The sequence below is a fragment of the Hyla sarda genome, chromosome 4 (genome assembly GCF_029499605.1).
Source record: "Hyla sarda isolate aHylSar1 chromosome 4, aHylSar1.hap1, whole genome shotgun sequence".
NCBI lineage: Eukaryota > Metazoa > Chordata > Amphibia > Anura > Hylidae > Hyla > Hyla sarda.
The window spans coordinates 165,812,267-165,956,445 of NC_079192.1; the positions used below are offsets into that span (position 1 = coordinate 165,812,267).

General features: G+C 44.0%; 2 protein-coding genes across 3 annotated transcripts; both read right to left on the reverse strand.

Annotated features, from left to right (window-relative positions):
- Positions 1–19,296: 19,296 nt before the first annotated feature.
- On the reverse strand, positions 19,297–67,782 carry SCAMP5 (secretory carrier membrane protein 5). 2 transcript variants are annotated; one of them, XM_056572613.1, is made up of 7 exons: positions 67,529–67,782; positions 40,174–40,233; positions 32,492–32,620; positions 29,503–29,659; positions 28,949–29,050; positions 26,521–26,638; positions 19,297–23,694 (listed from the first exon to the last, which is right to left on the reverse strand). In XM_056572613.1, the coding sequence occupies exons 2-7, from the start codon at positions 40,178–40,180 to the stop codon at positions 23,500–23,502; spliced, it is 708 nt and encodes a 235-aa protein (XP_056428588.1). In that variant the 5' UTR covers positions 40,181–40,233; positions 67,529–67,782; the 3' UTR covers positions 19,297–23,499. The 2 variants fall into 2 exon arrangements, with proteins under 2 accessions (XP_056428588.1, XP_056428587.1); XM_056572612.1 differs by having other exon boundaries at positions 67,471–67,781.
- Positions 67,783–82,472: 14,690 nt separating this feature from the next.
- On the reverse strand, positions 82,473–124,476 carry TERB2 (telomere repeat binding bouquet formation protein 2). The gene is made up of 7 exons (XM_056572614.1): positions 124,393–124,476; positions 117,297–117,381; positions 105,366–105,505; positions 103,795–103,856; positions 102,503–102,549; positions 87,283–87,362; positions 82,473–82,716 (listed from the first exon to the last, which is right to left on the reverse strand). The coding sequence occupies exons 1-7, from the start codon at positions 124,454–124,456 to the stop codon at positions 82,577–82,579; spliced, it is 618 nt and encodes a 205-aa protein (XP_056428589.1). The 5' UTR covers positions 124,457–124,476; the 3' UTR covers positions 82,473–82,576.
- Positions 124,477–144,179: the final 19,703 nt, after the last annotated feature.

Here is a 144,179-nt window from a genome sequence, read left to right on the forward strand (position 1 = left end):
CTTCCTTGGTGAAAAATCCCAAAATTTTATGAAAAATTTGAAAATTTTGCATTTTTTTAACTTTGAAGCTCTCTGCTTGTAAGGAAAATGGATATTCCAAATAATTTTTTTTTTATTCACATATACAATATGTCTTTTTTATGTTTGCATCATAAAATTTACGTGTTTTTACTTTTGGAAGACACCAGAGGGCTTCAAAGTTCAGCAGCAATTTTCCAATTTTTCACAAAATTTCCAAACTCACAATTTTTCAGGGACCAGTTCAGGTTTGAAGTGGATTTGAAGGGCCTTCATATTAGAAATACCCCACAAATGACCCCATTAAAAAAACTGCACCCCCCAAAGTATTCAAAATGACATTCAGTCCGCGTTTTAACCCTTTAGGTGTTTCACAGGAATAACAGCAAAGTGAAGGAGAAAATTCACAATCTCCATTTTTTACACTCGCATGTTCTTGTAGACCCAATTTTTGAATTTTTGCAAGGGGAAAAAGGAGAAAATGTATACTTATATTTGTAGCCCAATTTCTCTCGAGTAAGCACATACCTCATATGTCTATGTAAAGTGTTCAGCGGGCGCAGTAGAGGGCTCAGAAGCGAAGGAGCGACAAGGGGATTTTGGAGAGTACGTTTTTTTGAAATGGTTTTTGGGGGGCATGTTGCATTTAGGAAGCCCCTATGGTGCCAGAACAGCAAAAATCCCCCACATGGCATACCATTTTGGAAACTAGACCCCTTGAGGTACGTAACAAGGAATAAAGTGAGCCTTAATACCCCACAGGGGTTTCACGACTTTTGCATATGTAAAAAAATAAAAATAAAATTTCACTAAAATGTGTGTTTCCCCCCAAATTTCACATTTTTGCAAGGGTTAATAGCAGAAAATACCCCCCAAAATTTGTAACCACATCTCTTCTGAGTATGGAGGTACCCCATAAGTTGACCTGAAGTGCACTACGGGCGAACTACAATGCTCAGAAGAGAAGGAGTCATATTTGGCTTTTTGAGAGCAAATTTTGCTCGGGGGGCATGTCGCATTTAGGAAGCCCATATGGTGCCAGGACAGCAAAATAACCCCCACATGGCATACCATTTTGGAAACTAGACCCCTTGAGGAACGTAACAAGGCATAAAATGAGCATTTACCCCCCACTGGTGTCTGTCATATCTTTTTGGAACAGTGGGCTGTACAACATTTTTAATTTGCACAGCCCACTCTTCCAAAGATCTGTCAGACACCTGTGGGGTGTAAATTCTCACTGCACCCCTCATTACATTCCGTGAGGGGTGTAGTTTCCGAAATGGGGTCACATGTGGGGTTTTGTTTTTTTTGCGTTTGTCAAAACCGCTGTAACAATCAGCCACCCCTGTGCAAATCACCTCAAATGTACATGGCGCACTCTCCCTTCTGGGCCTTGTTGTGCGCCCCCAGAAAACTTTACGCCTACATATGGGGTATCTCCGTAGTCTGGAGAAATTGCGTTACAAATTTTGGGGGGCTTTTTTCCACTTTACCTCTTGTCAAAATGAAAAGTATAGGGCAACACCAGCATGTTAGTGTAAAAAGTTAATTTTTTTACACTAACATGCTGGTGTAGACCCCAACTTCACCTTTTCATAAGGGGTGAAAGGAGAAAAAGACCCCCAAGATTTGTTAGTCAATTTCTCCCGAGTACGGCGATACCCCATATGTGACCCTAAACTGTTGCCTTGAAATACGACAGGGCTCCGAAGTGAGAGCGCCATGCGCATTTGAGGCCTGAATTAGGGATTTGCATAGGGGTGGACATAGGGGTATTCTACGCCAGTGATTCCCAAACAGGGTGCCTCCAGCTGTTGCAAAACTCCCAGCATGCCTAGACAGTCAACGGCTGTCTGGCAATACTGGGAGTTGTTGTTTTGCAACAGCTGGAGGCTCCATTTTGGAAACCGTGGCGCACCAGGCGTTTTTCATTTTTATTGGGGAGGGAGGGGGGCTGTGTAGGGGTATGTGTATATGCAGTGTTTTTTACTTTTTATTTTATTTTGTGTTAGTAGTGTAGTGTAGTGTTTTTAGGGTACAGTCACACGGGCGGGGGGTTACAGCGAGTTTGAGCTGCCGCGCAAAATTTGCTGCATCGCAAACTTGCAGCCCGATACTCACTGTAAGCCCCCTGCCCATGTGAATGTACCCTGTACATTCACAGGGGGGGGGACCTCCAGCTGTTGCAAAACTACTACTCCCAGCATGCCTGAGAATGTTTGGGAGTTGTGGTTTTGCAACAACTGGAGGCACACGGGTTGGGAAACAATGTTTCCCAACCAGTGTGCCTCCAGCTGTTGCAAAACCACAACTCCCAAACATTCTCAGGCATGCTGGGAGTAGTAGTTCGGCAACATCTTTAGAGCCAGATGTTGCCGAACTACAACTCCCAGCATGCTGGGAGTTGTAGTTTTGTAACATCTGGAGGACTACAGTTTGCAGACCACTAATACAGTGGTTCCCAATCTGTGCCCTTCCAGATGTTGCAAAACTACAACTCCCAGTATGCCAAAACTGTCCAGGCATGCTGGGAGTTGTAGTTCTGCAACATCTGAAGGGCAAGATGTTACAGAACTACAACTCCCAGCATGCCTGGACAGTAAGGGCATGCTGAGAATGTGTAGTTTTGCAACATCTGGAAGGGCACAGTGGTCTCCAAACTGTGGACCTCCAGATGTTGCAAAACTGCAACTCCCAGCATGCCCAGACGCCAAGGGCTGTCTGGGCATGCTGGGAGTTGTAGTTTACAGGGTCCTATTACAGCAATGCATGTCGCTTTACGGCGACGTGCATTGCTGTAAAGGGCCCGACCGCGGCTGAAGATCTACTCACCTGTCGCTGCCGCCGCCATCTTCCTCGCCGAGATCCGGATCTTCAGGGACGAGGTAAGTACCGGGGCCAGTCCCCAGCACTCCCCCGTCCCCCGCCGCGTCCTCCGGTCTTCCTCCCGTCCTCTCCGGACTTTCAGGGGCCGGGCAGGACGGGAGGAAGTAACCGCCCCCCCTCCTGCGATTGGTCGGTTAACTAACCGACAGATCGCAGGGAATAGGAGGAGGTGACAGGCTTGCCACCTCGCTCCGATACTTCAGCATGGTCCTGGCTGTCTGTGACAGCCGGGATCATGCGAAATTACCGGGTGGTCGGGTCCCAGAGACCCGATCAGCCCGGTATCGCCGCAGATCGCAAGGGCGATTTCCCTACATGGCCCCCCTCGGCGTTTGCCCTGGATGCCTGCTGAAGGATTTCAGCAGGCATCCGGTTCCGATCTCTGCCCGGCGAGCGGCAGAGACCGGAAAACGCCATGACGTATGCATACGTCATGGGTCCTTAAGACCCAGGGTGTGATGACGTATGCATACGTCATGGGTCCTGAAGAGGTTAAAAGAAAAACTGACAGCTTGTTCACCCACACTAAACCCAATATACTAGCTTATGGTGCAGGTGAACAGCTTTAAAATGAGGGGTTACTTACATTTATTGGTGTGGTGTCCCGGTACCGTATCCTATCCGGTACCTGCATGTGTGGGTCCCCTTAGCCAGAGTCCCTAGGACGTCGGGGTCCCCATTGTCTAGTTCACCCCTGGTCACCTCTCATCCAGATAGTTATTGCGCTAATAGTTTATTTAGGAAGCATGTAAATATGATATCAATGTCTATAAATAGTTAATTACCTGTCTGTAGCGTAGCAGGACCTGCGGGTCACGTGGTCAGGTGAACTCTATGGTATTTCTGCTTAAGGACCTTTGAAGTTCCCTGTGACGTATGCTACCCATCACACTGTGTAACAGTGAATGACGGATGTTCGGACCAATCAGATTCACCCCGCCCCTGCCCATATAAGGGAGCGGCGGCCATTGTTCTCTCTCTTGTTCCCGGGCTGTTAAACGAGCAGGATCTGCGCAGCTATTATCGCAGTGAGTTAGGCCTGAGCCTTGCGGCAACGGCTGATATATTCAGGATCGCGAGTGCATCAATCCCCAAGCACTCTGCAGGATCACCGGACCTTATCTATCTCCTAAATCCGAAAGATCTGCAATAATTACCCTAAATTCAGAAACTTTAATTTCATTCAAGGTCCGCAACAATTGTCAGTCATTGAGATATATAGAGACTGTTTGCCTGAGACTGTTATTGTTCATTGGATGTACCGCAAGCATCTTAGTAAAGTTCTTCAAGTTAAAGTTCAACTACTTTGTGGATCTTCAGTCATTTTATTACATGCACCTATCGTTACTGGGAAGGGCGGCAATAGGCCGGCGAATTACCTCAGCATACTAGCCCTCAGCCTGGCGTCACGAACTATAGGGTTAACATTAACCCCTCATTTACCGATACAATACCCCACTACCAACACCCCCCAATGGCTACCACATTGGTATAGTACTTGCAGAGTTTTGGGTGTTTATGTATCCGTTCCTATTGTGCTGCTGTGCACAATTGAGGGGGAGAGCCGGCTTGCTGAACTCCCCTGCCTCCTCAATAGTCACTGCCTGGCCCGCCCCCTCGATGGATATTCAAACATCTTCACTCTCATGTCACTAGTACATGAAAGCCTGTGGGGCGGATGAGCGCTTTTCCTGCAGAGGTGCTGCTGCTGCTAGGGATTAGTTTATTTACATATCTAATATGAAGGGGGGGGGGGGTCAGCCCATATACAATCTAATATGGGGAGTGGATTAGCCTATCTACCTAAAAAGGAGTGGGGTAAGGATCAGCCTACCTATAAGGGGGCTTACCTTCCTAGTGATGATGGCGGGGGGGGGCAACTTGCCTACCTAATATGGAGGGGCCCTCCTACCAATGTATTTTATAAGGAGAGGCTATCTACCTACCAATGGGGAGGGGCTACTTAACTAAATATCACTTCTTACCTAAAATAAGGGGCTCCACCTTAATATCTAATGCAGAGGCTCAACCTACCTAATATTATTGGTCTACCTAACCTAAATAGGGGAGTCTACTTCACTGTCTAATATTGTTGGTCTACCTAATTTAAGGGGTGTACCGACTTAATGGGGGGTTGTTGGTGTAAAGAGGGCAATATTTCGGGATATTAAGGGGGCATTATAAATGCTTGGGGCACTATCGATTGTATTGTGTATGTGGGGAATAGATAGGGAGGATGCTGGAAATGCAAGGAGCCCAAGTTGTTTGTCTGGCAGATTCTGTGGAGACGAGTAGTGGCTGGTAGAAGTTGTCATTATGGCCTGAGATGGATGAGAACACAGGAAAGGGGAATAAATCCAATCAGAGAAGATGCTCCCTGTGAGTCACTGAATGTAACTGCACCATAATCACTTATACGGTCTGAAGAGCTTGTGTAGAGCTGGTATCTACCACTGGGAATTGCATGGAGGAAATATTAGTTATATTGGTGCTTGTATACATCTATCCCTGACTGAAAAGTAAGGGTACCCCTAACTGTGACCATGTAATTATGTGTTTATAGGTGAGATAGATTCCTGCTAAATTTGCAGATGAAATCACATCACTGTAATTTCATATTCCCCGCCGAGAGCCGTAATTGGGGCTCCCAGCAGGGAAATTAAAGTTACAGTGCAGAGATGTCCTATTCTTCACATTACCGGCAGGCTGGGGAGTGGACTATGCTGCCAACTTTCCTGGTTTATAAGTTAGGGTGCAGCGGGTCTCAGTAGTGAGACCTGGTGCGATCAATCCCTCAGCCCCTGTACTACTATTTACTCCCAACATGGAGCAAACTTTGTTCCATGATAGGAGTAGTACAAGTGCTACTGCAGAGTCACCACAGACGCCCGCAGACTCCCACAGCCGGGGGATGCTGCAAGAATCCCAGGCAGCTGTGGAAAGGATTATAAAAAATGTATACAGTTTTTAGGAACGTAAGATAACATATGGTTTTGCCAGTTTCTTGTTTTGGGGGAAAAAAAATTCTACAAAACCATAATGTTAAAATCGTGATTTGAATGTAGCAAAAAAGCGCCACACCCCTTTGTGTAAAGCCACGGCCTCCACTGCAAGCCCCACCCTGTCAGCGAGCTTAAGGGGAGATGATCAAGAAGCAGCTTCTTTGTGTAAAAATTGTTACTTTTTTTTCTGCCACAATTTTCTGGATCTGGATAGGTTGGAGGTTTGGGCTGGGAAGTGGCAGATGAGGTTCAACACTGATAAAGGTAAGGCAATGCACATGGGGAAGAAAAATACGGGCTGGGATTATGTATTAAATGGGGTAAATTTGAGTAGCCGTTTTAGTCCAGTGATGCAAATCATAAAATGTTGCAGTATCTTGTAATACCTTTTTTATTGGACTAACAGCAATCTCGAAAGCTTGTCTCTACAAAATGCTGTTAGTCCAATAAAAAAAGGTATTACAGGATACTGCAACATTTTATGATTTGTATTAAATGGGAGAACACTTGGGACGACTGACGTGGAAAAGGACTTTGGAGTCGTAGTTAACAGTAAATTTAGCTGTAGTGACCAGTGTCGGGCAGCTGCTGCCAAGGCAAATAAAATCATGGGGTGCATCAATAGGGGCATAGATGCCCAAGACAAGGAAATAATTCTACCACTGTACAAATCACTAGTCAGACCACACACAGAATACTGTGTACAGTACTATGCACCAGTGTACAAGAAAGATATAGTGGAGCTGGAGAGGGTTCAAAGACGGGCAACCAGAGTAATATGGGGAATGGGAGGACTACAGTACCCAGAACTATCAGAACTAGGGTTATTTAGTTTAGAATAAGAAAGCTTAGGGTAGACCTAATAACTATGTATAAATATATCAGGGGACAGTACAGAGATCTCTCCCATGATCTATTTATACCCAGGACTGTATCTATAACAAGGGGGCATCCTCTACGTCTTGAGGAAAGAAGGTTTCCACACCAGCACAGATGGGGGTTCTTTACTCTAAGAGCAGTGAGACTGTGGAATTTTCTGCCAGAGGAGGTGGTCATGGTGAACTCTGTAAAAGAATTTAAAAGGGGTCTGGATGCATCTTTGGAGAATAATAACATTATAGGTTATGGATTGTACATCTATATGTACAGAAGGTTGATCCAGGGATTTAGTGTGATACCATATTTGGAGTCAGGAATGAATTTTTACCTCGAGTATGAGTTTTTTTTTTCCTTCCTCTGGATCAACTCCGTAAGGACTCATTAGGGTTATAGGTTAAACTTGATGGACTCTGGTCTTTTTTGGACCTTATTAACTATGTTACTAATGATAAATGCTCTCCTGGGGTGGTGGTGGGGAGGCCAACCTTTGGAAGAGTCTTGCCTGTTCCAAATTTGAATTGGAGGCCACTGTGGTCTTGAAAACTTTCAGTGCGGCATAAATTTTGTGTACCCTTCTCCAGATCTGTGCCTCTACACAATCCTGTCTCTGAGCCCTAGAGGCATTTCTTTCCACATCATGGCTTGGTTTTTGCTCCGCTATGCATTGCCCACGGTGATGCCTCATATGGACATCAGTGTGTCTTTCTAGATCCTATCCCATCAAGTGAATTTACCACAGGTGGCTCCAACTAAGGTGTAAAAACACCTCAAAGATGATAAAGAGAAACAGAAGGTCCGCCAAAGCTAACTTAAAGCGCAACTGTCTATTTTTCACCCCTCCAGACTACTACCAATATAGTCTTGTACAACAGACAGCATACAGTCGGCACTTCTTCTTCCACATGCTTCACACCTAGGACACTTGAGCAGTACACTTTTTTAGTCCAGAAAATTACCTTGGATGGTGCTCAATCATACATGCCACAGCATGAGAAAACCTAACGATTTGAAGAAACTGATGGCACTCTTCAATATGGTAAACTTGCTCTTATTGTAGAAAAATGGTCCGGTTAAAGACACAGCATGGCCGACGGGCCGTTTCACGCCACGCCATATTGAATAGTGCTATCAGTTTCTTCTAATCGTTGAATACTACCAATATAGTAGTGATGTCATAAAACTGAATACAGCCATACCTTTTGGATGCGCAGGTTCATCTTTTTTTCATTTTTAAAATCTTTATTTTCTGTCATCACCCACAGTCGGATAGGCGTGGCTTGGGGTTCGCAAAGCCCCGCCATCACCACCAGACCTATCCTCTCATGAATTCACAGAGCAAGGTGTCAGACAGCGGGAAGGAGCACTCGCTCTGTGAATTCATGCCGGGCCGGTACGCATGTCATAGTCAGTAGGGATGCATGTGCTGCGGACAGCTGTGTTTTATTACAGAGCAGTCCCAGCTCTGACAGAAAGGATAGGCGTGGCGGCGGTAGGGTATTGTGAACCCCAAGCCACGCCTATGAGACTGTGGGTGACCACAGAAAATAAAGATTTTAAACATGAAAAAAGATGAACGAGCACGGCCAAAGGTATGGCTATATTTAGTTTTATAACATCAGTACTATATTGGTAGTCTGTGAGGTGAAAAATTAGTGACAGTCACATTTTAAGTGTCATAGCAAAGGGTCTGAATACTTATTTCCACTTAGTTATACTGAGTTTTTCATTTTATTTTATTGATCAAGTGCAGAATGATAAGAATGACATTAGATTGTTTTTTGTGAGTTTGTTGTTTTTTTTAGCCACAAGATACAATGCATTCAAAAAATGTTCAGACCCTTTGGCTTTTTTCACATTTTATCAAAAGTTTTAAACAGGTGGGGTTCAAGTTTTTAAACCCCAACCGATTGGTAGAAAGAACCATAAGAAGTGAGCAGTAGGTGCACTTTCTCCAGGCTCTATATCTTGGGATCAAGACGGTCTCATAACAGAAGTCTTTGGCCACCAGCTTCTCTCTCCCCGCTCATTGTAGTGATCAGTCGGGCTCTAAAGATACAAACCCCAACTGATCAAAACTTTTGACATGCCTCTAGAACATCTCAATTTTTTTTTTTTTTTTTTTTTTTTTTTTAAGGCAACAGGTACACTTTAAAGCTAGATATCCCCTTTAATTGGCAAAAAAAGCTTTAGAAATATGGCATCCAACATAGAACTGTCCAAGGCTGTAGGTATAGGTCTTGGCAGTGTGTATAAGCCTTAAATTTTGGCAACATTGTACAACTTGCTACAGAACACCTGGCAAATTATTGTCTGTTGTACTTGTATATAGGTATTCTACACAAAAACAGGTTGCAGCCCATAATAAAATCTGATGTAAAGTCATGGCCGTAAATGTTGGCACCTTTGAAATTTTTCAAGAAAATTACGTATTTCTCACAGAAAAGGATTGTAGTAACATGTTTTGCTATACACGTTTATTCCCTTCATTCCCTGCATTGGAACTAAACCAAAATAGGCAGGAAAAAAAGAAAATTGGACATCATTTCACATCAAACTCAAAAAATGGTCTGGACAAAATTATTGGCACCCTTTCAAAATTGTGGAAAAATAAGATTGTTTCAATCTTCCTTCCTTTAAACTCACCTGGGGCAAGGTACAGGTGTGGGCAATATAAAAATCCCACCTGAAAGCAGATAAAATGGAAAGAAGGTCACTTAGTCTTTGCATTGTGTGTCTGTGTGCCACACTATGCATGGACAACAGAAAGAGGAGAAGAGAACTGTCTGAGGACTTGAGAACTTGATACTCCTTTAAACTCACCTGGGGCAAGTAACAGGTGTGGGCAATATAAAAATCACACCTGAATGCAGATCGAAAAGACAGAAGTTCACTTAGACTTTGCATTGTGTTTGCCACACTAAGCATGGACAACAGAAAGAGGAGAAGAGAACTGTCTGAGGACTTGAGAACCAAGACTGTGGAAAAATAACAATCTCAAGGTTACAAGTCCATCTCCAGAGATCTAGATTTACCTTTGTCCACAGTGCGCAACATTATCAAGAAGTTTGCAACCCATGGCACTGTAGTTAATCTCCCTGGGTGTGGACGGAAAAGAAAAATTGATGAAAGGTGTCAACGCAGGATAGTCCAGATGGTTGATAAGCAGCCCCAAACAAGTTCCAAAGATATTCAAGCTGTCCTGCTGGCTCAGGGAGCATCAGTGTCAGCGCAAACTATCCGTCGATATTCAAATGAAATGAAACACTATGGCAGGATACCCAGAAGGACCCCACTGCTGACACAGACATAAAAAGCAAGACTACATTTTGCCAAAATGAACTTGAGTAAGCCAAAATCATTCTGGGAAAAAGTCTTGTGGACAGATGAGACCAAGATAGAGCTTTTTGGTAAAGCACATCATTCTACTGATTACCGAAAACTGAATGAGACCTACAAAGAAAAGAACACAGTTCCTACAGTGAAATATGGTGGAGGTTCAATGATGTTTTGGGGTTGTTTTGCTGCCTCTGGCACTGGGTGCCTTGAATGTGTGCAAGGCATCATGAAATCTGAGGATTACCAACTGATTTTGGGTCGCACTGTAAAGCCCAGTGTCAGAAAGCTGGGGTTGCATCAGAGAACTTGGGTCTTGCAGCAGGACAATGACCCCAAACATACATCAAAAGGCACCCAAAAATGGATGGCAACAATGGATGAGTCCAGATCTAAATCCCATTGAAGACCTGTGGAGAGATCTTAAAATTGCTGTTCCAATAAGAGGGACCTGGAGCAGTTTTCAAAGGAAGAGTGGTCCAACATTCCGGCTGAGAGGTGTAAGAAGCTTATTGATGGTTATAGGAAGCGACTGATTTCAGTTATTTTTTCCAAAGGATGTGCAACCAAATATTGAGTTAAAGGTGCCAATAATTTTGTCCAGACCATTTTTGGAGTTTGGTGTGACATTGGTGTGGTATTTTTTCCTCCCCTTTTTTGGTTTAGTTCCAATACACAAAAAAGGAAATAAACGTGTATAGCAAAACATGTGTTATTGCAAACCTTTTCTGTGAGAAATACTTAATTTTCTTGAAAAATTTAAGGGGTGCCAACATTTACGCCCATGACTGTATAAGTCAGGGCATGGGCCATGTTTTACATACATTTGATGCACATCACTTACTCAATTTTGAGGAAGGGTTATTGCAGTCCAATAAGTATGCTTAAAATTGACCTATTCTAACCCCTATAGCTTTCTTATTTTCTGTGTACGGGGCTGTATAAGGGATCCATTCTTCCGCCGTGATCCAATTTTGCATATGTAACTTTTTGATCACTTTTTAATTTTTCTGGGATGTGATCTGATCAAAAATTGCAATTTTGCACTTTGGTATTTTTTTTACATTTACGTTATTCACCGCAATGTTATTCCTTAACATTATATTTTAAAAGTTCGGACATTTATGTACTCGGCAATACCAAATATGTTTGTACATTTTTGGGGGAAAAGAGGGTAATTACATTTTTATTGGGGAGCAGCTTATTGACATAAAACCTTTTTTATTTTTACTATTATTTTTTTTTAACCCCTTCAGGACATCAGACGTAAATAAATGCCCTTGTCTCGCTCTCGGTGGGTCCAAGTTGCTATCAACCAAGACCCACAGCTAATGTAGGACGTTGAAGATTGGCCCAATATCTAACATTAACATTTTAGATGACACAATTAAAGTTGATAGTGGCATCTAAAACTAGTAAAAAGCACTCCTTGCTAGCTCAGGGAGCATATTAGGACCACCGTGGTTAAATTGCAGGATCCCAATCAGCTGTGAGGACGGGCGGAGGATCCCTACTTGCCTATGTCCAATCTAATTTGCGATCCTGTACTGCAGGCAGCTTAAGCTGCCTTCTCTAATGAGGCGCTAATAACACTGATCAATGCATCATCAATCAGGCCGATGCCCAGCATGAACGCTTTAGACGCCACGGTCAAAGTTAATCTGATCGCGGCGTCTAAAACAAAAAGTAAAATTATTGTGGCAGCTCAGCTGAGCTGATCAAGACCATGGTGGTGAAACCGCGATGTCCAGATCAGCTGAGAGGACGGCGGGAGGGCCCTTACCTGCCTCCTCACCGTCCGATCAGTCCTCTGCTGCTCCCAGCCATCCATGCAGGCTGAAGCAGCAGAGCACCGATAACGCTGATCAATGTTATGCTATGCTATGGCTTAGCATTGAACAGTGTATGCAATCAAAGTATTGCATAATATAGCACCCTATGGGGACAGAATTAAAAACATTTTTTAAAGTGTTTAACCTCTTAAAGATGCAGGGCGTACCTGTACGCCCTGCGCCCGTTCCCGGTCTATAACGCGGGTCGGTCCCGGTGGCTAATGAAAGCTGGGACTCTGGGCTAATAGCTTGTGGCACCAATCGTTGTGCCGCGCGTCATTAACCCTTTAGACACGGCGTTCAAAGTTGATTGCCGCATCTAAAGTAACAAAAATACACTCCCGGCAGCTCAGTCAGGCTGATTGGGACCATCACTGTGAAATCACGATGTCCCGGTCAGCTAGAACGCGAGCGGAGGGCCCGTTACCTGCCTCTGGCGCGTCCGATCGGCGATTGATTGCTCCAAGCCTGAAATCCAGGCTTGAGCAATCGACCGCCGATAACACCGATCATTGCTATGTTAATGCATGGCAGTAATCTGTGTAGAAGATAAGTGTGTGCAGTGTTTTAGCCACTTGGGGGGGTCTATAACATTGCAAAAAAAAAAGTGTGAAAAAAAAGTTAATAAAGATCATTTAACCTCTTCCCTAATAAAAGTAAGAATCATCCCCCTTTTTCCATAAAAAAACAAAAAAAAAAAAAAACACTGTGTAAATAAACATCTGGTATCGCCACGTGTCGAAATGTCCTAACTATAAAAATAGATTGTTAATTAAACCACATGGTCAATGGGGTACGCACAAAAAAAAAATTCAAAAAGTCCAAAATAGCATATTTTTGGTCACTTTTTATATAATGAAAAAATGAATAAAAAGCGATCAAAAAGTTTGATCAATACAAAAAAGGTACCACTAAAAACTTCAGATCACGGCGCAAAAAATGAGCCCTCATACCGCCCCGTACGCAGAAAAATAAAAAAAGTTATCGGGGTCAAAATGACAAATTTAAACGTATTAATTTTCGTGCATGTAATTATTTTTCCAGAAGTGATACAAAAATCAAACCTATATAAGTAGGGTATCATTTTAATTGTATGGACCTACAGAATAAAAGGTTTCATTTCTACACAAAAATGTACTGTGTAAAAATGGAAGCCCCCGAAAGTTACAAAATGGAATTTTTTCTTAAATTTTGTCGCACAATGCATTTTATTTCCGTTTCGCCGTGGATTTTATGGTAAAATGACTAATGTCACTGCAAAGTAGAATTGGTGGCGCAAAACATAAGCCATAATGTGGAATTTTAGGTGCTACATTGAAAGGGTTATGATTTTTAAAAGGTAAGGAGGAAGAAAAACTGAAGTGCGAAAACAGAAAAACCCTGAGTCCTTAAGGGGTTTTAAAAAAAAGTTAATAAAAGTGAATTAACCCCCTCCAAATTAAAGTTTCCCCCTTTCCCATTTTTCAAATAAAATAATGTAATAAAAATGTTCATATGCGGTACTGCCGCATGCATAAATGTCCTAACTATTAATATATAGGGGTAGCTACACCACACGGTCGATGGTGTACACTTAAAAAAAAATTTAAATAACAAAAGTCCAAAATTGTGCATTTTTGGTTATTTCATATACCATACAATTTTTTTTTATAAAAGGCGATCAAAAAGTCCTATCAAAACACAAAAATTAGCCCTCATATAGCACTGTATACAGAAAAATAAAAAAGTTATACGGGTCAGAATATGACAGAATTTTAAACATACTAATTTTGGTGCATGTAGTTATAATTTTTTTTAAAGTAGTAAAATAAAATAAAACCTACATGAATTGGGTATCCTTGTAACCGTGTGGACCTACAGAATAAAGATAAAGGTGTGATTTTTACCAAAAAGTCCACTATGTAGAAATGGAAGCCCCCAAAAGTTACAAAATGGCATTTATTTTATTTCACCCAACAAATAAGTTTTTCTTTTGTTTTGCCACAGATTATGTAATAAAATAAGTGATGTCATTACAAAGTACAATTGGTGACGCAAGAAATAAGCTCTTATACGGGTCTGTAGGTACAAAATTTTGAGTTATGATTTTTAAAATGGGAGGAGGAAAAAATGAAAGTGCAAAAAAACGAAAATTGGCCTTGTTTTTAAAGCGGTTCTCCGGTACCACAGTTTTATGGTTATCTAGCGTGTTTGTAGCAAGTTTAGCACTTTTGTAATTCACAGGCTATACATCTGTCCACAGGATATATGTTTTTAACTGACCTCTTTTCTGTGAAGGAAGTTCAGTAGTCTTTCTGGTTGCTTTTGACTGTTGTCCACCTGTGGCTATGTTTGTTCTCTGTTGTGGACAAGACGTCATTGCTGCAGGCGTTGCTGTTTTTTCTTCTCCTGCAATGGTTTTGCCCCTTTTCCACACCCCTGTAATGAATATTCATTGAATTGTTGGGGAGGATGGATGTCTTCTCCAGCTGTCAGCGAGCCCTGCGCCTGGCTCACAATGTATGTAACCCCTTCCCGCTATGAGGACAGTGCGCCCGCGGGGGGAATCATGATAGCGCACTGGGGCGATGGCGCACTGTCAGCTTCTCACCCGCAGTCCCCACATCAGGGAATAAATTGTCAGCCACCGCGCGCTGTCCCCACATTAGGGAACTAAGCATATGTGACCCGCGGACGCTGATCTGATTCCTGCCCTTCCACTCCCCTCTCCCCCCCCCCAAAGCAATGTCCCCGCAAGGGTTAAAGGACACCTGTACTGCTAAATTTTCCATATTCCTGTGCCCATCTGCAAAAATAAACTAAATTAAACTTTGACTTACCTTCCAGCGTTCCCCCATTGCTACGGAAACGGCCTCAAGGTAACAGGAATGTCACACAGCTGTCAGCCTATGACCGGCCCCAGTGATATCCCGCCTCCGCTGGTGATAGGCTGAGGGCACTGTCATGTAAGGAGCTGGATGGTTCCTTACAAGATAAGGCGCTCAGCCTATCACCGGCCACAGCGATGTCCCCACAAGGGTTAAAGGACACCTGTACTGCTAAATTTTCCATATTCCTGTGCCTGGCTGCAAAAATAAACTAAATTAAACTTTGACTTACCTTCCAGCGTTCCCCCATTGCTACAGAAACGGCAGCCAGGCACAGGAATATGGAAAATTTAGCAGTACAGGTGTCCTTTAACCCTTGCGGGGACATTGCTTTGGGCAGAGGTGGGGTGGAAGGGCAGGAATCAGATCAGCGCCCGTGGGGTCACATATGCTTAGTTCCCTAATGTGGGGACAGCGCTGCGGCTGACAATTCATTGGGGGGGGGGGGTGGAGCAGCGCCCAGGGGATCACATAAGATCAGTTCCCCCCCACTGACAATTCATTCCCTGATGTGGGGACTGTGGGGTGACAGTGGGTGGGATGAGTATACTAAGGAGCAGGGCAGGGAAAGGGAGAGCTAAAGGGGAAAATAAAAAAAAACGCCCACAAACAGGGCTGGGCGGCAACGCAAAACAAGTTGGGCATGCTACAAGGCATGATGGGAGCTGTAGTTTCTAAAACAAAGGCAAAACAGAAATAGATGCTACACTACATGGACACACTTGTGCAAAGAAAGGAAAAGAAAGACAAAGAACAAGCACAAGACCAGAGATAACAAGAAAACTCACCTGCAAGGGTACGTAGAAACTGAAAAAACACATTGGCAGAGTACCCCTTTAAAGGGTTACTCCGCCCCTAAACATCTTATCCACCATCTAAAGGATAGGTGATAAGATTTCTGATTGCAGGGGTCCCGTAGCTGGGACCCCGCGATCTCCTTGCATCACCCAGTCTTCGTTTGGAACGCCAGCTACTGCACCGGAGGCTTGTGATGTTACGGCCACACCCCCTCAATGTAAGTCTATGGGTGGTGGCCGTCACACCCCCTTCCCATAGACTTGCATTGAGAGGGATGGCATGATGTCACGAGGGGGGCGTGGTTGTGATGTCAGCACCGCATCGCTAGTCATCAAGCACAGTTTGCTCCACACACCTGATGACTGCGATGCCGCAGCAGAGATCGCGAGGGGTCCCAGGGGACCCCCACTATCAGACATCTTAGATAGGGGATAAGATGTCTAGGGGTGGAGTACCCCTTTATAGCCAAAATGGACTTGGTCCTTAAGGGGTTAAAATGAGTAGAAGTTGTGATGAAGCCCATCTCCTACAATGAGTCCGATCAATCTGTGGGCCAGGGAGTGAAGCACTCAGCTTTGCTTTTCTTCCAGCTACACTGGAGATCAAAATTAGAGAACACACAATTTCCTAAATGTCAAGGTCATAGTTTAGTCATATGTGAATATATCCTAACATGAGTAAAATAGCAGTATTTTAAGCTTATTTCATAAATTGTATTTATTCTAAAGCACGGAATAAAAATGTAAAAGATAATTGAAAATGAACAATGATCAAAATTAGAGAACACTTTCAGATACCTGCAAGTTATTGATGTTAATCTGGCAACTGGTGCTAATTTCCTTAATGATCTGACAAACCCTATTTAACTGGCAGCCTAACTTTCCAGTTTTCACTGACTGCAAAAATGGTGTGCCGTTCCAAAGTGACTGAAACCTTCCGGCAGCAGATTGTCCAGATGAAGGCAAAGGGGTGACCCTATCAGCCATAGAAGTTGGTTGTTCCACGTCTGTGATTTCTAGAATATTGCATCTTTACAACATCACAAACTCATTAAAGTCCCCCAAGAAGGCTGGTAGCCCTCGAAGGACAAATGGAAGAGAGGACAGGATAATGTAGAGAATTTCCATGGGTTATCGTTTCAACACTGCATCTGGAATTGTTCACCAGTTCTGCACTGAACAGAGTAAGGATCTGTCTGGTCATACAGTGTCTCGACGTTTGAGAGCATTTGGAATGAAAGCCCACTCTGCAGGGACCAAACCTTTCGTGCCTATGCTGGTCGACAATCTGGGGAAAGACAACCCAAAGTTTGTAAAGAAGTCAGTGAAAGGAGGAGGAGGAAGTGTCATGGTTTGGGGAATGTTTTCTGTAGCAGGAGTTGCACCTCTTGTACAGCTACACGGCAGAGTGAATGCAAGTGTGTATTAGAACCTTCTTTACCAACACATGGTCCTTCCTTACGTTCATCACTCAATCAGCAGCAATTTACATGCAGGACAATGCCCCCTATGACACAGCAAAACAAGTAAAGCAGTTCCTTAAAAATGAAAACACAAACAATGAAATGGACGCTCAGAGTCCTGATCTAAACCCAATAGAAAACCTCTGGAAAATCCTTGGTGACAAAGTTATGGCCAAGAAACTCACAGAACTGTGGAAGTGACTGGAAGAAGAGTGGACCAAAATCACAGCAGAGCAGTGTAAGAGACTAGTGATATCCTGTAGGGGGCGCAGATGTGCTGAAGTCATTCAAAGCAAAGACCTGTACACTTCCTGCTGATTGCTGACTGTTGTAACTAGAGATAAGCGAACTTACAGTACATTTGATTTGTCATGAACGTCTCGCCAGTTGATGACTTATCCTGCATAAATTAGTTCAGCTTTCAGGTGCTCCGGTGGGCTGTAGACTCTTTCCTGGGACTGTATCCACTTTTTCCAGCCCACCGGAGCACCTGAAAGCTGAACTAATTTATGTAGGATAAGTCATCAACCGCCGAGCCGAGAAGTTCGTGACGAATGGAATTTACTGTAAATTCGCTCATCTCTAGTTGTAACCTTCAGAAAATGTACTTACAATCTTTCTCTTTGCTACAGTCATTGCTGTTCTCTAATTATGATCATCACGTTTTTAGAAAAATTAAGGTTTTATGTTGATATACTTATTTTGTAAAACACTCTTCTAATGGCATGGCGTACCCCTTACAAAAAATCTTTCAGATGATGATCAATGTAGATTACATTATTTCTGAAAAAAATCAAGTGTTAATAAATTGTTCTCTAATTTTGATCTCCAGTGTATATCTAATGATTGGTGGGGACCTTAGTGGTAAGACCCCCACCAATCACAACATTTGGTATGTCAATTTTTTTCATTGTACTACTTAAAAAAAAAAAGGTATAAAACATTTTCCATAGGTCTTTCGCTTTCTGCAACCTGCATATTTTTAAATACAGAGCAGGCTGCTCTATCATGTTCAAAAGAGCTCCTGATGGCTCAGTCTTTGGCTATTCTCTACTCTCCTAATCAACCCGATAAGCTGGCTTAGGCTGGGTTCACACCACGTTTTCTTAAATACGGTTCCCGTATACGGTTTGGAGGAGGGGGCGGGGCTTAATCGCGGCGCCCGCACTCATCCGTATTCGGGAACCGTATTTAATGCAAGTCTATGAGCCGACCGGAGTGAACCGCAGCCTCCGGTCGGACAGTGAGGGAGCCGATCACAGCAGCTTTAGATCTGCAGACCTGTCAATCATGAAGTGGGTCCATGATGTAGGTGATGACGAGTGGACACAGCCAGGCTGGTATGTATCCCAGGAGGCAGTTTTTTGACTGGCTTTTCCAGTATGAAATACTGAAACTTTTTTAAATGAAAGCAATTGTAAAACCTATTTGGTTTTGTTCAACATATCAAACGTTTTCATAATCTGACAGTGCCCATTTAATTTCCAACCTGAATGGACAGAGACCACAAGACTAGGAGTGTGGAAGTAGATTAAACCTTTGGTAGTCACACCCATGTCACACTTTGGAGAAGTATGGGGGAGATTTATGAAAACCTGTCCAAAGGAAAAGTTGCCGAGTTGCCCATAGCAACCAATCAGATCACTTCTTTCATTATTAAAAGGACCTGTGCAAAATAAAAGCAATCTGATGGGCAACCTTTTCTCTGCACTGGTTTTGATAAATCTCCCACATGTCCATGTCTACAAGTATTTACTAACCACATTTGCTAAAAAGTTTTTATAAAGTATTATTACTAAAACTCTCAGCTTTAGAAACGAAAGGGGAGATTTATTAAAACCTGTGCAGAGGAAAAGTTGCCGAGTTGCCCATAGCAACCAATCAGATCACTTCTTTCATTTTTAAAAAGGCCTCTGAAAAATGAAAACGATCTGATTGGTTGATATGGGCAACTCAGCAACTTTTCCTCTGGACAGGTTTTAATAAATCTCCCCTAAAGTTGTGAACCTGGAGCTGTGTCTACTTTGCTTAAGAAATACCTGAACGTTTTCAATCATTGATAATGAATTTCGTTGTCTGCAAACAACCTTACTTTTCAGAACACACAAGTTATGTAAGAAAGGAAATGACCCAACCACACTGAAAAGGGGTAAACCCACAAATAATAAACCACATTCACACATCTGGCCGCTTGTTCAATGAGTCACAGGAAAAGCTAGTTTGTACACTCTTTATTTCCTTGTTTAGCTTTGTTCTGCACAATTATTCTCACCAAACATCAATAATTTAAGAGAAACTACACATAAATTGACAAAATACCAGAGTTTTATCATTGAATCTGGACATTACAAATCAAGGATCCCGTGAACGGAAATATACATGGCGCTTTTAGTGGAGTGTTCAACGGAATAGGAACAAAGAGCACCCATTGTTCTTGTGTATGCTCCCCAATTTTATAGGACCGAGATGAAGACAGATGTAAACCTCAGATAGGGAATGTTCACTCAATATAGTAATACAAGACAGTTATCAGAACTTACACATTTAAAGGGGTACTCCGCCCCTAGACATCTTATCCCCTATCCAAAGGATAGGGGATAAGATGTCAGATCGCTGGCGTCCCGCCGCTGGGGACCCTCGCAATGTAGCAAGCAGCACCCACCTGTAACTGCTTCCGGAAGCGCTTCAGGCTATCAGGCTAATTCCTCTCGACCACGGGGATGGAAGCTCGTGACGTCACGACTCAGCCCCATGTGGCGTCACACCCCGCCCCCTCAATGCAAGTCTATGGGAGGGGGCGTGACGGCGATCTGACATCTTATCCCCTATCGTTTGGATAGGGGATAAGATGTCTAGGGGCGGAGTACCCCTTTTAATGAAGTTCTGTTGTAAGAGCAAATCCTTCTACAATAGGCTGCATTAGAACAGGGTGAAAGCTCTGTAACACACCACGTAGCCTCTGGGCGTAGTTTTGTGTTACATGTTGCCTTCTGACTCCTTCCAGTTGATTTCTGCCCAGAATTGAGAATGTGTGTACTGTATATAAGAAAGTGCTAAGTCAGCCACTGTAGAAGTATTAGTGATGAAGCCCCCAGTTATAGGATGGTTAGCAGGCATCTGCAAAAGTTTATAATTGTATCTGGATTCAGCATTCTAACAATAACATCCCAGCAAACAACTGAATGTAACAGAAGAAATTATGCTTTTTTTTTTAACACTGAATAAAAAGGGTGATAACTAGAGATGAGCAAAGTTACAGGGATTCGATTCCTCACAAACTTCTCGGCTCAGCAGTTGATGACTTATCCTGCATAAATGAGTTCAGCTTTCAGGTGCTCCGGTGGGCTGGAAAAGGTGGATACAGTCCTAGGAAAGAGTCTCCAGCCCACCGGAGCACCTGAAAGCTGAACTCATTTATGCAGGATAAAGTCAGCAACTGCCGATTGAATCACTGTAACTTCGCTCATCTCTAGTGAGAATAGAACTGACACTAGAGTGGCAGTCTACATCTTCTTTATATAAAACATGTACCCTGCTTCACATTACAGGCATATTGCAAGTACACGAGATGAGTGGTTTTCATTTTATTCTTGGAGAGAGACACAAAAGTAAAAGGAAACCAATTAATAACATCTCTGGATGCCTCTGTATGGAAAAGCACAGTCAGCTGCTCTATTTCATACAGCAAAAAAGTATACTGGCCCAATGGAGGCCATGAGGACACTCTTTTGGCCTCCCAGGGATTGGAAGCCTATGGATGCATCCAAGCAAACAAACTGCAAGCACAGCATAAAAGTAGCCTTACTATACAGCATGCTACAGGGGTAACCTGCTCTGTGCCTGTATCAGTTCATCTATGTAACGTTAGGATTTTAGAATTTGTTTTCACCATCAGAGTGTAAGCTATTTTGTCTGTATATTTTCCTGGAGAACCTTAAGTATAAAAATTAGCAGCAAAAAAAAAAAAAAAAAAAGGAGCATCTCAAAAATCTCAAAAAATTAAGACACTTTTACTCTAGAACCTGGTTGTCAAAACCAGTTTTGAAATGTAAACAAGTTATGCAGATAGCGCCAAATTATTAAGGGGGAGTCAATTCATTCAGGTTGTGAATTGTGTTATTATTCCAGAGTTCTGTCCTTAGACACTAGCTGCCCATTTATCAACTGAAAATGATATGAACTACAATTTATCACATACCACGGGTGCATACATGTATCAGAATTTCATTGGCCCCACAAATATCATTGTATGAGACATTTACAATATTATTATATTTTGTCATTGTTCCAGAAGAGGTACTTTGTGTCTTATAGGGTAAATTAGATACACACAGAGTTATTTTAGTAAAAAATGAAAAGGTAGAAACCAAGCACGCACCCCGTTCTAAATGCATTAAAGCTGACCTGTCAGCTCACTGGCCTTTACCAAGGTCGGGGAGTTCAATCATACCTGATGTCTTGGTCATGGAAACTGCATGACCAACAGGGCCAGTGCAATACTTGGCACACACAGACTACCTCCTTTTCCCCATCCAGCAGCCCTAAAGGTTTATCCACAGTGTCTCCTCCTGCTACATAGTGATTACAGCTCTGTAGAATACTACAGGAAGTAACTCAGGATCAGTATAGGATAAGTAAAGGGACCTTACATTCACTGAAATAGGTCAATTTTTCACAATTAGTAGCATCCATTGTGCAAACTCTAACAATTGCAGCGAAAGCATTATGCATTACTTATATACATGTATTTTTTCTATTTACTACAGGATCGGGAGCAGCCTCTGTTACCCTCCTGGACTCGCTGAAGCTCCAGATTGTCCCCACATCAGCTTCCTAGATGGTAAATGTTGAATACAGTGATGTGTAGATTGCAGCCACATCATCTGGGGAAGCCAGCGGCAGCTGCCTAGTGTGCCTTGTGGCTGCGCTGACCCTGAAGATCAAGACATAACCATTTTAAAGCTTTCGGCTGCTGCCTCTACAAATGTCCAGGGTGTGGACTGAAAGTGTTACTGTCATTTAAAAAAATAATAATTTAATAGCTCTGTGCACATAGGAGCCCAACCCTTGGGCACTTGCAGCAGCTGCTGCCAGGAGCTTTAAAAGGGTATTCCGGGCACCCCAGTTTCAGAAACTAGAGACGCAGCCCCACATAGATTGCGTGTGCTGCAGGAAGATTGTGGGGGTGGGGGTCCCAGCAGCGGGCCCCCCGGGATCAGACATCTTATCCCCTATCCTTTTGATAGGAGATAAGATGTTTTTGCCTGGAATACCCCTTTAACACTAAATGACAGACATTATGTATGTTTGAACACCCTTTCTTGACCTCTACATAGGCCTGTCAGCACTTTTGGCATCTCAAAATGCTGACAGGTCGGCTTGAAGGTAACGGGAATCCCATTTTTGCTCTCAGTACACAATACTTACAAAGTTTCATCAGTTAGTAAGAATAAGATAGTGTGCACAGCTTTTCTCCTTCCTCTGTACATGTGCTGCATGATTTACATCTTCCAAGTTTTTACCACAGAGTAAGAAGAGAACAACATATAGTGTGATGTTTCTCCGTTTATGTTTTTACATATCCTAAGACTTAGTGTATTACTGGGTTTAAAACATCTTTAGAAAACAATGCATTAGTATTATTAACTTAGGCTGTAGAATTGTACAGCACTATATTTTCCATAAAAACTATTTCACAGCACTAGCCAATATTCAACAAAACACCAAATTCTCCCGCGGGTAAAAGGACAGGGTTTGGCCAACTAACACTGCAATAGGATAAGCAGACAATTTTACACAATATTATGCCATATGCTTTATGTAGTGAGGGAGTAAATTAGGTATATATAAAAAAAAAAAAAAAAAAACAACTATACAATTGCAGCCTTTATTAAAAAAAAAAAAAAAAAAAAACGCTAACAAGGAATGCTACTGTAGTCCTACATTTGGTAAAGTGTGCAAGGTATTAAAATATGCAGCAACAGGAGCAGGTTGGAGTTACCAACATTCGCAGCCAAGAGAATTAAATGGTCATTAAATGGTATTTTACACTTGACTACTTGATGCTACATGCTGATGTCAAAAACTTACATGGCTAACTGTTTCTGAATAATCCTTGTCTATATACACAGGAGCATAAGTTATTATACAAATGCCTATTTCTTTACCCAGTTTTTACATAGCATCCGATATAAAGCTCCAAACACGACCGTTGGGCTCTTTGTAGGGAACTCAAACGTATTGTCCCTTTTTATCAAGGGGTTGGATCCTCTCTGGAACACAACATACACACCACAATCAATTATGCACCATATCAAAGGGAAGTAGGTAAAATGATACAACTGATCTACTAGAGGACAGCAGGAATGAAAGGTCCTTGAGACCCTAAGGAATGTATTCTTGCAGTCCTGAGAAAACCCTCACATTTGATTGGAATAACCATAATTTGGTGTGGCAGAATACTGAGGTTCCTGTTGTGTCATGCCACCCTGTGCTGCCCCAAAGGCTGCATTTTGAGCAGCTTGCTGGACATGAGGATTTTTCCAAGCACCTGAGGTCCACTCTTCTTGAGCCTTACTAAAGCTTCCTCCAGTACCACGGTAAAATTTGTGTACCTGCGTAGATTGGGAGGGGGGACACATTAAATATAGATTCTTTTTAATTACTATTAATATATAACTATAAAAAATAAGATGCTTAAAAAAAAAAAAAGAAGAAAACAGTCACTCTAGCATTACCTATAGGTGGGCAACCTGTTTGTCCAATCCTCTAAACATCTAAACATTACTTACAGAGTACCTGTCACCAAATAAAACTTTTAACATAGTGTTCCTTGTGTAATTAGCAGACACTTTCCCATTCACTTCCTTTTAAAATTATCAACATAAATATGTTTAAAATGTAAAAGAAAAAATGGCCACTAGCTGGCTCTGTTCTGTTCCCTGCCACAATTAATACAGCGAGTTTGGTCTCCTCCTGGCCTGGCAGGAGTCCAAAACTCAGGAAGTGCTTCTAGCTGCACTCAGCTTGATTGACAGAAGCACAGAAAGTGAAAGCTCCACAGATTCTCACAGAAAGCTGCACAGACTGAAACCTGCAGGAGAGCCTCCCTGATAGCATTACAGACTGAAACATGCACAGAGCCTGAGGTCTTCTATTCATCACAGCACTGCAGCCATGTAAGGGCAGAAGTGGTCCCCAAGCAGGTTTCAGTGTCATGCCTGCTGGGAAATGCCCACTTTATCCTGCTGGGAGATTGGACTATGTGAGCAAGAAGAAAGGTATGATAGACCGCTTTTTAAAGCTCTGAAATTGTTTTTAAGGGCTGGAGGGGGTGTTAGGAGTAGTTAGGGAACATAAACTGTTCTAAACGAACTCAGGCTATTTGGTGACAGGTACGTTTTAAGTAATCAGCCAAAACAGGTACACAATTGTGCTAGTCGATAGTACGGAGTGGGGATCTGGCTGTAAGGCTGGGTTCACATGTAGTATGTTTGGCAGTATTTAGTCCTGATTTTGCTTATGTGTCAGTTCCACCCCAATACCGATCAAAACGAGCTATGAAATGAAGACCAGACACTGACCAAAATACTATGCGTGAACCCAGCCTGAGGATCCTCACATTACGGGTACTTTAGGGCCACAAGTCCTGACTTTACCATGGGTCCGATGACCCAAATTGATAGCAGTCATCAGAGCCTAAGTCAGGGTGAGACTTGTACATGTAGTACAGATGCAAAAGTATGGCAGTAATACGCTTGTGTGTGGGTACCCTAAGAGGCGCCATGTCTACTGCCCATTTACAAAAAGGTACAACTTTTCTTGCAAAGTCCAAGCCTTGGGCTCTTAGGGGGAGATTTATCAAAACCTGTGCAGAGGAAAAGTTGCCCATTTGCCTATAGAAACCAATCAGATCGATTCTTTCATTTTTACCAAGGTCTTTGCAAAATGCAAGGAGAAATGTGACTGATTGCTATGGGTAACTGGGCAACTTTTCCTCAGCACATGTTTTGATAAGTCTCCCCCTTAGTGCTTCAGCTAAGGCTCTTTTCACACCACTTTTTTTGTTTCCATTTGATGTCTCAAGAGCATCTGTTAAATAGTTACATAGAGTTCTATTATAAAACAGGTGTCCACAATGGCTGTTTCATTAGTTTTTTTTTCTTTTTGCTGGTTGGATAACACAGACCACTGCACTTATCGCTCCAGCTATAAACTGGAGAGAATGCTTTGTCAGAATCCAGAAAAAAAGAAAAATCTTTTCAAAGTTAGGAGGGAAGGTTGGGCTGGATGGAATCAAATCATATAAAAAAAAACATATGTTTTGCTGGATTGACAAATACATGGTGTGGGAAGAGCCTACCATAACCATGTTCTTACAAGTGCTTCATATTGTACTACTACTTTAAAGAGGTATTCATAGCTTGTGATGTGTTCTCTAGCCACAGGAAACACAATTAGTGGGGATCCAACCACTACCTGCCAATGTTTGGTGGTCCCACAGAGAATGAATAAAGCACTGTACCTGCACCGTGTGCACCACTTATTCTGGGGACTACTTTGTCCCTGACCACTGTGGATAGGGGGATATCATCATGAGCTTTAAAGGGTTATTCCGGCTTTATACATCTTATCCCCTATCCAAAGGATAGGGGATAAGATGTATGATTGCAGGGGTCCTGCCACTGGGAACACCTGCAATTTCTGTGCAGCCCTGGCATTCTGTGCTGAGCACTGCCTCCAAGACGGGGACGTGACGTCATGCCCCCTAGTGACGTCACCCCACGCCCCCTGCATTGATCTCTATGGGAGGGGGCGTGACAGCCATCACGCCGCTCCTATAGACATGAATGAAGGGGCCATTGGGTGAAGTCATGTCAGTCTCTAAGGCAGCGTCCGGCACAGAATGCCGGGGACAGCACAGAAATCTCGGGGGCCCAGCGATCGTACATATTATCCACCATCATTTGGAATACCCATTTAAATACTCCTTTGTCAATCAATATTACCCAATGAAATTTATTAGTGTTCTTGTAACAGAGCACAGAAGTTGGGTTCCCATTATTAAAGTGCTCTACATTAAAGGTATATTGTGGCATACCTGTTGAGTTCAATGATGGAACATAGTCTACTAGTGACTAAGTTCAGTCAATTTCCAAACACATACCTTTATTTTTTTCCAGGACTCAAGTGAGTCCCACAAAACAGTATGCTTTAATAAATGGACTAAACAAAGTGGTAAGTAGACTTTGTTTGGTCATTAAACTCAACAGGCCCGGCACAAGTAGGCACAGTATACACTGGCATATCTTTATACCAACATATACCCAGAACAACATCTCAATAGTGTGAAAAATCAGCCCACTATTAAATACTCCAATAAAATTAGAAATATACCGTTACAATATACAGGCAGGTAAAATCCTTCATTTTTATCATACCTTGGTCAAAGCCACAAAAGAAAAGACAGCCACAGCTGTGAACATTATAGTTGGTATTAGCATCACTACTGCTGATCCTACATTTGTTCCAAAGAAGGAGATGGCTGCAATCCACCCGCTGCAAGAGACAGGACACAAAAGATCAGATCCCAAACTAAAGTCATGAAAATAAGTACTTGTTCTTCCACATACAAATTAATACAAAGTTCTACATATAAACATACAATATAGAGAGTGATTCATGTATATTTCCTTAATATATCAGAAAAGCCCCGTTTAAAACTTACCAACTTTATAAAAAAAAATTGTATAGCACCAATGAATCTAAAATATGCAAAACAACTTTGCAAGTAGTCTCTTTGGTTATTAAAAAAAATCTTCTATGCAGCCATATGTATACACTTATGGGTACACACTTCAAACCATAAAACATTCTGACCTTGCAGTCATACTCCGTTCCATCGTTTTATGTTTATCCGACTTTTTGGACAGGCGTATAACTGCAGGATCAAACTACACAAAAAAGTCTGGAGCCTGGAGCTGTGGACACAAAACAGCAAGATATTTACAATCATGACTATTTCTTCACATTTTATATGCAATATCTTGGTTACGACTAATACCTAAAGCAAAAAGAAAAATATCTGCTGTCTCCTTCCCAAATTTTGCATGTAACCCACCTGCACTACTCAGACATAAATTTATTACTACTTAGTTATGTAATGGACATCGGAGGTCCACTGGTAAGAAGAATCCAGCAGACTTAAAAATAAAATAAAAATAGGGCATAAACATTGCCTCCTTAAAGAGTGCCAAAGACAGCAGGGCACAGCATTTAGCTATCGTCAGCAGCCCCTGTAGTCAATGAATAAATAAGCAATGCACATGCATGACCACCATTCCATACCGAGGGGGGACTTCGTCACAGCAATCATACAGTATCACCTATCCCATGGATAAGTGATGTTGGTTGGTTGCTGGTGGTGGTACAACCCCTCTACAGTCTGAAGTAGGCCGTGTCTTTAAGGGGTTAAAGCACTGACATTTTTCTTCAATATTATTGAGGGCAGTTGTATCTAGTATTATTTGGTTGGTGATAGAAATACTTAATATTTGGGCTAAACTATTAAATTTAATTTCAATGCATGCGTGTAACAATGTACCATAAATCACTCAGTATTTAAAAGGAAACCTATTCAATCTCCAGTAATCATGTTACAGAGCAGGGTTAGCTAAGTAGATGGGTATACAGTTTTGTGGGAAAACTTCCAGCATACCATGTAAATCTCTCATTCTGGCCGCAGTAGTCAAGTGGGTGGTCCTATCCAGTGACAACTATATGTAGCATACAGATAGCAGTCACTGAGTAGACAATTACATAAATAAGTGGTTAGCACTGTTTCCTTGCAGCGCTGGGATCCTGGGTTCAAATCCTACCAAGGACAACATCTGCAAAGAGTTTGTATGTTCCCTCCATATTTGCATGGGTTTCCTCCCACACTCCAAAACATACTGATAGGTTTAGATTGTGAGCAGGGACCAATCTGTGTGCGCTTTATTAATAAAGAGTTATTATAAATCAATGACATGTTATCTTGGCACTTTTCTCACAAAACGTTATATAATTCTGCTCAGCTCTGTTCAATAACATGACTGCAAGTTGGACTGTGTTTTCATTGTGACAGGTTCCCTTTAAAAAGGAACCTGTCACCAGGTTTTTACCTACTATAACTGGCCGCAACAGGTTATAAACCATAAAGTAAAGTTACTTATCTTCGGACGTTCTGATGCCAGTCTGCGATATGTAAAAACGAGTATTAAAAGTGACCTATGCAGTATGCTAATTAGGTTCAAGTATGGGTGTGTGTGCGGCATCCCCAAAAAACAAAAAAAAAAAAAAGGTGCCCCAAGCTTGAGTCACTCCTATTCAGGCTTTAAATCACAACTACTTTACGCATGATTTACAGCCCAGGCACTGTCAACATCAATGAAATCTCATGCAGACCCACAGGCAGCAATATCCATGGGCATGACGTGACTTTGTTCTGGGCTTTGGGGAGTAGAGCAATGACATAGGGCCATACCCAGGCTGTCAATCATGGCTGAATAGAGATTAGAGCCTGAATAGATGTGACTACAGCATAGCACGCGGTGACTACTTTGGGATGCTGTATGCCCATATGACTACTTCAACTTAATAAGCATATTGCTCAGGACACTTTCTTTTAAAAACAAAAACGTATTTTTGGAACATTTTGGGCCACTGCCAGTTGCAGCAGCAGCTAGTGGATGTCATGGCCATGTGGAGTACAGTAGCCTCCTAATGTGCAGTAGAGCTGACCACAACTAGTGAAGTAACAGCATGGGTATCCTGATGTAACAGTTTTTTCTAGACTGCCAGCACTGATAAAGCTCTACAAAGACTTACCAGACTCCCCAGCCAGGAATACCAACAGCCTGTATTATGCTGATGACTAACTGAGCCATGAAAGTGAAGAAGAACGCCATGAAGTTAAAGGAGCTGTCCGTCCTATACAAAGAAAGGGCAAAGCTCAAAATACTTAAAAAGCTCATCACTACATAAAACAAAGCTTATTGTTTAGATTATAAAGAAGTGATTTGCTCTATGTATGCTTTTATCTAGACACAGATATATTGTTATGTTTTATTGAAACATGAATGAAGTGTTACATGAATAAAATGGTATTTAGAGAAAGACACAGGTACACAAACACAGAAGGCAGGAAAACAGGATTACTTTGTGTTGCGATCCTTCTCTCCAGTCTAAGGAGATGTCCACTTTCAGCAGACACATTCTCACATGACAGCAGCATACTTTATTCATTCCAGTAGTTACATATTAAGAATGGCTAAATGAAGTGCACTGCCACTGTGATGGATGGATGAATGAATACATGACTGAAAAAGACATTAAACTTAATATGTAGACTAGATTTAGACGATAGGCAGGAAGATACTTACTTGAAAGCTTTGTAAATAGGTCTGAACCAGCACACATAGGAGCAGGGAGTGAAAAGGATGAGCCATAGAAACGCCAGGCCGAAATTGACGGCTCCACCTCCTCCAATCATCCACGCTAAGCAGCCAATCAGATTCACCGCCAGTGTGATACTGTTCACTGCATGCACACATGGGGTCAGGCAGAGGCACACATGTGCAGTAAGGAGAAGAGAGCCAAAGATCAGAGTGAGGTCGAAGAAAGCCAGGATAAAGGAGTTGGGATCCACATAGATTCACCTATCACCTTCCCATGTAGGAATTCTATTTTAAGTTCACTTAATGATAATACATTCAGCTAAGTGAAAAAGTACATCATGTAGATTTAGAATGTGTATTATATGCTACTGATATAGAACAGGTGCTGTGTATATTCATCTAAATAATATACTGTGATTTGCAGTAACCAAGACAACACAATGGAGGAAATTAGAGATGAGCGAACTTACAGAAAATTTGATTCGTCATGAACTTCTCGGCTCGGCAGTTGATGACTTATCCTGCATAAATTAGTTCAGCTTTCAGGTGCTCCCGTGGGCTGGAAAAGGTGCACACAGTCCTAGGAAAGAGTCTCCTAGGACTGTATCCACCTTTTCCCACGGGAGCACCTGAAAGCTGAACTAATTTATGCAGGAAAAGTCATCAACTGCCGAGCCGAGAAGTTCGTGACAAATCAAATTTACTGTAAGTTCGCTCATCTCTAGCTGGGATCCTTGTAAAACTGGAAGATACGTGTCCAAGACACATTTTCACTTTTGTGACGACAATAATCTGTTTATGTATGTTTCCATTCATTTATTTAAAAAATTTAATAAAATAGTGATAATCATGTTAACACTTTTGTAAATCACTTTTTAATAAATCTACCCTAAGTGGTCGCAACTGTTCTTTTAAGAGGTTTATCTCTTTAAGCACATGGAAACTGTAACTTAGCCTTTTAAATGCCGTGGTCGCTATTAATTATGGCATTTAAAGGGTTACATGACATAATTGCGGATGTCTCACTTACTGTAAGTGGTGGCTGCTGATAGCAGCCATCACTCACCCTCCATGAAGTGAGCTCTGATCCTGAGTTCACTTCACACGGCTGCCATACATGTACAATTTATATCACCTACACTCTCCCAAGGAATGATTATTAATTCCCATATACCAATGGATAGCAACAACTACCATATATTAACCTACATATGCTACCAAATTATCATCAATCAGAAAATTTTATTAAATGCCATAGTACATAAATTATCAAAAAACTGTTAAAAAAGGACAGACACCCCTAACCCATAAAAAACACACACTCCAAATATAGCATCAGTGTCCCTTACCACTAGATATCATTCAATAAGGGCAACACACTTGTAAACTCAATACCTCCTCTATATACATATGTACAATATTCGGTAATGTTGTGATCCCATACTCTACATGTTACCATACATCATAATTGCATTACCTGTTCCTAGTGTGTTGCCAGCGGCCATCTGGGAACCCCTGTGCCACTCGACGGACGTCGTTTCGTGGGCTAACCCACTTCGTCAGGAGGTAAAGAAGTGGGTTAGCCCACGAAACAACATCTGTTTTTTTATGGGTTAGGGGTGCCTGTCCTTTTTGAGCAGTTTTTTGATAATTTATGTACTATGGCATTTAATAACATTTTCTGATTGATGATAATTGAGTATATCTTTTTTGGTAGCATATGTAGGTTAACATACATGTACAATTGTCTGCGCTAAGGGGTTATTGTCAGGACTTCTCACAAAGAGAAATTGAAACAATATTCTAAAGTAGGGCTGGGCGGTATTCTGGTTCATACCGAATACCAACATTTTTGTGCTGCACGATATAAATTTTAACCCATACCGCAATACCGGTTTGGCCCCTCCCCCTCGGGAATGAATGAATCAGCCCAGCGCTGCGCTGTCCCCACATCGGGGAACTAATCATATGTGACCCGCGAGCGCCATTCTGCCCCCCCCCCCCCCAATTAATTATTAGCCCAGCGCTGTCCCCATCAGGGTACTACTCACATGTCACCGCATGCTGGGAGTTGTTTGTTTTGCAACATCTGGAGGTCCGCAGGTTGGAGACCACTGCTCTATACTGTGCAGTGTCCCTATGCCCGGGCTGCAAAAAACAAACAAAATAAACTTTAACTCACCTCCCGTTGGTCCGGTACCGGCCTCACTTGTTTCCTGGGGACGGGAACGTCTGACAGTCATCAGGCTATCACCAGCCACAGCGATGTTCCGCCTCGGCTGGTGATAGGCTGAGCCCACTGTCTTGTAAGAAGGCGGCTTCTTACATGACAGTGGGCTCAGCCTATCACCAGCCGAGGTGGAACATCTCTGCGGCCGGTGATAGGCTGACAGCTCTCCGACGTTCCCGTCCCCAGTGTAAGGCCAACGTAGGTGCGTTAAAGTTTATTTTGTTTACCTTTTGCAGCCCGGGCATAGGGATACCGCACAGTATAGAGGTCAGCGCCGCCGGCCGCAACAAACAGGACGAGGAGGGCAGCGCTTGCTGGTGATATGTGAGTATTTACCCCGATGGGGATGTGGGCTGATAATTAATATGGGGGGGGTCTAGGAAATACCGTTATATACCGTGGAAACGCCAAAAGTTTAAAAAATATCGTGATACACACATTTGGTCATACCGCCCAGCCCTATTCTAAAGTTTAGAAGATTAAACTGGTTTTTGTCTACAATATTAACCGTGTGATCTTCCCAGAATGTAGCATATTGCGAATGTTAGAAAAATAATACTGCTAAATTGTAAAGGTTATTTATCATAAATTACACTGTTTTAAAGGAAATCCTGTACACAATGATCCTACCAGGAACATATCTTCATCTGTCATGGGTCCCATTTCCTTTGCCAAGTTTCATTGGAAGCATGTAAAAACGTATTTATAAGCTGTAATGACATTTAGCGAAGGCCCCATACTCACACATCCATAGATAATACAGACGCTTGGCTGTGGTACGATGCTGGTCAGGAATATCAGTCTCAAAATCTTGATAGAAGCAGGGCTTGAGTGGTATGAATCGAGGCAGTGGTGGGAAGTTATTCTGTTTATCTGTGTGAACATGGGATCAAAGATGGAACATTTAAATGCCTATTTCTAGGTATACGCATAAATAAATTTATAAATTACAGTGAGGGGCGCTCACAGTCAATGATGGACAACGGTGATACCACTAAGCACAGTGATCACTATTGATCACGGCACTTAAACACTGTATCTGTTTGCAAAAACGTTTGATATAATGTACCGTATATACTCGAGTATAAGCCGAGTTTTTCAGCACGATTTTTCGTGCTGAAAACACCCCCCTCGGCTTATACTCGAGTGAACTCCCCCACCCGCAGTGGTCTTCAACCTGCGGACCTCCAGAGGTTTCAAAACTACAACTCCCAGCAAGCCCGGGCAGCCATCGGCTGTCCGGGCTTGCTGGGAGTTGTAGTTTTGAAACCTCCGGAGGTCCGCAGGTTGAAGACCACTGCGGCCTTCAACATCATCCAGCCCCCTCTCACCCCCTTTAGTTCTGAGTACTCACCTCCGCTCGGCGCTGGTCCGGTCCTGCAGGACTGTCCGGTGAGGAGGTGGTCCGGTGGGATAGTGTTCCGGGCTGCTATCTTCACCGGGGAGGCCTCTTCTAAGCGCTTCGGGCCCGGCCTCAGAATAGTCACGTTGCCGTGACAACGACGCAGAGGTGCGTTCATTGCCAACGTAATTCTGCGTCATTGTCAAGGCAACGCCTCTATTCCGGGCCGGAAGCGCGGAGAAGAGGCGCCCCCGGTGAAGATAGCAGCCCGGACCACCTCCTCACCGGACCACCTCCTCACCGGACAGCCCTGCAGGACCGGACCAGCGCCGAGCGGAGGTGAGTACTCAGAACTAAAGGGGGTGAGAGGGGGCTGGATGATGTTGAAGGCCGCAGTGGTCTTCAACCTGCGGACCTCCGGAGGTTTCAAAACTACAACTCCCAGCAATCCCGGACAGCCGATGGCTGCCCGGGCTTGCTGGGAGTTGTAGTTTTGAAACCTCTGGAGGTCCGCAGGTTGAAGACCACTGAGGGCGAATGATGAGAAGAGGATGATGAAGGGGGGGTGTGGGGATGATGAAGGGGGGTGGGGATGATGAAGGGGGGGGTGTGGGATGATTACAAGGGGATGATGAAGGGGGGATGTGTGGGATGATAAGGGGATGATGAAGGGGGGATGTGTGGGATGATAAGGGGATGATGAAGGGGGGATGTGCGGGATGATAAGGGGATGATGAAGGGGGGATGTGTGGGATGATGACAAGGGGATGATGAAGGGGGGATGTGTGGGATGATAAGGGGATGATGAAGGGGGGATGTGTGGGATGATGACAAGGGGATGATGAGGATGAGGATGTTAATGACGGGTCTGGATGATGACAGGGGGGGGATGAGGTATTTCCCACCCTAGGCTTATACTCGAGTCAATAACTTTTCCTGGGATTTTGGGTTGAAATTAGGGGTCTCGGCTTATACTCGGGTCGGCTTATACTCGAGTATATACGGTAAATAATAATAACATATACAAATCTTGTAATCAATGTATAATACAAATTTACATATTTTTGGGTGGAAAAAAAAAATGCTGTCCCTGCAGCTATTGCCTGGGTGTCTCAGTGCAGAAACAAAATACAGGAAGTGAGGATGGGATAAGCAAGGCTCTGCGCAGGCTCCTGGCTTGTCAATCAGTCTGCTGTGTGAGTCGGGGCTTGTAACAGAGCCTGGGTGCACAGAGTCCTTTGTGTCCGCATGGAGACACACAGGCAGAAGCTGCAGAGACAAGACAGGATTCTTTCACCCAACAAGAAACATTTGTAACCAATGTAAATTACAAATATACATATAGGCCCTGATATACTAAGAGAGGAGTGTAGTTTTCTTTGTGGGTTTTTGTTTCTTTTCAAAATGTAGTTTTTTTGGGAGATGCGCCCCTTTTTACTCATGGTCACTTCATGGTTTCTGAGTAAAGTGGACAGTAAGTAGGGTTTTTGGGATTTTTTGGGGAGAAAAAGGACACAGGACACAAAAAACCCCTACAAAATCTACTCGGAAAAGCCTTAGTAAGGGAGGTCCAAAATGTTATTAGCTACATTATATAAAAATGTTACACTTTAATGGGTTCGCTGATGTCGGTCATTGACTGCGCTCATCACTTACGAGCTGCAATCAATGTATACCTAACCTAAAAAGTCACCCCTGCATACATACCCGATTGGTTGATGCCTGCCAGAGTTCTGCTCACCTGGTCCTGCTGAGCCACGATTTAAATCAGTAGATCGCTGATAAAATGAGTAATGCTATGAAATAGCACAGCATTTTTTAGTGTTAGCGATTTAATGATTCCATGTAAAGCTCTTCTCCGGGGACTTAAAAAGTGTAAATAAAAATAAATATTTTTTAAATGTAAATAAGGAAATAAAAAGGGATTAAAAAGTCATATGTGCAGAAGAGGTACAAATAAATACTAAAGTTCACAGCGCAACAATTGAGCCCTGTATACAGAAAAATAAAGTTTTAGAGGTTAGAATATGGCAATTTTAACCCCTTAAGGACCAGGCCCATTTTATTTTTGCATTTTTGTTTTTTTCCTCCTCGCCTTCTAAAAATCATAACTCTTTTATATTTCCATCCACAGACCATATGAGGGCTTGTTTTTTGCGTCACCAATTGTACTTTGTAATTACATTACTTATTTTACCATAAAATGTACGGCGCAACCAAACAAATATTATTTATGAGGGAAAATTGAATAGAAAACCGCAATTTAGCAAATTTTGGAAGGTTTTGTTTTCACACTGTACACTTTCCGGTGGGTCAATACGATTCAAATGATACCCATGTTATATGCTTTTCTATAATTGTACCGCTTAAAAAAAATCTCAAACCATTTTAACAAAATTTGTATGTTTGAAATGGCCCTATTTTGACCACCTATAACTCTCATTTTTCCGTATATGGGGCGGTATGAGGGCTCATTTTTTGCGCTATGATCTGTAGTTTTTATCAGTACCACTTTTGCTTAGGTTTTTTTTATAAAAAATTTTTGGAATAAAATGTGACAAAAAAAGCATCAATTTTGGACTTTTTTTTTACGTTTACGCCGTTCACCGTATGGGATAATTAACAATATATTTAATAGTTCAGACTTTTACGCACGCGGCGATACCAAGTATGTGTATTAATAATTTTTTTACGCTTATTTGGGGGTAAAATGGGAAAAACGGATGTTTTACTTTTTTATTGGGGGAGGGGATTTTTCAAATGTTTTTACTTTTTTTAAATTTTTATTATTATTTTTACACACTTTTTATGTCCCTATAGGGGACTATCTATAGCAATTAGTGGATTGCTAATACTGTTCAGTGCTATGCATAGGACATAGCACTGATCAGTGTTATCGGTTATCTTCTGCTCTGGTCTGCTCGATCTCAGACAAGGGCAGAAGACCCCGGGAGAGACAGCCGGAGGGGACCTCCGGCCGCCATGCTGGATGATCTGATCCCCGCTGCAGCGCTGCGGGTGATCTGATCATCCATTCAAAGAACCGCACTGCCGCAGATGCCGTGATCTGTATTGATGACGGCATCTGAGGGGTTAATGGCGGACATCCGCGCGATTGCGGATGTCCGCCATTACCGGCAGGTCCCTAGCTGCTGATAGCAACTGGGACCTGCCGCACATAACACGAGCACCGGTCCGGTGCTTGCGGTCATGTCGGCGCATAAATGTACGTCATGGTGCATAGAGTACCACGGCACCATGACGTACATTTACGTCCATGGTCGTTAAGGGGTTAAACATACTTATTGGGGGAGATTTATCAAAACCTGTCCAGGGGAAAAATTGCCCATAGCAACCAATCAGATCGCTACTTTCATTTTCAGAGGTCTCTTTACAAATGAAAGGTCTGAGGGCTGTTGTAGTGGTACCTTGCAGAGGAACAAGGGTGCTAACACCTCTGTGAATTGTGGTCAGCATAAGGACATCCCTCTTTCCTTATATCTAACCAACAACCAGTTTTCACAAGTAAGGGCCCTGCTCTCACCCCAAGGGATCGGCATTTTGATGAAACATCTCAGGATTTTTTTTTATTTTCCTGCACAGTGCCACACGCTGCAGCAGCTCTGAGGGGAAAGTGTCTTAACCCCTTAAGGACTCAGGGTTTTTCCGTTTTTGCACTTTCGTTTTTTCCTCCTTACCTTTAAAAAATCATAACCCTTTCAATTTTCCACCTAAAAATCCATATTATGGCTTATTTTTTGCGTCGCCAATTCTACTTTGCAGTGACATTAGTCATTTTACCCAAAAATGCACGGCGAAACGGAAAAAAAAATCATTGTGCGACAAAATCGAAAAAAAAACGCCATTTTGTAACTTTTGGGGGCTTCCGTTTCTACGCAGTGCATATTTCGGTAAAAATTACACCTTATCATTATTCTGTAGGTCCATACGATTAAAATGATACCCTACTTATATAGGTTTGATTTTGTCGCACTTCTGGAAAAAATCATAACTACATGCAGGAAAATTTATACGTTTAAAAATGTCATCTTCTGACCCCTATAACTTTTTTATTTTTCCACGTACGGGGCGGTATGAGGGCTCATTTTTTGCGCCGTGATCTGAAGTTTTTATTGGTATGATTTTTGTTTTGATCTGACTTTTTGATCACTTTTTATTCATTTTTTAATGTTATAAAAAGTTACCAAAATACGCTTTTTTGGACTTTGGAATTTTTTTGCGCGTACGCCATTGACCGTACGGCTTAATTAATGATATATTTTTATAGTTCGGACATTTACGCACGCGGCGATACCACATATGTTTATTTTTATTTTTTTTTACACTGTTTTATTTTTCTTATGGGAAAAGGGGGGTGATTCAAACTTTTATTAGGGAAGGGGTTAAATGACCTTTATTAACACTTTTTTTTTACTTTTTTTTTGCAGTGTTATAGGTCCCATAGGGACCTATAACACTGCACACACTGATCTTTCATCCTGATCACAGGCATGTATTAACACGCCTGTGATCAGCATTATCGACGCTTGACTGCTCCTGCCTGGATCTCAGGCACGGAGCAGTCATTCGTCGATCGGACACCAGGGAGGCAGGTAAGAGCCCTCCCGGTGTCCGATCAGCTGTTCGGGACGCCGCGATTTCACCGCGGCGGTCCCGAACAGCCCGACTGAGCAGCCGGGATACTTTCAGTTTCACTTTAGAAGCGGCGGTCAGCATTGACCGCCGCTTCTAAAGGGTTAATACCGCACATCGCCGCGATCGGCGATGTGTGGTATTAGCCGCGGGTCCCGGCCGTTGATTAGCGCCGGGACCCACGCGATATGATGCGGGATCGCGGCGCGATCCCGCTTCATATCGCGGGAGCCGGCGCAGGACGTAAATATACGTCCTGCGTCGTTAAGGGGTTAAAGAGGGGGATGTCGGTATAAAAGTTATCCATGTAGGATAACAATTTTCCCCCTAACTCACAGAATGGGGGGCATTCTAGGGGTTTCAATGCGGGAGTCCTTCCCTTCATACACCCTAACCCTGTAAGGGACTCTCACATATGTGGAATCATTTCAAGGGAACTCCTGTTGCATTATCAGCATAATGCAGACATTTTGGCATCAAGCAAGACCTTTTCACATTCATACGGTAACTTTTTTTTTTTTTTTTTTTTTTTTTTACTAGGCCCATATGCAGCATGAGGCCCTGATATATGTCCTCACCTCGACTGCATTGACAGGGGTCTATCTATTGGTTGTTGCCAAAAATACATCATGATGTTGGGCCACAAACTGTTGGTCAAATTGACAACTGTCCAGAACTGGTGTCCAGAGGGGGTTATCTGAAAAGGGGACAGGGTAGTTACAGTGTTTCCCCGAAAAGAAGACAGTCATATTTATTTTTCATCAAGAAGACACACTATGGCTTATTTTCAGGGGATGTCTTTATTCTTCCCCTTGAGGACCCACAAAGCAGAACTTTCTGTTTCTCACTTCACTGAGGAGAAATTTACTTTCACTTTCTGTTTCCCTTTATGCCGCAGGTGGCAGCACTAACAAAAGTACCGGGACCTGACAGGGGGAGCCGACCTGCTTGATGGGGCTGCCAGCACCTCTCCGGTCACCTTCGAGATAGCAGCTGTCACGATGGGGCAGAAGAGAAGGGCTGCCTGTCTTCTTTACCGCTCTGCGCCAGTACGCTTAGCCACGCCTACCACTATGTCTTATTTTCAGGGTATGGCTTATATTACACCAATGCGTAGAAATTCTGCTACGGCTTATTTTATGGGTATGTCTTATTTTCTGGAAAACCGGGTAGTATGGTGTACAGGAAAACTTGTGCGTAAGATAGGGAAAATAGTTAGCCTCTACTGCCTTTGCCCTGAGGCACCACCTTCTATGGGCTCATCATCACTGGATGACAAGAATGGGGAGAGTAAGTCTTCTTTAACACTGCGGATGCACCCTGTCAAGAATGGCCTTATTTACTTTTACTATGAAATAAATAAATATAAATACATTTTATATATATATATATATATATATATATATATATATATATATATATATATATATATTTATTTTAATTTTTACATTTTTTTACTTTTCGCAGTCTGTGACACCACCTACTGTTCTGAGGTGTATAGCCAGACCGCAAATGCTCCCCAAAACTCCTTCACCTCCTTTATCACTGATCATCAACCAGGGCAGGCTACACACGGGGTACAGTCCTGAACAGTCGTTCTGGGTGTCCTTAAAGTTAAAAAAAAAATAAACCTACACCCCCCCAAAAAAAAAAAAAAAAATTAGGGCAGACAGTAGCCAGTACTGATTGATCACAGATGGAAATATATAAAACCACCTAACTTTTCCTGTATTTACTAATGCGGATCCTCACCTCACCAACAATCAACAATTGCAGGCACCAGGAGGAACTGGCTGCAGGGCTCCAGTCGCACACGTTCCTCAGCTCTGCCCAGACTTGAATGAGCAGCCAGAGCGGAGGAACCCAACTTTGAATCCCTGTAAGTGTCAGGAGACATGGGGATCCTAAACAGTCATGACGTAAATAATGTTCTGGTGGGCTAAGTACCAGGGCACCATGACATACATTTATGTAATGTGTCCACTAGTGGTTAAATATTATATTATTACTGTTTAGATTATATCAATTTAAAAAGGTCTCTACTATTTTGCATTGTTATACAGATATCTGGGTGCAGCACGCAATGTGAAGGGCAATGGCTATGTCTAGAAACGTATGTTTGTACAGTAATCACATTTCTTGTCTTTATATTTTCAGTAAACATCAGCACGACAACTAAATGTCACACATACCATATAGCTAGTACAGACAAAAGTAGAATATGTATTTACATGTATATATTACCCTTGAAGTAACCATGACAACTAAAATGAAAGCATCCATTGTTTGCAACAATGAATATAGTCAGGATTGGAAAATGGAAAAAAATAGATACAATGCCTATATTCCAAACTGTTACTACTTTCATAGACAACAGCTTTATAAAAAGGGTTTAGTGTGCAGATTAATGCAGCAGTATATAGTATCTCACCCGACATGGCGGCGGTTGTAGGTTTGTAGCTTGATCCGGAATTAGTAAGTCACAGAAAGCCTGCGGGAACAGAAAAAGACAAGGTCAGTAAGAAAGCACATAGCAAGTCTCTCTCTACTGACAACACTGGTGTTTGGTTAATCTCATACAGTATACTACGATGGTGCTGTACAATAGTCATTTGTGAAAAATGCTCCAGAGGGACACTTTAAATAAAGTTTTTATGGAAAAAATATTTAAGAAGTTTGTGATGTTTTTAATTTTTTTTTCCCATTTTTCCATTTTACTATCTATCTGTTTTATAAAATAATCCCAGAATCTTGTAGTTTTCATTCTGACCACTAGGCCTAAAACTAAGCATAGACCATACTCCTTCAAAAAGGTGTTGGCTGAGTGTTTTCCCCATAAACATGAATGATTGGTGAGGCAAATGTTTATTTGTTTTCAATTGAGAGAGAAGGGGTAAGCTGCTGCCAGACAGCTCTACAGTTCCTTATCTCTCTGAGAACAAAAAGGATCAGGTAGTTAGAATGTAACATGCCTTACCCTCCTCTCCCTAAACCAGTGTTTACCAACAGGGGATCTTCCAGCTGTTGCAAAATTACAACTCCCAGCATGCCCGGACAGCCAAGGGTTTGGCAAAAGCTGGAGGCGCCCTAGTTGGGAAACACCGTCCTAAAAACATTATCTGCGGGGGGGGGGGAGAACCTGAAAGACCCCGATACACTCAGACAGCCAGCCCCAGCGAAGTCGGTGGGTTTGGCAGACTTGATTTAAAATGTTTGGGGGGCCTTTCCTGTCTAAAAAGTAATGACCAATAGCACTGTTCTACAGGTAAAAAGTTGTGCGCACAAAAACAACTGTTCTTACATAATTTTGGGGTGCTCAAAACGAAAATGACAAAAAAAAAAAAAAAGTCTATATTGGCTCTAGTTTCCATGATATACGAACCAACTAATGAAGGTTTATAAAATGCATGATGCAACTTACACCATAGATTACATGGTCAGTATTGGTGACCAATAGAAAACCGGCAAGCATACTAAGTTAATGCAATTTTAGCTAATCTTACGTCACCAAATTCTATAAAAGTCATAGTGTCTGTTGCTTGGCGAAGTTAGGGTGGGTTCATGCTGCGTTTAACAATGGGCATACCACGGTTTTAAGTCCGGTCAGAAAGTCGGATACAAGACAAAAATTAGTTGACCGTAGTCATTCAAATAAATGAGAAGGGGGCTAGGTCTGGCTGTGATACGGGAGCGCCCGGTTTTCACACCTCCTAGCCGAATCCGGTTCCTGTGTGTAGTTAGCGCAGTGTGAACTCACCAGCGGCTTTAAAGAGTACCTGTCACAAACTAAACTTTTAATATATACAGTCATGGCCGTAAATGTTGGCACCCCTGAAATTTTTCTAGAAAATGAAGTATTTCTCACAGAAAAGGATTGCAGTAACACGTTTTGCTATACACGTTTATTCAATTTGTGTGTATTGAAATTAAGCCAAAAAAGGGAGGAAAAAAAAAAAAAAGCAAATTTGACATAATGTCACACCAAACTCCAAAAATGGGCTGGACAAAATTATTAGCACCCTTAACTTAATATTTGGTTGCACACACATAACTGAAATTAGTCGCTTCCTATAACCATCAATAAGCTTCTTACACCTCTCAGCCGGAATGTTGGACCACTCTTCTTTTGCAAACTGCTCCAGGTCTCTCTTATTGGAAGGGTGCCTTTTCCCAACAGCAAATTTTAAGATCTTTCCACAGGTGTTCAATGGGATTTAGATCTGGACTCATTGCTGGCCACTTCAGAACTCTCCAGTGCTTTGTTGCCATTCATTTATAAGTACTTATTGACGTACATTTGGGGTCATTGTCCTGCTGGAAGACCCAAAATCTCGGATGCAAACCCACTGAGCTGTACAGTGCGACCCAAAATCCGTAGGTAATCCTCAGATTTCATGATGCCTTGCACACATTCAAGGCACCCAGTGCCAGGGGCAGCAAAACAACCCCAAAACATCATTGAACCTCCATCATATTTCACTTTAGGTACTGTGTTCTTTTCTTTGTAGGCCTCATTCCATTTTCAGTAAACAGTAGAATGATGTGCTTTACCAAAAAGCTCTATTTTGGTCTCATCTGTCCACAAGATGTTTTCCCAGAAGGATTTTGGCTTACTCAAGTTAATTTTGGCAAAATGTAGTCTTGCTTTTTTTTTTTTAGGTCTGTGTCAGCAGTGGGGTCCTTCTGGGTCTCCTGCCATAACGTTTCATTTAAATGTGGACTGATATTCATGCTGTCCTGCTGGCTCAGGGAGCATCAGTGTCAGCGAGAACTATCTTTGGAACTTGTTTGGGGCTGCTTATCCATGATCCGGACTATCCTGCGTGGACACCTTTCACCAATTTTTCTCTTTCGTCCATGCCCAGGGAGATTAGCTACAGTGCCATGGGTTGCAAACTTCTTGATAATGTTGCGCACTGTAGACAAAGGCAAATCTAGATCTCTGGAGATGGACTTGTAGCAAAGACTAAGTGAACTTCTCTCCTTTTTATCTGCTTTCAGGTGTGATTTTTATATTGCCCACACCCGTTACTTGCTCTGGGTGAGTTTAAAAGGAGCATCACTTTAGTTCTTAATTTACGGTTATGATGTTTTACATGTACATTACTTGTAATTGTTGATGCTGTTTTGCTGCAAAATTGCCATGTTGTGGCAGATTTCCCTAGTTGAATGTTTCGATTTTTTGTGTATGTTCTAAAATCCAATAAACTTGTTAAATATAAAAAAAGAAAATATTTTTTTTTTTTAAAAGGAGCATCACATGCTTGAAACTATCTCATTTATCCACAATTTTGAAAGGGACTCAATTTTGTCCAGACCATTTTTGGAGTTTGGTGTAACATTATGTCCAATTTGCTTTTTTTCCCCTCCCTTTTTTGCTTTAGTTCCAATACACACAAAGGGAATAAACATGTGTATAGCAAAACATGTGTTACTGCAATCCTTTTCTGTGAGAAATACTTTATTATCTAGAAAAATGTCAGGGGTGCCAACATTTACGGCCATGACTATTGTTTTTATGTAGTTATAAAAGTCCCTTTGCTATTTACTTGATGTTGAAATTCTCGACCTTTATGTATTTTAACGTGATTGAAAAAAACGTCCACTAGGTGGCTCTGTTCTGTTCCCTGCACAAGTCAAACAGTTAGTTTGGTCTCCTCCCGGACATGCAGAAGTCCAAACACAGGAAGTGCGTGCAGGGCATGGCGGGGCACAGCTCTCGCAGGTATCAGTTACATCGTGCCTGCTGGGGAATGCCCACTTTCTCCTGCCAGGAGCTCATACAATGTGAACAAGAGAAAAGGCATGATACAGAGCTTTTTAAAGCTTAGAAAAATATGTTAAGGGCAGGAGGGGTGTTAGGAATAATTAGGAAATATAATCTGAGTTTACAAAATATGGTTTGATGACAAGTACTCTTGAAACATTGTTTTATGCTAGTAAATTTAGTTATGCCTCGAACCTGTAAACATATAGATTATACATAAACAATAATATATAATAAATATAATTATAAACAAACAATAAACATATACAATAAGTATATTTTTATGCTTACCGTAAAATCTCTTTCTCGTAGGATCCATTGGGGGACACAGAACCGTGGGTATATGCTCTTGCTGCAAGGAGGCGCTGACACTAGGCACACAAAAAAAGGTTGGCCCCTCCTGGCAGGATATACCCTGCCTACTGGCCCTGAGCTAAATCAGTTTAGTCCCAAAAGGAGTAGGAGGCAACCGACAGAAAAAGAAACCAGCAGGAGTCTGAGGGAACCAGACAAAAAAAGGGGACTGATCCACCCCTCGGACAAAACCAACGAAAACTGTACCCAAACCATGGGTGGGCGCTGTGTCCCCCAATGGATCCTCCTAGAAAGATTTTACGGTAACAATAAATAAAAAAAAAAATTTACTTTTCTCGGTCGGAATCCATTGGGGAACACAGAACCGTGGGATGTACCAAAGCAGTCCCCGGGGTGGGTAGAAAAGTACTCAACTCAAAATCAGGCACAGGATGAAGCCACTGCCGCCTGCAACACCTTGCTGCCAAATCTGATGCCAGAAGACCCTTGCGACTACCCTCAGGAATTAAAAAAAAAAAAAAAAGTCACCCTGTCGAAAAGAGGAGGTGACCGAAAGATAGGTCCGGACAGCCCGAACCACGTCCAGGGTGTTAAGGGAATGCTCCTTGGCATTGGAAGGGGACATACAAAAAAGGAAGGAAGAATAGTCTCTTCGTTCACATGAAGAGAGGAAACTACTCTGGGCAAAAAAGAAAGAGGTGGACGAAAAACCACATTGTGCCGATGAAGCAAAAGAGGGGAACGACAGGAAAGAGACGCCAATTCAGAGACCCTTTGAATAGAAGTGATGGCAATGAGAAAGGCGACCTTCCACGAAAGACTACGAAGAGAGGCATCCTGAATGGGTTCAAATAGAACCTCCCTCAAAGCTCCAAGTACCAGATTAAGGTCCCACAGAGGAGTGGGGGACCTGAAAAGGGGAGTCTTGTGGGCCACTCCCTGCAGGAAGGTGCGGACACAGGAGTTAGAGGCCAACTGCCATTGGAAAAGAATAGAAAGAGCCGAAACCTGAACCCTTAAGGGAGCTGTGGGTCAAATGTTGGTCCAATCCCGATTGGAGAAAAGCAAGAAGGCGCAGAAAAGAAAAAACACCACCGGAGAAAATAAGCTTTCCAGGTGCGGTGATAAATCCTGGCAGATGAAGGCTTTCATGCTCGAAGCATGGTACAAATTACCTAAGGGGGAAAACCGTGTGCCCTCAATACCACGGTTTCCACCGCCACGCCGTCAAATGCAGTGTGGCAAAGAGGACCCTGAGAAAGAAGATCGGGGCGGAGTGGAAGACGCAGCGGCACGTGGTCGACCAGCTGAATTAAGTCGGCGTTCCAGAAGGGCAGAAAACCTATATAGATGCACCAAACTGACACAATATTATGAGTAAATATAAATCTTTATTATAATCAGATAAGATAAAACATGATAAAAAATCAGCAGCAGTTAGAAAGAAAACGACTCCGAACACAGATATTAAATAATGTCCAATAGGTACATGGAATGGCACATAAATATAGGTATACAATACTCAATGAAAAAGTGGACTTAAAAACAAGCCACAATACATGTATATATATATATATATAAAGAATACACCTAAAAGTGCCTAAGTAAACCCAGTACACTAATGTAAACAAGAAGGACATATAAAGAAGTATAGCTAGTATAGTGTCATTTGCCCAGTGCTATCGGCAGTATGAATACAGGGAGACAAGGATGTTGCCCATACATATCCGAGGGGAAACAAACCACCTCGGTAAAAGTTGGAGCATCGGTTGTCTCTGAAAAAAGTTTTATTAAACATATAAGACTGTTCATGCACCTAGCCAACTGACACCCAGCTATACTTACAAAGGTCGGGAGCCTACCCCTACGTCGTTTCGCTCACTCGCTTCCTCAGGGAGTCAAGAAGGGCAGAAACGCTGTCTGCCTTGAGTTTCCTTAAAATCCTGGGCAGGAGGGGAAGGGGCGGAAAGAGGTAGGGGAGACGGAAGGCCGACGACGGAATGACCAGAGCGACCACGGCCAAGGCTAGAGGGTCCCGCAACTTCGCCACAAAGAGGGGAACTCTCCTGTTGGGGCGGGACGCGAAGAGATCCACATCCGGGGTTCCCCAGAGATTGCAGATCTGAGAGAACAACTCCGGATGGAGAGATCACTCCCCCGGATCCGTCAAAGAGTGGCTCAGAACGTCCGCTTCCCAATTTTGCACACCTGGAATGTGGATCGCCGAGAGAGCAGGGACTCGAATTCTGGAGACCTCCTCCATCATCGAACGACTTTGTGTACCGCCTTGGCGATTGATGTATGCGACCACCGTCGCTTTGTCCAACTGAACACGGACCGGCCGACCCTAAAAGGAGATTCTCCCAGTGGAGGAGGCAGAGAAAAATTGCCTGGATCTCCAGAAGATTGATGCGAAGACGAGATTCCTGAAGGGACCAGCGACCCTGGACCATCAGGTCCAGAAACACACCTCCCCAGCCCTGGAGTCTCGCATCGGTAGTGACAATCTGCAAATGAAGAGAGAGGAAAGACCTCCCCAGAAGAAGAAGAGGAGAATGGAGCCACCAAAGAAGGGACCGCCGCACCTCCGGAGGCAAAAGAATCCGGCGATCCAGGGAGAACGGCCCTAGCTGTAAAAACAAAAAAAGAACACCAGGTCTGGAGAGAGCTCCAGTAGCGGGTGTGGGAGGTAGGAATCCCAGCAAGGGTCTCCTAAACCTTCCCGTTGTCCATCCGACACGGATTCTTTTTATGACTATACAATAAAAAGTTATCACCATCCTCTGCACCATCTCCGATTGCTAATTTCACCCCGCCGGTGTAGCGCTGCAGCGCCAAAATTGTTACCCACGGGAAGGTTTAGGAGACCCTTGCCGGGATTCCTACCTCCCACACCCGCTACAGGATCGCACCCACCGTCTCTGACGGGACCGCCGGCCAGCTGCTCCCGGCGCACCTACGGAAAAGATACCTGCTTAAGGCTAACAATCAGTGTTGCGCCTGACATTAGCGCAACATATAAAGGTGAGCAGACTCTTATCTACCTGTTATCCACAGATAATCGGCACTATTAGCGCCACATCTGTCTGTCTTTTTTCTCCCCTACATATTGGAGAGAGCTCCAGACCTGTGTCTTGCCTCCTAGGACACCAAGCAAAAAATTGATTAGCTCAGCGCCAGTAGGTGGGGTATATCCTGCCAGGAGAGGCCAACCTTTTTTGTATGCCTAGTGTCAGCGCCTCCTAGCGGCAAGAGCATATACCCACGGTTCTGGGTCTCCCAATGGATTCCGACCGAGAAAGATTATTTCATGCATTCACTGTTGCGAATATAATTCACTTAATTTTAATAAAAATATACAGGTTTATACATACGCATTAAGTTTTGGCGCATTATTTGCCTATTACCTGTAGCTGGAAAATGTAAAATGTCTGTTGCATGAAAACTAGAGCCAACTAACCAATTTCATTATTATATTTGAATTCAGCATAAAAAAAAAAATAAAAAAAATGAATAAAAAAAAAAACACATACAAAACAAAACCACTATTCTCTGTCCCATCTCATGTCCTGCCCGATATGGAGGCACAGTATGAGAGTTACGTAGAAAAACAAAGCCAATTTCTTCTAAAAACCACACCACACCTGTTCTCAGGTTGTCTGTGGTATTACAACTTGGTTCCTTTCATTTTAATGGAACAGAGATGCAGGACCACATGCAACCTGAGGATAAGGGTGGCGCTGTTTTTGGAAGAAATCTGCTGTTTTTCTAATCCTGAATAACTTAACTCCCACAGAAAAGAGAGAACAGGCGTAACCCCCTCTCCAACATACTGTGGATGGTGGTAGAATTAAGTATTTTAGTTCCATCTCTCAGACATCAGGTTTTGCTTGCCACGTTAATGAAACAATGGTGCCAGGTAAGGAGGAAAAAAAAAAATATATATATATATATATATATATAAAAAGCAGAGGAAAAGGGGGAGTGATGAGGGAGGGGGAGTGATGAGGGAGGGGGGAGTGATGAGGGAGGGGGGAGGGAGGTAAGGAAAATTAAAAGCACAGCGGGGAGGAGCCGCCGCTGGTCATTGATTTAAAATGGGCTGCTAATACTTCACAAGCAGCCGCTACTGCGGCCGCTTTAAATCAGTGACCAGAAGATTTATCGGCATATAAAACGCAGACAGGGGTGCGTGTCATACGCCGATGAATACGGGTATTTACATTAGTTTTAACCTGCTCTGGCCAGCCCCGCCATGGGAGCCCAAGCAGATAATCGCATGTTTTCCCGGTGGGCTATATCGCAAAAAGCAAAAATCGCAATTCGATTGCTTTTGTGATCTATCGTGCAGCCCTAATTTATATATATTATACATACATATACACATACATACTTACACACACACACACACTATTAAGTGGTGTACTCCCTGCCTAAAAGATACTTCCTAAAAAGCTTAAAAAATAACTGCTGATGAAGGTTTACTGCAGGAAGGAAAATCATTGAACATCAGCATTTCCGCACACAGACTAGTCAAGAGTAGTCATATGACCTCTCATTCCAACTTGCTGAAGTGGAAGGAGCAGAAAATAGTTTTTTGTGTTTCACATTGTTGCACTGTAATGTAAGATCACGAAAACCAAACCCACAGAATGGGCCATATATAAATTAAATGCTGTTACTTGCAACCTGGCAATCATTGCGTCCACACTTTCCCATGGAACTAAGTGTAACAGTAACAGACCACGTTACGTAGCAACAGTCCCTGGCAATACGATTATGTTTATACTATCACAGATTCCGTCATATTTGACAAGCAGAAAAGAGAAGCATGCAGCGATTCATCTCATAAAAACGACAAACAGATCCTGGTAAACCCCATTATAAGTCAGTGGGTTTCGTTGGGTGTCTGTGTCCCTCTTGCAATGGGTTCAGCACATGGTCATTTTCATACTGAAAAAAGGAATTGACAATGCAGATGTAAACGTCAAAAAAAGTAGTCATGAATGCCCTGACTGAGTAGAACCAGCCTTGAGCACAAGTACACAACAAAGCCAAACTGAAATATATATATATATATATATATATATATATATATATATATATATACACACCACAGAATGGTATGTGTATAATATAACAGTTCTTTATACTCTACAGTCACAGCACATTCCGACTAATATTATTATTGGTGCATAGATAAGGATGTAGCACATACTGAGACTATAACTACATATCTTATTTTATAGGAACAGATTGGCATAACTGGTGGATAAAATTGATCAGTTATGCATTCTGAGAAAACACTGGAAAACTCGCACTGCAATTCATTTTCTGTCCATGGTCTTAGTCCTGTCTTGTGATCGGGCTTTGAGCAGTGTCAATGTAGTACCACTCTCCCAGTCTTCTCCAACCTGACCCTCTAGCTTTCGCAAAACTCCAACCATGCTCAGACAAGCTTTGTTAGTAGTTTTGCATCAGATAGAGGGCCACAGCATTGCACAGGATTCTCACGAGTAAAATAAAAAGCATGCTGAGCAGCAGGGGAAGCCATGAATAGTCATGTCCCACAAAAGTCCATCAATACTGCAGGAGTGAGGCAGGACATGCAGCTGCTGGAACCTCCAATGCTCACCTGTTATGAATACAGTGACCCCCCCGACATACGATGGCCCCGACATACGATCATTTCAACATACAATGGCCTCTCAGAGGCCTTCGCATGTAGAAGGCAGCATCAACATACGATGCTTTTGTATGTCGGGGCCATCGCATAAACGGCTATCCGGCAGAGCAGACTGCTTCAGCTGTCACCGGATAGCTGTTTACGGTGCCCCGTGTGGTCCGCTGACAATCACTTAATTGTCCTCGGGGCTCCGGCACGATCTCTTCGGGATCCCCTGCATCGTCGGCGCTCTCCATCGTCGTCATCACGTCGCTGCGCACGCCGTTCCATCATCCAATAGGAGCTGCGTGCATAGCGACGCGATGGCGGCGACGGAGAGCGAGGATGCCGGGAAAGCAGAGGCCTTGCTGGAGCATCAGGGACACCCGGGGTACGCGGCGACAGCGATGGAAGGTGACATCCAGGGCAGCGGTGACGGTCCGGAGCGGCGGGGACAGGGGAGTACAACTTCCTATGCCAGTGGTCTTCAACCTGCGGACCTCCAGATGTTGCAAAACTACAACTCCCAGCATGCCCAGACAGCCAACGGCTGTCCGGGCATGCTGGGTGTTGTAGTTTTGCAACATCTGGAGGTCCGCAGGTTGAAGACCATTGTCCTATACTTTACATTGCACGGATCCCTCAACATACAATGGTTTCAACAAACGATGGTTCATTTGGAACGGATTACCATCGTATGTTGAGGGACCACTGTATAGGAATCTGCTGGAGAGTTGACATTGGCTTTACAGACGCTCATAACTCAGGATAACAAGTAGAACCCTTCTCTAGGACATGTTCACAGGAGTGAAAATATTCATTGCAGAACGGGCCAACAAACCCATAAGGCATGTTTGCAATGCCAAGGATAAAATCCATAGCAAAACTAGGCATTAGAAATATATATAGGTTTACCATATCTGCTTCTAAACAAGAATGTCCCATTCACCTACAGGAAGGAGAGGACTTGAACAAGTCACTGACTGACACAAGTTGAAGAATTTAAAAAGTGTTTTCCCATAAACAAAAGTTCTCTTAAATCGGTAGGGGTTCCATGTGTCCCCATCTGAATGGGATGGTGGAGGAGCATGTGCACTGAAGACGTCAGAGTCCAGCGCTATTCCTGGCAGTCCCATAGGGATGAATTAAAGGGGTACTCCGCCCCTAGACATCTTATCCCCTATCCAAATGATAGGGGATAAGATGTCAGATCGCCGGGGTCCCGCTGCTGGGGACCCCGGGGATCGCTGCTGCAGCACCCCGCTATCATTACTGCGCAGAGCGAGAGCGCTCTGCACGTAATGACGGGCAATACACGGGCCGGAGCATCGTTACGTCATGGCTCCGCCCCCTCGTGACGTCACGGCCCACCCCTGTCAATACAAGTCTATGGGAGGGGGCGTGGCGGTCGTCACACCCCCTGCCATAGACTTGCATTAAGGGGATGGGCAGTGATGTCATGAGGGGCGGAGCCATGACGTCACGCTGCTCCGGCCCCTGTATCGGCCGTCATTACGCACAGAGCGATCTCGCTCTGTGCAGTAATGATGGCGGGGTGCCGCAGCGGCGATCCCCGGGGTCCCTAGCAGCGGGACCGCGGCAATCTAACATCTTATCCCCTATCCTTTGGATAGGGGATAAGATGCCAGGGGTGGAGTACCCCTTTAAGGGATTGGTTTTAATTATGGAAAACATTTTTAAGCATGTGTATGGTTTACTGGCTTAGAGGCACACAATATGAGGTCTGATGGATTTCTGGCGACAATTCACTATCACAGACTGCAATTTAGGTGGCGTGCAGCTGGGACTTGCTTGCAACCGGACTGCAGTTTGTTGGATTTTTTTTCTTTTTTTTTTACTTTTGAAACCGCCAAATAGAAAAACTGAAAGAGTCATGCAACAGAATATTGCAGACAAGCTGCGCAAGTTTTTGGTCATGTGACATTCGAAAACTTTATCTTGTGGAAACAAGGTCATCATGCAGCCCTAACCTAAGGCTGGACACCATTTAGCTGACAGCAGTGGAGAAACATCAAAAAAAGAGCAACCTGTGTTTGGTGTAAAAAAAAATAAAACAACTTACTAATATATTATCCAAAGTGAACAGACCACCCATTTCAGCTTCATGTAAGCTGTGACATCACGTCATAGCCTGAGCAGTAGCTCCATGCATCCTCCTGTTGGGAGGGGTTGAGTTGTAACTCAAGCTGTGACCTGACGTCACAGCTTTAAAGGAATGATCTGTGAACTTTGGATAATAAAACTGTATTAGCAAGTTGCTTTATTTTACACTTTTATTATACCATACAAAAGGTTGTTGCTCTCACCAGGCAACCCCTTTTAATGGGCTATTCCCGGGATTATTTTTTTTATTTGACTATGCTACAGGGGCTGTAAAGTTAGTGTAGTTCATAATAGTGTCTGTACCTGTGTTTCATGGTGGTCTCGCAATTCTTCTGTGATTTTTGCCCCAATGGTTATTTTTAACAGCATACAAAATGTCATCTCAGGTTTTCCTAGGTTGCAATGCGGCATTACATTACTAGTCAGGTGTTCAGATGGAGCCTGTCTTTGCTTATTAAGTGGAGAAAGTGCTGGGTGGGAGGGAGATCATTCTGCAATAATTGTAGCTTTGTAGAGGCACCCTGGTTAGAAAACACGTCTATTGCATGCAGGGATCACAGATGTGTTTCAATGGGTGGGGTGCCCAATTTGTGGGAGGGAGAAAAGTGACCTCATTGGACTTGTAGTCCGAGGGAACAAACTCCAAGAGGAAATAGCCATTTCACAAAAAGATAGCCTCAGCTTTATGGTAATCTCACAACATGGCTATTTAGCTCCAGATCCTTCCTAATCATGTCCATTACTGTCTGTCAGGTACATGCTAAAATCTCCTTATGGTGGATAACCCCTTTAAAGGGGTTGTCCAGGAACAGAAAAGCAGAGGCAATTTCCACCCCTTAGGTTGTGTGTAGTATCACAACTCGACTTCAATGGAAGTGAGCTGCAATATCATACACAAACTGAGGACAGGGGTGCCACTGTTTTTGGAAGAAATTAGCACTGGTTTTGTATTCGTGGACAACTCCATTTAAATCAAATAAGTTGTTTCAGCCTTAGGGTCTATTCACACGGCAGAATTTCTGCTTGCCGAATTCCACCTCAAATGAAAGCCCAATAGACTTCTATGGGATTCTGCACTCCCATTCACACTTCTGCATTTCCGCACAAAATCCGCACAAGCCAGAAACCACCCAAGGAAGCTGAAGCGGAATTGGTGTGGAAAATCTGCCTTGTGAATAGACCGTTAGATTAAGGGTAGACCTAAGGTCAGTTTGTGGAACGGGTGCCCTCATTTTATAAATGGTTTGTTCTTATGCACAAGAGGCACAAAACAGTGGCTAACAAAGTCTTGACCTTAGGCCTGAGGATTTTTTATGTCACTGTACAGGGCCAATGCATGAGGCGTTGCTGTGTGCATTAGGCCCTTAAAGGGGTTATCCACCATAAGGTGATTTTAGTATGTACCTGCCAGACAGTAATGGACTAGTGTTGGGTGCGAATATTTATCGCGAATATTGCAAATATAGTGCTTAATATTCGCAATTCCGAATATTCGCATTTTTTTTCCCCCCACAGTACACATCACAGTGATCATCCCTCCCTGCTTCCAGCTTGTGGTGTAAACAAGGCTCCAAAACTAGTTACTGTGTCAGACTGGCGGGCGCCCGAAAATTCACATATGCGAATCTTCGTATATGCGAATATTCACATATGCAAATTTTCACGCATATTGATCCCTAGCTTCTTTTAGCACGCAATATTGCGCATGGGAATTTTATGGTGAATGCGCATGCGCATTTTATGGCGCATAGAAAAAAAGGCCGCGAATATTGCGAATATGCAAATTTTGCAAATATGAAGAATATTAGTCCATATATTCGCAAAATATCGTGAATTCGAATATGGCCTATGCCGCTCAACACTATAATGGACATGCTTAGGAAGGATCTGCGCTTGTCTTGGGGTTAAATGGCTATGTCATGAGATTACCATAACACTGTGGCTAGCTTTTTGAGAACTGGTATTTCCTGTTTGACTTTTCTTCTTTGCCTACAAATCCCATAATTCCATTTTCCTCCCTTCCACACATCAACCACCCCACCCATTGAAACATAAATGAGCTGTATTCATTCAAAAGACCTGTGGTTTTTAATCAGGGTGCCTACAGCTGTTGCAGATTGATCTCTCCCTCACCAAGTGATCCCTCAACCCATTGAAGCAGACAGGCTCCCTGTCATCAGCTGACTAGTGAGTCAGGTCTCGGTTGCATTGCAAGCAGGGAAAAATCTGAGCCAACAGTCATTTTGTATGCTGTTAAAAAAAAAAAAATTGGAGTGAAAATCACAGAAGAATTGTGAGAAAACCATCACACACACAGGTACAGACACTACATTATGAACTACACTAACGTTACAGCCCCTGTATCATAGTCAAATAAAATAAAACATTCCTGGAATACCCCTTTAGGGTACGTTCCCACACGGCGTATTTGCTGCTGCGTATTTTATTTTCCCTGTTGAAGTCAATGGGTAGGAAAATACGCAGCACCAAATACGCAGCAAAATACGCCGTGTGGGAATGCACCCTTAGGGTCTATTCTGCGCAGATTTGATGTGCAGGATTTCAAACTGTGTTCAGTCATTCACTTTACATTGAAATCTGCAGCAGAAAATCCTGCGCATCAAATCTGCACAGAATACTGTACGTGTGAATAGACCCTTAATACCAATGGTGGCATTTTTTTGCTTGAAGTTTGGACTTTTATTTTTAAATGTATAGCTAAACAGTAACTACGCAGTTTTTCTTTGGCTGGGAAATAGCCCTCCACTGCTGTTGTTGTCTTGCATGCAGTTGTTGGGTAAGATGTGGAATGTTCTATGCAGCTTTCTTAAAGGGGTACTCCAAAGGATAGGGGATAAGATGCCTGATCGCGGGGTCCCGCCGCTGGGGACCCCCGTGATCTTGCACGCCGCACCCCTTTAAAATCAGTCCCCGGAGCGTGTTCGCTCCGGGTCCGATTACGGTCCATCACGGGGACAGAGCATTGTGACGTCACGGCTCCGCCCCCAATTGACATCACAGCTCCGCCCCTCAATGCAAACCTAAGGGAGGGGGCGACAGCTGTCACGCTCCCTCCCATAGGCTTGCATTGAGGAGGCGGAGTGTGACGTTACACGGGGGCAGGGACTGATTTTAATGGGGCAAGATCACGGGGGTCCATAGCAGCGGGACCCCCGCATCAGGCATCTTATCCCCTATCCTTTGGATAGGGGATAAAACGTCTAAGTACCCCTTTAAAGGGGTATTCCAGGATTTTTTTTTTTTTTATTTGACAATGCTACAGGGGCTGTAAAGTTAGTGTAGTTCATAATATAGTGTCTGTACCTGTGTGTGACGGTTTTCTCACAATTCTTATGTGATTTTCACCCCAATATTTATTTTTAACAGCATACAAAATTACTATTGGTCTCAGATTTTTCCCAGGTTACAATGCAGACAGCTGATGACAGGGAGCCTGTCTGCTTCAATGGGTGGAGCGATCGCTTGGTAGGAGAGAGATCAATATGCAACTAATGCAACAGCTGTAGGCACCCTGATTGAAAACCACAGGTCTTTTGAATGGATGCAGCTCATTTATATTTCAATGGGTGGGGTGGGTGATGTGTGGGAGGGAGGAAAATGGAATTATGGGATTTGTAGGCAAAAAAAGAAAACTCAAGCAGGAAATACCAGTTCACAGAAAGCTAGCCACAGTGTTATGGTAATCTCACAACATAGCCATTTAGCCCCAAGACAAGCGCAGATCCTTCCTAAGCATGTCCATTACTGTCTGGCAGGTACGTACTAAAATCACCTTATGGTGGATAACCTCTTTAAATAATGAAAAACATGGGTTAGTGTTCATAGTAATAGTATTCCAGGATAAAGCGCGTTCTATGGAAAGTCTGTAAGTCACTATTTTAGGTACAAATGCCTTGGTCCAAGAAAAACACATTTGGAGAGATTTATCTAAGCCTGTGCAGAGGAAAAATGGATCAGTTGCCCATAGCAACCAGATAACTTCTTTCATTTTTCAGAGGGCTTTTTAAGAATGAAAGAAGCGATCTGATTGGTTGCTATGGGCAACTGGTCAACTTTTCCACTACACAGGTTTAAATAAAAATTTAAATTTAAATAAAAATTGAAATTAAGGCTCCATACACACTACATAATCCCTGCCCGGATGAACATGCTCATTCTTTTGGTGGAGTCTGGGATACGGAATTTCCATAGTGGAACGTCCGCTGCAGAAATTCTGTAGTGTGAATGGTGCCGCAGAACCCCACTGAAAACAATATTTTCTGAGCGTAGTGTGAATGGGCCCTAAGGCTATGCCAAGACATAGTGATGCAAAGTAGTAGCTGGAAGATTTATTACTAAGAATTTGTATCCTAATTTCACAATAGAATATATATTTGCCTTAGCTTTTTTTTGTTTTTAAAGTACAGGGCTAAATAACGCAATCAAATGACCAAAATCATACAGCAATTATTAACAGCAAAAGCTGCTGCCCACAAATGACTGCCTAGACCTGTTCCAACTGCTTCCCATAGAACGCACCACTGTCTGTGTCACAAGACATTCGGAGGAAAACGTCACAAACTGACAACAAAAGTGACAGCTGCTGCAGCACTACCAGCCTGGTATAATGTAAGCATTATGACTCGCTCCCATACTGCCCTGTACTGAATGTACTACTGTCTATGTCAGTGGTTCCCAACCAGGGTGCCTCCAGCTGTTGCAAAACTACAACTCCCAGCATGCCCGGACAGCCAAAGGCTGTCCGGGCATGCTGGGAGTTGTAGTTTTGCAACAGCTGGAGGCACCCTGGTTGGGAACCACTGGTCTAAGTTCACTAGAACGTCTATTGGCTAATTAAAGCACCAAGATATAGATAGATATATATATATCTCTATATATTTTTAATAGGGATCGACTGATTATCGGTTTGGCCGATATTCACGATTTTGGACATTATCGGTATCAGCAATTACCTTGCCGATATGCTGATAATGCCCCATCCCCCCGGCCAGAGACCGCTGCCGCCGCCCCATTGCCTCCCCCATCCCCGGTTTTATAATTACCTGTTCCCGGGGTCCGCGCTACTTCTGGCTCCTGCAGCGTCCTGTGCTGTTGCTGTGCGCTGCGCAATGACGAGTGACGTCCTCAACGCGACGTCACCGTCAGTGCGCACAGTGACCGCTCAGGACGCTGCCGGAGCCAGAAGTAGCACGGACCCCGGGAACAGGTAATTATAAAACCGGGGATGGGGGAGGCAATGGGGCAGCGGCGGTGGTGGTTGGACTAGGGAAGACCCCAGGACAGGCAGGGGGAGAGAAGCGGCGGCGATCTCTGGCCTCACAAAAGCCACTGCAGTTCATTGATTAAAAGCGCCCGCTTTAAATCATTTATCTGGAGCGGCTTCTGCGGTGCCGGGCTCGGGGGAAATAGCAAATAACTTATACCGGAATATCGGTATAAGTTATCGGCTATCGGCCTGAAAGGTCACAGATTATCGGTATCGGCCCTTAAAAAAAAAATCAATATCGGTCAATCCCTAATATGCGTTAATAAAAAAAAATAAAAAATAAAAAAAAATATATATATATATATATAGATAGATAGATAGATAGATAGATAGATAGAGAGAGACAAAGGCCTTGTGAGAAGGCTGAAACGTCGCAACCTCTGATGTTTTGGTGAATAAAGCCACACATTATTCACGTATATCCTGGAGTGCTGCTGTTTTTCCATATTATATACATATATATATATATATATATATATATATATATATATATATATATATATATATATTATATTTTTTTTTATTTATTTTTTTATTATGAACAACAACACCATGGCATAGATCAGTAAAGTAAGATTAGTTATAAATTATTTGTAATGAGTAGTGTAAGAGTAAGACTGGGACAAAGACTGGTCAGGGTTGAGAGAACACTGAATGAAGCAAAGTACAGAGACCTTCTGAAGGGTGTATTCACACATACAGTATCCTGCTGCAGAATGTAAACTAAATGAACATAGCTTGAAATCCTGTGCATCAAATGAGTGCGGGATACTGTCCCTGTGAATATACTAAAGGGAGAGAATTATCAAGACCTGTGCAGAGGAAGTGGTGCAGTTTCCCATAGCAACCAATCAGATCACTTCTTTCATTTTTATTAAAGAGGCCTGTGAAAAATGAAAGAAGCAATCTGATTGGTTGCTATGGGAAACTGCACCACTCTTCCTCTGCACAAGTTTTGATAAATCTCCCCCCTAAGGGTTTATTTGACGTGCAGGATTTAGAGCTACAGATTTGATGCTGGGTTCAGCCATTTAGTTTACATTGAAATCTGCAGCTTCAAATCCTGTGCATCAAATATTCATATGACACTGTACTGTGAATACACCTTGGGGTATGTTCACATTTAGCATACACACTGCAGATTTTATGTTGTTTAAGGGTGCGTTCACACACTAGCAGTTGGCAGCGAGTTTCACGCTGCGAGTCATACTACCATTGATTTAAATGGGTCTGCGGACAGTCCGCAAATCTGACACTATTGCGGACTGTCTGTGGACCCATTCAAATCAATGGTAGTATAACTCGCAGCAGGTTTACCGCAGCGTGAAACCCGCTGCTAGTAATAGCGTGTGAACGCACCCTTAGGGTATGTTCACATGGGTGGGTTACCTGCGGAATTTACGCAGCGTATTTATTGCAGAAAATCTGCAGTGGATTTTGCTACCATTGACTTCAATGGGTCAGCAGAAAATCCACAATAGAGGCAGATTTGCAGATTTTCCTTCGGACCCATTGAAGTCAATGGTAGCAAGATCCGCTGCGGATTTTCCGCAACAAATACGTTGCAGAAATTCCGCAGGTTATCTGCCCGTGTGAAAATACACTAAGGGTGCGTTCACATGTGCATATTTTCTGCTGCAGATCTGTTGCAGATTTGCTTCGACAGATGTTACTGCCCATTGGAGTCAAAGTGTGGCTCCAGATGTGCCTGCTCGGAGCGGCAATCCGCCTCTACGAGCAGACACACTGCTGCGATGGCAAGTATCCACACGCATGCGCGGTGTAATTGCATACATCGCGGCCGCTCCCCCTGCTCCCTGAGCTAGGCCGAGAGCAACCACAATGTGTGCGAGTATACTGCGCATGTGCACGGCGACTCGCTCATCGTAGTGTGTCTGCTTGTAGCTGCGGATTGCAGCTCCGAGCAGGCACACTGTAGGGGGTTCATCGTCGGCGGATCTGCAGCGTAAAATACACTGTGGACACGCCCATGTGAACGAGCCCTAAGGGCCTATTCTCACACACACAGTATTCTGTGCATATCTGATGTGCAGGATTTGAAGCTGAAGATTTCAATGTAAACTAATTGACTGACCACAGCTTCAAATCGCTAATTTGACAGAATAGACCCTATGGGTAGGGTCATTCACAGCGCATCTGCAGCGTATTTGACGACAGGGTAGAGCAGGCTGCCCGCTGTGGCTGGGTAGCTCTGTGTGGCAGCTCAAGACTGCCGGCGGCAAATCAGGCGCTACAAGCTGACACAGAGCTACAGAGAGCTCGCTATTTTGTTGCTCCCAGACTGTCGGCACGCATTCACAGTGTCAAATACGATGCGGATGCACTGTGTATGATCCAACGCTAAAGCTGTATTCCACATTTTTTTTTACCTTCAGCTGTTATAATACAGTGTTATATACTTCTATTACCTCCGTGCACCGGACTCCACCAACAGTCACCATCCAAACTGACTGAGAAGAACGGCAGAAAATCCCCAAATCCAAGTGTGTAAACCACGTAGCATCATCCCAAAGAATACTGGAGGCTGGAATTGCTTACAAGTGTTTCAACTAAGTACTATGTAAAAAGTCTGACTACTTACGTCAACGCAATATTTTATTTTTTCCTTATTAATTACCAAAGATTTCTAACATTATATTTTCACTTTGGGGGAATTTATCCTGTTATGCTTAGATCAAGGTAATTTTCCCCAACATTTCTGCCCGAGCGTATGTCATGTGTACTTGTGCCAAATTTATCAAGAGGCGCATGGTTTTCCATAAATAACTTAGATCTAAGTAACTTTTAAAGTGTGGTCCAGGCTGGAGCGCTGGGAAAATCTGTGACCATTTTAAATTACTTAAAGTGTACTTGTCGTCAACAAAAACTTTTTATATAATGTAGATAATACCATTATATGTATATGTTTAACATACATTGGTTACAAAATGAGTATATTTTTGTCCCTGCAGCTATTACCTGTGTGTCTCTGTGAGGAGTCCAAATACAGGAAGTGAAGGTGGACAAGCAGGGCTCAGTACACTGAGGACAAGCAGGGCTCTGTACACTGAGGACAAGCAGGGCTCTGTGCACTAAGAAAAAGCAGGACAGTGTGCACTGAGGCTCTATAACATGCTCCTGGCTCATACACCAGGATGATTGACAAGCCAGGAGTCTGCACAGATCCCTGCTTGTCCTGTCCTCACTTCCTGTTTTTGGACTCCTCATAGAGACACACATGCAATAGCTGCAGGGACAGAATTTTTACCCAAAAATATACACAATATTTAATCAATGTATATTACAAATATACATATAATGGTATTATCTATATTATATAAAAAGTTTATGTTGCTGACAGGTACACTGTAACTCATTAGTACCACTGCAAAACTCAAAGCACGTTTGACTTCATTGGTAAAATAACTTAAAGGGGTACTACCGTGCTGACAACTTATCCCCTATCTAAAAGGATAGGGGATACGTTGCCGGATCGCACGGGGTCCCGCCGCTGGGGACCCCCGCGATCTCGCACGCAGCACCCCGTTCTCATCAGGCCCCGGAGCGAACATCGCTCCGGGTCTAATGACTGCCGATCACGGAGCAGGAGTATAATGACGTCACGGCTCCGCCCCCTCAATGTAAGTCTATGGTAGGGGGCGAGACACGATCACCGGCCCAGTCATCAGACCAGGAGCGGACGTTCGCTCCAGGGCCAGATGAGAGCGGGGTTCTGCGTGCGAGATCAGGCAACTTATCCCCTATCCTTTAGACAGGGGATAAGTTGTCAGCACGGTAGTACCCCTTTAAGTGACATGGAAGTGAAAATGTCACAAAAACTTGTGACAAATGTACATGAAAAAGCCATGAAAATACAAAAATAAATTCTCCATTAGTCGGTTTAGGCTATGTTCACACATCGGAATATCAGCACGGAAAATCCAAAGACTGTGGGCGCTGGCATAACATGCTGGCGCCAAGACCACAAGGGAATGCACCGTCTCATATAGATGACTATGCATTCCGTGCGGAGTCCACAGAAAGAATAAAACCTGTCAATTCTTTCTGTGGGCATGGAAATAGGAATTTACGTGTCAGAAACATGAAAATTCTGCCCTATGCACAGCGCAGCAGAATCCCATTGAATACAATGGGACTCTGCTGCTGCGGAATCTCTGCACGGGAATTCCGCACAAAAATTCCGACATGTGAATATAGCCGTAGGGTATCGAGTGAAAAATCACGGGGAAAATGTGGATGTTTCTCATTTTAGTTCAAGATCGCAACATAACAAAAAGGTGAAAAAAAAGTATAAAGGTTTTGAAGACTTTCCTGCAATATATACAAACATACATGACACACACACACACACACTGGAGAAAAATGTTACAAACTAACAAAAAAGGGGACAACTACTGCACCACTACAAGCCTGGTATAATGTAAGCATTATGACTCCTATAGGCACTGTTCACACTACAGAGAATCTGCATGGAATATCCACAAGAATACAGTATTCTGCCTTGCAGAAGCCTCCATTGATCTCAATGGGAATTCTGCTGCTTAGTTCCATTGCAGAACTTATGATGTGGAACTGATGTACTACCGACAAGGACAGTGTTTCCCAACCAGGGTGCCTCCAGCTGTTGCAAAACTACAACTCCCAGCATGCCCGGACAGCCAAAGGCTGTCCTGGCATGCTGAGAGTTGTAGTTTTGCAACAGCTGGAGGCACCCTGGTTGGGAAACACTGGACTAGGATATCTGACACTACAAGAAAAACTCAATGCAAAAAAAACAGGGGTTCCAGCTCCACCAAAAAATTGTTAAAATTAGTAACTTTAATTCGTATCATGTTAAAAAATTGAAAAAAGGAAAACACAAATAACAAAAAAGTGCTCTAGTGAGTTAAAAACCCACGTTGACCGACGCGTTTCGAACACATATGTTCTAATCATGGCCTCTTTAATGATTAAGAACATATTTGTTCGAAACTCGTCGGTGGACGTGGGTTTTTAACTCACTAGAGCATTTTTTTGTTATTTGTGTTTTCCTTTTTTCAATTTTTTTAACATGATATGAATTAAAGTTACTAATTTTAACTATTTTTTGGTGGAGCTGAAACCCCTGTCTTTTCGCATTTATTATGAGCACCATAACGCAGCAGCATAGATCTGTAAAGTAAGATTAGCTGTAACTTATTTGTAAGGCTGGGTTCACACTACGATTTGAACTACGGTTCCCGTATATGGCTGGGAGGAGGGGTGGGCGGGGCTTAATTGCGGCGCCCGCACTCAGCAGTATTCGGGAACCGTAGTTAATGTATGTCTATGAGCCGACCGGAGTGAACCGCAGCCTTGGGTCGGCTGCGTTTCGGCCATATGCGGTTTCCCGACCGCAGGCAAAAACGTAGTCGACCACGTTTTTGCCTGCGGTCGGGAAACCGCATACGGCCGAATAAGCAGCCGACTGGAGGCTGCCGTTCACTCCGGTTGGCTAATAGACATACATTAACTACGGTTCCCGAATACGGCTGAGTGCGGGTGCCGCGATTAAGCCCCGCCCACCCCTCCTCCCAGCCGTATACGGGAACCGTAGTTCAAATCGTAGTGTGAACCCAGCCTAAGGCGAGTAGTATAAGAGTAAGGTGACAGGTAAGGGCTCGTTCACATGGCCATCTGTCTCTGTTATGTAATGCCTGTTCTTAAATGCGTTCAAGCCTTTTGCAAACTGTTGTAAATGGATCCCATTGATGTCAGATTTTATTTTTTTGACAGGAGAAAAAAAAATTAAAAAAATGACGGTGCATGCAGTATTTTTTTTTCCTATCAAAAAAGCAGAAGAAGCGCATATATATATATATATATATAATAAATTTATACATGGAAGTCAATGGAGAAGGGATGAGCCTTTAATGTCATCCGTATTTTCCTATCTGTTTTTGATCCGTTATTAATTCTGAACATGCTCAGAAGAGGTGTGAGCAACTGGGAATTAGCCAGACAAAAAATAAAAAAAATGAATAAATGGATGCAAAAAAAAAAAAAAAAAAAAAGATGTTATCCGCATGCATCCTTTTGTAAGTCTGTTAATAGTATGGTCTATTTAGCAGCAATAGAATAGCGGGACGGGAGAGAACGGTCATGTGAACCTAGCCAAAGAGATGTGATCCTGATCATATGAACCTAAAGACCTAATACTATAGTAGGAAGGAACAGAACGGGTGGAAGAAAATGAATTATATATATATATATATATATATATATATATATATATATATACACAGACATTCATATTCACAAATGAAATCAAATACACAAAACATATCCATATACATTCATGTACACATAAAACACCTTCATATACATGTACACACATTTATATACTCAAGTATACACACATTTATACACAAACATTTATATACTCAAGTATACACACATAAAACACACTCATGTGTACACATTCATGTACACACACACACATCCGTGTACACACACACACACCCATCCATGTACACACACACACACACACATCCATGTACACACACACACACATCCATGTACACACACACACACATCCATGTACACACACACACACATCCATGTACACACACACACACACACACATCCATGTACACACACACACAAACACATCCATGTACACACACACACAAACACACACACATCCATGTACACACACACATCCATGTACACACACACACACATCCATGTACACACACACACATCCATGTACACACACACACACACACACATCCATGTACACACACACACACACACACACATCCATGTACACACACACACACACACATCCATGTACACACACACACACACATCCATGTACACACACACACAAACACATCCATGTACACACACACACACACATCCATGTACACACACACACATCCATGTACACACACACACACATCCATGTACACACACACACACCCATGTACACACACACACACACATCCATGTACACACACACACACACACATCCATGTACACACACACATCCATGTACACACACACACCCATGTACACACACACATCCATGTACACACACACATCCATGTACACACACACACATCCATGTACACACACACACACATCCATGTACACACACACACACATCCATGTACACACACACACACATCCATGTACACACACACACACACACATCCATGTACACACACACACACACACATCCATGTACACACACACACAAACACATCCATGTACACACACACACCCATGTACACACACACATCCATGTACACACACACACACATCCATGTACACACACACATCCATGTACACACACACATCCATGTACACACACACATCCATGTACACACACACATCCATGTACACACACACACACATCCATGTACACACACACACACATCCATGTACACACACACACACATCCATGTACACACACACACACACACATCCATGTACACACACACACACATCCATGTACACACACACACACACACCCATGTACACACACACACACCCATGTACACACACACACACCCATGTACACACACACACACATCCATGTACACACACACACACACATCCATGTACACACACACACACACATCCATGTACACACACACACACACATCCATGTACACACACACATCCATCCATGTACACACACACACACACATCCATGTACACACACACACACATCCATGTACACACACACACACACATCCATGTACACACACACACACACATCCATGTACACACACACACCCATCCATGTACACACACATCCATGTACACACACACACATCCATGTACACACACACACATCCATGTACACACACACACACATCCATGTACACACACACACATCCATGTACACACACACACACACACACACACACACACACATCCATGTACACACACACACACACACATCCATGTACACACACACACACACACACCCATGTACACACACACACACACACACCCATGTACACACACACACACACATCCATGTACACACACACACACATCCATGTACACACACACACACATCCATGTACACACACACATCCATGTACACACACACATCCATGTACACACACACATCCATGTACACACACACATCCATGTACACACACACACACATCCATGTACACACACACACACATCCATGTACACACACAGACACACACACACACACATCCATGTACACACACACACACACATCCATGTACACACACACACACACATCCATGTACACACACACACACACATCCATGTACACACACACACACATCCATGTACACACACACACATCCATGTACACACACACACACACACATCCATGTACACACACACACACACACATCCATGTACACACACACACACACATCCATGTACACACACACACACACACATCCATGTACACACACACATCCATGTACACACACACATCCATGTACACACACACATCCATGTACACACACACACACATCCATGTACACACACACACACACATCCATGTACACACACACACACACATCCATGTACACACACACACACACATCCATGTACACACACACACACACATCCATGTACACACACACACACATCCATGTACACACACACACACACATCCATGTACACACACACACATCCATGTACACACACACACACACACACACATACACACACACATCCATGTACACACACACACATCCATGTACACACACACACACATCCATGTACACACACACACACATCCATGTACACACACACACATCCATGTACACACACACACACATCCATGTACACACACACACATCCATGTACACACACACACATCCATGTACACACACACACATCCATGTACACACACACACATCCATGTACACACACACACATCCATGTACACACACACACACACACATCCATGTACACACACACACACACCCATGTACACACACACATCCATGTACACACACACATCCATGTACACACACACACACACACACATCCATGTACACACACACACACATCCATGTACACACACACACACACATACATCCATGTACACACACACACATCCATGTACACACACACACATCCATGTACACACACACACATCCATGTACACACACACACATCCATGTACACACACACACATATCCATGTACACACACACACACACACATCCATCCATGTACACACACACACATCCATGTACACACACACACACACACACATCCATGTACACACACACACACACACACACACATCCATGTACACACACACACATCCATGTACACACACACACACACACACACACATCCATGTACACACACACACACACATCCATGTACACACACACACACACACACACACACACATCCATGTACACACACACACACATCCATGTACACACACACACATCCATGTACACACACACACATCCATGTACACACACACACATCCATGTACACACACACACATCCATGTACACACACACACACACACATCCATGTACACACACACACACATCCATGTACACACACACACACATCCATGTACACACACACACACATCCATGTACACACACACACACATCCATGTACACACACACACACATGTACACACACACATCCATGTACACACACACACACATCCATGTACACACACACACACATCCATGTACACACACACACATCCATGTACACACACACACACACACATCCATGTACACACACACACACATCCATGTACACACACACACACATCCATGTACACACACACACACATCCATGTACACACACACACACATCCATGTACACACACACATCCATGTACACACACACATCCATGTACACACACACACACATCCATGTACACACACACACACATCCATGTACACACACACACACACACACATCCATGTACACACACACACATCCATGTACACACACACACATCCATGTACACACACACACATCCATGTACACACACACACACATCCATGTACACACACACACACATCCATGTACACACACACACACACACACACACATCCATGTACACACACACACACACACACATCCATGTACACACACACACATCCATGTACACACACACACACACACACACACACATCCATGTACACACACACACACACACACATCCATGTACACACACACACACACACACACACATCCATGTACACACACACACATCCATGTACACACACACACACATCCATGTACACACACACACACACACACACATCCATGTACACACACACACACACACATCCATGTACACACACACACACACACACACACATCCATGTACACACATATAAACATCTACACCCCTGGATATAAATAAAGGAAGGCTTTCAATGTCAACAAATGTCATAGTGCACATCATCCCATCCCTCCATGGTGCACAGCTCCCCCAATTCCACCCACACTCCACATCACCAGCCATCCCTCCCCGGCAGTAATGAGTGCCCCCTCCTATAGATAAGACACATCCAGTCACGACCCCCAGTTACCCTCCAGGTGGGCTCCGCCGTCACCCCGCTCTCTGGCCGGCTCTCGGTGAGGACTCACACGGTGTAGCACTGAGGCGCCGCACAGCTTGTCATTTACACGACAGATCCGGCTACCGATAGCTATCCTGCTTCTCCTCTCACGGCTCTACCCACGTCCTCCTATCGCGAGATTTCCAAACGTCGCTCGCAGCGTGGGTGCTGTACGTGATCAAAGCGTCAGTAAAGCTTGTCCAGGGATAATCCAGACGACTAGAGCGGTGAAGTGCGGTCAGAGTGTAATAGGATTGTGTACAGAACCTAAGTTACATTGGTGTGGCTACAACGCCAGGGCGTGGCCTCTGGTGAAGGGGCGTGGCATGAGCGCAACAACAACTATTTGGAACCAGACATAGTAGACTGGAATCTCTAGTGCATCTCTTCATACATGGTGTTGCCTTGTAGAAAATGCAAATTATACCTTTTAAAATCCGTTATAAAACAATTGTGAAGTCTTTTTAGTGTCTATTCACACCTACAGTATCATGCGCATGTTTGACGTGCAGGATGTGAAGCTGCAGATTTTGTCCTGCAGAGCTCAGTGTAAACTCAGTGACTGAACAGCCTCAAATCCTGTACATCAAATGTGTGCAGGATACTGTAGGAGTAAAGAGTTTTGATTATGCAATAATTATTAGCATTATTATTATTATTTTTTTCAAGTGCAGTTGTAAATTTGGCCTCTAAATGTCAGCAACAGAGACAGAAAGTTAGAATGTCATTACTCTGTGGTGGGCTACACAGACTAACCAGAGTACCATTGTTACTGGCTTAGATCAGACTAACCAGAGAACCACCCATACCGGCCCAGATCAGACTAACCAGAGAACCACAGATACCGGCCCAGATCAGACTAACCAGAGAACCACCCATACCGGCCCAGATCAGACTAACCAGAGAACCACTGATACCGGCCCAGATCAGACTAACTAGAGAACCACAGATACCGGCCCAGATCAGACTAACCAGAGAACCACCGATACCGGCCCAGATCAGACTAACCAGAGAACCACCCATACCGGCCCAGATCAGACTAACCAGAGAACCACAGATACCGGCCCAGATCAGACTAACCAGAGAACCACCCATACCGGCCCAGATCAGACTAACCAGAGAACCACAGATACCGGCCCAGATCAGACTAACCAGAGAACCACCCATACCGGCCCAGATCAGACTAACCAGAGAACCATCTATACCGGCCCAGATCAGACTAATCAGAGAACCGCCCATACCGGCCCAGATCAGACTAACCAGAGAACCACAGATACCGGCCCAGATCAGACTAACCAGAGAACCACCCATACCGGCCCAGATCAGACTAACCAGAGAACCATCTATACCGGCCCAGATCAGACTAATCAGAGAACCGCCCATACCGGCCCAGATCAGACTAACCAGAGAACCACCCATACCGGCCCAGATCAGACTAACCAGAGAACCACCCATACCGGCCCAGATCAGACTAACCAGAGAACCACCGATACCGGCCCAGATCAGACTAACCAGAGAACCACAGATACCGGCCCAGATCAGACTAACCAGAGAACCACCCATACCGGCCCAGATCAGACTAACCAGAGAACCACCGATACCGGCCCAGATCAGACTAACCAGAGAACCATCTATACCGGCCCAGATCAGACTAATCAGAGAACCGCCCATACCGGCCCAGATCAGACTAACCAGAGAACCACCGATACCGGCCCAGATCAGACTAACCAGAGAACCACAGATACCGGCCCAGATCAGACTAACCAGAGAACCACCCATATCGGCCCAGATCAGACTAACCAGAGAACCACCCATACCGGCCCAGATCAGACTAACCAGAGAACCACTGATACCGGCCCAGATCAGACTAACCAGAGAACCACCGATACCGGCCCAGATCAGACTAACCAGAGAACCACAGATACCGGCCCAGATCAGACTAACCAGAGAACCACCCATACCCGCCCAGATCAGACTAACCAGAGAACCACCGATACCGGCCCAGATCAGACTAACCAGAGAACCACCGATACCGGCCCAGATCAGACTAACCAGAGAACCACCGATACCGGCCCAGATCAGACTAACCAGAGAACCACCCATACAGGCCCAGATCAGACTAACCAGAGAACCACAGATACCGGCCCAGATCAGACTAACCAGAGAACCACCGATACCGGCCCAGATCAGACTAACCAGAGAACCACTGATACCGGCCCAGATCAGACTAACCAGAGAACCACCGATACCGGCCCAGATCAGACTAACCAGAGAACCACCGATACCGGCCCAGATCAGACTAACCAGAGAACCACCGATACCGGCCCAGATCAGACTAACCAGAGAACCACCGATACCGGCCCAGATCAGACTAACCAGAGAACCACCCATACAGGCCCAGATCAGACTAACCAGAGAACCACAGATACCGGCCCAGATCAGACTAACCAGAGAACCACCGATACCGGCCCAGATCAGACTAACCAGAGAACCACTGATACCGGCCCAGATCAGACTAACCAGAGAACCACCGATACCGGCCCAGATCAGACTAACCAGAGAACCACCGATACCGGCCCAGATCAGACTAACCAGAGAACCACAGATACCGGCCCAGATCAGACTAACTGAAGGTAATGGCATTTGGTCTCCACTGCACTTGTAAGTATGGTGGATTGTGGAAAAGTATGATCTGTTACCTGGCATCAGCAGGGTCAGAGCTCAGAGGAAACCAGGAGGTGATCAGATCCCTGGGGAAGAACAGTACAGGCATCCTTCTTCAGTGGCAGTTATCCCAAAAAAATTTGTGGCATTTTTCAAACAGTTTTTAGAGCCAAAACAAGAAGTGGATTCTAAATAAAAGGGAAATATAAGGGAAGGACTGAGGCCATGTTCACACCACAGAATTAACGTGCGAAATTCCGCACTGGAATTCTGCACGTAAATTCCGTTGCAGCAGAGTCCCGTTTAATTCAACAGGATTCTGCTGCTCTGTGCACGCGGCGGAATTTCCGTGCCAGATGTCTCTGAATTCCGTATCCGCACAAAGAATGAACCTGTTCATTCTTTCTGTGGACTCTGCACGGAATGCATAGCCGTCTATTAGGTGGGGCATTCCACTGAGGTCCTACCGTTGGCATATTGTGCCAGTGCCCGCAGCCTGCAGAATGTCCACACAGAGATTTTCTGTGCGGATGTTCCAAGATGTGAACATAGCCTTATTAGGGCTGGGCGGTATGACCAAATGTGTGTATCACAGTATTTTTGTACCTTTTGGCGGTTCCACAATATATAACAGTATTTCCTCCTCCTCCCCCCCACCCCCAAAATAATTATCAGCCCAGCGCTGCCCCCATCGGGGTAAATACTCACATGTCACCCGCAAGCGCTGCCCTCCTCGTGCTGTTTGTTGCAGCCGCCGGCGCTGACACTCCATACTGTGCGGTATCCCTATGCCCGGGCTGCAAAAGTTAAACAAAATAAACTAACGCATGTTCCGACGTCGGCCTTACGGTGAGGACGGGAACTTCGGAAAGCCGTCAGCCTATCACCGGCCGCAGCGATGCTCCGCCTCGGCTGGTGATAGGCTGAGCCCACTGTCATGTAAGGAGCTCTGGCCGGCTTCTTACATGACAGTGGGCTCAGCCTATCACCGGCCGAGGCGGAACATCGCTGCGGACGGTGATAGGCTGACGGCTGTCCAACGTTCCCATCCCCAGGAAGAGTGTAAGGCCGGTACCGGACTAACGGGAGGTAAGATAAAGTTTATTTTGTTTATTTTTTGCAGCCTGGGCATAGGGATACCGCACAGTATAGAGCAGTGGTCTTCAACCTGCGGACCTCCAGATGTTGCAAAACGACAACTCCCTGCATGCATGCTGAGAGTTGTAGTTTTGCAACATCTGGAGGTCCGCAGGTTGAAGACCACTGGTACAGAGTGTCAGCACCGGCGGCCGCAACAAACAGGAGGATGAGGAGGGCATCGCTTGCGGGTGACATGTGAGTATTTACCCCGATGGGGACAGCGCTGGGCTGATAATTGGGGGGGCAGAACATTAGATTAGTTCCCCGATGTGGGGACAGCGCAGCGCTGGGCTAATTCATTCCCGAGGGGGAGGGGTCAAACCGGTATTGCTGTATGGGTTAAAATTCATATCGTGCAGCACAAAAATGTCGGTATTCGGTAGGAACCGGTATACCGCCCAGCCCTAAGCCTTATACTTCTCCTTCCTCATGGATCCATTTCTGAATAAAACTAAACAAAAAGCTGCCAGAAAAAGCTGTATGTGAAACCCAACTTACAGGAAAACAGAAGTCTGAAACTTTTGTCTGCCTTTTTCACAGTTGGCCCTCTTTTTTTTAGCCCTTTTCTCAAACTTTTTAATGTTTTATATTTTTTTTTCAAAATTTACACCAAAATACACCAAAAGCTATAGACCAAAAATATCTCTGAAAGTGCTAAAATACTTCCTAAAATATGTGTTATAATAGGGGCAAAATTAAAGATATATTTTGGAACCTAAGTAGCAGGAAAGAAGTCCTTGGCACTCAAATTAAAGGGGTACTCTGGCCCTAATACATCTTATCCCCTATCTCTGTCATTCCACACCCACCTTTGTGAGCTCTCCGCAGCGCTGGAGGTTCCAAGTGTGAAGCGTGACGACCACGGGGCCGGAGTATCGTGACATCACAACTCCGCCCCGTGTGATGTCCCGCCCCGCCCCCTCAATGCAAGTCTATGGGAGGGGGCATGGCGGCCGTTTTGGGTGTTCTCTGAGAAGTTAAGTGTCAGTTTTTAGGGGAACCATTACCTGATGTTAAAAAAAAGGAAAAAATGCGAAAAGCCCCACCCCCAATAAAAAATTTAATTGCCCCTTTTTCCAATTTTACCCCAAAAAAGCTAAGAAACATGAACAAACATATTTTGTATTGGCGTGTATATAAATGTCTGAACTATCAAAATATAATGTAAATGATCCCGTATAGTGAAGGATGTAAACTTATAAAAAAAAATTTAAAAAAAAGCCCCAAATTGCTGCTTTTTTATCACATTTCAGAAAAATGAAAAAGTGACTAAAAAGTCACATGTGCAAAAATTGTACCAATAAAAATTACAGATCACGGCGCAAAAAAATTGTTTTTATACATCCCTGTATACTAAAAATGTGAAACTTATAGGTGGTTCATGATTAAACACACAGGTATAGGGCGCAACTCCAGCTGACACGCCGGCAACAGGATTTTAGGTGAGTATACACATGGATGTTCTGACTCACGGTTTAGTAGAAAATGTATTTCTTGTTTATTCAAGTATATTCGGGTATTGTCTCGCAGGACATCAGGTTAGCAGCATAATATGCAAGCAGCAAAGGTGGATACAAGCTCCGTGCTCCCTTCAGTCATGGCCCAACGTTTCAGGGGCAAGCCCCCTTAGTCATGCGCAATGGCTGCCCGGAACATGAGCGATTAAATAGAAGTAAAACAGCTGAAAAATATTAACCCTTTATAACATTCATCATTATGCGCATAAATATTTATCATTAGGGTACAACTGTAAACAACTATAAAAATACATTGAAGTTACAACATTCATTCATCTCTCTCGGTGTAAGTGTGTCCAGTTCTGTTATCCAGAACGTTTCTCGCTGTAGCAAACGTTTGCGGTTTAAATCCTCATTGGTCTGAATAGGGACCTGTTCTAACACCTGCCATCTAAGTTCTGAAATTTGGTGTTCTGCCTCTTTAAAATGTCGAGCTACTGTGATTTCTCCATATTTAGTGGGTACGCGCACATTTTGCGTACCCACTAAATATGGAGAAACCACAGTAGCTCGACATTTTAAAGAGGCAGAACACCAAATTTCAGAACTTAGATGGCAGGTGTTAGAACAGATCCCTATTCAGACCAATGAGGATTTAAACCGCAAACGTTTGCTACAGTGAGAAACGTTCTGGATAACAGAACTGGACACACTTACACCGAGAGGGATGAATGAATGTTGTAACTTCAATGTATTTTTATAGTTGTTTACAGTTGTACCCTAATGATAAATATTTATGCACATAATGATGAATGTTATAAAGGGTTAATATTTTTCAGCTGTTTTACTTCTATTTAATCGCTCATGTTCCGGGCAGCCATTGCGCATGACTAAGGGGGCTTGCCCCTGAAACGTTGGGCCATGACTGAAGGGAGCACGGAGCTTGTATCCACCTTTGCTGCTTGCATATTATGCTGCTAACCTGATGTCCTGCGAGACAATACCCGAATATACTTGAATAAACAAGAAATAAATTTTCTACTAAACCGTGAGTCAGAACATCCATGTGTATACTCACCTAAAATCCTGTTGCCGGCGTGTCAGCTGGAGTTGCGCCCTATACCTGTGTGTCTAATCATGAATCATTGAACAGAGAGGCTGAAGCTCTGTCGTATAGGAGTTTTATATACACTCTATACATTGAAATAACTCGGTTACTACTGTGTATACTAGAAACTTATAGGTGGTCAAAGTTGAGCCATCTTAAGCATACTTATTTTGTAAAAAAAAAAAAAGCAGTACAATATTAGAAGAGCATGTAAACATGGGTATCATTTTAATCAAATTGACCCACAGAGTAAAGAAAACATGTCATTTGTACTGTAATGTGTACAGTGTGAAAACAAAATTCTCCAAGTTATGGCTCTTAGAAGGCGAGGAGGAAAAAGGAAAAACGAAAAATTGTCTGTGTCCTTAAGGGGTTAAAGTCAATGGGATTCGTTGGTGTCCATTGTGCAATGGACTTGTCAGGATTCGGCAGGCTGGTGGTGGATCCTCTGTGTCAGTGAGGGATTGGCGTGGACCGTACCTGTGGACCGGTTCTAAGTTGCTACTGGTATTCACCAGAGCCCGCCGCAAAACGGGATGGTCTTGCTGCGGCGGTAGCAACCAGGTCATGTCCACCGGTAGCGGCTCAACCTCCCTGACTGCTGAGACTGGTGTGGTACAGAAGGACAAGGCAAGAGCAAGGTCGGACATAGCAGAAGGTCAGGGCAGGCAGCAAGGGTCGTAGTCAGGGGCAACAGCAGAAGGTCTGGAACACAGGCTTGGGACATACACAAAACGCTTTCACTGGCACAAGGCAACAAGATCCGGCCAGGACAGGAAGGGGAAGTGGGTTTTTATAGGCATGGAGCAGGGAAGCTAATTACACTGATTGGGCCAGGCACCAATTAGTGGTGCACTGGCCCTTTAAATCTTAGAGAGCCGGCCCGCGCGCGCCCTAGAGAACGGAGCCGTGTGCGCCAGGACGTGACAGCCGGGGAACGGGACAGGTGAGTAGATTGGGATGCGACCCGCGAGCGGGCACGTCCCGCTATGCGGATCGCATCCCCGCCGGCAGTGTCAGTGCAGCGCTCCCGGTCAGCAGGTCTGACCGGGGCGCTGAAGAGAGGAGAATGCCGCGAGCACTCCGGGGAGGAGCAGGGACCCGGAGCGCTCGGCGTAACAGTACCCCCCCCCCCTTAGGTCTCCCCCTCTTTTTATCTGCTTGTCCCTTCATACGAGACGAGGCCATTGGGAGCGACTCTTGAGTCTCCTTCCAGATAACGGAGAAATCCTGGGTTACTTCATCTAGGGCAGGAACTCCAGAAGAAGTGGGAATGGGGAGGGGGGGGCAGAGGGTGAAGCTTGCCACGGGGCAGAGTGTTACCAGGAAGGGGGCTATGAGGAGGCAAGATCTCTGCTTGCTTTTTGCCGAAAATATCAGAAAAGTCCTGGTAAGCCTTGGGAGGGACCGGTAAGAGTGGAACCTCAGGAGTTAGACAAGTGGGAGCAGATGTGAGGCATCGTTTGTGACAAGAAGGACCCCAATTTTTTATCTCCCCGGTGGTCCAGTCAAGGGTAGGAGAATGACGTTGGAGCCATGGCAGACCGACGAGGACTTCAGAGGTGCAGTTGGGCAGAACAAAAAATTCAATTTTTTTGTGATGCAGTCCAATGCTCATAAGCAGGGGTTCTGTGCTGTAACGCACAGTGCAGTCCAATTTTTCTCCGTTGACAGAAGAAATGTAGAGCGGCTTGACGAGACGGGTTACTGGGATACTGAACCTATTAACGAAAGAGGCCAAAATAAAGTTTCCTGCAGAACCAGAGTCCAAGAAGGCCACAGCAGAGAAGAAGGAGTTAACAGGAGAAATCTGCACAGGTACAGTCAGACGTGGAGGGGCAGAATTTATGCCAAGAGACGCCACTCCCACGTAAAGAGGGTGCGTGCGTTTCCCAGACGCGGGGGACAAATAGGGCAGTCCACTAGCAAATGTTCGGTACTAGCGCAGTACAGGCATAAATTTCCATCTCTGCGACGAGACCCGGAGCGCTCGGCGTAACAGGACTGTCTGGGTCAGTTCTTCGATTGTGAACAAACTCTGTAACAGAGCTCCCTGAATGGAGCTCTGATGCAAATGTAAGCTTAGCCTTAGCAAAATAAATTATTGATTGTTAATTATAGTGGTGATATGTATGGTGAAAATATTCCTCCTTGTATACTGTTATTATTGGTAATATCGGTCCTGTTTGTAATGTCCATTTTTGTGTTTTTGTAATTTGCTGTTTTGGTGTTTGGTTCAGACACTAGGTGAGCAGTTTTCTGTGCTCCCTGGCTTGGAATAGTTAAAGGAAAACTGTCACATATTTTCTCCCGCACTATCCACAGGTATTGGTGGATAGTGCGGGAGACGCTGATTAAAACGAGCCCTACCTTGGTCTGATCCACGCCGCCGTTCACCCGCAATTGTAGTTTTAATCTCTGTGTATATCCTGCTGTAACTGGCAAAGGCGGGGCTTCTGCAGGCTAACGGACACTGACGTCAGCGCCGCTCGCGCCGCTCATGAATATTCATCCCTCCCTCTGGTTAGGAGCGGCAAAGAGAGGGAGAACAGGAGGGATGAATATTCATGAGCGGCGCTGACGTCAGTGTCCGTTAGCCCGCCGAAGCACCGCCTTTGCCAGTTACAGCAGGATATACACAGAGATTAAAACTACAATTGCGGCGAACGGCGGCGCGGATCAGACCAAGGTAGGGCTCGTTTTAATCAGCGTCTCCCGCACTATCCACCAATACCTGTGATTAGTGCGGGAGAAAATATGTGACAGTTTTCCTTTAATGCTCTCAGCCTATGACAGCGTGGGTGTGGTTTTAAAACCTGAGTTCTGCTGGAACTAGGGGCGAGTGCTTAGTTCTTACTCTGACTGACTGTTTTAGTCTGTCTGTTAATATCTGAGTTTTAACCATGGTTTGATTCCTCTGTTATTATATAGATTTTAGTGTGCTTGGTTTTAGATTATGTATGTCCGTTCTGCTTCAACCTTAGTCTGTGTTCACACTGTTAGTCTTGTGCTTGTACCCGTGCTCTGTATTTTCTATTCCTGTTTTGAGTCCTGACCCATATTCCTCCATGTTATGGAGTTTGGTTTTGTATATTCTGTTTGGTATCCTGACCTGTATTCCTCCATGTTTTGGAGTTTGGTTTTTGAAGTTTTCTCTGGAGTCTGTTCAGACTAATCCGGTTCTCATTCTAGTGTTCTATGTATTATATTTCTGTTTCCTTCTAGGCCAGTATCCTGATCACACGGTGGAGTGTGCCCACTAGGAGTCTATTTGGCTTTGGTATTGATATCCCTCCAGGTTTGGAGTGGGGAGTCTAGTGTGTTCTTTGTTCAGTGTCCAGTGTGAACTGTGTTCTATGTTTCCTGACCTGTTTTGTGTTTGACATTAAGTTCATCTGTTCATCCCCTGCATCTCCTGGTTTTTGCTGTATACTTATTCCATATCTAGTTTTGTTCATTTATTCATCTCTGTCATTTATCTTGATTCAGTTTCTGAACTGTATGTTAGTACGCTATATCCTGTTAGTACGCTATAAAATTGCCCACTGGCCCCTGGTTTTTGCTTATCACGCACAGGTAGGTTAGTGTTAGGTCCCTTGCCACTTGAGAAACCTTGGCGTTGGTGTGCGGGCTCTGGTATGTCCTTCATCTAAGGATATACTGGCGAATGTCTCAATTTTAACATGAGTGTTGAGGGATAGCCAATGTCCTTGTATACATCTACCACAGTAGTGCACCTAAATTCTTGTATTATTCTAATTGTTACACATCCACACCGTTTATCTGCTGTAGGATGCCATTGTGGCACTTGTAGTCTGTTGCAGGCATCCTCCATTGTATGCATTTTTATACTGGGGATCGCCCTTAGCAACGGACTACAAGGGAAGGATCTGCTCCCCCAGTATATATGCACAACTACATTCGGGGTTGAGCACCTCCTGCCATTTGAGACCACATCTTTGTTGTTGTTTAAATCTTAAACTTGGAGGTGTATAAACTCCACATTTAATGCGCCTTGATCACTATTAAGGCAGCATTAAAGGGGTACTCCGGTGAAAACCTTTTTTCTTTTAAATCAACTGGTGGCAGAAAGTTAAACCTATTTGTAAACTAGGTCTGACTGGGAGAGCATGTTAAGTGAGCTATTACACCTTGTTCACACTGGTGTGGTGCTGTGCGGCGTCCGTTGCTGCTGTGGCACTGTGTATGCGGGGAGGTGCGGCCCATAGACTGGTTTGAGTGGCATTGGGGCCGCTCTGCCAGTGGGTTGTTTCCCCCCCCCCCCGTGGGCACTGGTGTCACGGCGGTGGTGGTTGCCGCCCAGTTCTACGCCATTTTATGCTAGGGACGTTAGGGACCCACTCTAAATTGGTGGCCTTAACGTGGCGAGTGGGCTTGTACTTTTAGATCAAAAATGTATACTAATAACCTGTTAGTTTTTGATATTATGCTGAGAAGCAATCAGATCATTATACAAGATTGTAGATGTGCACCATGTCTGTTTTGTACCCGAATTCACACTGTGTTTTCTATCCCCTCCTTTTTCTTTTGTTTGAACATGTGCTGCACTCTTCCCCACCCCCTCACCCCAACCCTATATAAGTAGTAGTTAGCTACACAAGGACCATTTCTTTCCTAGCAGCCTCCCAGTCTGACTGGGAGAGCATGGTAAGTGAGCTATTACACCTTGTTCACACTGGTGTGGTGCTGTGCGGCGTCCGTTGCTGCCGTGGCGCTGTGTCTGCGGGGAGGTGCAGCCCATAGACTGGTTTGAGTGGCATTGGGGCCGCTCTGCCAGTGGGTCCTTCCCCCCCCCGTGGGCACTGGTGTGGCGGCGGTGGTGGTCGCCACCCAGTGCTACGACATTTTATGCTAGGGCCGTTAGGGACCCACTCTAAATAGGTGGCCTTGACGTGGCGAGTGGGCTTGTACTTTTTGATCAAAAATGTATACTAACAACCTGTTAGTTTTTGATATTATGCTGAGAAGCAATCAGATCATTATACAAGATTGTAGATGTGCACCATGTCTGTTTTCTACCCAAATTCACACTATTTGTAAATTACTTCTATTAAAAAATCTTAATCCTTCCTGTACTTATTAGCTGCTGAATGCTACAGAGGAAATTCCTTTTTTTTTGGAACACTGATGACATCACTAGCACAGTGCTCTCTGCTGACATCTCTGTCCATTTTAGCAACCATGCATAGCAGATGCATAGCAGATGTATGCTAAGGGCAGCATGGTGGCTCAGTGGTTAGCACTGCTGCCTTGCAGTGCTCGGGACTTGGGTTCAAATCCCACTAAGGACAGCAATAAATAAAGCGTTATTATAACTGTGCTCGTGATGTCATCAGAGAGCATTCCAAAAAGAAAATAATTTCCTCTGTAGTATTCAGCAGTTAATAAGTACAGGAAGGATTAAGATTTTTTTTATAGAAGTAATTTACAAATTAGAGAGGCCGGATGAAGTGCATGTGCACGAAATCAACCGGTTAATCACCTCCTGAGCTTCCCTCACCTTCTCCTGCCCCATGGACGGACCTCGTGTCGATTAGCAGCTAGCGTCTTACTGTGAGTTGGCGGACCCCTTTTCTTTATTACTGGTAATTTACAAATATGTTTAACTTTCTGCCACCAGTTGATTTAAAAGAAAAAAGGTTTTCACCGGAGTACCCCTTTAAAGGTTCACCTGTGAGGCCGGCACCCATATCAGCCAACTTAGGTGGGGCTTGTAGCCTGTCTCTCCCTTCTCCCATTGTATGTGTGCCCAGTCCACACTGGAGGTAACTGGGAGCAGGCTGTTAGTCGGACCTAATGCTGCTGTAATTGCCCACTGGCCCCTGGTTTTTGCTTATCACGCACAGGTAGGTTAGTGTTAGGTCCCGTGCCACTTGAAAAACCTTAGCATTGGTGTGCGGGCTCTGGTATGTCCTTCATCTAAGGATATACTGGTGAATGTCTCAATTTTAACATCAATGTTGAGGGATAGCCAATGTCCTTGTATACATCTACCACAGTAGTGCACCTAAATTCTTGTATTGTATTCTAATTGTTACACATCCACACGGTTTATCTGGTGTAGGATGCCATTGTGGCACTTGTAGTCTGTTGCAGGCATCCTCCATTGTATGCATTTTAATGCTGGGGATCGCCCTTAGCAACGGATTACAAGGGCAGGATCTGCTCCCCCATTATAAATGCACAACTGCATTTGGGGTTGAGCACCTCCTGCCATTTGAGACCACGTCTTTGTTGTTGTTTACGCTATATTCTGCCCTGTTTGTATATTTATATCCTGCCTGGTTTAACTGGTTGTTTTGGTGGTTTTCCCCATTACGTTTCTCCACCTGTCTATCCCCGGTCATGACACCGGTACTCTGGATTTGGTCAGTAACAGTATGATTGTAATATATATGGTGATAATATTTCTCCTTGTATACTGGTATTATTGATCTTAATATATAGAATTAGGTCAGGTAACAGTATGATGGTAATATTTTCTTCTTATATACCATTGTTATTTGGTAACTATATCGTTTATTGAGAGATACATGTTGTTATCAAGGGAAAGTGTATTACTAGTGTCTATACATTATATACTTTTTTTTCCGTTATATTCCCTACTATACCCAACTCTGACAACTAACATTTGGCCCCTCACCTTTGTGTCTCTGCCTTCACATATCAACACCCATGACCAAAATGGGCTGCTTAGTCTAAAATGTCCGGGTCTATTTTTGGTCCCAGTCTGGGAGAAACATACAGTGCAGATACTCTGCAAAATTTCTGCAGCAGAAAATGCGCTAAAGAGATAGTGGATCCAACTGAAAAGGGGAATTATAACACCTTCCATTACATTTTCCCTTCCAGTTGGATCCACTTCCATTTTCTGGTGCAGAAAGTCTGCAGGGTATCTGCAACATGTGTTCCTACCCTAGGGCTATGTTCACATGACGGAATGTTCACACGGAGTATCTCCATGCGGACATTCCGGACACTGGCATAATATGCCAACAATATGAGCGCACAAGAATGCGCCGTCTCATAGACGGCTATGCATTCCGTGCGGACTCCGCACAAAGAATGAACGTGTTCATTCTTTATGTGGACACGGAAATCGGAATTTCTGTGCCAGAAAAATCTGGCATGGAAATTCTGCCATGTGCACAATGCAGCAGAATCCCATTGAATCCCAATTGAATGCCAATGCGGAATCCAGCATGGAAATTCTTAGGTGTGAACATGGCCTAACTCGCCCCTCTAGTCCCACAGTGATTCAGAGAAGACTGTAGAAAATGTGTAGTGATCTGCCCGAATCATGTGACAAGGTCTTTCAGTTCAAGGTTTCTGTACCTCTCAGTTTGCGAGTAATGGCCATAACTTATTTTAAACAAGAAAATGACCTTCTTGTATATTGGTCCATTCATTGGTCATTTAAATTCTATTTGTCATATTTAAGATGATTACATTAAAAGTTATGTTTTAATGAGTACTGGTGGGAAACAAGGTCATTGGTTTGCCGATAGGCAAATAAGATTGTGAAGTGGCCATAACTGGCCCGTCAACGAATCAAAGCTAACCTAAGATAGAATAGGTGCTTACTCGATATGTGCCAAATCCATAAATGCATGCAGAAATTTAGCCTGTCTATCGCAAAGATAGACAAAATTAGTAAATTCCCCCCTCTGTGTTTACTTGTAGCTGACTCTGGGTGACCACAACTATAAGGCTATGTTCACACAATGGAATTTCCGTGCAAAATTCTGCACGGACATTCCACTGCACCCCATTGATTTCAATGGGTTTCTGCTACATTGTGCACATGACGGAATTTCCCCATTCTGGAGTCCGCAGAAAGAATAGACATGTCTTTCTGCAGAGTCCACACAGAAATGCATTGCCATCTATAAGCAGATGTTTTCGGGCCCTCTTCTGTTGGTGGAATGTCCGCACGGAAATTTTCCATGCGGACAGTCCACCATCTGAACATAGCCTAAGGCTTAACTTCTTAAAGAACTAAAAAGAACACATGTGGAGTTTTATTTTATAGGTGAGATGTGCTTTAACAGAGTCAACAACAAGAACTAAATATAGTACTTCTAATCATTATTCCAATTCCTACACAACCTGTTTTGTTCTGTGTTGCACACAAAGGCTTGAAATACATGCATGAGCATTTAAAAGGGTGCTCTGGTGGAAAACATTTTTATTTTTAAATCAACTGGTGCCAGAAAGTTGAATAGATTTGTAAATTACTTCTATTAAAAAATCTTTACTCTTCCAGTACTTTTTAGCAGCTGTATGCTACAGAGGAAATTATTTTCTTTTTAAATTTCTTTTTTGTCTTGTCCACAGTGCTCTCTGCTGACACCTGATGCCCGTATCAGGAACTGTCCAGAGCAGGAGAAAATCCCCATAGCAAACCTATGCTGCACTGAACAGTTCCTGACACGGACAGAGGTGTCAGCAGAGAGCACTGTGGACAATACAAAAAGAAATTCAAAAAGAAAAGAATTTCCTCTGTAGCATACAGCTGCTAAAAAGTACTGGAAGGGTAACGATTTTTTTAATAGAAGTAATTTACAAATCTGTTTAGCTTTCTGGCATCAGTTCATTTAAAAAAAAAAAAGTTTTCCACTGGAGTACCCCTTTAAGGAACATAATAAGGTTTACCAGCTTTGTACTTAAGTTGAAGATAAAAAACCTATTTCTTGAGTACAGTTTTAATCCCTGAAAAATCGCTGCTTTTATCATGAACATATAAAACACAATAATCTGAATTGTCAGGAATAAAATCATGCAGTTCTCCAGGATATTTCTTTAACTGGTTAATGGAAGTGTAACCTGTGGGAAGCCAAGTATAAAAAAAAAACATATTTTAAAATGTAAAACATAAGAAAATATGCAGTGATAATTTTTTTTCGTTAAATATTGGTAGGTGGCAACACATTTAATTGCAAATTTACATGTAAAAAATGTTGCAGTATCTTGTAATACCTTTTTAATTGAAATAACAGAATTTTGTAGAGAAGCTTTCGGGATTCCTCCCTTTATCAAGTCAAAAGCAAATCTAAGCTCACAAGCAGAAGACACAGGTTACATCTCACAAATACTGGATGCAGGGGTTAAGACAATAGATGTGGAGAATTCACACTGAGATAGGCCATAAATTGTCCTGCTATAGGAACATATGGGGAGATTTATCAAAACCTGTCCAGAGGAAAATTAGCAGAGTTGCCCATAGCAACCAATCAGATTGCTTCTTTCATTTTTAACAAGGCCTTTGCAAAATGAAAGAAGTGATCTGATTGGTTGCTATGGGCAACTCATCTGCTTTTCCTCTGGACAGGTTTTGATAAATCTCCCCCTTAGAATTCATAGATAAGGATAAGAGGAGGGGGAGGGAGGGGGGAGCAGGAGAGAGACTGGTAATTAAGCAGGACAAAGTGAGATGCAAAAGAGAATACAGTACAGCACAGGCTAGATTTGCTTTTGACTTGATAAAGGGAAGAATCCCAAAAGCTTGTCTCAACTAAATTTTGTTAGTCCAATAAAAAAAAGGTATTACAAGATACTGCAAAAATTTTTGATTTTGAATCTGCATCACTGGACTAATACAGCTGCTCAAATTTACTACATGTAAAAAAAGATATTTATAATACACATCTTTTGATGACCTTATTGATTTCAAAAGGATTTTGGAATAAGCTAGGGTACACTCACATCTCCGACAGCCAGATACAGCGGGAGAAATTCAAAACCCCCTTTCTACCATATCCTTACCAGATCCACACCATGCCCCTTTGATTTCAATGAGCCAACCAGAGTCAGCTATTGTCTTCAGCCGACTCATTTTCTGAACTGAAAACCGTGGTCTGGGTTGATCTGGAAGAGATACTGTAAGAACCCGAAGAGTTAAACATCCCTGAGATAGTTTGTTATTTTGGTTGCTGGGCTACGCCTAGCTTTCTGGTTGGTCAGGTGACCTCGTTGGCTTTTCAGACCTTGCCTGCGAAAGAGGTTATCTCCAGTAGCTAGCGTTTATATCTTGTATTCCTGATCTTCTGGTATTCCTGACTTTTGGGCTTGGCTTTCTGACCTTTCTCTTGTATTTGCGATTTGGCACCTTTGACATATCCTGGTAAAGACTCGGCTGGCTGACTTAGACTTATTGTGTGTGTTTGTTTTATATTATTTCTGTTATTTTGAGTGCTTCCTGACTGTATCCCTACTGTAATGACCGTTTTACTTGTCCCTTGTTACTTAGTCTGTGTTCACACTGAGTATCCTGACCTGTGTTCCTCCACGTTGTAGAGTTTGGTTTTCTTGTAACCGTTTTTATAGAGTTCTTCATTGCTGATCTTTAGAGTTTATAGTACATGCACTGATCATAGAGTACATGATCAATGATCTAGTATTTCCTCTGTGCTTTACCATTGGTCTATAGTGTCCTCTGTGCTTACTCACTGATCTGTGTCCTCTGAACTTAATCTGTTCATATTAGTCATCTTAGTCCAGTGTGAACAGTGTTCTATGTTCCTGATCAATTTAGTGTTTAACATTCAGTTCTTTTGTTCATCCCCTGCATTTCCTGGTTTCTGCTGTTTACTCATTCTTTACCTTGTCTAGTTCATTTATTTATATTTGCCGTCATCTGGATTCAGGTTTCTGAACTGTTTGTTAGTACACTATATTCAGCCCTGTTTGTTGTATTTATATTCTGTATTTTGCTTTGTTCATTGTTATTAGATTTTTTTGCCCACTGCACTTTAGCTCAGGTAGGGACCGGCACCGTGGTTGTCCATCTGCCGTTTAGGGCGGATGGGCAAGTTGGCTGGGACAGTGTTATTAGGGACAGGTTAGGGCTCACTCTCCCTGTCCTACCCCCGACAGTCATGACAGGTACGGCAGGAGGCAGTTTTAAAATTCCCCCGTCATATGTGGCTACTGTATACGCAATCCAAGATGTAAATGCACCCATAGCTTTTATTTAATCATGATTCCTATTGTTCTTGCCAATGGCAAATTATCTTACAGGTGGTCTGTTCAGCGACCTAAGAAATGAGGCATCCAGGAGGCCCATTAATGACCAAACCACTCACCACCTTATTATAATATCACTTTCCGGGACATCATGCAGGGTCTGCAGATAGCACAGGGCATATCATGCCTCTTGTCTCAGGGGGGCAATCCCATGTTCCTTCCTTGAGCTCTGTTCTCTAAACTCACTCACTGTGTTCCGGCCCTGATGCCTCCTCAGCGCAACTTTAAAAGCTAGTTACATCTTAGACTAAAGTCTATGGAAATTCCGCTTGCAGCTGCCAACCATTCTTTTTAGTGGGATTCTGCTGCTCTCAGTACTGCAGAGGCTTCAAAGAGAGTTCCAATCTGAATAATTCTGAGAGGAATTTGCATAGTGTGCATGAGCCTTAAGATGCATGGCAGCCTCCTGATTTTCCACTGCCGTATGATGTCAGTGTAGAGAAGCACTTTGAATTTTTACTGCCCGGCCCTATTGCTGTGGGAGGGATAAACCAGTGCCAGAGCTGTCTGACTGTGGCTTTCCTCTCCCTTTGCCATAGCCCTTCTCATTTCAAAAAACTTTTTACATGTAACATGTTGAAAGTTTTGATCACTTAGGGTCTCAGTACTGAGACCTCCAGTAATCAAGAGAAAGAACAGGAAGAAGAGCATGGAAGTGTTCTTCACTCTCCATCTCGCAGGGATCTTTCCTGCTTTGCTGGACGGACCCTTATACTTATTATAGGACCATCCTGTGAAACAGGGTGGAGACTGCTGCAAGCTGGGTAGTGAAGAGCGCTTTTCCTTGCTCAGTCCAATGATTAAGGGGGGTCTTAGCACTAAGACATGACTGATCAAAACTTTTGACATGTCTCTGTGACATGTCAAAAGATTTTTTTAATGACAGGGACACTTCTATTGCCAAATATCCCTCTCTTTTTCTGTGTCTTGGTTGATATGCAATAGCTTTCCTCTGCCCCATTTTTTCTCAAATGGGCATAAAACTAGAGGGAGCCTTGGGAAACATTCAGGGGGATCCTTCATGGAGCATCAGTGAAGTCTTATACCCCTAGGATTACACCAGTCAGTTACAGAAGGGTGAGGACAGCAGGTGTATAGGGGTATGTAGAGTATGTTTGTGTATGTAGGGTATTTATGCATGTGCAGTGTGTGTGTATGTACATTATATGTAAACTATGTTATTAAGTATGGTGTATGAACAGTATTCATATTGTGTATGTGTGTGAAATATCTGTGTGTATTTTAGAATACTGAACATGTCCTGTGTTTACTGTATGCTAGGTATTCCTAAAAATAAAATTATGAAAAACCTAAAACATTTGCATGCAGCGTTTTTTTTTTTTTTTTACCCAACGCAACCACACCAAAGGACAGCTTTGATGGACAGATTCATTGGTTTAATGCTGAGCTCCATTTTCATCTAGGGAGCAACATTTCCAGTTTGTTTTATTCAATGGGAAATTATTTAGCCTAATTTATAATTATTGATCTAGATTTCAGCTCATTCTGGGCGTAGGAGTCCAGTAAGTGGCCCTAATAAGTGATTGACAACTTTCCCTGTATGAATTTACATACAAAGGTGACTGTCAGGACCACCCACTGGACTATTTAACCAAGAATGTGCAGTGTTTAGATCAATAAATCAAGTTATTCTATATAATTTGCAAAACTATAGATCAGTCCACTCAGCTCCTCCTGCCCTGTAACATGATGCCTGCATATTAAACTGCATTTTCAACGTAACAGGTTTGCATTAATGCGTTTTTTTAATGAAACGGCCCAGATTACCTAAAAATCAAGCAACAACTAATGAAAAGACATAATTAATCAGGTGTGAACATTCTTAGAATGCTGGAAACATGACAAAAACTGTAGTAATGTAATGTTTCTCATTACAGTAATATATATTATATATATATAATCATTTATTGTTTATGTATTTTCTTATAGGGGTTATCTGGTAGGTTGGGTTTTTGGATATATTGCTAGGCTGCAATGAAAATAAGTATACATACCTGGCCCTCTCATCATCGCTGCCAGTTTCCCAAGTATCCAGTTTTTGCTGCCTCCTCTTTGTTTGCCTCACTGAGAGGGCATTTGCTGTCACATTACATATCACAAGTACTTCAAAGAAGAGAACCATGGGTGGGGAACAGATGCTCGGGATACCTTCAGCAGCATGGGGATCAGGCCAGTTAAGTATTGTTATTTTCCCTGCAGCCTGAGCAACATATAAAAAAACTCTCCCTACCCAGACAACCCTCTAAGTCTTTTTTTTTTTTCTTCCTTTTTTTAAATCAAAGTTTAAGCTATAAAATTAACATTATATTTACCGTATATTTTAGTAATATAATGTTACAACTTTACCTAAAAACATGTTATTTTCTGGGTACTTATGGAGAGAGTGGAGCATAACATCCGCTGAGTGTTCACAGTCAGTTGTGTTCCTTAAATGAAAACAACATGGGTATAAGCCACAAAAGAACATATTATAAAACAAAAATAACATTGCACAGGACACTTTCATGTTTGGGTGTCTTGTATGTGTGGTAAGTAAGGCTTTCAATTTTATTTGTTTTTCTTTAACCTTTTTTGAACGCAGCTATTTTAGGTGGCTGCACTTTGTGTGTGTTCCCTCTTCACTTTCTGAAAGACTTTTTTATTCTGTTGAGAAAGCCATATAAAAGCTAATTTTTGGCAGGATGAGTTGTACTTTTCAATGGTACTGTTTATTTTACATATCATGCATTGCACAAGGAAAAAAAATTCATGAAGTCAACTGTGCGCAATTCTAACATTGTTAAAGGGGTACTCCGCTGCTCAGCATTTGGAACAAATTGTTCTGAATGCTGGAGCCGGCGCCGGGAGCTCGAGATGTCATAGCCCCACCCCCTCATGACATCACGACCGGCCCCCTCAATGCAAGTCTAAGGGAGGGGTGTGACGGCTGTCACACGCCCTCCCATAGACTTGCATTGAGGGGGCAGGGTGTGATGTCATGAGTGGGCAGGGCTATGACATCACGAGCTCCCAGCTCCAGCGTTGGGAACAGTTTGTTCCAAATGCTGAGCAGTGGAGTACCCCTTTAAGGGATTTTCCTTTTTATGATGTTCACTGGTCAGTATAAATGATAAATTCTGTTTATTGCATGAGTCAGTACATTTACTGCTTTTAAACAATAAAAAAAATAATGAATAACAAGGTAATTAACAGTTGTCCCAGCTCCTGTACACAGCAGCAAATCCACACCACAGGACACAAGATCTAGTGCAGATTTGCATTCCTGCAACTGTCCCACAACAGCAACTTAAAGGGGTACTCCACTGAAAAACATTTTTTTAAATCAACTGGTGCCGGAAAGTTAAACAGATTTGTAAATTACTTCTATTTGAAAATCTTAACTCTTCCAGTACTTATCAGCTGGTATATGTTCCAGAGGAAGTTCATTTCATTTTGAATTTCTTTTCTGTCTGACCACAGTGCTCTCTGCTGACACCTCTGTCCATGTCAGGAACTGTCCAGAGTAGGAGCAAATCCCAATAGCAATCCGGACAGTTCCTAAAATGGACAGAGGTGTCAGCAGACAGCACTGTGGTCAAACTGAAAAGAAACTCAAAAACAGCTGATAAGTACTGGAAGGATTAAGATTTTTAAATACAAATCAGAAAAGAGAAAAAGATAGGGGAGTGCAGCTCACAAAAATTTAGTCCAGGTATGAATGGATAGTACCTATACCACAAAGGACAATTGAAGAATTTAAAGTAAAACAAATGGGAACCAGTCACCTCTAGACTAATACCAGAAAAAACTGATACATGATGGTTTTAAATTGAAATAAGGAGGAGGTGAGGGGGGATGATGTGGAGGGGTGAGGGGGGTGATGATGTGGAGGGGTGAGGGTGTGTGTGCAGGTGAGGGGGGTGATGATGTGGAGGAGATGAGAGGGGGCAATGATGTGGAGGAGGTGAGGGGGTGATGATGTGGAGGAGGTGAGGGGGGTTGTGTGCAGGTGAGAGGGGGGTGATGATGTGGAGGAGGAGGGGGGTGATGATGTGGAGGAGGAGAGGGGGCTGATGATGTGAAGAAGGAGAGGGGAGTGATGATGTGGAGGAGGAGAGGGGGGCGATGATGTGGAGGAGGAGAGGGGGCTGATGATGTGGAGGAGGAGAGGGAGCTGATGATGTGGAGGTGAGAGGGGGGTGATGATGTGGAGGAGGAGGGGGGGTGATGATGTGGAGGAGGAGAGGGGGCTGATGATGTGAAGGAGGAGAGGGGAGTGATGATGTGGAGGAGGAGAGGGGGGCGATGATGTGGAGGAGGTGATGGGGGTGATGTTGTGGAGGAGGAGAGGGGGGTGATGTGGAGGAGGAGAGGGGGGTGATGTGGAGGTGGAGAGGGGGGTGATGATGTGGAGGAGGAGAGGGGGGTGATGATGTGGAGGAGGTGAGGGGGGTTGTGTGCAGGTGAGAGGGGGGTGATGATGTGGAGGAGGAGAGGGGGGTGTAGGTGAGAGGGGGGTGATGATGTGGAGGAGGAGAGGGGGGTGTAGGTGAGAGGGGGGTGATGATGTGGAGGAGGAGAGGGGGGTGATGATGTGGAGGAGGAGAGGGTGGTGTAGGTGAGAGGGGGGTGATTATGTGCAGGTGAGATGGGGGTGATGATGTGGAGGAGGAGAGGGGGGTGATGATGTGGAGGAGGAGAGGGGGGTGATGTGGAGGAGGAGAGGGGGGTGATGATGTGGAGGAGGAGAGGGGGGTGATGATGTGGAGGAGGTGAGGTGGGTTGTGTGCAGGTGAGAGGGGGGTGATGATGTGGAGGAGGAGAGGGGGGTGTAGGTGAGAGGGGGGTGATGATGTGGAGGAGGAGAGGGGGGTGTAGGTGAGAGGGGGGTGATGATGTGGAGGAGGAGAGGGGGGTGATGATGTGGAGGAGGAGAGGGTGGTGTAGGTGAGAGGGGGGTGATGATGTGGAGGAGGAGAGGGGGGTGATGATGTGGAGGAGGTGAGGGGGGTGTAGGTGAGAGGGGGGGTGATGATGTGAAGGAGCACTGGCTACTTCCCTACCTGGCTACCTACCCAATTACCTGCTTGGCTACTTCCCTACCTGGTGTTACGCCGAGCGCTCCGGGTCCCCGCTCCTCCCCGGAGCGCTCGCAGCATCCTCGCATTTGCAGCGCCCCGGTCAGACCTGCTGACCGGGTGCGCTGCAATATCCCTCTCAGCCGGGATGCGATTCGCGATGCGGGAGGCGCCCTCTCGCGATGCGCATCCCGGCTCCCGTACCTGACTCGTTCCCCGTCTGTCTTATCCCGGCGCGCGCGGCCCCGCTCCTTAGGGCACGCGCGCGCCGGGTCTCTGCAATTTAAAGGGCCACTGCGCCACTGATTGGCGCAGCAGGCTTAATCAGTGTGTTCACCTGTGAACTCCCTACTTATACCTCACTTCCCCTGCACTCCCTCGCCGGATCTTGTTGCCATTGTGCCAGTGAAAGCGTTTCCTTGCGTGTTCCTAGCCTGTGTTCCAGACCTCCTGCCGTTGCCCCTGACTACGATCCTTGCTGCCTGCCCTGAACTTCTGCTACGTCCGACCTTGCTCTTGTCTACTCCCTTGTACCGCGCCTATCTTCAGCAGTCAGAGAGGTTGAGCCGTTGCTGGTGGATACGACCTGGTTGCTACCGCCGCTGCATGACCATCCCGCTTTGCGGCGGGCTCTGGTGAATACCAGTAGCAACTTAGAACCAGTCCACCAACACGGTCCACGCCAATCCCTCTCTGGCACAGAGGATCCACCTCCAGCCAGCCGAATCGTGACAGTAGATCCGGCCATGGATCCCGCTGAAGTCCCACTGCCAGTTGTCGCCGACCTCACCACGGTGGTCGCCCAGCAGTCGCAACAGATAGCGCAACAAGGCCACCAGCTGTCTCAACTGACCGTGATGCTACAGCAGCTATTACCTCAGCTCCAGCAGCCATCTCCTCCGCCAGCTCCTGCACCTCCTCCGCAGCGAGTGGCCGCTTCCGGCCTACGACTATCCTTGCCGGATAAATTTGATGGGGACTCTAAGTTTTACCGTGGTTTTCTTTTGCAATGTTCCCTGCACTTGGAGATGATGTCGAACCAGTTTCCTACTGAAAGGTCTAAGGTGGCTTTCGTCAGCCTTCTGTCTGGGAAAGCTCTGTCATGGGCCACACCGCTCTGGGACCGCAATGACCCTGTCACTGCCTCTGTACACTCCTTCTTCACGGAGATCCGAAGTGTCTTTGAGGAACCTGCCCGAGCCTCTTCTGCTGAGACTGCCCTGCTGAACCTGGTCCAGGGTAATTCTTCTGTTGGCGAGTACGCCATCCAATTCCGTACTCTTGCCTCCGAATTATCCTGGAATAATGAGGCCCTCTGCGCGACCTTTAAAAAAGGCCTATCCAGCAACATTAAAGATGTGCTGGCCGCACGAGAAATTCCTGCTAACCTGCATGAACTTATTCATCTTGCCACCCGCATTGACATGCGTTTTTCCGAAAAGCGTCAGGAGCTCCGCCAGGATATGGACTTTGTTCGCACGAGGCGGTTTCTCTCCTCGGCTCCTCTCTCCTCTGGTCCTCTGCAATCCGTTCCTGTGCCTCCTGCCGTGGAGGCTATGCAAGTTGACCGGTCTCGCTTGACACCTCAAGAGAGGACACGACGCCGCATGGAGAATCTATGCCTGTACTGTGCCGGTACCGAAAACTTCTTGAAAGATTGTCCTATCCGTCCTCCCCGCCTGGAAAGACGTATGCTGACTCCGCACAAAGGTGAGACAGTTCTTGATGTCAACTCTGCTTCTCCACGCCTTACTGTGCCTGTGCGGATATCTTCCTCTACCTTCTCCTTCTCTGCTATGGCCTTCTTGGATTCCGGATCTGCAGGAAATTTTGTTTTGGCCTCTCTCATCAACAGGTTCAACATCCCGGTGACCAGTCTCGCCAGACCCCTCTACATCAATTCTGTTAACAACGAAAGATTGGACTGTACCGTGCGTTACCGCATGGAACCTCTCCTAATGTGCATCGGACCTCATCACGAAAAAATTTAATTTTTGGTCCTCTCCAACTGCACTTGTGAAATTCTTCTTGGATTACCGTGGCTTCAACGCCATTCCCCAACCCTTGATTGGTCCACAGGAGAAATCAAGAACTGGGGTACTTCTTGTCACAAGGACTGTCTTAAACCGGTTCCCAGTACTCCTTGCCGTGACCCTGTGGTTCCTCCTGTATCCGGTCTTCCTAAGGCTTATATGGACTATGCTGACGTTTTTTGCAAAAAGCAAGCTGAGACTTTACCTCCTCACAGGCCTTATGACTGTCCTATTGACCTCCTCCCGGGTACTACTCCACCCCGGGGCAGAATCTATCCTCTGTCTGCTCCAGAGACTCTAGCCATGTCGGAGTACATCCAGGAGAATTTAAAAAAGGGGTTTATCCGCAAGTCCTCCTCCCCTGCCGGAGCTGGATTTTTTTTTGTGTCCAAAAAAGATGGCTCCCTACGTCCTTGCATTGATTACCGCGGACTTAATAAAATCACGGTAAAAAAACGCTACCCCTTACCTCTTATCTCGGAACTCTTTGATCGCTTACAAGGTGCCCACATCTTTACCAAACTGGACTTAAGAGGTGCTTATAATCTCATCCGCATCAGGGAGGGGGACGAATGGAAGACCGCATTTAACACCAGAGATGGACACTTTGAGTATCTGGTCATGCCCTTTGGCCTTTGCAACGCCCCTGCTGTCTTCCAAGACTTTGTTAATGAAATTTTTCGTGATCTCCTATATTCCTGTGTTGTGGTTTATCTGGATGATATCCTGATTTTTTCTGCCAACTTAGAAGAACACCGCCAGCATGTCCGCATGGTTCTTCAGAGACTTCGGGACAATCAACTTTATGCCAAAATGGAGAAATGTCTCTTTGAATGTCAATCTCTTCCTTTCCTAGGATACTTGGTCTCTGGCCAGGGACTACAAATGGACCCAGATAAACTCTCTGCCGTCTTAGATTGGCCACGCCCCTCCGGACTCCGTGCTATCCAAAGTTTTTTGGGGTTCGCCAATTATTACAGACAGTTTATTCCACACTTTTCCACTATTGTGGCTCCTATCGTGGCTTTAACCAAGAAAAATGCCAATCCTAAGTCCTGGTCTCCCCAAGCGGAAGACGCATTTAAACATCTCAAGTCTGCCTTTTCTTCTGCTCCCGTGCTCTCCAGACCTGACCCAGCTAAACCCTTCCTATTGGAGGTAGATGCCTCCTCAGTGGGAGCTGGAGCTGTCCTTCTACAAAAAAATTCTTCCGGGCATGCTGTGACTTGTGTTTTTTTTTCTAGGACCTTCTCCCCGGCGGAGAGAAATTACTCCATCGGGGATCGAGAACTACTGGCCATTAAATTGGCGCTTGAGGAATGGAGGCACCTGCTGGAGGGATCAAAATTTCTAGTTATCATATACACTGGTCACAAGAATCTCTCCTATCTCCAGTCTGCCCAACGGCTGAACCCTCGCCAGGCCAGGTGGTCGTTGTTCTTTGCCCGTTTTAACTTTGAAATTCATTTTCGCCCTGCTGACAAGAACATTAGGGCCGATGCCCTCTCTCGTTCTTCTGATGCCTCTGAAGTAGAAGTCTCTCCGCAACACATCATTCCTCCGGACTGTCTGATCTCCACTTCTCCAGCCTCCATCAGGCAAACTCCTCCAGGGAAGACCTTCGTTTCTCCACGCCAGCGTCTCGGGATTCTCAAATGGGGACACTCCTCCCACCTCGCAGGCCATGCGGGCATCAAAAAATCCTTGCAACTCATCTCTCGTTTTTATTGGTGGCCGACTCTGGAGACTGATGTTGTTGATTTTTTGCGGGCCTGTACGGTCTGTGCCCGGGATTAGACTCCTCGCCAGAAGCCTGCTGGCCTCCTTCATCCTCTGCCTGTCCCCGAACAGCCTTGGTCACAGATTGGTATGGACTTTATTACGGACTTACCCTCATCCCGTGGCAACACAGTTGTTTGGGTGGTCGTTGATCGATTTTCCAAGATGGCACATTTTATTCCTCTTCCTGGTCTTCCTTCAGCGCCTCAGTTGGCAAAGCAATTTTTTGTACACATTTTTCGCCTTCACGGTTTACCCACGCATATCGTCTCGTATAGAGGCGTCCAATTCGTGTCTAAATTCTGGAGGGCCCTCTGTAAACAGCTCAAGATCAAATTAAACTTCTCTTCTTCTTATCATCCCCAATCTAATGGGCAAGTAGAAAGAATTAATCAGGTCCTGGGTGACTATTTACGGCATTTTGTTTCCTCCCGCCAGGATGACTGGGCAGATCTTCTACCATGGGCCGAATTCTCATACAACTTCAGAGTCTCCGAATCTTCTGCAAAATCCCCATTTTTCGTGGTGTACGGCCGTCACCCTCTCTCCCCCCCCTCCCTACTCCCTTTCCCTCTGGTTTTCCCGCTGTGGATGAAGTGACTCGTGATCTTTCCACCATATGGAAAGAGACCCAAAATTCTCTTTTACAGGCTTCATCCCGGATGAAAAGATTTGCCGATAAGAAAAGAAGAACTCCCCCCATTTTTGCTCCCGGAGACAAGGTATGGCTCTCCGCTAGATATGTCCGCTTTCGTGTCCCCAGTTACAAACTGGGACCACGCTATCTTGGCCCTTTCAAAGTCTTGTGCCAGATTAACCCTGTCTCTTACAAACTCCTTCTTCCTCCTTCTCTTCGTATTCCCAATGCCTTCCATGTCTCTCTCCTTAAACCACTCGTCATTAACCGCTTCTCTCCCAAACTTGTTTCCCCCACTCCTGTTTCCGGTTCTTCTGACGTCTTCTCCGTGAAGGAGATTCTGGCCTCCAAGACTGTCATAAAGAAAAGATTTTTTTTGGTGGATTGGGAGGGCTGTGGCCCAGAAGAGAGATCCTGGGAACCTGAGGACAACATTCTAGACAAAAGTCTTATCCTCAGGTTCTCAGGCTCCAAGAAGAGGGGGAGACCCAAGGGGGGGGTACTGTTACGCCGAGCGCTCCGGGTCCCCGCTCCTCCCCGGAGCGCTCGCAGCATCCTCGCATTTGCAGCGCCCCGGTCGACCTGCTGACCGGGTGCGCTGCAATATCCCTCTCAGCTGGGATGCGATTCGCGATGCGGGAGGCGCCCGCTCGCGATGCGCATCCCGGCTCCCGTACCTGACTCGTTCCCCGTCTGTCTTGTCCCGGCGCGCGCTGCCCCGCTCCTTAGGGCGCGCGCGCGCCGGGTCACTGCAATTTAAAGGGCCACTGCGCCACTGATTGGCGCAGCAGGCTTAATCAGTGTGTTCACCTGTGAACTCCCTACTTATACCTCACTTCCCCTGCACTCCCTCGCCGGATCTTGTTGCCATTGTGCCAGTGAAAGCGTTTCCTTGTGTGTTCCTAGCCTGTGTTCCAGACCTCCTGCCGTTGCCCCTGACTACGATCCTTGCTGCCTGCCCTGACCTTCTGCTACGTCCGACCTTGCTCTTGTCTACTCCCTTGTACCGCGCCAAACTTCAGCAGTCAGAGAGGTTGAGCCGTTGCTGGTGGATACGACCTGGTTGCTACCGCCGCTGCAAGACCATCCCGCTTTGCGGCGGGCTCTGGTGAATACCAGTAGCAACTTAGAACCGGTCCACCAACACAGTCCACGCCAATCCCTCTCTGGCACAGAGGATCCACCTCCAGCCAGCCGAATCGTGACACCTGGCAACCTACCTAGTTACCTGCCTGGCTAGTTCCCTACCTTGAAACCTACCTAATTACCTGCCTGGCTACTTCCCTACCTGGCTTCCAACCTTATTACTGGCTACCTACCCACCTACTTAGCCTCCTGGTTACTTACCTACATAGCTACTTACCTACATAGCAACCTAATTACCTAGCTAGCCAGCTACCTACCTACATACATAGCTACCCACTTACCTACCTGGCTACCTACTTAGCTACCTTGCTACCTACCTATGAACCTCCATATCTACATAGCTACCTACCTACCTAATTGGCTGCCTACCAACCTAGCTAGCCACCTACCAACCTAGCTAGCCACCTATATCCAAGGACAATCTCAGCACACCAAAAAGTATAAAGTGCAGTTCAGTGGAGTTTATTCCATTCTAAACAGAGTTACAGAGCAGGATACGATTCGTCGCTTCTAGTGCTTTGCAAAGGTGAAGACAGGTCGCTGAAAAGTTGCTTGCTCTGTAACACTGTTTGGAATGGAATAAACTCCACTGAATTCTGCACTTCTGGAGAGGGCACTGGAAAAAATGCAGAAACTAAGATGTTTGTCTTGCAGATGCTGCAGTGATGGGTTTTGGCTGGAAGAAGTCGTCATGGCGGTCTGAGCCAGATGGAGAACAGAAGGAAAGAGGATGACGCTGACCATAAAAGATGTGAATTGTGAGTCAGTTAATGTAACTGTATGTATATTATTGCACAACACGACTGGGGTCTATATTATGCAGGGGGATGGGGTCTATTATGCAGGGATCTGATTCTGGGGTCTGTATTATAGTGGGGTCTGTTTATGGGGTCTGTTTTATGGTAAGTGGTGATGATTCAGGGGTCTGTATTGTGGTAAGGTAAGGTAAATTAAACATGTTCTGCATGGTGTGTGTGTGTATATATGTGTATATATATATACACACACACACGTTTTAACATTGCCCCCCCACTTTTGTCACTGGCCCCCCATGTGCCCCCCCTAAATATGAATGCTGGAGACGCCACTGCATGCGCACCAGTGGCTGGTCTGTCTATCACAGACCCAGAGATGCCGCCGATCACGGAGATAGATGTTGTTGCTCCGGTGATGGGAAACAAGCCTCGTGGAGTGAATCTCGGCGTGTGATGTCAGCTCAATGGCAATGAGGATCAGCCTGGTAAGTGATGTTAGTAAGAGCAGTGATGACCAGGTTCAGGCAGCTGGATTGGTGGTAGGTAGGATTAGAGTCCTGCTATAAACTGCGGTATTGGTGCGGTAGTTTCTCTATTGCGGTATCAATGCGGTAAAATCCTCTAGACGCATTTCAGGGTGCTTTGTGTATTGACCCTTTCCTCAGTAGAGATATTATGTCAATGAAACACAGTTCTTTTTATAGTTATGCCAATTGGAACAGGTGAATTGTAATTTGGTACATAGTGAAAAAAACGGGATGGATCGATATATATATATATAATATATATATATATACACCGGTATATATACATAGACTTTAGGGACAATGTGAATTGTTTATGAAATACAGTAAAAACATGAATATTTTCATATAATATGTAACAGGTATATATGAAAAGTATGTATAAAGGTTAAATACATAAAATACAAACATAAAGAATAAAGATAAAAGTAAAAATAATAAAATGAAAATAAGAATAATAATAAAATAATGAAATAAAATAAAAAGTAAATAAAAATAATAATCAAAATGAAAATGAAATTAAAAGGATAAAAATAAAAATAGATGTGATAACAATAAGATGAAAATAAAATAAAAATATAAAATAGATATATTACAGATAATAACAGCAAAATAAAGATGACAGCATAACCCACATGCAGAAAAAGCAAATGCAAATAGTGTGTGCTTTGGTCTCCAGCGGGGGTCCGGTATATATAAACGGACACATGCTGGGAAGCAAAGCACACACTATAAAAAACCAAACAGCTCGGAGGTGGAGTTCAAACCATTTGGGTCCAAGGAATTGAATTCTAAAATTTTCTTGCTTTCAGCCCTGGACATTCTAAACATGTAACTTTCCCCTCTCCAATCTTTCCTAATAATTTGTAAACCTGTATAGAAGAAACTGGAGAACTCTTTGTTGTAAAATTTAGTAAAATGGGCCGATAACGGATGTTTTAAATTACCGTTCTTGATATTTGTTAAATGTTCAGCTATTCTTACTTTTAGTGCTCTTTTTGTCCTGCTTATATATTGTTTTCCGCAGCCGCACTGTATTAGGTATATCTCACCGGTAGTGTGGCAAGAAATATGGTCATTAAAGGGGTACTCCAGTGGTCAAGGTGTTTTTCCGTTTTTGACTTACCCATATTTGTTTTGTTTCATTTCTATTCTTGTTGTTTAGCCTACTCTGTTTCTGTTCTTTGTTGTCTTTTTATCCCCCACTTTGTTTTCCTAACTTTGCTTCTATTTCCTGTTTCTTGCTGTGCTGAAAACTACAAATCCCAGCATGCCACATGCCTTGTTGGTTTGGGGCGGCTCCTTTTTTTTTGTTGTTTGTTTGTTCCGCCCTTTACCCATCCTACTATTTTCCCAGGTCAGCCCCCTATACACAGCACACTAATATAATCAGCCTTGGTTGGGATACACTGGCATACACACACAAAAGGGACTACAACTCACGGCATGTCATTCAAAAGTCTTCAGTCTGTGGTATAACACCAGCATGCTGCCTATGTAGTCTCCTGGGGGTTGTAATTCACCACACCTCTATAGGGCATACACCAGTGTTTCCCAACCAGGGTGCCTCCAGGTGTTGCAAAACTACAACTCCCAGCATGCCCTGATAGCCTTTGGGCATGCTAGGAGTTGTAGTTTTGCAACAGCTGGAGGCACACTGGTTGGGAAACACTGGTGTAACATGATGTGTATGCTGAATAGGCTAGAACAGTGTTTCCCAACCAATGTGCCTCCAGCTGTTGCAAATCTACAACTCCCAGCATGCCCAAAGTCTGTCAGGGCATGCTGGGAGTTGTAGTTTTGCAACAGCTGGAGGCGCACTGGTTTGTAAACAGTAGTATACACACACACACACACACAACAGGGACTACAACTCCCAGCATCTGTCATTCAGGAGTCCCCCCCCCTCCCCCTTCACTTATAGAGATCATTCCCAGTATGAGATTTATTCCCCTGCAGTCCATACATCCCCAGCCCGTGCCCCTTCTCATCCTCCCCTTCAGATAACACTTATCTTCTCTGTGTTCCTTCTCCTGTGCAGACCTGCATCCTTAGAATACAGAGCAGGGGGGGAGGGGAAGTGAGGAGCTGTGTACTCAGCTGGATGAGATAAGGGGGCGTGGCTTATTCCTCTCATGCAGACAGAGAGAAAAAAAAAAGCTGTGACATCTTGTCCACCACAAACTCAGAACTGTGGACAACAGTAAAAGAAAACCCTCTGAACTACAAAATTTCTGCCCAACAAACAGGTAAGAAAAACACACACATGCTGCCAAAACATATAACACATGTATATTGCAAAAAAAAATAAACTTACAAAGAAGTTACAAAGAAGAACCATGTTTTGGAGTTACTTTGGATTTTAGGAGGAGATTTAACACTAGGGGCTTTGGTTATGTCTAGATTAGGGGCTTTCGTATAAACTATAGGGGGACGATCTGGCAGCAATATACCAATGTCTTTGACTTGCTTAATTAAGTGCCAGTGTTTGTTTATGAATTTTTCAATTTTTTTGTGTTCGTTATTATAGGGTAAAATAATTTTTACATTGTGATCTGTGGAGGTGTCAGTGTCTTTTGGTGTGAAAAACGTGTTTTTATTTAGATCTTTAATTCGATTAACCCCTTAAGGACCAAGGACGTACCGGTACGTCCTTGGTCCTGCTCTTCTGATATAACGCGGGGTTACACAGTAACCCCGCGTCATATCATGGCGGGCCCGGCGTCATAGTGAAGCCGGGACCCGCCTCTAATAGCGCGCAGCGCCGATCGCGGCGCCGCGCTCTATTAACCCTTTAGCCGCGTGCTCAGAGCTGAGCCGCGCGGCTAAAAGTGAAAATGAAAGTTCCCAAAGTAGAATTGGTGGCGCAAAAAATAAGCCATCATATGGATTTTTAGGTGTAAATTTGAAAGAGTTATGATTTTTTAAAGGCAAGGAGCAAAAAACGAAAATGCAAAAACGGAAAAACCTCCGGTCCTTAAGGGGTTAAGGGATTTGGTTAAAAGGGGTTCCGGATAATCTTTTTCTTTAAAAAGAGATGTTAAATGTTCAGCCTCCTCTAAGAAGGTATTATCTGAGATACAATTGCGTTTAAGGCGACGGTACTGTCCCTTAGGTATGTTGGTTAGCAATCTTGGCAAATGACAGCTGTTAAAATCAATATAACAGTTTTTTGCCGTTGGTTTCCTGTAAGTGTTACAGATTCATTTCGATTTATCCGGACTCGCCCTCTCATTTCCAAATCCAAAAAAGTGACACAATCTGTGCTGATGTGTGAAATAAAATTAAGAAATAAATCATTAGTGTTCAAATCATTAATAAAAGATTGTAAACTAGTGATAGGCCCATCCCAAATTAAAATGATATCATCAATATATCCATGCCAGAGCACCAGACTTGCGCCAAGGTGGGGGATGATGATATCCTCCTCCCACGCTGCCATAAATAAATTGGCATAACTTGGCTAAAATTTGGTGCCCATGGCAGTACCGATTAACTATAAATAAAAATCACCATTAAAGTAAAAATAATTGTGTGTCAAAATAAAATGGATAGCTGTGAGGATAAATTCTATTTGTGGTGATTTGAAATTGCCCTTCACCAAAAATGTTTTAATCGCTGCAATGCCCAGATCATGTCATATACTTGTATAAAGAGATGATACATCTAATGTCGCTGATATATGTCTGTCAGTCCACTTAAATGATTCCACAATTTTGACTATTTGGGTAGTGTCCTTTATGTAGGATTTGGTGTTCTGAAAAAGTTTATGTAGAAATCTATCGACATATTGAGACAAATTTGAAGTAATTGAACCTATCCCCGAAATGATCGGTCTACCCGGAGGATTGGTCAAATTTTTATGTGGTTTTGGTAAATAATAGAAGATAGGTAATTTTTCGGGAGTACCTAAGATAAATTTGTATTCATTATCATTTATAATTTCTTCTTCTAAAGCTGCTTTACAAATACTTAGTAATTGAACACCAAATTCTACAGTCGGGTCATTATTACATTTTTTTGTATCTGATGTTGTCATCTAGTTGTCTCTGACATTCTAGATTATAATCTATGGTAATTAGAATCACGATTCCGCCCCCCTTATCAGCGGGGCAGATCGTGATTTCTTTGTTAGAACAAATCTGTTTAACTTTCTTGCACCAGTTGATTTAATTTTTTTTCCAGGGGAGTACCCCTTTAACCCCTTAAGGACCAAGGACGTACCGGTACGTCCTTGGTCCTGCTCTTCTGATATAACGCGGGGTTACACAGTAACCCCGCGTCATATCATGGCGGGCCCGGCGTCATAGTGAAGCCGGGACCCGCCTCTAATAGCGCGCAGCGCCGATCGCGGCGCCGCGCACTATTAACCCTTTAGCCGAGCGCTCAAAGCTGAGCCGCGCGGCTAAAAGTGAAAGTTCCCGGCTAGCTCAGTCGGGCTGTTCGGGATAGCCGCGGCTAATCACGGCATCCCGAACAGCTGACAGGACAGCGGGAGGGCCCCTACCTGCCTCCTCGCTGTCCGATCGCCGAATGACTGCTCAGTGCCTGAGATCCAGGCATGAGCAGTCATCCGGCAGAATCGTTGATCACTGGTTTCTTATGAGAAACCAGTGATCAACATAGAAGATCAGTGTGTGCAGTGTTATAGGTCCCTATGGGACCTATAACACTGCAAAAAAAAAGTGAAAAAAAAAAGTGAATAAAGATCATTTAACTCCTCCCCTATTAAAAGTTTGAATCACCCCCCTTTTCCAATAAAAAAAAAAAAACAGTGTAAATAAAAATAAAAATAAACATATGTGGTATCACCGCGTGTGGAAATGTCCGAATTATAAAAATATATCATTAATTAAACCGCTCGGTCAATGGCGTGCGCGCAAAAAAATTCCAAAGTCCAAAATAGTGCATTTTTGGTCACTTTTTATATCATTTAAAAATGAATAAAAAGCGATCAATAAGTCCTATCAATGCAAAAATGGTACCGTTAAAAATTTCAGATCACGGCGCAAAAAATGAGCCCTCATACCGCCCCATACACGGAAAAATAAAAAAGTTATAGGGGTCAGAAGATGACAATTTTAAACGTATTAATTTTCCTGCATGTAGTTATGATTTTTTCCAGAAGTCCGACAAAATCAAACCTATATAAGTAGGGTATCATTTTAATCGTATGGACCTACAGAATACATATCAGGTGTCATTTTTACCGAAAAATGTACTAGGTAGAAACGGAAGCCCCCAAAAGTTACAAAACAGCGTTTTTTTTTCAATTTTGTCGCACAATGATTTTTTTTCCCGCTTCACCATAGATTTTTGGGCAAAATGACTGACGTCATTACAAAGTAGAATTGGTGGCGCAAAAAATAAGCCATCATATGGATTTTTAGGTGTAAATTTGAAAGAGTTATTATTTTTTAAAAGCAAGGAGCAAAAAACGAAAATGCAAAAACGGAAAAACCTCCGGTCCTTAAGGGGTTAAATCAGATGAATAGAGCTGGTGTTTAAAAGCAGAACTTTCTTCAACAAATCTGTCATGTGTGAATTCACATGAAGCATAACTGCCATATTGGGCTATTCTGATATAAAAGTGATCTGGCTCACATTATATTGATGTTTAGTAAACTAAACCTACCTTTTATCATATTTAGGGTTCACTGGCTCCTCCTCTTTATCTCCACACTGAAAGAGCAAAAGTAATTTACCTAGATAAATAATTTTCTATGAGTAGGATTATTGTAGTGTCAAATTATAGGACATCTAGTAGCTTGAATAGGGAACTGCTTACAAACACTGTTAGAGGTGATACATTATATCAGCTTTTTCTTTAGAAATCAAAATATCCTGTCCTGACTCCTGACACATATTTCCAACATTCAAAACAAAGATTTATTTTGCAGGTGAAAAAAATAGATTAATACATTAAAAAGCATTGATCTTTCAGTATTTTTCTGCCCAAAACTGTCATCAAACTACTTTTCATTGTTAATGACACTTCAGTAAGACTTCTGGACACATGTTGAATCTTGACTCTTGTGTAAACACTGTGAAAATGAGCATTTAGAATACTACGAAGAGATTAGATCCAGTAGCTTCATGTTTGTGCTTCAATGAAAGATACCTATGACTGTGATATCTCCCTGTCGAACGGATACACAGATACTGATGAAGAGTTACAGACTGTGCACTATTACAGAAACACATTGTAAAGAATGTATCGATGCTGGGGGGAATGTATCAAGGCTTGCATGCCAAATTTGCCTTTGTTGGGCTCAAGAATTTTTGAACATTGTACAAATATGTGTAGCTTGAAAAGTAGGGTGGATTAAAGGGGTAATCCATTTTACATAAACCTTTCCCTTATCCACGGGAGGGTCCAACCTCTGGGTCCCCCAGCGATCTTCTGAACAGAGCCCCGTCTCTCACCTCTAGACACTGGGGTTGATTCACTAACAGTGGTGTGGAGTTTTCTGTGTGGATTTTTTTTCCTGACAGGTATTTTTCCATGGTATTTACTATTTTTTCCCTACTTTTGCATTTTTTCATGACATGCGCCTAAATTCAGCTAAAAAAAAAAACAACAAAAAACCATCGGAAACACATTAGTAAACAACTCCCATTGTTTTTCACAGCTGAGTACTCCACAACACTAGCCCTACCTTTTAAGACGGCCTTTTCACGCTGATTAGTTATGGCCCGCTTAGCCAATCACAGAGTGGAATTACTACACTAGAGGATGTTCACCAACATTATTAATTTGTTTAATAACCTAACAAGTGAAAGTTAAACAAAAAAAAGTAACAAAAACCCTGGCTGAACACCCCTAATGTGTGTTGATTGCATATTTTCTGCCGGGTGTTATATTCATACATGAGCCTTGGGTTTGATTTTTTTTTTTAACAAGATTTATTTTTAGATTTTACTAGCCTGTTGGATTTCTAAGGAATGGTCTTGTTCCCAAATGAAGTTGCCAATTTTTCTTCTGATCTCTGCCATAAAAAAAAAAGTTATTTTGGTTTTTGCATAGTTGCATATAGTTACATAGTTTGTACAGATGAAAAAAAACATATGTCTCAACAAAGGCAATGGGGTACCATGGGGTAGGGGCTGGTGGGTTGGGTGTTACCCTGGGTGCAAACTTCTTAGGTGCAGAAAATCTGTTGCATTTGATGACTCTTAGGCCATGTTCACATGTCCAGAATATCTGTGTGGAATTCTGCCGGAGATTCCGGAGCGACAGAGTCCCATTATTTAATGGGATTCTGCTGCACTGTGCACATGGCAGTTTCTGGTTTTCCGTGTCCGCAGAAAGAATGAACCTGCTCATTCTTTCTACGGACTCTGCATGGAATGCATAGTCATCTATTGCATGGCGCAATCACTGCCATCTCCGGAATGTTCACACAGAAATTTCCTTGTGAAAATAACCTAAGAGCGTAAAGCTAGTGGTGATGCATACAATAAATCCTGTATTGTATTGTACAAAACAAGTAGTCCAGTGAGCTATGCAGTGTATGCACAGAAGCAGGGACTAATGTCCTGTCCAGAATACCTGCTCCTGTGCTCTACTACAGTGACGAATGGCTGAGCACAATGAAGTAATTTCATAGAACACAGCCTGCAGGAGAAGTCCTGCAGTGCTCCAGGTGACGAGTGGATGAAGAAGAGGGCCCGGCCTCAGTGCAGAAGAAAAGGGTAGGTGAGTTGGAAATTATTTATGTTGGTGGAAATTACCTTCCTACTACAGGCTTCTACCTAATGGGGTTTACCTACCTACTGGGGCCTATAAATCTTTGGCTTCCAGTAGCTGAACTTTCCCAGCTGACTGTACATTTTCACAGTTCACGAAGGGTGAGTTGGAATTTGATTGTTTGTATAAATGGGAGAAATTACCTATTTACAGGGGCATCTACCTTATGGCAAGGGGATACCTAAAGGGAATATTTCAACAGAAAAATACATCAAGTTTTCATGTTTTTATATGGTGATTTGTTCCCCCCTAATTTTCCATATTAGCCACAAGGCCTAAAACTAAGCTGAGACTTTTTTTTCTGTACAGATCACTTTACAGTAGTTCCCTCCTTAACAACACAGACAGGAGTACAGTGAAAATATATAGATAACAGAGGTACACACTATAGCTATGCATGCTTACATCTCAGCCTTCTCCCTCTAGAATGACCTTTGCAAAGGTCACAAAGCATGCCCAGACTCCTTCACCATTCATATCAATGGGAGCAAGGTATTGGCAGTTTTCATCCTGACCACTAGGTCTATAACATAGCTGCATCCTTCTGTTCTGTACTGATAATTTCCCAGTTATGCCTTTCTCCCCAGGAGAACAGTGAAAGGTGCCACACTAGAACCAATCCAGGTGATACATTCCCTTTAAATATAAGCTTACTATTCACTGGATTCCTGGATTTCTGCAGATGTTGCCGCTATAGAAATATATAGATATACTACACATGTAATGGTTATGATAGACAGTAACCAACCTTCATGAAGGGAGGGAGGGGGGAGAATAAAGTGCCCAATTGTCTCCAAGGGGTTGGTTTTCCATTGCATATGTGATTTCAGAAAGCTTGCATGAAAAACAGTTGCTTTGTTTCCAACGTACTCCAGACTATTATATATTCTAAGGGGGGGAAAAAAAACGTAAACCAGCAAAACACTTACTTGTCTTATTTTAACAATATGCTATTCACACTATGTATCAGTGTTAATACTTGTGTGTTTTTCTTTTTCTTGATTATTAAGACTTTATGACAATTATATTGGTAGTTGGACCTTATAGGATATAATAGTTTGTTTGTTTTTTCGTTTTTCTTTAGAAGTTATAAGGACACCCCAGTGGTCATGGACTAGGAAAATGAAAACTAAGAAACAGCTTAGAGATATTTATTAGATTTAGGGGATTTTTGTGCACAGGAGTTGCTTTATTCTGGCACCTGCCAGCTTTTACCCTTGGTTAACAAACCAGTGGAGAAGGTACAGCAATCAATAAAGTCAGTAGACATGTAGGAGGAGAATGAAATATATGCTAAAGACAGTAAATATTACAAGTACCATCTCTATTGTCCTGGCAGTGGAACTGATGCAGAATCATTGTTGAAATTATAGTACTAAAGGGTTGGATCAATTAGCCTGCCCCCAAGCATATGAGATTAGAATGTGAATATATGATTGTGTTTGTGTTTTTTTTTCTTCTCTCTCTTCTTTGATCGGTCACACTCAATAAAAAGTAACAACTGTACAACCTTGAGGTCTGAAATGTTGGAAGTCTGGGATGTACAAGTATGTATATATATATATATATATATATATATATATATATATATTATATAAGTGCTAAACTGGGGACACTAATAAGTGTCATAAGTCGCTTTTAAGTGCCCTCTTTTCATGATAGTGTATGTTCACAGGGTGAAACGTCCGCCTGGAAAATATGCAGTTCAGAAATGTGCATTTACGAGTGTCTCCAATTACCGAGTGGATTCCAATGAAATAATTGATATTCTCTTTTGGTGGAGGGCCGGAAACAGGATTTCTGCAGCAGATATTTCTGCCGCTTCGGTGAAAGCAGTTTCTCTGGCGGATTCCGATCAGAAATTCTGCTGCCTAAACATGGCCTCACTATTTAAATTTGGTATGTAGGCACAGAAAATGTAATAAAGATATACATATATATATATTTATTATTAAACCCTTATTTCTTAAATTACTTTGAATGTTAACATTCAATCAATATAGATAAATAAATATATATATTTACTGTATATATATATATATATATATATATATATATTTATATATATATATATATATATATATATATATATATATATCTTAAAGGGGTACTCCCATGGAAAACTTTTTTTTTAAATCAACTGGTGCCAGAAAGTTAAACAGATTTGTAAATGAATTCTATGAAAAAATCTTAATCTTTACGGCACTTATTAGCTTCTGTATAATACAGAGCAAATGGTTTTCTTTTTGGAACACAGTACTCTCTGCTGACATCACGAGCACAGTGCTCTCTGCTGACATCTCTGTCCATTTTAGGAACTGCAGCATATGTTTGCTATGGGGATTTTCTCCTACTCTGGACAGTTCTTAAAATGGACAGAGATGTCAGCAGAGAGCACTGTGGTCATGATGTCAGCAGAGAGCTGTGTGTTCCAAAAAGAAAAGAATTTCCTCTGTAGTATTCAGCAGCTAATAAGTACTGGAAGTAGAAGTAATTTACAAATCTATTTAACCTGTTAAGGACCCATGACGTACTGGTACGACATGAGACCCTGGTAGTTAAGGACCCATGACTTACATGTAAGTTTGTGGGAATTTCGGTCCCCGCCGGGGCGGGGACCGGGGTGACTGCTAATATTAATAAGCAGGCACCCTGCACAAATGCCCAGGGGGTCCTCAGACCCCCCCCAAGTCGGCGATAGCCGCAAATAACTGGTGAATTCACACCGGCGATTTGCGGCAATTCTGGGTCATATGGGTCTCCGGTGATGCGGAAAATAAGGGGGATCGGGTTGTCCAAGACACCCACGATCCCCCTGAAGGGATAGGAGTGAGGTGGCAGGCGTGCCATGTCTCCTATCCCTGCTATTGGTCGTCTAGAAGCGATGACCTATAGCAGATTGGGGGCGGGGGGGGGGGGTTAACTTTTGGTTTCCCCGTTCTGCCCACCCACAGTTGGCTGGGCAGAACGGGAAAACCGAGGAGGAACGGCGCCGTAGGTCCACCTACCCATCGGCGGCGGCAGCAGAGGACGGCGATGTGGCTCCCTGTATCCTAAGGAAGACGGTGAGTTGCCTAGCAACATCTGGGGGCTACAGTTTGAGACCACTATACAGTGGTCTCTAAACTGTAGCCCTCCAGGTGTTGCAAAACTACTGTTTGCTGTTTGGGCATGCTGTGATTTGCAGTTTTGAAACAGCTGGAGGGCTACAGTTTGGAGGTCACTATGTAGTGGTCAAATCCCAGCATGCCCAAACAGCAAACAGCTGTCTCGGCATGCTGGGAGTTGTAGTTGTGTACCTCCAGCTGTTGTATAACTACATCTCCCAGGATGATCTGTCAGTACATGCTGGGAGTTGTAGTTTTGAAACAGCTGGAGGTTTGCCCCCCCCCCCCCCCATGTGAATGTACAGGATACATTCACACGGGCAGGTTTACAGTAAGTTTCCTGCTTCAAGTTTGAGCTGCGGCAAATTTTTCGCAGCAGCGCAAACTCCTAGCGGGAAACTCACTGTAAACCTCCGAATGTATCCTAAAAACACTACACTACACTAACATATAATAAAAGGTAAAACACTACATATACACCCACTTACACTGTCCCCCCCCAATAAAAATGAAAAACTTATTGTACAGCAGTGTTTCCAGAACAGAGCCTCCAGCTGTTGCAAAACAACAACTCCCAGCATTTCCGGACAGCCACTGACTGTCCAGGCATGCTGGGAGTTTAGCAACAGCTGGATGCCCCCTGTTTGGGAATCACTGTCATAGAACACCCATTGTCCACCCCTTTGCAATCCCAAATTTAGTCCTCAAATGCTCATGGCACTCTCTCACTTTGGAGCCCTGTCGTATTTCAAGGAAACAGTTTAGAGCCACAAATGGGGTATTTCCGTACTAGAGAGAAATTACACTACAAATTTTGTGGGGCTTTTTCTCCTTTTATCCCTTATGAAAAGTTAAAGTTGGAGGCTACACCAGCCTGTTAGTGTAAAAAATAAAAAAAATTACACTAACATGCTGGTGTTGCCCCAACTTTTTATTTTCACAAGCAGTAAAAGAAAAAAGGACCCCCAAAATTTGTAACACAATTTCTCATGAGTACGGAAATACCCCATATGTGGGCGGACGCACAACAAGGCTCAGGTGTGAGAGCGCACTATGTACATTTGAGGCCTAAATTGGTGATTTGCACAGGAGCGGTTCTGACATAAACGCAAAAAAATAAATACCCACATGTGAACCCATTTTGGAAACTACACCCCTCATGGAACATAACAAGGGGTATAGTGAGCCTTAACACCCCACAGGCATTTGACAAATTTTCCTTAAAGTTGGATGGGAAAATGAGAAAAAAAAATTTTTTCACAAAAATGCTGATGTTACCCTAAATTTTTCAATTTCACAAGGAAAAATAGGAAAAAAGCCTCCCAAAATTTGTAACCCCATTTCTTCTGAGTAAGAACATACCCCATATGTGGATGTAAAGTGCTCTGCTGGCGCACTACAATGCTCAGAAGAGAATGAGCGTCATGTGACCCTATTTTGGAAACTACACCCCTCATGTAATGTAATAAGGGGTGCAGTGAGCATTTACACTCCACAGGTGTCTGACAGATTTTTGGAACAGTGGTCCATGAAAATAAAAAAAAATATTTTTCATTAGCACAGCCCACTGTTCAAAAGATCTGTCAAACGCCAGTGGGGTGTAAATACTAACTGCACCCCTTATTAACCCCTTAAGGGCCAGGCCAATTTTCACTGTAGGACAAGAGAGTTTTTTGCACATATGACCACTGTCACTTTAAGCGTTAATAACTCTGGGAAGCTTTTACCTTTCATTCTGACTCCGAGATTGTTTTTTCGTGACATATTCTACTTTATGTTAGTGGTAAAATTTTGTCGATATTTGCATCATTTCTTGGTAAAAAATTCAAAAATTTTATGTAAAAATAGAAAATTTTGCATTTTTCTAACTTTGAAGCTCTCTGCTTGTAAGGAAAATAGACATTCCAAATAAATTATATTTTGATTCACAAATAAAATATGTTTGCATCATAAAATTGCCATCTTTTTACTTTTGGAAGACATCAGAGGGCTTCAAAGTTCAGCATCAATTTTCAAATTTTTCACAAAATTTTCAAGATCGGAATTTTTCATCGACCAGTTCAGGTTTGAAGTGGATTTGAAGGGCTTTCATATTAGAAATACCCCATAAAAGACCCCATTATAAAAACTGCACCCCTCAACGTATTCAAAAATGGCATTCAGTACGTGTGTTACCCCTTTAGGTGTTTCACAGGAATAGCAGCAAAGTGAAGGAGAAAATTCAAAATCTTCATTGTTTACACTCGCATGTTCTTGTAGACCCAGTTTTTGAATTTGTACAAGGGGTAAAGGGAGAAAAATCCTCTCAAAATTTGTAACCCAATTTTTCTCAAGTAAGGAAATACCTCATATGTGTATGTCAAGTGTTCGGCGGGCGCAGTAGGGGGCTCAAAAGGGAAGGAGCGACAATGGAATGGTTTTTGGGGTGCATGTCGCATTTAGGAAGCCCCTATGGTGCCAGAACAGCAATTTTGGAAACTACACCCCTCAAGAAACGTAACAAGGGGTACAGGGAGCCTTAACACCTCACAGGTGTTTGACGACTTTTTGTTAAAAAATGTTTTCACTCAAATGCTGGTTTTTCCCCAAATTTTACATTTTTATAAGAGGTAATAGGAGAAAATTACCTCCAAAATTTGTAACCCAATTTCTTGGAAATACCCCATGTGTGGACATCAAGTTCTCTGCTTGCGAACTACAATGCTCAGAAGAGGAGGAGCGCCAGTGAGCTTTTGGAAAGAGAATTTGTTTGGAATGGAAGTAAGCGTTTACAAAGCCCTCCGTGGTGCCAGCACAGTTGACCCCCCCCCCCCCACATGTGCCCCATTTTGGAAACGACACCCTTCACAGAATTTAATAAGGGGTGCAGTGAGCATTTACACCCCACTGGTGTTTGACAGTACTTTGGAACAGTGGGCTGAGCAAATGAAAAATTACATTTTTCATTTTCACGGACCACTGTTCCAAAAATCTGTCAGACACCTGTGGAGTGTAAATGCTCACTGCAGGAGTGTAGTTTCCAAAATAGGGTCACATGAGGGGGATCCATTGTTCTGGCACTATGGGGGCTTTGTAAACACACGTGGCCATCAATTCCGGAAAATTTTTCTCTTCAAAAGCCCTATGGCGCTCATTCTCTTCTGAGCATTGTAGTGCGCCAGCAGAGCACTTTACATCCCCATATGGGGTATGTTCTTACTCAGAAGAAATGGGGTTACACATTTTGGGAGGCTTTTTTCCTATTTTTCCTTGTGAAAATGAAAAATTTAGGGTAACACCAGCATTTTTGTGAAAAAAAATGTTTTCTCATTTTCCCATCCAACTTTAAGGAAAATTTGTCAAACGCCTGTGGGGTGTTAAGGCTCACTATACCCCTTGTTACGTTCCATGAGGGGTGTAGTTTCCAAAATGGGTTCACATGTGGGTATTTATTTTTTTTGCGTTTATGTCAGAACTGCTCCTTTTTTTCCTTTTACCGCTTGTGAAAATATTTTTTTTATTTTTTCTACACTAACAGGCTGGTGTAGCCCCCAACTTTTCCTTTTTATAAGGGGTGAAAGGAGAAAAAGCCCCCCAAATTTTGTAGTGCAATTTCTCCCGAGTACGGAAATACCCCATATGTGGCCCTAAACTGTTTTATTGAAATACGACAGGGCTCTGAAGTGAGAGAGCGCCATGCGCATTTGAGGACTAAATTAGGGACTGCATAGGGGTGGACATAGGGGTATTCTACGCCAGTGATTCCCAAACAGGGCACCGCCAGCTGTTGCTAAACTCCCAGCATGCCTGGACAGTCAGTGGCTGTCCGGAATTGCTGGGAGTTTTTGTTTTGCAACAGATGGAGGCTCCGTTTTGGAAACACTGCTGTACAATACGTTTTTCATTTTTATCGGGGGGGGGGGGGGGGGCAGTGTAAGGGGTGTATGTGTAGTGTTTTACCCTTTCTTATTTGTTAGTGTAGTGTAGTGTTTTTAGGGTACATTTGCACTGGCGGGCGTATACGGTGAGTTTCCCGCTAGGAGTTTGCGCTGCGGCGAAAAATTTGCCGCAGCTCAAACTTGAAGCAGAAAACTCACTGTAAACTCAACCGTGTAAATGTATCCTGTACATTCACATGGGGGGAAAACCTCCAGCTGTTTCAAAACTACAACTCCCAGCATGTACTGACAGACCGTGCATGCTGGGAGTTGTAGTTTTGCAACATCTGGAGGGCTACAGTTTAGAGACCACTGTATAGTGGTCTCAAACTGTAGCCCTCCAGATGTTGCTAGGCAACTCACCGGCTTCTGTAGGATCCAGGGAGCCACATCGCTGTCCTCTGCTGCCACCGATCCCCACCGCTGATCGTTGCCTCTGCCACGGTAAGTGGACTTTGGCACTGGTCCCCATCGGTTTCACGGGGCTGATTACCCCCCTGGGCATTTGCGCGGGGTGCCTGCTGATAGATATCAGCAGTCACGCCGGTCTGGTCCCCGCACGGTGCGCAGTGGGGACCAAAATTCCTACGGGCGTACAGGTACACCCTTGGTCTTTAAGTACCAGGGAGCAAAGGCGTACCTGTATGCCCTTGGTCCTTAAGTGGTTAAGGGGTTAAATTCTGCGAGGGGTGTATTTTCCAAAATGGGGTCACATGTGAGGCCACTGTTCTGACACCACGGGGGGGTTTGTAAACGAACATGGCCCCTGACTTCCATTCCAAACAAATTCTCTTTTTTTTCTTCATTTACACATCCAACTTTAACAAAAAGTCGTCAAACACCTGTGAGGTGTTAAGGCTCACTGTACCCCTTGTTACGTTCCTTTAGGGGTGTAGTTTCCAAAATAGTATGCCATGTGTTTTTTTATTTTTTTTTTGCTGTTCTTGCACTATAGGGGCTAAATGCGACATGCCCCCCAAAAACCATTTAAGCAAAATTTGCTTTCCAAAACCCAAATATGACTCCTTCTGTTCTGAGCAATGTAGTGCGCCAGCAGAGCATTTAACATCCACACATGGGGTATTTGAATACTCAGAAGAGATGGGGTTACAAATTTTGTGGGGCATTTTCTCCTATTACCCCTTGTAAAAATTTAAAATTTGGGGGAAATCTAGCATTTTAGGCTCACTGTACCCCTTGTTATGTTTCTTGAGGGGTGTAGTTTCCAAAATAGTATGCAATGTGGTTTTTATTTTTGCTGTTCTGGCTCCATAGGGGCTTCATAAATGTGACATGCCCCCCAAAAACCATTTCAGAAAAATTCGCTCTCCAAGATCCCATTGTCGCTCCTTCCCTTCTGAGCCCTCTAGTGCACTCACCAGAGCACTTGACATACACATATGAGGTATTTCCTTACTCGAGAGAAATTGGGTTACACATTTTAGGAAGATTTCTCTACTTTTACCCTTTGTAAAAATTCAAAAACTGGGTCTACAAGAACATGCCAGTGTAAAAAATGAAGATTTAGAATTTTCTCCTTCAATTTGCTGCTATTCCTTTGAAACACCTAAAAGGTTAACAAACCTTTTGAATGTCATTGTGAATACTTTGAGAGTTCAGTTTTAATAATGGGGTAATTTATGGGGTATTTCTAATAAGAAGGCCCTTCAAATCCCCTTCAAAACTGAACTGGTCCCTGAACATTTTCGATTAAAATTGCTGCTATACTTTGAAGCCCTCTGATGTCTTCCAAAAGTAAAAACATTATAGAAATGTAGGTGCACTACTGTGGTAGATGTATACAATGACATTGGCTAATCCCTCAACACTGATGTTAAAATTGAGACATTCGCCAGTGTATCCTTATATTAAGGACACACCAGAGCCCGCACACCAACGCCAAGGTTTCTCAGATGGCACGGGACCTAACGCTAACCTACCTGTGCGTAATAAGCAAAAACCAGGGGCCAGTGGGCAATTACAGCAGCACTAGGTCGACATGTAGCCTGCTCCCAGTTCCCTCCAGCGTGACTAAGCACACATACAATGGAAGGGGGGAGAGAGGCTACAAGCCCCACCCAAGTTGGCTGATATAGGTGCATGGCCTCACAGGTGCAACCCTAATGCTGCCTGGAAAATGTTCAAGGCGCATTAACATATGGAGTTTACACACCTCCACGTATAAATTTACAAACAACAACAAAAAAAACGTGGTCTCAAATGGCTGGAGGTGCTCAACCCCAAATGCAGTTGTGCATATATACTGGGGGAGCAGATCCTGCCCTTGTAGTCCGTTGCTAGGGGCGATCCCCAGCATAAAAATGCATACAATGGAGGATGCCTGCAGTGGACTACAAGTGCCACAATAGAATCCTACACCAGATAAACGGTGTGGATGTGTAACAATTAGAATACAATACAGAAATGTAGGTGCACTACTGTGGTAGATGTATACAATGACATTGGCTAATCCCTCAACACTGATGTTAAAATTGAGACATTCGCCAGTGTATCCTTATATTAAGGACACACCAGAGCCCGCACACCAACGCCAAGGTTTCTCAGATGGCACGGGACCTAACGCTAACCTACCTGTGCGTAATAAGCAAAAACCAGGGGCCAGTGGGCAATTACAGCAGCACTAGGTCGACATGTAGCCTGCTCCCAGTTCCCTCCAGCGTGACTAAGCACACATACAATGGAAGGGGGGAGAGAGGCTACAAGCCCCACCCAAGTTGGCTGATATAGGTGCATGGCCTCACAGGTGCAACCCTAATGCTGCCTGGAAAATGTTCAAGGCGCATTAACATATGGAGTTTACACACCTCCACGTATAAATTTACAAACAACAACAAAAAAAACGTGGTCTCAAATGGCTGGAGGTGCTCAACCCCAAATGCAGTTGTGCATATATACTGGGGGAGCAGATCCTGCCCTTGTAGTCCGTTGCTAGGGGCGATCCCCAGCATAAAAATGCATACAATGGAGGATGCCTGCAGTGGACTACAAGTGCCACAATAGAATCCTACACCAGATAAACGGTGTGGATGTGTAACAATTAGAATACAATACAGAAATGTAGGTGCACTACTGTGGTAGATGTATACAATGACATTGGCTAATCCCTCAACACTGATGTTAAAATTGAGACATTCGCCAGTGTATCCTTATATTAAGGACACACCAGAGCCCGCACACCAACGCCAAGGTTTCTCAGATGGCACGGGACCTAACGCTAACCTACCTGTGCGTAATAAGCAAAAACCAGGGGCCAGTGGGCAATTACAGCAGCACTAGGTCGACATGTAGCCTGCTCCCAGTTCCCTCCAGCGTGACTAAGCACACATACAATGGAAGGGGGGAGAGAGGCTACAAGCCCCACCCAAGTTGGCTGATATAGGTGCATGGCCTCACAGGTGCAACCCTAATGCTGCCTGGAAAATGTTCAAGGCGCATTAACATATGGAGTTTACACACCTCCACGTATAAATTTACAAACAACAACAAAAAAAACGTGGTCTCAAATGGCTGGAGGTGCTCAACCCCAAATGCAGTTGTGCATATATACTGGGGGAGCAGATCCTGCCCTTGTAGTCCGTTGCTAGGGGCGATCCCCAGCATAAAAATGCATACAATGGAGGATGCCTGCAGTGGACTACAAGTGCCACAATAGAATCCTACACCAGATAAACGGTGTGGATGTGTAACAATTAGAATACAATACAGAAATGTAGGTGCACTACTGTGGTAGATGTATACAATGACATTGGCTAATCCCTCAACACTGATGTTAAAATTGAGACATTCGCCAGTGTATCCTTATATTAAGGACACACCAGAGCCCGCACACCAACGCCAAGGTTTCTCAGATGGCACGGGACCTAACGCTAACCTACCTGTGCGTAATAAGCAAAAACCAGGGGCCAGTGGGCAATTACAGCAGCACTAGGTCGACATGTAGCCTGCTCCCAGTTCCCTCCAGCGTGACTAAGCACACATACAATGGAAGGGGGGAGAGAGGCTACAAGCCCCACCCAGGTTGGCTGATATAGGTGCATGGCCTCACAGGTGCAACCCTAATGCTGCCTGGAAAATGTTCAAGGCGCATTAACATATGGAGTTTACACACCTCCACGTATAAATTTACAAACAACAACAAAAAAAAACGTGGTCTCAAATGGCTGGAGGTGCTCAACCCCAAATGCAGTTGTGCATATATACTGGGGGAGCAGATCCTGCCCTTGTAGTCCGTTGCTAGGGGCGATCCCCAGCATAAAAATGCATACAATGGAGGATGCCTGCAGTGGACTACAAGTGCCACAATAGAATCCTACACCAGATAAACGGTGTGGATGTGTAACAATTAGAATACAATACAGAAATGTAGGTGCACTACTGTGGTAGATGTATACAATGACATTGGCTAATCCCTCAACACTGATGTTGAAATTGAGACATTCGCCAGTGTATCCTTATATTAAGGACACACCAGAGCCCGCACACCAACGCCAAGGTTTCTCAGATGGCACGGGACCTAACGCTAACCTACCTGTGCGTAATAAGCAAAAACCAGGGGCCAGTGGGCAATTACAGCAGCACTAGGTCGACATGTAGCCTGCTCCCAGTTCCCTCCAGCGTGACTAAGCACACATACAATGGAAGGGGGGAGAGAGGCTACAAGCCCCACCCAGGTTGGCTGATATAGGTGCATGGCCTCACAGGTGCAACCCTAATGCTGCCTGGAAAATGTTCAAGGCGCATTAACATATGGAGTTTACACACCTCCACGTATAAATTTACAAACAACAACAAAAAAAAACGTGGTCTCAAATGGCTGGAGGTGCTCAACCCCAAATGCAGTTGTGCATATATACTGGGGGAGCAGATCCTGCCCTTGTAGTCCGTTGCTAGGGGCGATCCCCAGCATAAAAATGCATACAATGGAGGATGCCTGCAGTGGACTACAAGTGCCACAATAGAATCCTACACGCACAGGTAGGTTAGCGTTAGGTCCCGTGCCATCTGAGAAACCTTGGCGTTGGTGTGCGGGCTCTGGTGTGTCCTTAATATAAGGATACACTGGCGAATGTCTCAATTTTAACATCAGTGTTGAGGGATTAGCCAATGTCATTGTATACATCTACCACAGTAGTGCACCTACATTTCTGTATTGTATTCTAATTGTTACACATCCACACCGTTTATCTGGTGTAGGATTCTATTGTGGCACTTGTAGTCCACTGCAGGCATCCTCCATTGTATGCATTTTTATGCTGGGGATCGCCCCTAGCAACGGACTACAAGGGCAGGATCTGCTCCCCCAGTATATATGCACAACTGCATTTGGGGTTGAGCACCTCCAGCCATTTGAGACCACGTTTTTTTTGTTGTTAAAAGTAAAAACATGTCAACTTTATAATGCAAACATAAAGTAGACATATTGTATATGTGAATCAATATATAATTTATTTGGAATATTCATTTTCCTTATGAGCAGAGAGCTTCAAAGTAAAAAAAAAAGCAAAACTTTCAATTTTTTTCATCAAATTCTGGAACCTGTATATATATATATATATATATATATATATATATATATATATATATATATATCTTAACTATAAATGTATACAGCTGTATCATTAAAGTCATACAAACCTTTTAGTGTCCTGGTGAGATGCATCACTGCTGAAGAGATAATCTGCCTGGTGGCTTGAGCTTGTAATGATGCCACCTTCAGACTCTAGAAAGTTAACAGATGTAAAGAGATCAAAAAAAGAGTATCCCAGTCCGAAACATTTATCACCCCACCATCTGTTTCTGTAACTACCATAAAGTTTGAATAGAAGTGTAGGACACATGCTTGTCTGTTGATCCATTTAAAGATAATCTGACCGCTAGTTCACCCCTCTTTTTACAGCTGTTCACCTGGGTTATAGTGATGGTGAACAGCTGTAAAAGGAGGAGTTACTCACTAAAATCCCTTCGTTACATAGTTCATAAGGTTGAAAAAAAGAGTCCATCATATTCAACCTATATCCCTAATGAATCCCTACTAAATTGATCCAGAGGAAGGCAAAAAACCCTCATACAAGTGGTAAAAATTCCTTCCCGACTCCAAATATGGCATCAGAATAAATCCTTGGATCAACCTTCTGTCCCTATAAATCTATCATCCAGAACCTGTAATGTTATTACTCTCCAAAAATGCATCCAGACCCCTTTTAAACTTTTTTACTGAGTTCACCATGACCACCTTCTCTGGAAAAGAGTTCCACAGTCTCACGGCTCTTACAGTAAAAAATCCCTGTCTGTGCTGGTGTAGAAACCTTCTTTCCACTAAACGGAGAGGATGCCCCCTTGTTATAGATACAGTCCTGGGTATAAATAGATCAAGGGAGAGATCTCTCTACTGCCTCCTGATATATTTATGCATAGTTATTAGGTCGCCCCTAAGCCTTATTTTTTCTAAACTAAATAACCCCAATTCTGCTAATCTTTCTAGGTACTGTAGTCCTCCCATTCCCCGTATTACTCTGGTTGCCCGTCTTTGAACCCTCTCCAGCTCCACTGTATCTTTCTTGTACACTGGTGCCCAGTACTGTACACAATATTCTATGTGTGGTCTGACTAGTGATTTGTACAGTGGTAGAATTATTTCCTTGTCGTGGGCATCTATGCCTCTATTGATGCACCGCATGATTTTATTTGCCTTGGCAGCAGCTGCCCGACACTGGTCTAAACCTAAATTTACTATTAACTAAGACTCCCAAGTCCTTTTCCACGTCAGTCGTCCCAAGTGTGCTCCCATTTAATACATAATCCCAGCCCGGATTTTTCTTCCCCATGTGCATTACCTTACATTTATCAGTGTTGAATAGTGTTGAGCGGCATAGGCTATATTCGAATTCGCGATATTTCGCAAATATATGGACGAATATTCGTCATATATTTGCTAAATTCGCATATTCATAATACTCGTGTTTATTTTCGCATATGCGTAAATGCGCATATGCGAAAATTAGCATAGGCGAAAATTCACATATGAGAAAATTAGCATATGCAAAAATTAGCATAAGCGAAAATTCACATATGAGAAAATTAGCATATGCGAAAATTTGTACGCCAGTCTCACACAGTAGTATTAGAGCCTTCTTTACACCACACAAGCTGGAAGCAGAGAGGGATGATCACTGTGATGTGTACTGTTGAATAAAAAAAAAAAAAAATATGAATATTCGTAATTGCGAATATATAGTGCTATATTCGCGAATTTGCGAATATGCGATATTCGCAAATAAAATTTGCATTGCGAATATTCGCGAGCAACAGTAGTGTTTAACCTCATCTGCCACTTCCCAGCCCCAACCTCCCACCTATTCAGATCCATTTGTAACAGTGCACTGTCCTCTATAGTGTTTACCGCTTTACAGAGTTTAGCATCATCTGCAAAGATTGCTACTTTACTATTCATCTACTAGGTCATTAATGAATATATTCCCCCTGGTCCAGTCTGGAGCTCACCTCCACATAAAAGCTGATTAAGTTAGTTTGACAGGACCGATCCCTCATAAAGCCATGCTGATATGGAGTCATACATTTATTTTTAACAAGATACTCCAAAATAGCATCTTTTAGAAAACCCTCAAACAATTTACATAAAACGGAGGTTAAACTAACAGGCCTATAATTTCTGGGGTCACTTTTTGACCCCTTTGTAAATATTGGCACCACATTTGCTTTGCGCTAGTCCTGGGGAACCATCCCTGTCACCATAGAGTCCTTGAATATTAGAAATAGGGGTCTGTCTATTACATTACTTAACTCCCTTAGAACATGGGGGTGAATGCTGCATTTCTCTTGTAAATAGTTGTATTCCTAATACGTCCCAGAGCACATTGGAGGCAAGAGCCGGCTGGCTGAACTCCCGTGTCTCTTCCATATTCCCCATCACCCCCTTTAATTATATGCTAATGAAGGGGTGGTTAAGCGCTCTGCTCTCTTTGCACTCACCTATCTCCTTCATCAGCATAATAATGAATTGGGCGATGGGGGAATATGGAGGAGACATGGGAGCTAGGCCAGCCAACTCCCAGCCTCCAATGCGCACAGTATACTGGATTTATTGGGTGAACTAGCTTTTAGATTCTCTGTAAACTCCTTTTTACCACTGTCATTTGACTGGGGAGTGAGCATGAGGCCATGCTAACATTTGTCACCCATGTTAGTGGATAGGTGTTTAATGTCTGTGGCTAGGGCAACTATGAAATAAAGTGGATTGTCGCGCACAATAAGGGCTTTGTTTTCATATATGTCATGGTTTCTGTTTATAATGAAAACCACAACACAGTTCTGGATCTAATGCATGACAGATACAGATGGTGCTAATGTGTCCCATTTACTTATATTTGGGTCCTCTAGTGTCTATCATTTTGGCAAGGAAAACTATTCTGTACACACAGCTATTTTCCTGGTCAAATATCAAGGAATCTATGACAGAGGCTCTCAACTGAGCGTCCAATATAGATGTGAACTCTCTTTCCAGACATAAATTTCATGTGTAAAATATTTCAGATAACTTCTGATAAGTGTTCCTTTATAACCCCTTCCCATCCCATGATGTACATTTGTCATGGGTTGAGTGAGGGAGTCTGGCTGGCCCTGGCCACTTTTGGCAGGTGCCAGCTGCTATCTACAACACCTACCGACATAAAATAATAATAACAAATATTCTTTATTTACATAGCACACACAGATTCTGCAGCTGAGAATACTTAAATTTGTCACTGTCCTTACTTGGGCTCACAATCTATATTCACACATCAGTGGGGGAGATTTGTCAAAACCTGTCCAAAGAAAATTTGCTCAGTTGCCCATAGCAACCAATCAGATCACTTCTTTCATTTTGCAGAGGCCTTGTTCAAAAGGAAAGAAGCAATCTGCTTGGTTGCTGTCAGGATCCGGACTGGTATGCGGAGAGGACACTGGAGGTGGATCCTCTGTGTCAGTGAGGTGTTGGCGTGGGCCGTACCAGGGGAACGGAGTCTAAGAGGTTACTGGTTTTCACCAGAGCCCGCCGCAAAGCGGGATGGACTTGCAGCGGCAGGTAACCCCCAGGTCGTTCCACCCAATAGCGACTCAACCTCACTGACAGCTGAGACAGGTGCGGTACACAAGGACTAGACGGAGGCGAGGTCAGACATAGCAGAAGGTCAGGGCAGGCAGCGAGGTTCTTAGTCAGGGGCAACAGCAGACGGTCTGGGTACACAGGCTTGGGAACACACTATAACGCTTTCTCAGGGCACAAGGCAACAAGATCCGGCAAGGACAGGAAGGGGAAGTGGGTTTTTATACGGAATGGGAGTGATTACAACTGATTGGGCCAGGCACCAATTAGTGGTGCACTGGCCTTTTAAATTTCAGAGAGCCGTCGCGCGCATGCCCTAGAGAGCGGGGCCGCACGCGCCGGGACATGACAGCAGGGGAACGGGACAGGTGAGACAATTAGGATGCGACCCGCGGGTGGGCGCTTCCCGCTACGCGGATCGCATCCCCGCCGGCAGTAACAGTGCAGCGCTCCCGGTCAGCGGGTCTCACCGGGGCGCTGCAGACAGAAGAACGCCGCGAGCGCTCCGGGGAGGAGCAGGGACCCGGAGCGCTCGGCGTAACAGTTGCTATGAGCAACTCAGCAACTTTTCCTCTGGACAGGTTTTGATAAAGTCCCCCCCAGTATTTTTTGAAGTGTGATCGGAAACCCACTTAAAGAGTATCTGTCACCAAATAAAACTTTTAATATAGTGTTCCTTGTGTAATTAGCAGAATCAAAACAGGATGACCGTGAGTTCAGGAGTTAGTCCGGCGCAGAGAGGAACCATCAGGGAGCCAGATAAAATCAATGGATTTATTAAATGCAACGCATTTCGCTGCGCATGCGCAGCTTCATCAGGCATCATAATTTAATAAATCCATTGATCTTATCTGGCTCCCTGATGGTTCCTCTCTGCGCCGGACTAACTCCTGAACTCACGGTCATCCTGTTTTGATTCTACTTCTACCCAGTAGGGCTGCAGTGGACCTTCACTTGTATTCATTCTACATTTTACCTTGTTGTGTGTGGGCGCACAACCAACTTTGGTAAGCGGCCTGGGAATTACCGTCCCCCACCCCCACTAACAAGATCTGCTGATCCCGCACATGAGGCACCTTCCTTCCTCTTTCTAGATTGTGTAATTAGCAGACACTTTCCCATTCACTTGCTTTTAAAATTATCAACATAAATATGTTTAAAATGTAATAGAAAAAACGGCCACTAGGTGGCTCTGTTCTGCTCCCTGCCACAATTAATACGACTAGTTTAGTCTCCTCCCAGCCTGACAGGAGACAAACTCAGGAAGTGATTCTCTGCACTGAGCTTGATAGACATTGACACAGAAAGTGAAAGCTCCACAGATACTCACAGAAAGCTGCACAAACTGAAACCTGCAGTAGAGCCTCACTGATAGCAATAGAGACTGAAACATGCACAGAGTCTGAGGTCTTCTAGTCATCACAGCACTGCAACCATGTGAGGGCGGAAGTGGTCCCCCAGCAGGCTTCAGTGATGTCATGCCTGCTGGGAAATGCCCACTTTTTCCTGCTGGGAGATTGCACTATGTGAGCAAGAAGAAAGGTATGATACACAGCTTTTTAAAGCTCTGAATTTTTTTAAGGGCAGCAGGAGTGTTAGGGAACATAGCCTGAGTTAGTTTCGAACTGTTTATTTAGTGACATGTACTCTTTAAACAAGGGGAGAACATACAAACTCCTTGCAGATGTCGTAGATGATGGGATTTGAACGTACGACCTCAGTGCTGCAAGGCATTAGTACTAACCACTGAGCCACCTTTCTGATAGTGCTGGGCGGTATGGCCTAAAATGAACATCACGGTATTTTTTTTTATTATCGCGGTATCACGGTATTACCGACTGTGCCCCCCCCGCCACCCCTTCACCCCGCGAGCGGGGTCCCTGTGCCCACTAGCAGTGTCAAATGTGCCCCCCCCCGAGCGCGATCGCTATCATCACCGCTAGCGGTGTCCCTGTGCCCACTAGCGGTGTCAAATGTGCCCCCCGCGAGCGCCATCGCTACCAACACCGCTAGCGGGGTCCCTGTGCCCACTAGCGGTGTCACAAGAATAAAAAAATAAAAACTTGTAGGGGTCAAAAGAGGACAATTTTAAACATACAAATTTTGGTGCATGTAGTTATAATTTTTTTTTAAAGTAGTGAAATTAAGAAACATGGATATCATTGTAACCATTTGGACGTACAGAATAAATAAATGGTGTCATTTTTACTGAAAAGTGCACTGCGCAGAATCGGAAGACCCCAAAAGTTACAAAATTATTTTATTTCCCTAATTTTGCTCAACAAAAATAGGGAAAATGGGACAATTTACGTTTATATTGGGGGAGGGGGTTTTTCCCCTTTTTTTTAATACTTTTATTTTTACACTTTACACATTCAGTATTCTGCGCAGATTTGATGCGCAGGATATTTTTTTATAAAAAATGTATTAAAAGTTTTATATAAGCAAATATGGTATCAATAAAAAGTACAGATCATGGCGCAAAAAATGAGCCCTCATACCGCCGCTTATATGGAAAAATGAAAAAGTTATAGGGGGAGATTTATCAAAACCTGTCTAGAGGAAAAGTTGCCTAGTTACCCATAGCAACCAATCAGATCGCTTCTTTCATTTTTATCAAGGCCTCTGCAAAATGAAAGAAGCGATCTGATTGGTTGCTATGGGTAACTGGACAACTTTTCCTCTGGACAGGTTTTGATAAATCTCCCCCATAGGTCTTCAAAATAGGGGGATTTTAAACGTACTAATTTGGTTAAACAGTTTGCGATTTTTTTTTTTAAGCGCAACAGTGATAGAAAAGTATGTTCTCATGGATATCATTTTAATCGTATTGACCCAAAGAATAAAGAACACATTTTTTTTACCGTAAATTGTACGGCGTGAAAACGAAACCTTCCAAAATTTGCAAAATTGCAGTTTTCTTTTAAATTTCCCCACTCAAATTGTATTTTTTTGGGTTGCGCCATACATTTTATGGTAAAGTGAGTGATGGCATTACAACGGACAACTGGTCGTGCAAAGAAGAAGCCCTCATACTAGTCTGTGGATGAAAATATAAAAGAGTTATGATTTTTTGAAGGCGAGGAGGAAAAAACGAAAACGTAAAAAATAACATTGTCTGAGTCCTTAAGGGGTTAATACGGTTTTTCACCCAGACCAAAAACTTGGTAGTCTTCGGTTTTGGGTATGGGTAAAAAACTGGACAAAGCCGTATGAGACGTAAAACGGACTAAACTGGATGATGCGTTTGACATACGGTTTACAATGTTAAGTCAATGCATACGGTTTTCTATACCTTCCGTACCGTTTTCAACTTGAAACCGTATACGGGAACTGTATAGCAAAAACGTGGTGTGCATGCACCCTAATACAGATTTTAAAACCAGAAATTTCTCCCTTGTGATTTCAAAATGCCCCAGTCATGAAATGCTTAATACCAGCACTACTCAGATAGTGAGTTGTTAGGACAATAGCTGCAGTGTGCACCCCTCCCCCGCTCTGTATAGTTGTGTGAACATCATTCCATTTCTTTCTATTAACCAGACGAATGGCTTCTAGTCACAGCTACATGTACATATTGGCATCTAGGTGCAGGTTCTGAAGAGAATGATAACTTCTACTTCTAACCCCAGATGTGGATCAGGTCCCGGCCTACGCTCTGGGAAAACCAGCCTCTCAGGCCTCCATACATTGCTTCTAGAAACCAGGACAGGATAGAGCAACAATAACTTTATTGAGAGACACACAACATAACAGAATTTAGCTGCTGTAATAAAAAACGCCATTAGATGGCAGCAACAATATGGATTGTATAGTGACCATAACTATAACTAGCTAATGACACAAAAAGCAAGCCCTGATGAATCAACATTGATGGAAAAATAATAAAAGTTATGGCATATATATATATATATATATATATATATATAAAACTATGCATCATATACATATCTTGTATTGGCCTACACACAACGGCCTGTAGAATTAAATCAAAATGTTATGTATATTATACAATGAACAGCATGAAATAAGAAAGTCCATATTGCTGTTGGTAAGAATGAAAGATATTGAAGACAAACAATACCTGTGTCTATGTAGCTCAGTGTTTCCCAACCAGGGTGCCTCCAGATGTTGCAAAACTATAACTCCCAGCATGCCCGGACAGCCAAAGGCTGTCCAGGCATGCTGGGAGTTGTAGTTTTACAACACCTGGAGGCACCCTGGTTGGGAAACACTGATGTAGCTAAACAGGATCCCTGTGTACCCCCCTCCCCCCTCTAGTTATTTATAAATTGTAAGGCAGTGCATTTTTTCAGTTATACACAAGATGGCAGCACAAGATGTATTTTCTTAAAATCACATTTACATTAAAGGGGTACTCCGGTGGAAAACTTTTTTTTTTTTTTATCAACTGGTGTAAAAATTGTCCTGGCTAGCAGACAGCCTAATAATGTGTTTGCAATGTAAAGCTGTGTTTGTTGCCTGTATACTGTACATTTATTTAGTAAAATGCATTGCTTGTCTGCACTAGCTAATTGCTTTAGTATTAAAGGGGTACTCCGGTGGAAAACTTTTTTTTTTTTTTTTTTTTAAATCAACAGCTGTCACGCCCCCTCCCATAGACTTGAAATGAGGGGCGGGGTGTGACGTCACACAGGGGCGGAGTCGTGACATCACAATCTTCCGTACCCGTGGTCGAGATGGACTCAGCCTGAGGACCTCCAGCGGTTCTGGAAGCCGCTAAAGGTGGGTGCCGCATGGTAGATCCCGGGGGTCCCCAGCAGCGGGACCCCGGCGATCTGACATCTTATCCCCTATCCTTTGGATAGGGGATAAGATGTCTAGGGGCGGAGTACCCCTTTAACAGCGACCACAAGACCAAGGTTATTATTTGACAGATGCCACTCCTGTCAGGGTTCATCGTGAGGGTGTCTATCAGTTGCTATGGCAGTCAGCGGCCATAAAGAGTCCTCTATGGCTGGGATGTAAGATCAGGCAGGCTGTAATAGCAGATCACAGATTACAGTAACCTGCAATACAATAGTTTGTAATTGTAGTACAATACAAAAAAAATTAGCTTTTAGAGATATTTTAAGAATTCACCCATAAAGAAAATGTAAGTCACAACTTTTTGCCATTTCAAATAACAAAGTGTAAGCTAAAAAAAATCCAGAAACATCCAAACCAATAAAATAAAAGCAATCTACTCCAAAAATTATAAGAAATTGTACTAAAAACTACAGACAGTTTTACAGCGTGAAAAATAAAGCATAATTGCTTTTTTTTTCTTTCACCCCGTAATATTTTTTTGCTTCTCAGTACATTTTATGGTAAAAGGAAGGCAGTCATTACAAAATACAATTGGTCCCACAAAAGGAAGCACCCCTATGGCTGTGTAGATGGAAACATAAAATAGAAAGGAGGAAAAAAATATATATATATAAAAGAGAAAATTGGTTTGGATGTTAAGGGGTTAAAGGAGTTTACTCACCATAGACATTAGAGGGGTACTCTGCCCCTAGATATCTAGACAGGCAGCATACATCCTAGAATACTGCAACCTAGATTTTTTTTTTTAAGTTTTTTTTTTTTTACCTTATCTTTATTTAGATATGCCAAGTCCGTAGATTTCATGCTATGGAAAATTCCCTCTAGATTTAACTACCCATTGGGGGGAATTTCCCCCCGGAAGCTTTATGAGAAAGCACTATGGACAGTCAAATTTCTGTCTCCCCCAAGCAGGGACCACATTTAGAAAAAAGACTAGCCACAGCATTGTTTGACAATGTTTTATATAAAATGAAATTTTCAGACACAGACACTTTTTCTTTCAGTTTGAAAATGGCTATGCAGAGGTAATTTCCCCAAGCTATGTATTGCGCAGACAAATTTATCACATGCCGAGCACCATTTCATAGCTTTTGCACTCATCAGCACTTTCACAGCTGAAAATGATTTACTGTTAAACACATCCACCACAGACAGTAATGGTACATTTCCCCCATTGACTTTACACCTTCAATAGTAAACAATTTACAGAAGGGTCCTCAGCATTAAATCTGCAGTGGTTGGGGTACATGGGAACACATCCATAAAGAGGACTGCTGGTTAGTCCAAAAAATGTAGTATTTTTTTTTTTTTTTTAAATAACTACATATATATTTATATTTTGTTGCCTTGGGTGCCTCAATTCCAAAGGTGTTTTTACTTTCTTGCTATGCCTGCCTTCCTATTCTTGAGATATAGGGTTTTTACTATTTGGTATATGGTAGTGGTTACCCCGTACCCTTGCTGCCCTGTCAGGCAGCCTCCCTGCAGTGTCCTCTTGGCCCCACTTACACCTGTCCCCTTGTGTATATATATTTATGCATATGTTATACTGTGTAATGGATGTAGAAGTGTTATTACTTTAAGAAAGGTTAACATGTAATCATCAGTTGTCATGTGAGTTGTCATGTGAATGTAACTTAGGAGGTATCAGTGACCATGTGACCTAAGGGTTACCCATGGGACCCCACCAGAGTCTCCCCTATAAAAGCCCAGGGAGGAGTCTCTTCTTTCTCTCAAGTCAAGCCTAGGAGTGTGTCTGGAGTCATAGGAGGCCTCAAGTCAGTCATGCAGCCACAAGCAACAAGTCTACAAGTAAGCTACAGTGACAGCTTAGTCAGTCTCAAGTCAAGTCAAGTCAGTCACTGTCATCCATTATCAAGTCAGAATGGCCTGCACTAAATTGTCCAAATCTACTGCAAGTCCCAGTAAGCCTGTAAGGTCTCTGAAGTCACTGGTCACGTCCGTGGGCCTGGCTGAACTGTATCGACTTTTCCACCTGTCCGTTACTTGGAGTCGGAGTCATTATTGCCCCCGTGCCTAGCCTAGGATAAACCATGCCCTGGCGTCATGGATACAAGGGGTTAATGCCATCTCCCCTAGGGTTATTCCACTTGCCCTACATCTCACACCTCATACTACAACTTTTGGCATCCTACGAACAGGATACGGATGTGCGCCTTATGCAAAAAGTCCTCCCCCAGTCTGCCTCCCCCCAGTGAACTGTGTCCATTGCATGCCAATGCGAATAAAATTTGCACCAGAAAGTGTATGGGACTATGTCAGTGTAAAGTGTTTTGCCCGAGGCACTTGTGAAATAGACGGGAGGTGAAGAAAAGACTGTTGTCTGCCATTGTGAAACGTTCAAGTACTGTGTCAACCATGTGCAAGATCAGGTTTGAGGCTATGTTGTTTTACAAAGTGTTGCCTGTACCTGCAAAGGTTAAAGATATGTCGGAGAAGTGCACAAAAATGTCCCGTGCTGGTCAGCGACCCGCCGCCGGGCGTGGAAACCATGTTGCTGTATCGATGCCGAAGTGGAACTGTGAAGATCTGCTCCTTGTTGCTGGGGGAGCGGAAATCAGCGCTGCACTGCTGACCCACTTCTGGCTGGGGGCCATTTTCCGGAAGCCCTGCATAAAAGGTGCAGCGCCATGGGATCCTCCAAGTTTGCCAGAAGTCTGCAAGTGGAGCAACGTGGCAGAACAGGCAAAGCACGGAGGCCCAGAAAGTCTCCACGGCAGCGGCACACATGTTTCAAAAGTTAGCTGAACGCTTCCAGAGGATCTCCATTGTGTGGCCGAGGAGGCCTGCTACCAAGTCCCGCTGCCTGAGGACAATGGAGACTGGCCGGCAACCCCGGCGGAAGGTACACCAAGATCTTCAAGAGGACCGTCACCGGTGAGGCTGTCCCCTCCCCACCAGACCTGGGGGTCCTGGGCCGAAATCCACACTGAGGAGTCAGAAGTGAGTACCCCGGCTGAGGCCGCTTTCTCTACCCCTCCTCCTTCTCCAAGCCCAGAGCAAACCCTCTAGGTCCAGAAGTCTGCTGTACGTCCCCGGTTACCACCATTACCTAAGTGGTTGGTGATGAGCCTGTACAGATACAATATATGAGGGAGCACCTTCTTTCCTGGCAGGGAAGTCCCATCCCCCAATTCGGACAACCCAGTCTGAGAGGGCCAGGAGAGAAGCCCAGGTGCCCAGTACATGTCCGGGTCCCTCTGAAGTTTGCTAGAAACCATTTGGATGATCCAGAAGAGGATTGGGAGAATGTCATATGGTCAGATGAAGCCAACTCGTCGTATTTGGAGGAGAAAGAATGCTGAGTTGCATCCAAAGAACACCATACCTACTGTGAAGCATGGGGGTGGAAACATCATGCTTTGGGGCTGTTTTTCAGCAAAGGCACCAGGACGACTGAAAAGGAAAGAATGATTGGGGCCATGTATCGTGAGATTTTGAGTGAAAACCTCCTTCCATTAGCAAGGGCACTGAAGATGGAATGTGGCTGGCTCTTTCAGCATGACAATGATCCCAAACACACCGGCCAGGCAACGAAGGAGTGGCTTTCGTAAAACGCATTTCAAGGTCCTAGAGTTGCTTAGCCAGTCTTCAGATCTCAACCCCATAGAAAACCTTTGGAGGGAGTTGAAAGCCTGTGTTGCCCAGCGACAGCCCCAAAACATCACTGCTCTAGAGGAGATCTGCATGGAGGAATGGGCCAAAATACCAGCAACAGTGTGTGAAAACCTTGTGAAGGCTTACAGAAAACTTTTGATCTCTGTCATCGCCAACAAAGGGTATATAACAAATATTGAGATGAACTTTTGTTACTGACCAAATACTTATTTTTCACCATCATTTTTAAATAAATTCTTTAAAAATTAGACAATTTGATTTTATGGATTTTTTTTTCTCATTCTGTCTCTTATAGTTGAGGTATATTTATAATGAAAACTACAGGCCTCTTTTGGTTGGAATGTCCGTCTCTTTGACCCTTTTGGACCCAAGTACTAGACATCATATCTAAAACCACGGCCGTCTCCCTTACCCTTTCTCCCAAAATTCTCCTGCTCTCTATACTACCTACTTCCACACCCCGGACTTCGTCATGCCTAATTCACTTCCTGCTACTGGCTGCGAGGACAGTCATCCCGAGGCTGTGGAGGGCCTCGACACCCCCTTCGATCTCGGCCTGGCTCAGAGAGGTCTCTCACCTGTATAGGATGGAAGAGTTGCTGGCGGATTCTAGGAATCAGCTGGATAAATTCCTGGCTTTCTGGCACCCATGGAGTGACTTTATGTCTTCCACTGACTTTGAGACCCTTCACTTGGGCTCCGGTCACGTTAATCGAAACCTCCCACTGCCCTGACACCTCATTGTGCAACACCTCGGATGTCCGGACCCCTGATGTTGATCCGCTTCGCAAGGTAAATTAATCCATTAGGTTAGACCATTCTACGTCCTCCTCTCCCTACACCCCCCTTTTCTTTCCCCCCTTGCTTTCCTACCTGTTCTTGCTACCTGTTTTTCCTTTTCACCCTTTCTGCACATCTCGTGCCTGACACGAAATGCAATAAATAGATAACAATCTGTTCGGAATTGATGTTCTCAATATGCTCTAGCCGCATGTGATCCTAGTCCTGAGTTTGTAGATTTTGTTTATACTTTGATGAATTCACTAAGACTTGGATAGTGCCAGGATATGCATTAGGAAGTGCTAGCCGATAGTATACTAAGATGTAGTCCATCTCCTGTGCACTCTTGGTTGTGAACAGACTACCCAGAATGTATGGTTGATGTTATCTGCTCCAATGACGTTATTGTTCTATGTGTATTCTCTACATGGAAAACTTTAATAAACATATACTTTGAAAATGACAGGCCTCTCTCATCTTTTTAAGTGGGAGAACTTGTACAATTGGTGGCTGACTAAATACTTTTTTGCCCCACTGTATATAGGAAGCTAATTTATAACCCCAACTTGTTTTCTCAGTTGTTAATATTCTAGGATTGGATAAATCTTTGAATCAATGTCTGTGGTTATCCAAAGGATAAGTGTCCCAGTGGTCTGACCCCCATGATCTCCTGCACAGCCCCCTGGTTCTCACTGGAAAAGAGCGTGACATGTCCCCTCCATGCATCCCTGAGGGAGAGCCAGAGATACAGTGTGCAAAGTGTGATGACTCGCTCTTGCAAATAGGTGCGGTTGCAGTATAGAGGCAAGGAAACAGTATTTTCCAAATAAAAGTTTGGTGTTTTATTCACACTTGGCACACAGCAAACAGTCTTTAAATGCAGAACAAAGGAAAACGTAACAAAAGTTCACCTGTATTCCTTAGGTGTTTGTTCACACATCAGACCATGCCATGCGGCATCAAGCAAGCCTTTTCCAGGCCTCCAGGTAGGCTGCTCACCAGCTTCCAACCTTGGAGCAAACGTAAGGAAGAACCCCACTCTCAGCTCTCTCTGGCAGTCTGAGCTGCAACTAGCAAATCCCCTTCAGCTGGTGAAACAGGTTGCCTTTAATGCCAACAAAAGGCGGCCTGGATTGTAAGGAATGACCCGCACCCTGTACTTGGTCGTTCCCAGTAAGAGCCGTCCCGGATTGGCCTTCCAGCCATACTACGGCCACAGTGTCAGTCTGCATCGCAGCACAGACACTGAATGAATACCGGCTCTTACTTCACCAAGGCCAGGAGCCTTGGTGACACATATTGCCCATCCACCACGATACCTTTCCCCTTCTCACAAAAGATGAAAAGTTGATTGTGGCTTCTAAAATGTAAAAAATTCAATCTCAGCTGCTCAATCAGGCTGATCGGGACACCCACAGTGAAATTGCAGGGTCCCGATCAGCTGAGAGGATCGCGGGAGGGCCCTTACCTGCCTCCTTGCCATCCGATTGGCACTCCAGTGCTCCAGGAAGCCATGGCAGTCTGGAGCAATGGAGCACTGATAACACTGATCAATGCTGTTCAATGACATAGCATTGAACAGTGTATGCAATCTGATTATTGCATGTAATAGTCCCCTATGGGGACTAAAAAAATGGTAAAAAAAAAAAAGTTAATAAATGGGAATTAATCCCTTCCCTAATAAAAGTTTGAAACACTACCCTTATTTTTTTTGTCCTATGTATTGGCGACCTTACTGTTTTTAATAAAAGAATTGTTACTGTGAACAGATGATTGCCATCTTATCGCTTTTACTACTGGAATATTTTGGATGTGCATGTTATGGACTGAGCACCACTTTTGAAGCACAGAGGCTGTGAATTATAGGTGAGGGAATTGTGCACACTCACATTTTTATTAGGGAAGGGGTTAATTCATGTTTAGTATCATATTTTTTAACCTTTTCTCACAATTTTTTTGTTCCCATAGATGAAGATTACATGCAATCTTTAGACTGTATACACTGTTCAATGCTGTGCCATAGCGGAGCATAGATCCGTGTTATTGGCACTCCATTGCTTCAGGCTGCCATGACCTGCAGCATTGGAGCACCAATCCGACAGCAAGGAGGCTGGTAAGGCCCTCCTGTTGTCCTCTCAGATGATCGGGACCCCGCAATTTCACTGCAGGTGTCCTGATCTGCTCTTCTGAGCTGCCGCATTTGTTTTTTTATATTTTAGACACTGTGATTAACTTTGATAGCGGTGTCTAAAAGAACTTATGTTGAACATAACCCTTGTTACACCTAGCGCTCCGGGTTCCCGCTCCCGCTGACCGGGAGCGCCGCACTGACATGGCCGTCGGGGATGCGATTCGCACAGCGGGACGCGCCCGCTCGCGAATCGCATCCCAAGTCACTTACCCGTCCCAGGCCCCTCCTGTCATGTGCTGGCGCGCGCGGCTCCGCTCTCTAGGGCGCGCGCGCCAGCTCTCTGAGACTTAAAGGGCCAGTGCACCAATGATTGGTGCCTGGCCCAATTAGCTTAATTGGCTTCCATCTGCTCCCAGACTATATCTGCTCACTGCCCCTGCACTCCCTTGCCGGATCTTGTTGCCTTGTGCCAGTGAAAGCGTTTAGTGTTGTCCAAGCCTGTGTTACCTGATCTCCTGCTATCCATATTGACTACGAACCTTGCCGCCTGCCCCGACCTTCTGCTACGTCTGACCTTGCCTCTGCCTAGTCCTTCTGTCCCACGCCTTCTCAGCAGTCAGCGAGGTTGAGCCGTTGCTAGTGGATACGACCTGGTTGCTACTGCCGCAGCAAGACCATCCCGCTTTGCGGCGGGCTCTGGTGAACACCAGTAGCCTCTTAGAACCGGTCCACCAGCACGGTCCACGCCAATCCCTCGCTGACACAGAGGATCCACTACCTGTAGCCGAATCGTGACAGTAGATCCGGCCATGGATCCCGCTGAGGTGCCGCTGCCAAGTCTCGCTGACCTTCCCACGGTGGTCGCTCAGCAATCGCAGCAGATTGCCCAACAAGGACAGCAGCTGTCGCAGTTGACCGCCATGTTACAGCAACTTCTGCCTCTGCTACAGCAGCAACCATCTCCTCCGCCAGCTCCTGCACCTCCTCCGCAGCGAGTGGCCGCTCCTAGCCTCCGCTTGTCCCTGCCAGACAAATTTGATGGGGACTCTAGACTCTGCCGTGGATTTCTGTCTCAGTGTTCCCTGCATATGGAGATGTTGTCGGACTTGTTTCCTACAGAACGGTCTAAGGTGGCGTTCGTAGTGAGCCTTCTTTCAGGAAAGGCCTTGTCTTGGGCCACACCGCTCTGGGACCGCAATGATCCTGCCACAGCCACAGTCCAGTCCTTCTTCGCTGAGGTCCGTAGTGTCTTCGAGGAGCCAGCCCGAGCTTCTTCTGCCGAGACTGCCCTGCTGAACCTGGTCCAGGGTAATTCTTCAGTGGGCGAGTACGCCATCCAATTTCGTACTCTTGCTTCCGAATTATCATGGAATAACGAGGCTCTCTGCGCGACCTTTAAAAAAGGCCTATCCAGTCGCATCAAGGATGTGCTGGCCGCACGAGAGATTCCTGCCAACCTCCAAGAACTTATCCATTTGGCCACCCGCATTGACATGCGTTTTTCTGAGAGACATCAAGAGTTCCGCCAGGAAAAAGACTTAGATCTCTGGGCACCTCTCCCACAGTATCCGTTGCAATCTACGCCTGGGCCTCCCGCCGAGGAGGCCATGCAAGTGGATCGGTCTCGCCTGACCCAGGAAGAGAGGAATCGCCGTAGGGAAGAAAATCTTTGTCTGTACTGTGCCAGTACCGAGCATTTCTTGGTGGATTGCCCTATTCGTCCTCCACGTCTGGGAAACGCACGCACGCACCCAGCTCACGTGGGTGTGGCGTCTCTTGGTTCAAAGTCTGCTTCTCCACGTCTCACGGTGCCCGTGCGGATTTCTCCTTCAGCCAACTCCTCCCTCTCAGCCGTGGCCTGCTTGGACTCTGGTGCCTCTGGGAATTTTATTCTGGATTCTTTTGTGAATAAATTCCGCATCCCGGTGACCCGTCTCGTCAAGCCGCTCTACATTTCCGCGGTCAACGGAGTCAGATTGGATTGCACCGTGCGTTACCGCACAGAACCCCTCTTGATGTGCATTGGACCCCACCACGAAAGGATTGAGTTCTTCGTCCTTCCCAACTGTACCTCTGAGGTCCTCCTCGGTCTGCCATGGCTCCGGCTTCATTCTCCCACCCTTGACTGGACCACCGGGGAGATCAAGAACTGGGACCCTGCTTGCCACAAGAGATGCCTCTCCCCCCCTCCCAGTCCCGTCAGGCAAGCCTCAGTGCCTCCTCATGGCCCCCGTCCTTGTGTCACCCTGCCCCGTGCCAAGCTTCACCCTCTGCCCTCCCTCCCCATTCCCACTACTGCTGTACTGCCTGCCTTTGAGGAAACCCTCCATTCACTCCCGGTGTCCTCGTCCCAGGTAAAGCAGTTGTCGGACAAAAAAAGGGGGAGACCTAAGGCGGGGGGGTACTGTTACGCCTAGCGCTCCGGGTTCCCGCTCCTCCCCGGAGCGCTCACGGCGTCTCTCTCCCTGCAGCGCCCCGGTCAGTCCCGCTGACCGGGAGCGCCGCACTGACATGGCCGTCGGGGATGCGATTCGCACAGCGGGACGCGCCCGCTCGCGAATCGCATCCCAAGTCACTTACCCGTCCCGGGCCCCTCCTGTCATGTGCTGGCGCGCGCGGCTCCGCTCTCTAGGGCGCGCGCGCGCCAGCTCTCTGAGACTTAAAGGGCCAGTGCACCAATGATTGGTGCCTGGCCCAATTAGCTTAATTGGCTTCCATCTGCTCCCAGACTATATCTGCTCACTGCCCCTGCACTCCCTTGCCGGATCTTGTTGCCTTGTGCCAGTGAAAGCGTTTAGTGTTGTCCAAGCCTGTGTTACCTGATCTCCTGCTATCCATATTGACTACGAACCTTGCCGCCTGCCCCGACCTTCTGCTACGTCTGACCTTGCCTCTGCCTAGTCCTTCTGTCCCACGCCTTCTCAGCAGTCAGCGAGGTTGAGCCGTTGCTAGTGGATACGACCTGGTTGCTACTGCCGCAGCAAGACCATCCCGCTTTGCGGCGGGCTCTGGTGAACACCAGTAGCCTCTTAGAACCGGTCCACCAGCACGGTCCACGCCAATCCCTCGCTGACACAGAGGATCCACTACCTGTAGCCGAATCGTGACAACCCTGATCGATAATGTCCAGCATTAGACTTAGACTAGGGTCCCGCTATGATGCGCTCTTAGCTCCTGAGCGCTCATGATAGAACGGGAGTGGGCACAGAACATACATTTATGCCCTGCATCCTTAGGTGTTAAGGTATCATAAAGTTGCAAAGTTTTGGGTTTATGCAAACATTTTCTGCATTTTTTACCTTTATGCTGGGCTCACCAAATGGGCATGGCTAAGTTTAAAGTGGGTGGGAAGGGGACATGGCCTCCCATTCGCTTCTTAATATTGGAGGTCCTATCTCGGTACTCCCACCAATCAGCACAATGAGAGGATTGTAAGGATTTATCCTCAATGTATGCTTCTGGAAAAACCCTTTATGTACCTTCAATAGATTGTTTAGGAAGGATAGCTTTCTTGTAGCAATGCTATTGTGAACCCTATCTGTACATTCAGGACCTAATGATATACTAGCCTCTTATGTTCCATTACTTTTTTTTTTTTTTGAGAGGGAAAGCTGAAATACTGCTTGGTGCTTTTACGCTTCTGAACTGTCGAGACATTGACATGCATGTGCAAGAAGAATAAGACAGTTTGGTAGTAAGTGAAATGTCATATAAGGGACTTTGGAATCATGGGCCATAGAAGTTTAAGGACTGTCAACATCTTAGGGTTGACATTTTAATGTGTCCACTGAGAAAATAGGTATTTCATGTTTCATTTCAACCATCTCAACTTGTCTCTCTTTCAAAGTTTTGACAGATTAGGAATAGTCCCAGTAACAACACTGGATGCTAGCTGTTTGGCACAGCTACACTTCTGGAAGCTCTGTCCTCAATCATCTATGAAGAAACTGCATGAATTATGTGAAAGGAAGGCTTTAGGACTCCAACATAACTTAAATGGGCACTGTCAGATACAAAAACTTTTGATATGTTGTAAAGCATGCAAAACCAGTAGGTTTTGCAATTGCTTTCATTAGAAAATTTTCAGTATTTCATACTGAAAAAGCCAGTCAAACAACTGCCCCCCGCCTGCTTGGACACATTCTAGTCCTGCTGTGTCCATGCATCATCACCATGTCATGGACACACTTCCTTGATTGACAGCTGTGAGTGCAGGGCTCACAGCTGGAATAAAAAGCCTCCCTCTGTCAGCTTGTGTCCCGCTACTGTCAGTGAGGACAAGCTGGGAGTTGTAGTTTTGCTAATGCTAGGGGAGATGTGAGCAGACAGCATACTGAGGGAGAGGGCGGAGACCTGCACAGTGAGGCCACGCCCCCTCCCTTTGAGAGAAATTCAGACTAGTGAGCTAAATTAATAGTGTAATAAAAAAAATAACGGTGCTAAACACATAAAAATTTGATGTACATGGTCAGGATTAAGTACTGAGTGATATACTAAAAAAAATGTTTTTTGTTGGATCTGACGGGTACGCTTTAAAGGTAATATGTCAGCTCCATACCAGGTACAGAGCTCTACATCCTGGTACATAGATTCTGGATGCATTAAATTAACCATACCTTTAGTTTTGCTGTTTGTAAAGTGCTTTTTTTTTGTTTGTAGCTCTAGAGTCAAACTGGTGGTGCTGGGATGCAGCAGAACACCTCCTCCTTCCACCTCCATCACACAAAGCATGATTGATATGAAGGGCTCGGCTTTCAGCTCTGTATGTCAATCAGTCAAAACAGGTCCAGAGGAGGTGTACAGCTTTTAACAAAACAGGCACTTTTATATCTTTACTTCCTTAGTTAGCACCTATCTGACGGGATTTGTAGCTCTGTACCTGGCATTAAGCTGACTTCCTTTAACCATTTAAACCCTGCTGCCTGCCTTCACCATGGAGCCTTTTTGTAGGGGTTCAGCACAAGTATTATAACTCTCTGAACCCACAATGCTTCAAATACTCTCTCCTCTTTACCATCATACGTCATGTACATATATAGCAATTTAATGCAGTTAGAGAGCCATCATATGGTCAAGCCGATTCAAAAGAACCACTAGGCACATATTATACACACTTGTGCACAGGGCCATTTGAAGGAATTTGGGGGCCTCAAGCAAAATAGACATGGAGGCCCCAAATTGTATGGTACAGTGGTGTTTTTTGCAAATGTTTAATGTATATTGGATACAATCCAATATACAGTGGTCCCTCAAGTTACAATATTAATTGGTTCCAGGATGATCATTGTATGTTGAAACCATTGTATGTTGAGACCATAACTCTATGGAAACCTGGTAATTGGTTCTGAAATCCTTACATATAAGAGTAAGAAAGATCTGCTGGGAGCTGTAAATCACTGTCTGTCAGTTATTTCCCATCCAGAGTGCCTCCAGCTGTTACAAAACTACAACTCCAAGCATGACTGGACAGCCAAAGGCTGTCCAGGCATGCTGGGAGTTGTAGGTTTGCAACAGCTGGAGGGACCCTGGTTTGGAAAGACTGGTCTATTATATAGAGGACAGGAGCTTCTTCAGGGTCCTGTACAGTACACGCGAAATGTAGCCGCCCTCACCTGGTGTCCAAAAGGTGCAGCTAACCCTGGCACAGGTAGAGTGCAGAACATGTAATACCTCCCTGTACTGTAGGGGGCGCTACCAGACACCAGTCTGTACATACACTTCAGTAATACAGGTAAAGAGTACAGATCATGTAATACATCCCTGTACTGTAGGGGGCGCTACCAGACACCAGTCAGTGCATACACTTCAGTAATACAGGTAAAGAGTAGTACAGAACATGTAATACCTCCCTGTACTGTAGGTGGCGCTACCAGACACCAGTCAGTGCATACACTTCAGTAATACAGACAAAGAGTACAGAACATGTAGTACCTCCCTGTTTTGTAGGAGGATCTACCAGACAGCCAGATTACCCCCCCCTCAATTGTAGGAAGGTAGTACCCCCCAGATTAACCCCCCCCCTCCCTTGTAGGAAGGCAGTACCCCCCAGATTAACCCCCCCTCCCTTGTAGGAAGGTAGTACCCCCCAGATTAACCCCCCCCTTGTAGGAAGGTAGTACCCCCCAGATTAACCCCCTCCCTTCCTCTCCTTCCCCCAGACCCACTAGGCACATAGTTTAGAACTTGAAATAACATTGCATTTACTCACTGTCACTATCGCAGCACTAAACGCCGCGTGCGGTAATCCTGTGGCGAGTCACAGGCTGTGAGTTCGCGCACCGCGCACCATCACATGACACGTCACGCTATAGGGCCGGCGTTAGGACGCCGGCCCTTGAATTATGGCACTCAGCGCAGTGACGTCATGATGGGGACGTGCGTAAATACGAATCCTGGACTGACTGAAGGTGAGCCGGAGCGGGGCACAAAAAGGAGCCGGAGGCAGCGACTTCAGTCTCTGCCTCCCGCTCCAGGAAGGGTCTCGCACTGCTGGCCCAGCAGGCCGACAGGGCGAGCTGCCTGCAGAACAGTATAGCGCAGGAGGACAGGCAGAGACCGGCTCTGCTGGGGGGCCCCGGGCCAGCTTGGGGCCCCAAGCAATTGCTTGGTTTGCCTGTCCTCTTGCGATGGGTGTGCTTGTGCATTTATGTGAAAAGCCATTTTAAAATGAATTCTACTAAAAATAATAGAGGTACTTTAGTATACCCTAGAAATACAGTGTTTATTATCTCTATGTTTTGGGGGGTTTATTTGTTATAATAAAAAATAGGTGAACAATTTTGTATTGTAGGTCATGGGTGCAATATTATAGATTAATCTGCCTAGCAGCTAGAATATGTTGTATATGTTTTACCTGACTCTTTGTTTAAGGGTTTGGTTGGCTCCATCTGCTGTGCTTGTCCGAGCGTACCAGCCCTCTGAGGGAGGAGGCGGGAGAGTCTTCATGAAATATTTAGCAGCTGAGAAAGCTTCACACAGGCTGGTGCTGATCGGATGTGAAAGGTGGTTCTGTAACACATAATCCCAAGAGGAGTGACTGGGTGGGAGTTCAACAGCACACACATGCTTATTGCTATTTTAACTATTTTTCGACATTGACAGTAGTTAAAGAGGCCATAACCTGTATAAGTTACATTAGGTTCAAAATATTAAGAATGCTCTCCCACCAGTCTTCTGATTTGTAGTAATTAAATCCCTGTCCTAGCAATGTAAAGAGTAGACTGTAAGGCTCAAATCCGTGCATAGAACTCATGAAAAACCACACACAGTGCAATTTTCTTTATGTTTTATGTTATGGACTCACATGTGGAATCATTTTCAATCTTTTAATATAGTAGAACATATACAATATGTTTGCTCAAGAAATCATCCAGGTTAAAGGGGTACTCTGGGAGAAAAAAAATAAAATATGATAGAGACTTTTAAATACATAAAGGGAATCAACATGGTAAAGGAGGAGATCATATTTAAAAGAAGAAAAACTACCACAAGAGGACATAGTTTTAAATTAGAGGGGCAAAGGTTTATGCAGTAATATTAGGAAGTATTACTTTACTGAGAGAGTAGTGTTATGATTCGGCAGGCTGGTGGTGGATCCTCTGTGTCAGAGAGGGATTGGCGTGGACCGTACCGGTGGACCGGTTCTAAGTTGCTACTGGTATTCACCAGAGCCCGCCGCAAAGCGGGATGATCTTGCAGCGGCGGTAGCAACCAGGTCGTATCCACCGGTAACGGCTCAACCTCTCTGACTGCTGAGACAGGCGCGGTACAGAAGGACAAGGCAAGAGCAAGGTCGGACGTAGCAGAAGGTCAGGGCAGGCAGCAAGGGTCGTAGTCAGGGGCAACAGCAGAAAGTCTAGAACACAGGCTTGGGACATACACAAAACACTTTCTCTGGCACAAGGCAACAAGATCCAGCAAAGCAGTGAAGGGGAAGTGAGGTTATATGAGCAGGGAGCAGGTGGAGGTTAATTAGACTGATTGGGCCAGGCACCAATCATTGGTGCACTGGCCCTTTAAATCTTAGAGAGCTGGCGTGCGCGCGATCTAGAGAGGGGAGCCGCACGCGCCAGAACGTGACAGCCGGGGACCGGGACAGGTAAGTGGCTTCGGCTGCGATTCGCGAGCGGGCGCGTCCCGCTATGCGAATCGCATCCCCGTCGTGAGTGTCAGTGCAGCGCTCCCGGTCAACGGGTCTGACCGTGGCGCTGCAGAGAGGAGAACGCCGCAAGCGCTCCAGGGAGGAGCAGGGACCCGGAGCGCTTGGCGTAACAAGTAGTGGATGCATGGAATAGCCTTCCTGCAGAAGTGGTCGCTGCAAATACAGTGAAGGAGTTTAAACATGCATGGGATAAGCATAAGGTCTATCCTTCATATAAGATAGGGCCCGGGACTATTCATAGTATTCAGATTATTGGGCAAACTAGATGGGCCAAATGGTTCTTATCTGCCGACACATTCTATGTTTCTATGTTTCTAAAATCAACTATTTCCAGAAAATTATACAGATTTGTAAATTACATTTGTTGAAAAATGTTGTCTTCCAGTACTTATCAGCTGCTGTATACTACAGAGGAAGTTGTGTACTTATTTCCAGTCTAACCACAGTGCTCTCTGCTGCCACCTCTGTCCTTGTCAGGAACTGTCTGGAGCAGGAGAGGTTTGTTATGGGGATTTGCTCCTGCTCTATAACCCATTCCCAGTTCAGCAAAAGCAGTTCCGAAACAAAACCACACCAAAATTTGGTGCAGATCTGTCACTGTGGATTGACAAGTGAATGCGGTACAGGATTGCACATGATGGTATACTGATTCTCAGATTTCTGCTGTGGATCTGCAGCTGATCTGCAGCTGATCTGCAAGATTAGCTCCATTGTCATTCGATAGGGCTCCGGTGGCTGCAAAAATCTGGGTAGGAATTTTCCACTGTATGTAAATGGTAAAAAGGTTGTATATTGTAGTGAATAAGACCCATGTAAATAGGGCTCAGTGTTTTAGAGATTTCCACAATTTAATTTCATAGTGCAAACCAAGAAGTAAAAATGTACTCAACATTCTGCTTATTCTGTGATTTCATTTCATAGAGGAATTTAGTACAGTTGTTATGTCCTTGTAACATATTGGTTTTTACTTTCATTATCCAGCACAGCCTTTAGGGATCAGAAAGGACATGTATGAGAAGTCATAATTGTGTTTACATTTTATGACTGACATTCAGCATAGTCATGGTTTAAATATTGTCCTCGGTAGAAGACATCCAACTCTCAAGAAATGTGCAATGCATTCAGAAAGTTTTCAGGCATTTTCACTTTTTTTTCACATTTTGTTTTGTTATGGCCTTGTGCTAAATTAACAAAAAAAAAAACAGGTTTTCCCCATCATTCTGTACTCAAAACCCCATAATTACAAAGTAAAAAAAAATTATTGAAATGTTTGAAATGTATTAAAAATTCAAAACAAACATTTTCATGGGCATAAGTATTCAGACCCTTTGATATGACATTTGAAATGTAGCTTTGGCCCCTCCCACTTCTCTTGACCATCTCTGAGATGTTCCTACACCTTGATTGGAGTCACCTGTGGTAAATTCAGGTGATTGGACAGGATTTGGAAAGACACAGCCCTGTTTATATGAGGTCACAGCTGACAATGCATATCGGAACAAACACTATGTCATGACAAGGACAGAACTGCCTGTAGAGCACAGAGATGGGATTTTGCCGAGACACAGACCTCCAAAAAATTTCTGCTGCACTGAATGTTCCTGTGAGCACAGTGATCTTTATGATTCCTTAACCCCTTCAGGGTTAAGGACATGTACTTCATGGGACCCTGGTACTTAAGGACCCATGTCGTACATGTACGTCATGGTATATTCCGGTTCCTGCCGCGGCGCCGGGCAGAGATCGGAACTGGATGTCTTCTGAAATCCTTCAGCAGGCATCCAGGGCAAACGCCGAGGGGGGCCATGTCGGCGATCGCCGCAAATCGCTGCTGAAATCACAACAGCGATCTGCGGCGATACCGAGCTGATCAGGTCTCTGGGACCTGACCGCCCGGTAAATTTGCATGATCCCGGTTGTCACAGACAGCCAGGACCATGCTGAAGTATAGGAGCGAGGTGGCAAGCCTGCCACCTCCTCCTATCCCCTGCGATTCGTCGGTCTAACCGACCAATCGCAGGGGGGGGGGGGGGGGCGGTTACTTCCGCCCGCCCTGCCCGGCCCCTGGAAGTCCGGAGAGAACGTGAGGAAGACCGGAGGACGTGGCGGGGGACGGGGGAGTGCTGGGGACTGGCCCTGGTACTTACCTAGTCCCTGAAGACCCGGATCCCGGCGACGTAGACGGTGGCAGCGGCAACAGATGAGTGGATCTTCAGCGACGGCGCGGGACCTTTGCAGCAGTCCAGACCGCCGTCTACGTCGCCGGGAGATGGCCGTCCCACCAAACTAAGGAATCGAGGGAGAAGGGCCTTGCTAAGAGAAGTGACCAATGGTCACTCTGGCTGAGCTCCAAATATCCTGTCTGCAGATTGGATAATCTTTCAGGTCAACCATCACTGCAGTCTGTGCTTTGTGGCAGAGTGGCTAGAATGAAGCATTTTTTCAGTCAAGGACACATGAAAGCCTACCAGGTCTTTTCAAAAAAGCACCTTAAGAACTCTCAGACTGTGAAAAACAAAATTCTCTGGTCTGATGAAATCAAGATTGATGTTTTTGGCCTCAATCCTAAGCATCATGTCTGGAGGAAACCAGGCACGGCTTATTACCTGCCTAATACCATCCCTATAGTAAAGCATAGTGGTGGCAGCATCATCTTGAGGGGTGTTTTTTAAAAGCTGGAACATGAAGACTGGTCAGGGTTAAGGGAAACCTGAAAGTATGGAGATATTCTTAACAAAAACCTGACCCAAAGAACTCTGAACCTCAGATTGGACCTCCAAGTCAATGACCCTAAGCACACAGCCAAGACAACACAGAAGTGGCTTAGAAACAACTCTGTAAATGTCATTGAGTGGTCAAGATAGAGCCCTGACTTGAGCTCAGTTGAATCTTTATAGAGACCTGAAAATGGTTTCAACCGACAGTCCTCCGCCAACCTGACAGAGCTTCAGAGCATCTGCAAAGAAGAATGGCAGAAAATCCCCAAATCCAGTAGTGAAAACCTTGTGGCATCATACTCAAGAAGACTGGAGGTGGTAACTACTGCCGAAGATGCTTCAATCTCCAAATGTTTCAGTACAGGGTCTGAATACTTATGTCAATACAGTGTTTTTGTTTTTTCTTTTTAATAAATTAGCAAGCATTTCCAACATTCTGTTTTTACTTTGTCATTATGGATTTGAATGATGGGGGACTTGAATTTATTTGTTATTCTAGCACAAGGCAGCAACATAGCAAAATGGGAAAAAAAATTTCAGGTTCTGCTTTACCCCATGCAATGTTATTTCTGTATATTACATAATTATGCTTTATAATCCACCCTGGAACTACAATATGTTGTATATGATATTAAGAAATTGTGTTGTCTGATATTTCCAAAATTTCTGTTACCTTACTTTCACAGTTGTAATGATGTAGAATGAAGTAAAGCAGGTCCATGGTGGGAAATCCATATTCTCTGCATCTTCCCTCCCAGTGATATCTGTACTCTATAAATATAAAGAACAGAACCTCTGTTGCAGTATGCGGATTAGAGCTGGGCGAACTTTTGAAAAGTTCAGTTTGCCGGACTTGCCAATCCTTTCAGAAATTGCAAGTCCAGTTCGGCTCGGTTTGACTCGAACCGGCAATGAAATAAGCCCCTTAACATGTATATAATACTGCGTATCAGTTCTAAACCCCTGTCTAACACTGTTAGGAATATATTCAAGTAGTTTTAAAGTGTTTTTAAGGCTCAGTTATGGCAACATGTGGTAACCCATGCTAACTATTCCAGCTTGTCCATTTTTTAGGCTTATTCACACCAAATTATAGCGGCATAAAGTATCCCTGGTTGTGGGTAGATGGCTGCCGGTGTTAATATGCACACAGAGG

Coding starts and splice junctions, on each gene's coding strand:
- SCAMP5 (XM_056572613.1), bottom strand. Junction 29,660..32,491: donor TCTGTATTATCTATGGATGT/GTGAGTATGGGG, acceptor GTGTGCATGCAG/TGAACAGTATCACACTGGCG. Junction 23,695..26,520: donor CTTTTGTGGCTTTGACCAAG/GTATGATAAAAA, acceptor CAATCTACGCAG/GTACACAAATTTTACCGTGG.
- TERB2 (XM_056572614.1), bottom strand. CDS start 124,456: ATGTATGGAGGCCTGAGAGGCTGGTTTTCCCAGAGCGTAGGCCGGGAC. Junction 102,550..103,794: donor ATTCCTTAGAAATCCAACAG/GCTAGTAAAATC, acceptor TTGCTCTTTCAG/TGTGGAGATAAAGAGGAGGA. Junction 82,717..87,282: donor AGAAAATAACATGTTTTTAG/GTAAAGTTGTAA, acceptor GGCTTCCCACAG/GTTACACTTCCATTAACCAG.